Genomic DNA, 111943 nt, shown 5'->3' with positions numbered 1-111943 from the left:
TATAAAGGGAGGTATTAATTATTTTGATAGGGCTCCAGCCATATCACACCATTTTTCTTTACAAAATTAATGGGAAGGCAACATTTCTCAACACATAACACATCACTTGGAGACACCTAGATGCAAGTATGTGTGTTTTTGGATCCTCAGACACACTTGGCCAAGTGCTTTCATTTGATAGAAGTGTTAAATTGCCTTAATATTGGGGCTGGAGGCACAAAATTAGGACTTCTGCCGACTAGGAATTTTATCAAGCAAACTATTTTTCTCAGAAACCCAGGGAACATTTCTAGTGGAAGGAACCAATATCTAAATTCGTTTTGCAAAATTCAGTGCAAATAGAGTTGAAGCAGATTGTTTGTTCATTCCTATAACAATCCTAAACTTTCAAAAAAAAAAAAAAAAGGACAATAAACTTTTAATAAGTGATGGTCCATATGAGCATGATGGTCCTTAGGGAACATCACTATTTTCAAAAGCTTTTGACTTAAACTTTTCTTATCTTATAAGGTGGCTTGTAGTTTCTCTTACGTGTTGGCCCTTGACAATCCACTATGACGTGTAAGTAAATTAAATGTGCGACCTTCCTATGGTATAACCATGAGATGCGTTTTTTTAATTGAAACTTTTCTCACTGAGCTCTTGTGCATACTGATTCCATAAGATCTACTGTAAACGGGCGGCCTTTTAGTGCCCCAACCAATATACACAAAAAGCATCAATTTCGTGAGTGATTATAAGTAAGTGACATCGTCTTCCTGAAAAATAGTCTATTTTTAATAAATAGTGATATTTCCGTCCAGGATCTTTATTTTATCAGTTTTATGTGTAAGTGACCTCATTGTCTCGAAAAATAATCCATCCTTTTTAAAGATAAAATGAAATAATTATTGCTGCTTATTATCATGAATTTTAGGTGCGATAAATTTTATGCGCACACGACTTCATTATCTTGAAAAACAATCTTTTTAATAAAAATTGTGATATTTTATCTATGTTAGAAATTTTAAATGCTGTAAATTCTTAGAAAAATAAATTTATTTATTTTTCTTGGCTATTGTTAGAAAATTTTAGATACTATCAAATTATTAGAAATAAATGTGATATTTCTGCTTTTAGTAAAATTGTGATATTTCTTTCTACTGTTTTGAATATTTAGACATTGTAAAATTCATGTGCAAATGACTGCCTTATTATTTAAAAATTGACATTTTTGCAATTGATTATAGTATTGTTGTAAAATGTTTATTTGTGGATTGATATCCCATAAATTGTGATAATTCCGTATTCTTGAATTTCTATAAGAGTTTTTCTATACATATTAAATTGGCAATTATGCTAGAATGCCTTTACAAACTGCTACCTTACTAAATTTGAGCCCAAAATATTTGATTGGTTATTTTTGAAATGTTATAGAGAGTGACTGTTATTAATGGTTTAAGTGAAATTCATATTAATGATTTCAGTGATATGTTGAGTACATGATATTGCTGCTTTCGAATGTTTAAAGAGATTTAGAAATAATTTAAGTATGCAAGTGGACTCATCCGGTTCGCCGGTGAGGTATAAGTGGACCTATCTGAGACGCCGGTAGGGATTAAGTGGACTCATCCGGTACGTCGGTGAGGTATAAGTGGACCTGCAGGGAGTAAGTGGACCTTTCTAGGACGCCGATAGGGATTAAGTGGACCCATCAGGACGCTGATGGGGTATATAGGTGACCTACTTGGGACGCCAGTAGGGTATTTTGTGACATCCTTTGAATTATACACTGCCGTTAAAAGTGTTATAAGCATTTCAATTACTCGGATTATACTTAATTATGCATTTATTGAAAGTAAAATTGTTGATGCATTTCTGTTAATAGATCTCATTTTGGAAAATATTGATATCTGTCAATCATGATTATTTTTAGGATTATGATGATCACTTACTGAGTAGCCAAACTCATCAAACTATGGTAAACATTTTTTCAGGATAACTACGGATTCATTTTGAGTGCTAGTCAAGATCAACCTTGGAAGATACTGTTGTTGTGCTAGCTTTCTTTATTTACTTTGTAAGACCTCGCCACTGTAAATTTGTCCTATCAATAGATATATATATGTTTTGTCTGTCACATCTCAGGAATAACAGTATTGTAAATTCTTGGGGTGTGACAATTATGGTATCAGAGCAATAGGTTTAAGATTCTTAGGAAATTTAAAAATAATGTACTTAAAATCACATTTATTGTGTGTACAGACCGGGATAAAGTCAAGATCCAATATGGAAGGAATTCACAAAGCCTTGGAAAATATGGTTGCTCTAATGCAACATCAGATGGAAAACAACAATCCACCCAGGCAGTCAGTTACAGGAAATGGTGGGAGTAATATCAAACAATTTAAGAAATTAAACCCACCTTCTTTTAAGGGTGCTGTAAACCCACTGGAAGCCGAGGGATGGATTATGCAATTGGAAAAAATATTCGAGGTTATGGAATGTCCTGATGATAGGAAGGTGGCCTTGACAGTTTTTATGTTAGAAGGTAAGGCACAACACTGGTGACGAATGGCAAAAGGAGTATTGGTCAAAGAAAATAAAACCTTGACTTGGGAAGTATTTCTAGAGGCATTTAATGAAAAGTATTTCTCAGATTTTATTCGAGACCAAAAAGAAATGGAATTTCTAGAATTAATCCAAGGAAATAGGACAGTAGCACAGTACAAGGCCAAGTTTACTGAATTGGCCAGGTTTGCACCACATATGATTAACAATGAGGCAAGAAAGGTGAAGAAATTTGAAAGGGGTCTCAAGCCAGCTATTAGAAGCAGAATATCAGTCTTGAAATTAAGAACTTATGCTGAAATAGTGGATCGTGCCCAAATTATAGAAAAAGATTTTGAAGATTACCAAAAGACGAAAAATCAGAACAGTCATGTTAGACCTACATCATCTAATCGACAACAGTTTGAAAGGCTAAACAAGAAGCCAAGGCCCTCGCCATTTCAAAACCCAATAGAACCATGTAGAAAATGTGGGAAAAATCATGGATCAAGCCCTTGTTATTGGAATACCGGAGCCTGTTTTAGATGTGGAAAATTGGGACACCAGATTAAACAATGTCCTAGCTTACAGACACAACAGCTTCCAAAGTAGGGAGAGATAGCTCCAAAGCCTCAGATGAAGGGAAGAGTATTTACGATTACCGAGCGAGACGCTCAGCCCTCAAAATCAGTGATCCAAGGTACTCTTACTATCTTCTAAAAAGTAGCTCATGTTTTGATTGATCCTGGATCTACTCATTCATTTGTGTCACAACACTTTACATGCCACTTAAAGGTAGAACCAGAACAATTAGAATACATTCTAGAGGTAGCCACACCGATGGGAGATTCAATTAACACCAATATAATGTACAAATCATGTGTAATAAAGATAGAAGAAAAGGAACTGTTGGTTGATTTAATACTCTTGAAAATTCAAGATTTTGATGTAATCTTAGGCATGGATTGGCTCTCTGCATACCATGCAAGTATTGATTGTTATAAGAAAATTGTTACCTTTAGTATTCCGAATCAACCAGTATTTTACTTCAATAGTGTCAAAGAAGACTCCCCATCATATTTAATCTCTTGTATTCGAGCTAATCGCCTCCTTCGAAAAGGGTGTCAAGGCTTTCTTGCCTATATCAAAGAAGATAGGAAGGAATAAATAAATTTGGACACCACTCCGGTTATCCGAGAATTTCCCGACGTTTTTCCAGAAGAATTGCCAGGATTACCGCCTGACAGGGAAATTGAATTCTCCCTTGAATTATTGCCAGGGGTAGCACCAATTTCTAAGGCACCTTACAGAATGACTCCTGCAGAACTTAAGGAACTGAAACAACAATTAGAAGAATTATTAGATAAATGTTTTATCAGGCCCCGTGTGTCACCTTGGGGTGCTCCAATACTATTTGTCAAAAAGAGAGATGGGACTATGAGATTGTGTATTGATTATATACAGTTGAACCAAGTAACAGCGAAAAATAAGTATCCATTACCTAGAATTGATGATTTATTTGATCAATTACAAGGATCACAAGTGTTTTCAAAAATTGATCTTAGATCTGAATACCATCAGCTTAAGATTAAAAGTGAAGATGTACTCAAGACAGCTTTCAGAACAAGGTATGGCCATTATGAATTTTTAGTCAAGCCTTTTGGATTAACCAATGCACCGGCTGCATTTATGGATTTGATGAATCGGATCTTTAAGCCCTTTTTGGATAAATTTATTGTGGTATTCATCGATGATATTTTAATTTATTCCAAGAATCAAAAGGAACATGAGCAGCATGTAAGAATGGTATTGCAAATATTAAGAAAAAAGAAATTATATGCCAAACTTAGTAAATGTGAATTTTGGCTTGAACAAGTGACATTTTTAGGACATGTCATATCAAAGGAAGGTCTATCAGTTGATCCTTCAAAGGTTGAAGCCGTTGTTAATTGGAAACAACCAAGTAATGTGACTGAAGTTCGAAGCTTTTTGGGATTGGCAGGATATTACAGAAAATTTGTAGAAGGATTTTCTCGAATCGCAATCCCATTGACTCGATTGACACAGAAAAATGTCAAATTTGAGTGGACAAGTGAATGTGATGAGAGTTTTCAAGAACTAAAAGTTCGATTAACTTCAGCACCTATTTTAACTATTCCTGAGGGGAGTGGGGGATTTGTGATTTATAGTGATGCTTCACATAAAGGTTTGGGCTGTGTATTAATGCAATATGGGAAAGTAGTGGCATATGCATCCAGACAATTGAAAGAATATGAGAAAAAATATCCAATTCATGATTTGGAGCTAGCTGCAATAGTATTCGCTTTGAAAATATGGAGGCATTATCTATATGGTGAGTACTTCGTAATATACACGGATCATAAGAGTTTGAAATACCTTTTCTCTCAGAAGGATTTAAATATGCGGCAGATAAGATGGATGGATTTCTTAAAAGACTATGATTGTACAATTCATTATCATTCAGGAAAAGCTAATATTGTGGCCGACGCTCTAAGTAGAAAATCTACGGGAGTCTTAGCTCATCTAATGATCCAAGAAATGCGATTGTTAAAGGAAATAGTGGATTGGCGTCCAACTCCGTCCATTAATGGTGTGGTAGGTATGACTGCCAACATTAAGGCGGAACCCCAATTAATCCAACCGATTCGATTGGCACAAAAGAAAGACCCTCAGCTTATAACAATTATAGAAGAGGTAAAGCAAGGAAAGAGAGATGAATTCTCTATATGTAGTGAGGATTTGCTAAGATTCAAAGGTCGGGTTTGTGTCCCGAATGATAAGAGTGTAAAGAAAGCTATCTTAGAAGAAGCACATCATTCTCGTTATACGATACATCCCGGAAGTATTAAAATGTATCAGGACCTGAAGAAAACCTTTTGGTGGAATAATATGAAAAAAGAGGTAGCACTATTTGTGTCTAAATGCCTAACACGCCAGCAAGTAAAAGTTGAACATCAAAGGCCCGCTGGGTTGTTGCAGCCTTTACCCGTGCCAGAATGGAAGTGGGAGCACATCTCTATGGATTTTGTCTCTGGCTTGCCTAGAACAAATTCAGGACATGATAGCATTTGGGTCATTGTGGACTAGTTGACCAAAGCTGCCCACTTTCTACCGATTCGCACGACGTACATTTTGGATCGACTGGCTCAGTTGTACATTAAGGAAATAGTGCGGTTGCATGGAGTTCCTGTCAGTATTGTATCGGACAGGGATACTCGGTTTACTTTTAAATTTTGGGCTAGACTACAGTTAGCCATGGGAACGAGACTCGCCTTTAGTACTGCCTTTCACCCTCAAATTGATGGACAATCGGAGATGACCATCCAAACCTTGGAAGATATGCTGAGGGCCTGTGTTATTGACCTTACAGGAAGCTGGGATGACCATTTACCCCTGATTGAGTTTGCTTATAATAATAGCTTCCAAGCCAGTATTCAGATGGCACCATATGAAGCTCTGTATGGAAGGAAATGCAGGTCACCCATATGTTGGGACGAGGTTGGTGAAAGAAAGCTTTTGGAGCCAGAAATTGTCCAGATAACCACAGATAAAATAGTATTAATTCGTGAAAGACTCAGGACAGCTCAGTGTCGGCAAAAGAGTTATGCCGATAACCTAAGGAGAGATCTTGAATTTGAGGAAGGTGATCGAGTTTTCCTAAAAATCTCACCAATAAAGGGCATTATGAGATTCGGCAAGAAAGGAAAGTTGAGCCCACGTTACATCGGACCATTTGAAATCCTGAAAATAATCGGAGGTGTCGCTTATAGACTTGCCTTACCACCCGAATTGGCAAACGTCCATAATGTCTTTCATGTATCTTCACTACGAAAATATCAGCCCGACCCATCCCATATCTTGAAATATGAACCTTTACCGATCAGGAAGGACCTATCCTTCATTGAGCAGCCAATTTTGATACTGGATAGAAGGGTGTAAGTGTTGCGTAACAAGGAGATTCCTTTGGTCTGTGTATTATGGCAGTACCATTCAAGAGAAGAGTCGACTTGGGAACGAGAAGACGATATCAGAGAAAAATATCCCTATCTTTTTCAGTAATCAGGTACATAAATTTAGAGGACTAAATTTCTTTAAGGAGGGAAGAGTGTAACAATCCTAAACTTTCAAAAAAAAAAAAAACAAGGGACAATAAACTTTTAATAAGTGATGGTCCATATGAGCATGATGGTCCTTAGGGACCATCACTATTTTCAAAAGCTTTTGACTTAAGCTTTTCTTATCTTATAACGTGGCTTGTAGTTTCTCTTACATGTTGGCCCTTGACAATCCACTATGACGTGTAAGTAAATTAAATGTGCCACCTTCCTATGGTATAATCATGCGATGCGTCTTTTTAACTGAAACTTTTATCACTGAGCTCTTGTGCATAGTGATTCCATAAGATCTACTGTAAACGGGCGGCCTTTTAGTGCCCCAACCAACATACACAAAAAGCATCAATTTCGTGAGTGATTATAAGTAAGTGACATCGTCTTCCTGAAAAATAGTTTGTTTTTAATAAATAGGGATATTTCCGTCCAGGATCTTTATTTTATCAGTTTTATGTGTAAGTGACCTCATTGTCTCGAAAAATAATCCATCCTTTTTAAAGATAAAATGAAATAATTATTTCTGCTTATTATCATGAATTTTAGGTGCGATAAATTTTATGCGCACAAGACCTCATTATCTTGAAAAATAATCTTTTTAATAAAAATTGTGATATTTTATCTATGTTAGAAATTTTAAATGCTGTAAATTGTTAGAAAAATAAATTTATTTATTTTTCTTGGCTATTGTTAGAAAATTTTAGATACTATCAAATTATTAGAAATAAATGTGATATTTCTGCTTTTAGTAAAATTGTGATATTTCTTTCTACTGTTTTGAATATTTAGACATTGTAAAATTCATGTGCAAATGACTGCCTTATTATTGACATTTTTGCAATTGATTATAGTATTGTTGTGAAATGTTTATTTGTGGATTGATATCCCATAAATTGTGATAATTCCGTATTCTTGAATTTCTATAAGAGTTTTTCTATACATATTAAATTGGCAATTATGCTAGAATGCCTTTACAAACTGTTACCTTTCTAAATTTGAGCCCAAAATATTTGATTGGTTATTTTTGAAATGTTATAGAGAGTGACTGTTATTAATGGTTTAAGTGAAATTCATATTAATGATTTCAGTGATATGTTGAGTACATGATATTGCTGCTTTTGAATGTTTAAAGAGATTTAGAAATAATTTAAGTATGCAAGTGGACTCATCCGGTTCGCCGGTGAAGTATAAGTGGACCTATCTGGGACGCCAGTAGGGATTAAGTGGACTCATCCGGTACGTCGGTGAGGTATAAGTGGACCTGCAGGGATTAAGTGGACCTATCTGGGACGCCGATAGGGATTAAGTGGACCCATCAGGACGCTGATGGGGTATATAGGTGACCTACTTGGGACGCCAGTAGGGTATTTTGTGAAATCCTTTGAATTATACACTGCCGTTAAAAATGTTATAAGCATTTCAATTACTCGGATTATACTTAATTATGCATTTATTGAAAGTAAAACTGTTGATGCATTTCTGTTAATAGATCTCATTTTGGAAAATATTGATATCTTTCAATCATGATTATTTTTAGGATTATGATGATCACTTACTGAGTAGCCAAACTCATCAAACTATGGTAAACATTTTTTCAGGATAACTACGGATTCATTTTGAGTGCTAGTCAAGATCAACCTTGGAAGATACTGTTGTTGTGCTAGCTTTCTTTATTTACTTTATAAGACCTCGCCACTGTAAATTTTTCATATCAATAGATGTATATATGTTTTGTCTGTCACATCTCAAGAATAACAGTATTGTAAATTCTTGGGGTGGACAATTCCCTTGGGTTAAACCAGTGTTTTAAAAATCGGCGAGCCGAGTCAAACCGGCACAGCACGTGTCGGTTCCAATACAAAACCGAGAACCGCCCGGTTCTAGAGAAGAACCATCGGTTCCAATCAGGTTCCGTCCGGTTCAGCCCATGTGCACGCATGCGACACATGTGAGCACGCGTGCGACACGTGTGAGGTTACCCCAATATTTCTACACAAGCATTTTAATTTATATTACATAGGTATTTATATACCAAAGTGGAATACTCATCTTTCGATGTGGGATAATTCCCAAACATCATTAAATGAACGGGGAATTTAAATATATTCTATTAATCATCAAATTATAACCACATATGGTGAGGTAGCGTGGTGGTTAAGACTTTTGCTTCTTCATGTGACCTCTCATGGTCGAGTCCCCCCGTGGGCTTTATTTTTTTGTGTAGTATAGTTTTTGTTGTATATATTATATAAATATTTTTGTAAATAATATAAAAAGCATAAAAAACTGAAAAATAAGAAAGGTAATGTTTTGTATAGCAGTTAATTTTTGTTGTATATAGTGGTATAATTATTTTTAAAAATAATATGAAAGGCATAAAAAAATAAAACATAAAAAGTTTGTTCTATTTGAAATCTCCATCTTTCTACTAACAATCTCTTTCACTAAATTTATTATAGAAACCTAAAAAAATAAATTGTTGAAAAATTAAAGTGTTATTTCCAAAATTTGTATGCATTTTATTAATTTTTACATTGATAACCAAATCTTTTATTTTATTTATTAATTTTTACATTATAAATCATGTAATGTACTATTTTTCTTAGAGTTGTCAATAATACATTTTAAATTAGATAATATTATAAAATATTTTTAATTTGTTATTAGTTGTCCAATAAAATAATTATAAAATGTAAACTAATAATTATAATTTCAGTATATAATATTATAATTAGTTAGGTTTTAATAATTTTGTATTATACTGAGTTGTAATAATTTGGATTTTTTTAGCGGATTAGGGTTTTTCACCAAAACGAGATTTTAATGGCCATTCTTTCGTTGATTAGTCTACTCTTTATAATAGTCCATGTATAATTATACATTTTATCTATGATAATTCTATGATTTTTCTTTTATGTGATGTAAATTTAGTGGTTAACATAAGTTTATACAGGGAAAGAGCATCTCAATATTCATAAATTGATGGAAAAAATGAAAGTTAATGATGTAGTACCTTCATTTCTTATTGGATTCCTAAAAAAAAATATTTATAATGAATTTTAATAATTTTTTCGGATTTTCTTGAAGTATTAATCGGACCGATTCAACTGATTCCCGTTCCGAATCGTCTATTTCCCGATCCGGATCGATTTTTAAGATACCCGATCTGAATCATCGATCCGCTTTTTAAACCATTGGATAAAACCCTATAAAAAAAGTCCTTTTAAGGTCTTTAAGTTTTACATATGCAATCTCCTCAACTCGGTGACAACCCCAAAACTCAAATAGATTGATAAGCACCTTATATTTGCTAGAGAAACTAATGTCCTAATATTACATAGAGGTCAAATTTCCAGACAATTAGATCTAAATATTTAGGAACACAAAATCCTTTGCGGTTTTATGAAAATCGTCATCTGGTTAATCTAAAATGGATCACAAAATTTCAGGTAAAAAAATTCCTCCCTGCACGGCGTGTCCATTTTTTGTTGTTGACAAAAGAATGTTCTAAATGACTGAACTCAGTTCGATGAAGTGAATATGGGAAATCCAAAATTTTGCCATGTTCTAAGGCCTGGGTAAGTATATTTATTTGGAATATATTGTTTTATCTGAAATTAATATACTTTGGATAATATTATTTTTGTTAGTTGTTTAGAGTGTATCTTATGTTATATACAATTTATTTAATCATTCAATTTTTTTTTTTGGTGATTTTTGGTTAGTTTATTCTGGCTAAAAATATGTGACCATCAACTAAGTACTTTGAATAAAGTAAAAAGTAAAAATAAAAGATAAACATATATGTAAAATTGGTTACAAGTTTATACGAGATAACTTTCTAATGAGCACTACCAAACAACAAATAATTCACTATAAATTAATGTTATTAAAACAGCCAATTATCGACGTAATTTGGTAATTCTAACATGCTTTAAATATTATGGAAATGTATACAATGAGACCATTTATTTTTGGAAAAATTACATAAATATCTGTTATATTTTATTATGAAAATACCTCCAACTTTATGTTATTACTTAAATATCCGTTTTTTCAACTTTGTAATATATTTTTTTTAAAAAAAGGACAAAATTGCTCATTTTCGATTTAAAATAAGATATATATAACATGATATCAATTTTTAACACTATCAAATAGTGCATTGGTAAAAGCGTATTATTTTCTCTAAGAGGTTTTGGTATCAAATCGTGCCCATTCCATGATGGTTTTTTTTTTGCTTTCTAATAAAATAAAATAAAAATCCATTTTTTATTGAAAAAAATTAGATTGCATGAGGAGGGACTTGACCCCTTGACGTAAAAAATCTATTTTTTATTGAAAAAATTAGATTGCATATGGAGGGATTTGAACCTTTAACATAAAAGTGTAGAAGCATGATAACCGAAAAGCCACGCCCATTTAATGATTGGGCTTTTTTTTTTTAATTTTTAATAGAATAAAAAACATCCATTTTTTATTAAAAAAAATTAGATTGCATATAAGGAGATTCGTACGCTTGACACGAAAGTGTAGAGGTATGCATGATAACCAAAAACCCGATTCAACCCCACATTTAAATATTTGGTCATACATAATATTGATATTTTAAAAATTCGATTTTTGAAATTTGGTTTTTCAAAAACCAAATTTTCAAAAATTTTGATTTTTCAATTTAAAAAACTTCGGTTTTTGAGAAACCAAAAATTAAAAAAATTCTGTTTTTCAAAACAAAAAATGGGCAATTTCTTCTTTTTTTTAAAAAAAAGTGTTGTAAGTTGAAAAACGGACATTATGTAATAACAAAAAGTTTTAGATATTTTCATAATAATAACATATATGACGAATATTTACGTAATTTTCGCTTTATTTTTGTGCAAGGATATGCTTCTATCATTATTATATGTTGGATGTTAAATAGGGTGGTTGAGAAAGTGCCATTGGGCACAAAGTCTAAAACAAAATTTATTGAATGTTGTAAACCACTCACTTCTAATGGCTAACAATAATTGTGACCTACTTAGATAAAAACTAAATAATCTCGTCATATAAAATCCCAAATATTATTTATCCCTTGTCGGTTGTAGCCTAAATTTCCATCTAAATATTGGTGATTAGGGCATAAGGGCCCCATCCAGTCGTTAAGGTATGAGTTCATGAAGCCGCAAAAAGAGAGACAGATTAACAAGAAAACAACAGTAAAAAGAAAAGAGTGAGAAACCCTCAAGAGTGTGAATCCTTTTCTTGGGAATTAAGAGGAGAGAAAAAGTAGAAATTGCAGTGTAGATCAGGCTCAACTTCTTCGGTCATGGAGTAAGAGACATGGAGGCACCCAACTTGCACATACAACACCTTTTCTCTTCAACAAACTAATATACAAATTCTTAAGTGAATATTAAACAGCTGAAATACAAAAGAACCAAGTACGAATAGTCCTAACCCATCAATGGTGTTTTCTCTATCTACTTTGCATTTGCTCATTTTCTTTTGCTTCTGTCATGTGGCATCAGTGCTGATAACATGATGTTCAACATGAAGTGGATCTGTTGAGGAGGAAAACCTTTGAATTAGATATGAGTTTGAGCATCAGTCTCTGGTTCCATTAAGGGGTCCACACGATGTAAACCCATTCAAGGAAATATTTTGAATCACAATCAATTTTAGTTACAGTTAGCAATCTCTCTCTCTCTCGACACACCAGGCAATTGAATTTGAAGATGAATATACCTTTCAGTGATGTGGGTTTCAACTTGGTTCTGCCCATTCCTTTCGAATATCAAATGTGTAATTCAGCTCCAAATAGCACTTGTTATCATCATCAATGATCTGGAACACAGCATAAGAAGAAAGAGAAATCAATGCAGTAACAAGGGAAAGATCGAAAAGATGGAAAGCGAGCGAGAAAATGTAGGAATGCTAATGGTGCAAAGACAGAGATAGGAGCTGATATGGTTATGGTGGTGATTGTATATTACCCGAGTCCTTGCGGAGTAGGAACCCCTTGCGAATATGCCAGAAGGTGTAATTTCCTCAGCCATCTCAAGTGTGTAGGGCTGTTGGTGAGGACCGAATGCTCCCATCATCAATTTTGTACTGTCCACTGAAATGCCATTGCAACGTCAGTCCATTACAAGCTCTCTCTCTCTTTATCTTGCAAGCATTCCAACTTGGAATTGAATTTAATTTTGAAAGAAGAACAAAATAGAAGATTAGGAGGGAACTTGCAGGCATTTCACCATGGAACTAAATTTAGGATCGAAGAACTGATTTAGAAACGGCTCGGTCGCCAAGGTGAATTACTGTTTGGTCTTGAAATCCATTGTAGTGTCAAGTTAAATCTTAGACTAAAGTTTACATTTAAGTCTCATCCAAATAATGGTTTTCAGGGGTGCACAGTGACTCGGACTGGTCCCCCTCTGGTTCCGATCCAGCTCGGGCCGCTTGAAGCCGCCAGCTTGGCAATTTTTTTAACACTAGGAGCAACAGAGTTGAAGATTTGGATTTTTTTTTTTTTTTTTTTGGGGTGGGGGGAGGAAAGAGAGAGAGAGGTTTTGTTAGATGGTACCTTTTACCCCGGTTTTCCAGACAGTGTTGGTGTAGGTGAGACCAGAGACTATGTTGTTGGAGACCATGAACGCCAGCTTGAGTCTATAGCGACTACCTTCCTTGAGAGTAAACCATGAGGAGCCCCTCTTTGAGTTGGGAAGCATAGGGAGGGGGAGCACCAAATCGGGTCTACCAGGAGAGAGAATAGAAACACTCTCAATCTTAACCTCTGCTTCCAAAGTTTCTGAGCAATATCCATAAGACAAAAACTTAAAACCAAAAGTGAAAAACACACCCATATCCACTTAAAGGTAAGTATCAGAAGGTCATCAAATGAAAATAAAAACAATATCTAGTATTCCAAAACCAGGTAATTTTGCCTACCATGATCTTTATCTCTCTAAAATTCCAAACCCATATGGTAATTTTTTCCGTGCAATCTGAGAGAGAGAGAGAGAGTACCTCCAACTGATTCCAAATCCACATTACCCAGCAGCTGCTCTTTCCATCTCCTCAAACTCTCATCTTCCTAAAACCCCAAAATAAACCAACTCAGAAAATTTTGAGAAAAAACTACTCTTCTGTTCTCTTCAAACACTCATCTTCCCAACCCCCAAAAAATAAAAATAAGAAAATAAAGAAAAATTTGAAATAAAGGTAAAAAACAGATAATATAACAGAAGAGAAATTAAAAAAATAAAAATAAAAATAAAAATCAATCTTTAGGCTTACTTTGTCCTTCTCTAGCTGCTCCTTGAGAGAATATTGTGGACCCAATTTAAAAGACTCCCCATCTTTGTGGTCCTGATTTTCTTCTTCTCCTTCTTCCTCTTCTTCTTCATGCTCATTTGTTTCAGTCCCATGTAATGAAACTTCACACAGTTGCCTGCTTAGCTTCTCCTCTTCTTCATCCACTTCCTTCTCCTCAAAACCCATTTTCCCATTTGAAACACTTCCCATCTTCCTCTCACATGAACCTCCACCAAAGTGTAAAAGGCATAAAACCCAATGCGAAGAAATCCTAAAGCCCCTTAATTGAGGTCACCGCAAAATCAACTTGCAGTGAGAAAAAAAACCTACTATGGCACTGGGGACTCTCTCTCTCTAAACACGAAGTGAGAAAAAAACCACTATACAGCTGAGTCTCTCTCTCTCAAGTTGCAGAAAGACATGTTCAGTCACTCAGTTACAAAAATAGCTCTCTCTCTCCTCACTATGGTCTTAGTTAATAACATCTCTCTCTCTCCTCTGGAGTGATGTAGCTCTCACTCTCTCTCTTTCTAAACCTCTGATGGAGCTTTCTCTGGGAGGCGTTACAAACACGTTTGGAGTCCGGATCACATGGAAACTCTCTGTTACAATTAAACTAAATTAAATTTCATTGAGCTTTTAGAGAGAGAGAGAGAGAGCTACTTTTAATTTAATAAATAAAAAGGAGAGCTGGAGGCAGTCGTGAGAGCCACTTTCTAGTGAAAAAACTTTGACCAAGTTAACACAGGCATCATCTCTCTCTCTCTCTAAACATAGAAATCCTCTCTCTCTCTCTCTAAACATAGGAATCCTCTCTCTATAAACACATGAATCCTCTCTCTCTCTAAACATAGGAATCCTCTCTCTCTCTCTAAACACATGGAGCCTCTCTCTCTCTCTCTCTCTCTGTCATCTATATCCTCTCTATCCCTCCACTCCACGGCACGTCTCCTGGACTCCAGCCCAATCTTCTTGGCTGGTTCTCTCGGGTACCTCTCCCCTCTCTCATCTTTTTCTCTCTCTAAGCTTGTTGGATTCTCTCTCTTTTTTGAGCTTTCTCCTCTCTCTCTCTTCCTGAATGGCAAGTTGGACTCTCTCTCCACCCTTTTTCTTTGTTTTTTTTTTGTGGAGGAGGAGTGGGTTAGTATTATGAGCACTCCAGATGGCCTTAGAACTTTGTCACATTACCCACTCAATGCCTACATTCCCCAACCATTGCTGGCCTTTGCACTTTTCAACAAGTGGTCAGGTTTCTTAATACGAAAATATTTAAATGAGGTTGAAGCTCTAAAAAATCAAATTAAGGCGCATATAAAAAATTCACTAAAAAAGTTGTTTTGATCCTGAAGAGTCCACAATTTAGATTTTAAGTATTATAAATAGTATATCTTGTAATGAATTATTTAGATGGTTAATTTTCAAAAAATTTAAGTATTCATAGATTTGTTCGATCAATATTATTTTTTAATCTTTAGATTTTATAATCAAAGAAGAAAATCAATTTTTAGGCCAGCATAAAGATTTCTGATACTGAAACAACATATTTTGATACTCTTTGAAGCTGCACATTACTTTGATTGTTTACTGTCTCGGCCTTGTACAAACCACACTCTTTTTAATATGGTTGATAATATAATATGGATAACTAAACAAGCAAAAACTCTAGTACCATACATACATGTACATATATATATATATAAGGTACACATCTTATGCTATACAAGCAAGGCATGTCTCTAAATTTTGCCATAAAATGTAGTTTTCATGTTACGATGACTTGAAAATTTATGTTCTACTCTAATTATGAAATTTAAAATTTTATAAATGGTGCAAATCAAACACTTGAAAATATTGAAAATAGATAGTTCAACTAACTTGTTACAAGATATGTATTTAGGATTTGAAGTTTTTTTTTTTCTACATCTCAAGGTGGAGATGTTCAATTGGAAGGTTTTCTAACTTCATAACATTTTTTTCACCTTACTTATATAGTATATTGCTACAACTATATATAAACTTTTTCCTACAAAATATTGTGGTACACGTTTTTTTTTTTTCTTTTTGCAATAGAGTGCTACATACTTTGAATTACTTGATTCTGATAAGATCATTGGCAGTGTGTACCATTATTTAAAATTAATTTTTTTTTTCTTAGAGCCAGATTAGACTAAAATCATGGGCATCCATACTTCCAACAAAGGCACACTTTTTTCTTTTCTTTTTTTTTAAAAAAAAGAAAAGAAAAAGACAGGGTAAAATGACCAAAATATGACTCTAAACCGTCCAATCAAATGATTGAGAATGATAGCTCTCCATTGTAGAAAAATGCTAAACACTTTAGTATTTTATAGATTTTTCCTAGACGTGGACATCCCAAATTTCAACTTAATTTGAATTGCAGAAAAATAAATTCAACTAAAAACATCAATGCACCGTCAACCATCCTATCATGATCAAATGGCTGAAAATGAAAACTCATTTGTGTGTATATATGTGTCAGTGAATACTATCAGTAAAATCCTCAATCCACCTTACAACATCATTAAGTTTGGTTAGATGATCCCATTTATCACTACGCTTGAATAACTCGTGGCATTATTGTCATTTTTCTCAAGTAATTTAAATGGCACTTCGTAAGATCGGACGGCGTGGGAAGCATTTTGTCAAGGAGCTTCCTAAATTTATATGTAAATTTAAATATAGATTTGTCTTTCTCATGATCTACATAGAAAAGTTTAAAACTAATGGACTTGTTTCGTGATATCAACATATAACAAAACATTTATTCTTTGAGAAAATATCACATAAAAGACCCCAGAAACCTATAAAATAACCAAATTTACACAGTAATTCTGTTCAGAGTGAAAAACCCCACAATAAAGGGTATTTCAGCGATTCCACAAACCTTGTGAAAAACCCCAAACAAGAAAGGGTATTTGAGCAATTTCACCAACCTTGTACATAAAAAGACACCCCGGTCCTTGAATGGAGCCTCTTAGATGGATCAAATTATTAAAATGCTTTTTGTTTGTTTGTTCAGAGTTTATCCTATGAGTGATTTTTTGATAAATTTCGTATTTTTTAATCAAAACTTATTCATAGTCATCTCATCACCATCATCCGAGTCTTAGCCGAGCCATTTGGATTCAGCTAATAATTCATAGTCATCTATCAATCATTAAAGCTCGATGATTTTCTTTGAAAGCCTTTGGTTTTATTTATTGTGCAGAAGAATATATTAAATGGAATACCACAATATCCATTGCATGTAAGCATCATAGCCACATTTGGCAAAGTTCCACTTCCAATTACTTCAGCAAGTTTGTAAAAACGACGTATGCATTTTTTGATTCTTTTTCCCCAATCCATCTCCTCAAATAAAAAAAAAAAAAAAAAAAGAAAAGAAAAAAGAAAAGAAAAAGAAGAAAGAAAGAAAAAAAAAAAAAGAAAAAAACAAAGAAAGAAAGTGGGGATTTGGCCCCTACCTTTTGAAGAGAATGGAGTCGCCAAGGCCCCAGCCCCAATCCATGTCAAACTAGAATCCCATCACCTATTCTTTCAAAACCCACACAAAGTAATCCCTCCTGCCAATGAACACCCAACCGCCCACCCCCTCTCTCTCTCTCTTTCTCTCTCTCTCTGTATGGCAGACACCTATCCAACTCCAATTAACCACGCATAAAGAGATAATAGAATGACCAGAACAAACAGGTTCTGGTTTCCCTTTTCCTTTCAATTTTTCCCACCAACACTGCAATTTAACATCGCATAGGAGTGCAATCAATGGTCCACGTACCATGACTGAACCGAAAGTCTGTCAATAATAAAAAGGAACCAGTACGTCAAAAAACTATACATCCCAAACAACATGGGGATCAACGACTCACTCGTTAAGCCACCCACCCGACGAGCCCTGATGCGGGCGCTGAGGTCCACTCGCAAAGCCCGTCATCGAACCACCATAAAAGGCCACGTTTTGAGCTACTGGCTCTCTCCTAGGGTCAAAGAAGCCACCCATAACCGAGCTTTCGGATATAGTTGGGGCCCCGGGCCTAGCAAAGTTAAGCTGATCCAGCCTAGGTGCATACCTTTGGGTTGCCAAGGAGCTCAGATAACCACCTCCCTCTGAACTATTACGCCCTTGAATACCATACGGGTCAGAAAGAGAAGTGCCTGAGGTAGGGAGAGAAGCTCCCAATATGCCCAGTCGAGCATCTCGGTCACCCTGATACCGTCCTCTTAGTGAGAAGTCATCGCTTATCTCTCCACCATACAACTTGACACTTGATCCGTACCGCTCGTCTAGCCCATCAATGTATTGCTTTGAGCCCCCAACATAGCCATGGGCTCTTTCGTTACCACTCAAATAACCAGGGAACCGATTATCAAAGCTACTTGAAAGGCCAAGAGGCGAATGCATGTGAAACTGCTTGTCAGAGAGGACACCCGATGAACCCCAATTGTGAGACCCACTCCCAAAGGTGCCTTCCTTAGAAGCGTACCTCCTTGCTATATCATTAATGCTTTCGTCCCGCCCACTATTTGGCGTACTGAGATGATATCTCTTTCCCAAGTCAATTTCAGGGCTCGTGTTTATGCGGTTGAATCCATGGAAGTTCTCCTCATTGACCCCTCTCTCTTTTGGAGCTTGAAACATTTCGTAGGGTCGATTGATTTCAGTTGCCTCAGATGGAGACACCATGCTTGAAGAATGTGTTAATCCCGTGTCGAAAATCCTCTCAGATTGAAGCCCACGCCTGCTTTCATCTCGTTCAGGGGTCTCATCCGTACTACCTCGGCTAACCTTCGGGAGCTTGCCTTTTTCGGGCCTCTCATTAGAGCTACCCATTGACACCTTGCCAGATTCCCTTTGTCGAATCTCTCCTTCCCAATGTCGAACCTCTCCTTCCTTTTGTCGAGCTGTTGCATTTTGTCGAGTCTCTCCTTCCCTTTGTCGACACTCTCCCTCACTTTGCCGAGATTCTTCCTCCCTTTGTCGAGATTCACCCTCCCCTTGTCGAGCCTCTCCTTTGCGACCGAGCTCTTCTTTGGGTTTCTTTCCATTTCTCCGACTGTACTGATTTTCATTGGCAGGTTTCATTTTATGACTCCCATGGCTTTGAAAACCATTCTCCATGGGTTTTCCCTCATCTCGTTGGCGTGCAGAATTAGGGGAAGACTGGAGTATCCCATGGTCTTCAGATCGAGAAGCTGATGGTGGTTCTTCTGATATCTTCTGCTCATTTTCTTGGGCTGACCTCTCGAACATTCTCAGTTGCTCAGTAAATTCGGCATGCCAATGGTTAGCAGCTTGAGTTGGAGGTTCATTTGAAGGGAGACCATTTTGAAGCTCTAGAAAATCATGTGCCATTACATTGTGACCAACCTCATCTAGAGTGTCTATTCCCTCCATTGTTATATGCTTTTGCTGCAAAGCAATATTTTTATGCCTTGCGGTCCAGTCAGAACGGCTCCAGAAATAGAGGGGAGGCGGAGAATTATTCCACTGTCCTAATTGATTATCTTCATCGTCGACAGAACCTGGAAGGTAAAAGGACTGAAAAGAAGGGCAAACAAGATTTCAGCGTCAAATCAATGATGATGAATGGTTTTTGCAGGAGTAAAGAGAATGGCAAGGAGATGAATAGGTAGAAGTTGCATCAATGACCAAAAAAACAAAAAAGACATGAATGTTCAACATACATGGCCTCTAAAGCGGTCAACATCCTGCCAAAGAAGATCGTATGCATCTTTTTTTGCATCCAACCTGTTAAAAACATAGAGAATAAGGCACTCACTCCCAAGTGTTTAAACTTTAAAGCAACGTGTGCTTGCAGTTGGCATGTGAGAGAAGAGAGAGGGGGCTAGCAAAGGAGAAGATAACTATATAAATTACCTTTGTGTTTCCTTTGGAACAATCAGCACAACGAGCTTTGGCTTGAATTCTAGAGCTTTATCAATGAACTTGTTTGCCAAAGCTGCATTGACCCCAAATGGAGGATTGAGCCCCATAATCTGTCATTTCAATCAAATAAATACAAAACTAACATTAAAACCATACACCACACCTCAAGCAGCCAGCTTTTAAGCATGGCGATATCCATGATACACATGCACATAGATTAAATGCTTACCAGACGATCTCCTTTTGGTAAATCCTTGAGGCTAACACTCATCCAATCTTTCCTTTCAAAATTAAAATCATTCTGCAATACAAAATTAACACGCAAAACTAATCATCAATGACATGATGCCAACTTCTAAATCTGATTGAGATAATCTTATTCACAAACTAGCTCTACTTTTGGCAGCTTGTGCAGTTAAATACAAGCTCATCCTGCACTGATGAAATTTTATGAAGTGAGAAGAAATTTAATGTATTTGGGTTGCAATTAACCGGTACATGGTAGCACACCTTGAAAGCGATGCGTTTGTGCTTTGCAAGATCTGATATACAGGTACCTCAAGTATTTATTTAATATGGTTTGGGATTCTATTTTCTGAAAGTTAATCACTGGTCAGATATTTAATATGGTTTGGCACATAGTTACCGGGAGCACCCCAACAGGATGGCACTCCCGTTCCGGAATGCAGCTCCGGCGTTCCATGACCGGGATCTCGACCGGAACTGGATTTAATTTTTTCAGGATCTCGCTCCCAATTATAGGGTACTCGATCCTATCAACAAAGGATCTCGATCCCACCATCAAACGGTGCATGTTCCAGAAAATTTTAGATCCTATTCCCAAACAAATAGGATCCTCAATCCCCAAATTTTAGGAGGGCAATCCCTGTGTTCACAAAACTCCATCCTTATAAGAAAGTGACCCCAAATTGTTTTGTAATTTTGAATAAAATTATTTTACCAATTTATAACTTCCTAAAAGAAACTTCTTAAATAATAAAGCCAAACAGTAGCAATACAAGCCCAGGTTGCATCCAAATGGTACCCAAACAACAACATTCCGTTTTCAGGTAATATTATGCCAATAATTTATTACACTAGTAATTTGTTTCACACGCAATATTATAAGTACACAAAAGGCCAACGTGATGCCCATATGTGTATCATGTAAGAGATTTTGAACAATACTAGCATTAACCATTTCAAGAATATAATTATATAAAGCATTGAAAGAGTTTATTTCATACAAGCTTAATGGAATACAATCAATCCATGGACATCTAGGATTAGTTGTGCATGGATCTAGCCCCATGGGCCATTGCTACATAGGACAATGGTTTTTAGAACAAACCAAAACGAGATCGCGTTTATATGGGAACGGGCTGCCGTGTTTAGTCGGAGCATGAATCCATGTATAATGGATTGGGGTCTTGATACAAGTGAAGTTTTGGGATGGGGGCGCGGGCAATCATGTACGAAACATGATCCATCCTTGAATGAAGCTCAATCCTTTCCAAATAGGAACGTGTTCATTCTTATATAGGGGCGTGACTCAAATTTAAATGGGCTCTCGATCCCGTTGTGGATGGGAGCGCGATCCTATTAAAAATGGGAACGTGATCCCATTGTACAAGGACCACGTACCTGTTAAGAAAGGATCTAGATCCTGTGGTATTGGGAACGCACTCCCTCTTCATATAGGATCTCGATCCGCAACTTTTACCCCGACCAGAACTCACTCCCCGAGCATCGGAGCTTTGGACAGCCATCGATCCGACGCTCCCGCTCCCAGAACCAGAACTAGAGCCATTCCTGCTCCCGGTAATTATGGTTTAGCATCCCTAATTTATCTTCCTTCTCCAAGCATGATCTAATTGACCTACCAATCAAAAGGCATCCTACACCTGATCCAATCAACAAATCCCGCCAACCTTGTCCAAGTTGGACAGGATCCACATCAACCAAGCTTTGGGAAGGCCATTCCGAAAGGGTCCAAAGTAGGACCTTCCACAGATGAGTCTCCATCCCTCCATGAAAGAGCCCTCACCCTTGACCATCTCCAGCGAAGAGGACTCCCCCTACCCAATAGATGTGCGATGTGCTTGAAGACCGAAGAGACAAGTGCTCATCTCTTAATTCATTGCAAAGTAGCATCTGCACTATGGTCCCATGTACTCCACATGTTTATTTGGCATTGGCTTACTCCTCAGTCCATTCCCCAACCTTTTTAAATCTGCCTCCACACCCCTTGGACTAGCTCTAGTTACTTCCTAGGAAAGCATCAACTGCACGGCCATTTTGTGGACTATACAGCTTGAAAGGTACAGTCTCATTTTCAAGGGCCCAATAACCCCTTTCCGACCTTGTTTGACAAATATTGCACCCTAGTTTCCTTTTGGACCAAGAACCACAGTATTTTCAGAAGTTATTTTTGCCAACCTCTTCCACAACTGGTATAACCTCTTGAACCTCCAGGCCCCAAAGGATACTTGTTCTTCTCTGTGGAGGCCACCTGAAGATGGGCATATCAAGCTCAATTTCAATGGTAGCTCCCCGGGCAACCCAGGCCCCTCCAGTATTGGAGGCATCTTTACAAATTCTGAAGGTTCTACCCTCCTTTCCTTCTCTTTACCCATTGGCTCATCGGATTCTACCACTGCAGAGGCTTTGACCTTGCTCTAAGGGATTCGAAGATTTGACCCTAGCTCGAACACGGACTTGGTTGCAGAAGGTGACTCTAAAAATATAATAACTTGAGCTACCGGTGCTGCTCCCTGCCCGTGGAGACTTGTTCATATCTTCGACGAAATAGCTTTCATCACCATTACCTTAAGAATTAGTGGAGACACACTTTTAGGGATGCCTATCATGTCTGACCATGCTCTAGCTAGGAAAGGCGCAAGCCTCAACAGTCTTTGGGGTTTATAGGCAATTTTAAGCTTGCAACTCCTTTTATCTTTCTTGATGTAGAACTTTTTTTTTCGGCCCTTGTGGGTATTTGTAAAGAACATGCTTGCCTAATTTTTGTATATGCTCTATCTGTACACACTCTTCTCAGTACTTCTTTTATTTCATTAATATGAATAGTTAACTTACTAAAAAACACACTGAATTCATACTCAATATCTAGGAGAAAAGGGAAGTCATATTGGTCACATGTGTAATCCCAAGAAATTATCAAAAACCAAAAGGCCATGACTTGCAATATGTGAGTATATACAAAGTATTCACAAATAAAACAAGTTACCTTAGGTTGAATGATATCATAATTCTTGAAAAAACACTTCTTCCCAGTTTCCTCAAGCTTATCTTTCATCAAGATGCTGAAGTCATTAGCACCACAACAGAAATCAACTACCTGATGAGACCGCAAAACAGTAAGAAGCCATTGATAGGAGTATCACTATATATTACTCGTGATACGGTCCACCAAAAATATGAAGCAAGCTCATAAGCATCTGAGTATCTTTGAACGTAAATATGTTTCAATCAACTGAAGGTTACATCGATATAATGAAAGACCATAAGTGATTTCCATAAATATGAAACACTATTAATTTATTTTCCATTAATAAAATGATTTATTCTAGCACTAGTGTTGGCACAGACCAGCAAAAACAAAACTGAAATTTGAAGCACCAAATATGCACAGGACTCCAAAGAAGCGCAGTCAGCAGACATCAAATATATACTCCATCAATGGGGTAAGTTTACCATGATCTCATTAAGTATATACAGTTATGCTTAAAGAAAAAGGAAAGTGTTTTAAGCTATGGCAATACTAACAAGAAGGCGAGAGAATATATTTTCTTCATCTGCAATTCCTCACTAATAGGAAAGAACTATGCCCAAGGTCACGGTGTCCTCAATTGAAATTCCTTACCGTAAATAATTTAAGTAGCTAGTTCCACAATCATGTCCAAACTTACAGAACAACATGCAATCATAGGCGATAGGTCCATATAGTAAAAAAAAGAGAAATAGTCACAAATTTCTTACCATATCGCTATCTTGCACATACCAGTGCATCTCCTCAACAATCTGCCCAAAAATATATATGCATAGTAAGCATCCAAAGAGTAACTCTAGCAGAAAGTACAAAGATTTTTAAAAAATTTCAAAACAAACTATCCAGATTGAGATGCCCAGATAAGGACACATATACAAACGTGGATATAGAGAGTAGGAAAACGACTGCATTTCTGGAAATAACGATACAGATGCAAGTACCTTATCTGACATATTAATAGAAAATATACTATAGCTTGTATAATTCGTACATACATGCCTCAAGCATGTTAGTACATATGCATACCATATCATCGTGCACAAGATCATATTTTATTCATAATTGAAAAGAAAACTCTCGACAAGAGTAACCACTTAGATACCTTCTTAAGCTTTTCTCGGTTAGTGAAATGCCGCCCAAAGGATGTATAACGATTCCCGTGCAAGAACGGTGAGAGGTAGACTTTCATCTTGTTCTGCAGAAACGAACAAATATTTAACATTAAAAATAATAATAATAATAATAATAACCTTATATATAGAATTTAGAAGACATCAGAGAAACATCAACTGGCACCATTTTCATTCGTAGTAGCAAAAATTATCAGAGCATCAGGTTTCCTTTCACAACATTTTGCAGCAAATCTTTTTTTAATCCAAATGACCATAACAAAGCAATCAAACCCCTAAACATGTTCATCAATCTAGGAGAGGACCAAGAAAAAGTACTTAAAATCACTAGCAATTGCAAAACAAAACAAATTCAACAGAATAAAGTGCAACATAAGACACCCAAAGAACAGGTAGCAATAAAATGCAGAGGAAATTGACCTGAAAAAATTTGTTTAGTTTTTCATGCTTAAAAAAGGGAAATTAACAAGCCAAAAACGACAGAGGAACACCTTCCACTTCATTATTTGGCGGAGGATTTCAGGCTCACAGACAGCCTTTGCATCCTCAATGCTGCCACCCTCCTCTAGCTTTTGCAGAGCTGCACGGACAGCCTGAAGACATTTGAGCAAAGAAGTCAGAACATTGATCGAAAGGTTCATGATACAGAGCGCAAAATTAAAGGGAAAGTATAGTACAACCCTAAGGGTTATGGAAAAACCATAACTCCCAAGCTCAACATGATTGTAGAAAACTAGATATGGCATACTCCAAAACCAGATACGATGCTAGTGGTGTGCCCCACACTCTCCATCATTGTCCATTTCAAAGGACAGATGCTGATGCAGTGGAGTCTCCAGGGTTTTTAAGATCATTGCACTCATTTATGGCAACCAACATTGAAGTTTCATTGCACTCATTTATGGCAACCAACATTGAAGTTTCACCAAACACTAGCAATAGAGAGCATACCTCAACAGAACCTTCAACTTTCCCCTGAGTAATAGTCTTGTCCAAATTTCTGGGGAAATATGCATGAGTAGAAGGGCCAAGGTTTCTCATAGTTACCTTTTTTAATGACAAAGAATCCGTGGATTTTTTAATCAAGGATAATATCCTGTTTTCCATGGACGACTAGTCAGAAACATATTTGTATCTCACAAAAATATAAATCAGAAGTAATTGCCAGTTTGCTAGGCAAATCATATGCAATAGAGGAAAACATCGAGATATGAAGTCAAATAGCAAAAACCACAAGACCAATATGCTTGAAAGCTATTTCACAGTAAAGAGTAGAAAACACAGAAAGTGGCATACTTTTCTTGCATGTCCTTGTCCACAATAGGTTCAGAGGACTCAGATTTCTCATGTTTACTTTGAGTTGTGTCCTTTAACTTGGCTTTAACCTGTTCCAATCCCTTATTTGGCAATGTTTTAGCAGACCTTTCTTCTCTCATGGGGTCATTGTCAATGCTTGGCATAGGCAACTTCTCTTTCACAAGGGTCGGATTCACGCTATCATTCTTATATGTGTCAGTCTTCTGCAATTTCTTAGTGAAATCAATAATTTTTATTGCAGAAACTAGCTGCCCATTTTCCAAAGAATCGATTTCTTTTTTAGATGAATATTCCTTTGCAATCTGTTTTGAAGCCTTGAAAGTGGGCCTCTCATCTTCAGAAGATTCCTCAGAAACTGTGTCTCTCTTTTTCAGAACCTTTTCTTTGCCAGATTTAGGTATGGTAGCATGAACTTTCTTCATTGCAGGATCCTCGGGAAATTTTATATGGTTTCTTTCGGGAGTACCAAGATCCTCATCAATCCTATGCTTCCTGTTCAAGATGTTTAATTCAAAATCAACAAAACAGGTGCTCAGGCAGTATTGAATATCAGTAAAATGGTCAAAACATATCAAGAAGCTAAAGTGGTTAAATCATCTAATAAACCTATGAAGTGGTTACCCTATAAAAATCCTTCCACTCAGGTATATCCGCAACCCTTAGTAAAAAAATATTCACTTCCCCAATTCTAGGTTTGGAACCTTGAACAAGGGGATCATTTTCATTATTTAGCCTGATTTAAGTGGCCCAAGCCAAATGTCAAAACTACCCTGTTTGTTCAAGCTGGCGATCCTGGAATGTGTAATTAAAGGACACAGTTTCTATGTAGCCAGCCCGCATATTGTAGAAATGCGGGCTTGGCAATAACTAGTTTTTAGAGAATATATAATCTTTAACATGAAGATCATGAATATGAAAAAAAAAAGAATTTGAAAACTAGAAATAATAATTATATTAAGAAAACATTGAGACCGTTAGTTACACTTGTTTATTAAGAAAACATTTGGACCATTAGTTACACTTGTTTTTCGATGGACTACCTATTTGCATCCATCTTTAAGATGGATGCTTTATACCTATGGATCACATATTGTAGAAATGCGATCCAGCCCGCATGAAACAATTTTCCTTAATTAAAATCTCTTGTTCTGGGTTTGGAACTCTAAGAAGAGGAAGTATCTTTGTCATTTCACTTGGTTGTTTCATCATTTTATTCTATCCAAGCCAAATGACAGAACTACTCCTCCTTGTGAGTGTTACAAACCCAGGAGAAGAGATCTAATGAATAAGGTCAGAACTTCTAAAGCACGAAGAACATTCGCAACTAGGCTCCAACCTAGTTAGAGCCAATACGAAACTACCCCAATTTCTTTAGTGTGACAAACCTGGAATAAAAGATTTTAATGAAGAAGAAAAAAAAGAAAACATCCAAGTCTAGAAAAACATCCAGGTCATGAACCCTGAACAAGCATGTGTAGTTCAGTCCATAGTTACAAGGAGCGGGAGTGAGAATGGCTTCAATTCCGAGAGTGGGAGTGTCGGATCGATGGCTGCCCAATGCTCTAGAGTGAGTTCCGGTCAAGGTAAAAGTTGTAGATCGAGGTCCCATATGAAGAGGGAGCGCGTTCCCAATACAATGGGATCTAGATCCTTACTTAACGGGCCCGCAGTCCATGTACAATGGGGTCGCACTCCCAGCCACAACAGGAACGAGATCCCATTTGAAGTCGATTCACACACCTATATAAGAATGACCGTGTTCCTAGTTGGAAAGGGTCGAGCTCCATTCAAGGATGGATCACGTTCCGTGCATGATTTGTCCGTGCTCCAATCGCAGACCTCCACTTGTATCAAGAACCCAACTCTACACATGGACTCATGCTCCCACTAAGCACAGCAGCCCATTCCAATATAAACAAGATCTCGTTTTGGATTATTCTAGAAACCATTGTCCTATGTAGCAATGGCTCATGGGGCTAGATCAATGCACAACCAATCCTAGATGTCCATGGATTAATTAAATTCAATTAATCTTATATGAAATAAATTCTTTCAATGCTTTATACAATTATATTCTTGACATGGTTAATGTTAGTATTGTTCAACATCTCAAACATGATACGCATACGAGTGTCACGTTGGCCGTTTGTATATCATGGAAATATATTGCCTGTGAAACAAATAACTAGCGTAATACATTACAATGACTAGCGTAACACATTACCGGCGTAATATATTACCTGAAAATGGAATGTTGATGTTTGGGTACTATTTGGATGCAACCTAGGCATGAATTGCTCCTATTTAGCTAGGTCCAGACGAAATTTGGGAAATGCATTACTGTTATTTTGGGTTGGAAATCATCATCATTTTAGCTTTTTCCCAATTAATTGGGGTCAGCTACATAAATCCTGGCTCTCCATTCTGCTTTATTAAAAGTCATAGCCTCAGTGAGGCCATAAATCCCAATATCTTGTGAGACTACGTCCAAGCATGTCCTTTTGAGCCTACCACTTGCCCTTTTCAGTGCTTCCACTTGAACTAATGCGCACCTCCTAACAAGTGTTGTACTTGGCCGACGCCACACAAGGCCAGCCCACCTAAGTCTACTCTATGTCATTTTGTCGTTTATTGGTGTTACGCCTATATTCTCTCGAATAGATTCATTTCAAATTTTATCCCTTCTTGTCTTGCCACGCATCCATCTCAACATTTTCATCTCCACTACACTCATTCTATGGGTATATTGTTTTTTGTCCACCCAACATTTTGCCCCATAGAGCAAAACTGGTCTCACCGTTGCTCTATAGAACTTGCCCTTCAGTTTCATTCGTATACAGTGATCATATAAAATTTCAATTGCAGATCTCCACTTCGCCCACCCAGCTCTAATTCTGTGTGTAACATCTTCCTTGATCTCTCCATTTCCTGGATTATCGACCAAAGTCCGGTCTTTTTTGTACTTCCTGACCGGCAATCTTAACTATTTCCTCCTCTCTACTCCTATTATTCTCAAAACTTGCACTCTATATACTATTAGCCCGACTAATTTTAAAACCTTTGGATTCTAGAGCATCCCTCCAAAGTTCTAACTTTGTGTTGACGCTGTTTCGGGTCTAGCCAATTAAAACTATGTCATATGCGAACAACATGCACCACGGTACCTCATCCTGTATGTGCCTAGTTAAGTAGTCCATAACTAAGACAAAGAGGTATGGGCTCAATGCTAACCCTTGATATAACCTATTGTCATTGAAAACTCACTCGTCTCTCCACTAGTTATTCGTACACTAGTTAGCGCTCCATCATACATATCTCCCACCAAGTTCATGTAGTGTCTAGAGACGCCTTTCTATTCCAACACCCGCCAAATTAAATCTCAATGTACTCTATCATAAGCTTTCTCTAAAGCAATAAAGACCATGTGGAGGTCTTTTCCCTTCATCCTAAACTTCCATTGTTGACCTTCCTGCTTCATAGTATGGCTCATAAGCTTGATCCCTTGATAGTTTACACAATTCTGTATGTCTTCTTTATTCTTGTAAATAGGTACCACAGTACTATTCCTCCATTCATCAGCCATTTTCTTTGTTCTCAACACCTTGTTGAACAACTTCGTCAGCTAGTCAATGCCAATTTCCCCAATACACTTCCAAACCTCTATTGGGATACCATCTGGTCCTAAATCCTTTCCTGTCTACATCCTTTTCAAAGATTATTTCACTTCTAACATCCTAATCCTACGAACGTGTCTATGACCTCCACCGTCACTTGCACCAACAGTTCCTTCTAACACTTTGTTCCCATTGTATTCGTCATTTAATAATGTTTTTAAATAGATAATCCAAATACTACATGAAAATTTGGCTTAAAATATAATTCTTTTAGATTAAAAGTCAAATTTATTTACGAAGTTTCTTTTAGAAAGTTATAAATTGGTAAAATAAGTTTAGTCAAAATTCCAAAAAAAATCTACGTAACATCTTTAAAAGGATGGAGTTCCGTGAACACAAGGATCGTGCCCCTAAAATTCAGGGATCGAGGATCTTATTTGTTCAAGAATGGAATTACAATCTTGAGGAACGTGCACCGTGCGATGGTGGGATCGAGATCCTTTGTTCATAGGATCAAGTACCCCATAATTGGGAATGAGATCCCGAAAAAATTAAATCGAGTTCCGGTCGAGATCGTGGTCATGGAACACCAGAGCTGGATTTCGGAGTGTGAGCGCCACCCTGTTGGGGCACTGCTGATAACTATGGTTCAGTCATTTGGCTCAGGTCACTTAATCAAGCTTAAGGAAAAATTTACCCGTACCACTTACCAATTACAAATTCAAAAAAAGGGACTTTCATGCAAAGACATTCTAGGATCAAACCTCAACAAGTGAATCTAGTTTCTTCATTTGGCTCAAGGCACATAAGTCAGGCCAAATTACTAAAATGCCTTCACTTATCCTAGGTTCTAAAACCCGAACAGGGACAGTGTGACATTATCTAATAAAACAGTTGAGGAGGCACTTAAGAGAAAGGCTTCTTATACAGTAACTACTCTATAAGTAAAGTGCTTGATTTAACCATCTCGGTAATTCTCTTTCAATTGTTCAACAATATTATTGATATTTTCCCTAAAAAAAAAACATAAGAACTAAAATTCAAAAGAATAATTAACTGTTAACTTACAGGCAGTAAATCAATATCCGATTTGGAATTAAATCATCCCAAGCTCTTTGTGGTTCATCTTCCAACTCCTCAAACGCAATCCTCCTGATTTAAAAGCACAACTGAGATCAGTTCTGGGGGAGGGGGAAGGATGCTTTTAGCAAGACAAGACAAGTACAGAACACTACAGAGGAACGTCCATAACCTGGGCAAGCACTTCCTATGATATGCTTTGGGACATCGTCTACAAATGGCAAATTGCAGGTCGAGCTCCTCTTTATTTTCAACCTGTTTACAGAGTAAGCATCTGTGAATTGGGCAAGTGAATGACTCGCCACCAATGATACGCTTTTGAAGATCATCAGCCTTGGCTTCATCTTTTGGAAAAAGTAATTTTGCCACACACCCCGGATGATAGTGCCGACCACATGTGGCTGACACACAAGCAATGACCTGAAACAAGGAGACAATAAGAAATCCAAGGAAACAACTCCAATCAACTGGATTTAAAATCAGTCAAAACACACACTGCACATTTAAAGTCAATCAAAACAAACGCACGCAGCATGCGCTCACACACAGACATGTATATACATGTGTGTGTGTGTATAAAGATAAACATAAGAAAACAACCTAAAATTGAAGTCAAGACGTTTGCAATTCAACCATAAAAGTAAACAGGGAAGGGTTCCAACTTCATGTCACCAGTGCACTACAATCAAATGATATGCCACCCTTCAAGTATATATGCATATTCTTTCAGCATTCTTCTTCTTCCCAATTTCTCAACAAGGACCAAACCCCTAGAGCACAAGCACAGACTAACAAGAGACCAGGCTACTTGCACATGCACAACACAAAAGCTGTCCACACGTTTGGACGAAGTCATTTGCAAATGCTGGATAAATGGTGTCAGACTACTGAAATTTTCAAAGGACATCTACTAACCACAATAAGTAGAAATTCTGTATCGGAAAATGATCAAGTTATTCTCCAAACTTCCCCCAACTAAGTACATTACAAAAACTGTACAATCACATGTTCATAACGCATCTTTGGATCGTTTTGTTGATTGGATCTCTATGTTAGATATGATGAGGAACCTCCATAATTTATTATATTGTAAATGTTCCCTTTTTCTCTCCTCTCATATTTGTCAGATAACCACAATAGGTAATCCAATAGAAATAGCTACTCCCAGTTTGGTGTCAAAGAACGTATCGATTCCAGTAGTTTTTAGTAAATCTTGATAGTAGGATTTTTATGCCCCAGTCCTCCAATCAAAAGGATTAGTTAAAGTAACTATAAGATAGGCCTCGCCAATTTCAAAATAAATGTCAAACCTCAGCGCCAGAAGATTTATCTGAAGAACCCAAGGCTCCACAAGCAAAGCACTGATGTCGTTTGTACTGACAATTCTTACAGAAAAAATTCTGAATTGCCTGCCACATAACAAATAGATAAAATGATAAGATTCAAAGACCAGAAAATAAATTTTCAAAAGAGAGAGAGAAAAGAAAATAAGCACTAAAGGGACTCTTAGGTCAAAGCCATGCTAGAGAAAAATGATTTAAGAAAGAGTATACAAATGCGTACTTTCACTTGAGCATCAGTCATGCCAAGACTTTTACAATATGATTCAGCACCAGCATCATTAGTTGCATGGAAAGACCTCATGCACGGCCCTTCACAACTATATCAAAAACAAAGGAGAAAAAGGTGAGATGGCCATGCACAAATAGTATCATCAAGAGAGATCAAGAACGTGAAAGGAAAAGTACTCCAAGCAGCTACACACGAATCCAGTAAACATCAAACATATATATAACATAACAAAACAATCAATCAGTTCACATCTGAATGCCAAATGGGCCTTAGCATCATTATTTTATTTGGTCATGCTCATTGCCCATCAGAAGTAAGATGCATACACCCGAAACGTGTCCTGCCAAGTGCCAGCCCAGGGACATACATGAAGAATGGATACACCAGTCAAATTTTAGACATGCGTGTCTAGAATCCAGATGTAGATGTCACCATTTTTTACAAGTCTGTATTTATTTTTTTTTTATGAAGATTTTTTACAAGTCTGTATTTATATTAACCATACTTTATATTGAAATATATACAATCAAAAAATAATTTATACTCAAGTAAATGAATATTCAAGGTCTAAACACATCGAGATGCCCACATTGTACAGATGTGTGGTGTCTAATATGGCTATTTTTTAGGAGTCGTGTCTAAAGTGTCAGACAGCATGTTGCCATCGAATAACCAGCTTAATTCCTTTGACAACTACAACAGGCTCAGCATTATATTGGGGATGATTCTGCTCTTGTACAAGTTCATCAGCAATAGGGGTTATCTTGAAAACTTTCTTATTTCGTCCCGAGTAAAGATCACTGCACAAGGTTTTTCCTGTCTGCTGCATGTTTGCATTGTTTTTGTTATTCGATTTTATCAATCAGCGACCCCAAGAAACCTATATTTCATACATGTTTCTGCAGAAAGCTCCCCTATCAAAGATCAAATGTTCACCAAAATTTCCATACATTGCTTTCTTCACAAGGCTAGTGCTCAAGCTTCATAACATTGTCAGATGGTTGTTATTCAAAACAGAACCTACCAAATCACTGGCAATGAGGTGGGCTCGGGCCAGGTAGGCCCCAGCACAAACCCGTAGAAAAGGCGCCATGTGAACCTTCATTTAATTTTTCCTAGGCTGGGCCGGTCGGGGCCACGCCAATAACTCCTGGCCCAGGCCAGGCAGGGTGATGACTCCCCAGCCTGTACCTAGAGCTTAGGAGCGCTGAGCTGGATCACTCAGCCCACTGCCAGCCCTATTTCCAACACGCTCATCAAAGGTCACCATCCTCTGTAATTGATCGAGAGCCACAAAGCCCCAAACAATCCACCCAATGGGTATTTCCTGGACAAGTAAAACCAAGAGGGTGATATTTCAGCTATCTTTATAAAATGTTCAAGTTTGCATTACTTTCCCAAGAAAAGGCATTATGAGGATTTTACTTTTTTGGGGTTTATAAATTTCATTCTATGTGTCTTGCCATATGAAAAGAGTATTATCCAGAATATACAAAATGAGCACTTATTGGCTGTGTTTAAAGCAACAACCCATCCATTGTTATGATCCTCATGCTCAAAACATCATAGTCAAACTGGTTGCTCAATAGCTCAAATTATCTCCTTGTATAGTATTTGAAGAACATATCCCTTAAAATAATCCATATGCCGTATTTGAGACCAAACTCAGCTTTCCTATACTCGGAAACATCGTGCCTAAGGTTACACACATGTAACACAAGAATACAAAATCCAAAGAAGAGGCCTCCATAAAGACACCAACGCCAAATCCACTCATCACAATGTTCCCTTAATGTAGTTTTTCCCCGTAATCTAAACACCAAGCCTTCTTGGCCCCTGAAAATTCAGTCCTAGGCACTAAAAATCTCAAAGAGGGTTTTACTCAGCCATGCTGATCAAATTTGTGGAGCAAGTTTAGAAGCAAAGCATTCTGTAACCCTCCGACTTCACCCTTTTAGAGGAGATCATCAGCTGTAGATGAACCTATGAGATGAAGCTATATACTTTTGCTAATGGTTGTGACTTGTGAGCATCATTAAAGAAAACAAAGGGAGATGCCAAAAGAGGACCTAGAAGAGGTTTCTCTCATTTCCATTTTCATATAACACCATAAACTGTACATTAAGAAGACATACAATAAGAAGACGATATGAGGTGTTGAAATTCAGGAAACAATCTCCAGTCAATTCTAAACAGCAAACCTTGTGGCCCACCAATGGCTCTCCAAGAAGCTGAAACTCACGAAAAGCAATCTCCAAATGCAGTTGGACCCTGTCAGTGAACTACCCTGCCTTTGCACATAACCCAAGGAATCATCATCATCATCAGGGCGTTTTTCAACTATTTGGGGTTGGCTCCACGAATCCTGGTTTGTCTTTCTGCTCTATTAAGGGCAATACCTTCAGTACATAAGTCACCATATTTTTTCTCACTACTTCCAACCATGTCCTTTTGAGCCTACCCTTTACTTTTTTGGGTCTTGCACTTGAACAACTTGCATCTCCTAATAAGTATTGTACTGGGTCTAGGCTGCATATAGCCAACCCACCTAAGTCTACATTCTAATATTTTATCGTCAACTGGAGCCACACTTAAGTTCTCCCTAATGTATTCATTCCAAATTCTTTCCATTCTTGTCTTGCCAGACATCCATCTCAATATCCTTATCTCAGATACACTCATCCTATAGATATGTTGTTTCTTGACCGCCCAATATTCCGCCCCATAAAGCAAAGCTAGTCTCATAATTATCCTATAGAACTTCACCTTCAGCTTCATCGGTATGCAATGATCACGTAAAACTCTGGTTGCACATCTCTACCTCACCCACCCAGCTCTAATTTTATATGCCGACATTTCCTCAATCTCTCCATTTTCCTAGACAACCGATCAAGAATATCAAAAGTGCACTCTTTTGTAATTCTTAGCCATTAATCCTAACTACTTCGTCGTATGTATTCCTATTTTTACAATACTTGCATTCCATATGCTCCGTGTTAGTCCGGTATATTGACGCGGCTCCAGGTCTTATCGATCAAAACTATGTCGTCTGCAAACAACATACACGGTACCTCATCTTGTAGGTGCCATTTATGAAACCAAGGAATCATGAAGGAAAAAAGGCCCATTTAGAAACTACCACCGCAAAAAATCTAGGAAGCTAAAAAATGCATTACACCAAATCAAGCCAAAGATGTGTGTGAATATACTCATTTGCCTGCAATGCAAAAAAATGGATTCTATCCAACATTTTAAGCAGAATGAATAATGCATAATCAATATCTCAAGAAAGATATGGTTGAGAGTAAGAAACAAATAAGAAGAATATGAAATCCCATATCAGCCTTCAACCAAGCGAATAACACTAAAACTGTTTGTGCTTAAAAGTTCAATTCTTCAGGCATTTCTAATCCCAGTACTTGGCATTAGAAGGGTCATATCTTCAAAAGCAGGACGAGCAACTCATGGATCAGCTACAAAGGGTATGTAGTTATCGATGAATATCACTAACAATGAAACAAATCGACACATATATATGATTCCCGAAAGAGGACAGGCAAAACAAAATTTTGTTATTCAAAGTTGATGATGGATGCCCAATCAAAAATATATAAAAGCATGCCAATGAGATCCTAATTGAAAAACCCGCTCAGACGCATCCCCAGATTCCCAAGAATACAATGTAGGGTGAAAATCTAGCACATTATTACCTACTTATGGGCAACACATAACAATTTTGATTTTAAGTACAAAGGAACTTTATTTTTTCTTATTTTCATCTTATATCGATGTCTTGTTCTCTCTTTAAGTACACGAAGTATCTTGATCACAGTTATCTGAATCTCTCACCAAAGGTCGTGATTCCAATTTAGAATCCCGATTTGGCAATTCTAATAAGGAATCTTCACAGAACCCGTTTATGTGAAGTTCCAAATCTCAAGTCCTTATTCTTGAAATCTAGATTCCAACACATATAAAATCTCCTTTCTAGTATTTACTGATTCTCAATTCCACAATTGGTGAATCTCGATTGTACATTTATTGAAACTGGTTTCCATATTTACCAAAGTTCTACCGCTTCCTCTTTTTGTTTAGCATTTTTCTGAGAAGTGATGTTAGAAGTTTTAGAGGCATCAAACTATTCGAGCTAGACATGCAATCTCAAGCTATAAGATGTAGTCATCCCTTTTGCAATGTAATGACCAATAGAAACTAAAGTGGCGGTCCATGTTCTCTACTTAATTATTTAAATACACATTGTATTGATTCAATGGGGAGATTGCAACTCCAATATGTTAGAAATAATATAACACAAAGTATATGTATGACATGTCCATCTATGAATGGCATTGAAACATGTATTGTTTCCCTCTCGGTTCCTTTCGACTCCAAAGATGTCGAACTCTCAACTCCATATAGGTCGATTCCAACTTGTTCGGTAGCTTGATTCCAACGAGCTACGAATCTTGTTCCATCTATGTAGGGTTATTGATTCCATTTTAGTGGAACCCCGATTCTTAAAAATAGGAATCTCGTCCCCTATGATTCCTCCTGTATGGACGTCAATTCTAGAAATAGGAATCTTCCAGCTGGTGACGAGTCTTCGATTCCATTTCCTAATGCGATTCAGTTTCAGAATTGTATTGGGTAACTATATTTCGATATCATGACCTTCGAGCATTATAAACGTAATAGGATTGTCATACTTAAAGGCGTATGCTACAGTTACATGGTTAAAAAGTACCTTACGGAATTCTGGATCACTGGCATTGACAATTGCAATAGGTACCGTTGAGAACGAAGACTACGATTAAGAATAACCAATGAGATTCCCTAGTTCAAAAATGAAGCGACCTCTAATTGTATTCTACACTTATAACCAATGGGCAAAAAGTCGGCCACACGACCGTTAGGCGGACGCCTAGGAGGACTTTTGCTAGGCGCTCGCCTGGGCGGTGTAAAAGGCAGGCACCTAGGCGCTGCCTTGAAAATATGATAATTAATACGTAATTACTAACTTATTAATTCATAATTAATAAATGATTGGCAAGTATTAATATTAATTTATCGAAAATACATTTTGCATCTGACAGTAATTATCAATTTCTTGGTAAACCAGAAAAATAATATTACTTCGTAATTATTAATTTATTGAAAATACTTTACATGTAACAATAATTGTTAATTTATTGATAAACTAAACAATAGTATTAATTTGTAATTATTAATTTATCGAAAATTCTTTATGCATATAACAGTAATTAATTTGTAATTCTTAGTTTATCGAAAATACTTTTTGCATGTGATAGTAATTATTGGTAAACCAAAATATAGTATTAATTCGAAATTATCAGTTTATCGAAAATGCTTTTTGCATGTGACTGTAAAAATTAATTTATTGGTAAACCAAAAGATAGTATTAATACATAATTATTAATTTATCGAATATGCTTTTTACATGTGATAGTAATTATTAATTTATTGGTAAACCAAAAGATAGTATTATTTCGTAATTATTAGTTTATCGAAAATTCTTTATGCATGCGACAATAATTGTTAATTTATTGGTAAACCAAAATATAGTATTAATTCGTAACTATTAATTTATCAAAAATGTTTTTTGCAAGTGACGGTAATTGATTCCTTAGTAAACCAAAAAATAGCTAATTCGTAATTATTAATTTATCGATAATGCTTTTTGCATGTGACAGTCATTATTAATTTGTTGGTAAACCAAAAGACAGTATTAATTCGTAATTATCAATTTATCAAAAATGCCTTTTGTATGTACCAATAATTATTAATTTATTGGTAAACCAAAAGATAATATTAATTTGTAATTATTAATTTATCGAAAATACTTTTTTCATGTGATAATAATTAATTTATTGAAAAACCAAAAAAATAGTATTAATTTGTAATTATTATTATGTAGTATATAAAATAATTTGGGGGAAGTGTGGGGATCCAACTCAAATAAAAGACAACACATGCTGCCTTAGCGCCTAGGCAGCCCAGAGCCCAAACCGCCTAGGTGGCCGCCAACACCTTTTTGAACAGTGCTTATGCCAATAAAAAAAAATATATAAAATGTTTGAAAGCTTGAAAACCTCCATGAGACCAATCAAGTAGGTTCGAAATGACTATTGTCTCAATAAAGAACATGTAAGGCTGGGTGTGCCTGAGTCAACCAAATCACATCGTCCAAAGAAAGATTTGCCATCTTACTGAGCCCAGTCAATAAATGGCCTGGCCTGACACATCCAACACTTAAATTCCTATTATATTGCCGTCAGTACATGACTTTACTCAGTGCTCTTTTTCGAGGTCTTGTGGCAATCTATTACGTGGAGATGTGGCAAGCAAATGCCTCTGGATTAATCCATTCCCCAGATGTTCACAATATGGATTAAGTTCCGATTTTAGGTCGGTCGGTCTAAGAATGTATGGATCTCCCTCTTCTCTGCTACAATCTGGCTCATAAGGACTTAACAAAATGCCTGCATTTTGAATGGAAAAAATCAAGTAGGTCATAACTGTTGGGCTATATCACCCAATTCGTTGGATCACTTGCTGCAGCCAAGGAATGGACTTCCCACGGCTCTAAAAAGAACGTGACACAAAATCTGGAAATACAATTAGAGTGCCTAATGACCCAGGAAATCCATCCTAGTTTGCGAAACACATACTCTTCCTCCCCCCTCACGGCTCATTCAAGCTTAACATCAACGGCTCCTCTTTTCAAAACTCAGGGGCTGCAGGTTGTGTACGTATCCTCAGAGATAGTAATGGGGAAGTCATAGCTTCATTTGCATCACCACTAGGTCCTGTGTCAAACAATGTGACAGAATGCAAAGCGTTGGAGATAGGGATTGACCTTGCCATTGAAATGAACTGCTTCCCCTTACTAATGAAAAGAAATTCCCCAGTTCTCGTAGAAGCCATGCATTGCTGATACAGATCCCCGTGGAGAGCAGCTAATTGCCGCTTCAAACTATCCAACCCAGCTGGTCAACAATGGACGTTTCCCATGTGTTTCGGAAGTTAATACGGGTGCTGACTGCATAACAAGGAGCGCTATAACACTTTCGGAAGCTATTGCATGAAAGTCCCCCCCCCCCACCCCCCGGACTTTTTATCTTGGTCTTTGTCAGAAGATATAGCAATAGTTCCCTACGAAAGGGTTGTAACATGAATGAGGTTGTAATTTTTTCATCCTATTAATGAAAATTGGCAGGAGCCCCAATCCCCATTAATTCACCCAAAAAATACAGAACTGTACTCAGCCGTGATTTCAAGTCAAAATGGCTATGATTTCAAGTCAAATGGCTCAAATACTGTAGCAACAAACTAAGTGAAGCCACTAATCTATTCACCAAGCTTTGGAGGGACAAGGGGAACCTCATATTGAATAAGCATTCCTACGTTAGAAACCAACTCTAGCTTGGCCCTGCATAGTTGCATCCTGACAGGACTCATCCATACCCTACCTATTACATAGATGTACCACAAATGACTTTCCACAACTACTAGTCACCCAAGAACCACATGTTCTGATTCTTCAAGCATTCCCATTCAGTGAGTATGTAGATCTCTCTATCATATTCCTCACGTGATGTCTTCACGATGGCGAAATTTCTCATGTTTACATCACCATCAATTAATCTCGTTCGCCGCTACATTTCAATTGCCCTCAAATTTATTCCAGATGTGACTGTAAAAAACCCATAAGTTGCACATCGTTTTGACTTCACTGGAACGCGTGTGTGTGCATGACACAAACAAAAGAAGTAATAAAAAGGAAGTCAAGAAACACAACGTGCATTATAATGTTAACTTTGTCCAAATATGCAAACCCCAAGTGCGATTAATTGCTTTATGAACTAATTCTGACACTCTTGTATAGGTCAGAATATTTGCATTGCACTTCCCTCTTTCTATAAACAGTAACAGATATAACTCAGTTCTATTGGGCTATACTGTGCTTTATTTTTCAAGAAGACCGGCTCTCTTCTTCGAACTGGAGATAATACTTGCTTATGTCATATAATACATCAAAACGTTACTTTCTTGTACAAAAAAAATGAACATTACTTTCTTGTACAAATCGCACAAAACTCAAAAATATTAATAAAAATAAAAATAAAAAAAATCAAACGAGAGGAATGTTCACCACAAAAGTTCACCACCATTGTCACAGATGGCACAAACAGTGTCAAATAAATCATTCCCTTCCTCATCCGATTCATCAGCATCAAAATCTCCACAGTCATCGTCAAATTCATCGTCATCATCAACGATAAATTTCAATTTCTTCGCATCAGGACCAGTGTGAATATCCTGGAAAAACAAATCCAACAAAGCCAAGGTCGCATGTAAAAGGCAAAGGTGACAAGCAAATCTAACAAAAAGGAATTTCCCACAATGGAAAGAGAAGCAGATGTAAAACTTAACAAGAACAAATAATTCAGCAAAGAATTGGAAAAAGATACTCAAGAATAGAAGTCAATAACATACTTCATCAGATATTTTTCTCTTCTTTGGCTTCTCTTCAAGAAATGAGCTAATAACCTGTTTAAAACACTGTCAATACCGTGCTATCAACTATTCTTTGAAAAAGTATACACAACAAAAACTCAACATCATGGTTGCAAAATTTTCTGACAAGGGCAAGTATGCAATTCCATGCCATATACTTGTGACTGTATTAACCAATTGGGAATTCACATAGCATGAAATCATTTTTAACACATGCTTAATTAAGTGTATGACACATATGCCGCAGGCAAGCTCAGATGTGGAAGATGCAAGGCCAACTATGCAAAAGACAGATTAGTAAATCAAAAGAGGAGGTAAACAAACAACCAGAAGGAGACAAAAGAGAGAGAAAACACAAGTGAGATAAAAACAAAAAGAAAAGCAGCCAGAGTAGAGAGAAAGAAGCATCAGGGGGAACATAGAGAATAAATTTTAAATAAAAATGTCAAAAACGTACATGGGAATTGCCATATTTGGAAGTAAGAGAACCCAACCATGGAGAAAAACCTAAGTCCTAATCAGAAACTTAAGAAAAGTTTACCAAAACTGCAACCATAACAGTAACCTATCACATATGTTGCACATTAGCATCATGCTGATGCAGCCTCATGAACAACTATAGAATTATGTCCTTTCGAAGCTACTTCAGGTATTGGAGCCGACAGGGTTGACTGCTCCACTACCAAGTGTGATGACTCTTGTTCAAATTTGGTAACTTGGACTCCAAATCCCTAGGCTTGCTTCTAATTTTTTGCAATTCAAGGATATGAAGAATAATAAGTGGGTACTGAAAAACTCTAATAAGTATGAATACCTTGGTATGAACGTGCCTTATGCCAGTTTTTGGTATTTTGAACAAAACATTTTTGGTTACCTAAGAACATTGCACCTCTGTGTATCTCAGGCTAACACTGATGAGAAGCTCTGGATGGATATTGATGGAACTTAAAGCATTTGAGACCCCACATAGGAACTTCTTTGAACTCTACAAATTTTAATCATAAAATATTTCCTAAAGACAACTCAAAACATGATAATTTTCTCTTAATATATGGCTCCACCTGAGACACCCAACATTGTATGGGAGTAGGATACGATATTACAAATGAGTTACTGAGGATTTTGAGCATCTTGTATTACAACAACAATCATCATTCCATGTGAAAGGTGATTGGGACATACGAAAGTGCACACAAATGGAACAAGGAAGTGTGATTCAGAACAAAGGAGGCATCTGTAATAGTGAATCCAACTCCACAAATGAATCCAACTCCACAATGTGTGGGGACCCAAAAATTGTAGAGGAAACCAGTATTGCCCAAAAACTCAAGTTAGGATGCATAACTCAACCTAGTCAACAACTTTTGGCACCTCCTGAGTTACAAACATGAACTATTGCTGAGCATTACAAACAAGTTTTATGAAGATTTAACAAGGCTCTGGTAAGACTTGAGCGAGCCTCAAGTCCTGTCTCATGACCCATTCTTACAGGTGAACTACACAATCCTTAGAGAAACAGAGTAATATAAAGAAGTCCAAGAAGTCCTGTCTCATGACCAACTCCAAGAAGTCCTGTCTGATGCCCATGGAGTTATGCATGCCCATGGAGAGTTCTTCGTCAGTATCAAAACAATGTCTAATTTTCTACACTATTTAGTTAACTAAGCTGCAGAATACAACAGGAAAGAACATAATACAGTACAGATCACCAGGCAGTTAGCATCAATATAGGCTCCTCAAAGGTACTTGTCTCGTGACTAAAAAGAGTGATGTTGCTTTTGACCTCTTTACAACGATTCAACCACATGCCACTAGATTTGAACAGTGCTTCACAAACCCTTAAAGGTGTGCGAAATTTTATAAAAGAAACAAACAAGCCTGCATGCACAAACACAGACACAAAGACACATGCACGCACTCAAGTACGCACATGCACTCACACATATATAACAATTAAAAAAAAAAAATTATACAAGTATAAAATGTGTAACAATTAGATATTATTTTTATATACATCATCATCCAGGACCCTATGTAGGCGGGACCAGCACCGGGTTACGGCCTTTTTATCATCATCCGAGCCTTATTCCAGCTATTTGGGGTCGGCTACATGAATCACGTTCCACCATTTATAGGTGCAGAATTCATGAAAAGAAGTGGCAAAGTTTTACACTGGCTGCCCTACAGAACACAACCCTCCTTTATCTGTGCTTGGGGCCGGCATACACAAATGCAAAACCAAATATGCATGCATATGAAAAATGTATTATGCAGCCTCAGCTAATGACAAACTAACACAGCCACAACCCATGTCTGAGGACCCAAAACACGAGGAAATCATTTTTTAACCCTTCAAGATCAATCTCCTAAAAAAATATAAAATAAAAAAAAGGACTCTCAGAGACCCAACAATTCTTAGTTGCCGCAAAGGGCAAAAAATCTTATCAAAATGGCAAATTTGATAGATGGTAGATCGATTAAAAGGACTTAGAGACCCAACAATTCTCAATTGCCAAAAAGGGCACAAAATCTAATAGGAACGGCAAATTCGATGATGGTAGATCCCTTGATTTTAAGCATTTTATGAGCTCGAAATTCTTTTTTTTTTTAATGAGATTTACATATGTTTAAGAACATTTTTGGATCCTCAAACTATTAAAAAAAATTGATTTAGCTGTGGCCACACACATTTCGGTATAGCTCATTACACCAAAACTAGACCCTACACAAGGAAATGACAGTCTCTAGAACATGATCTTTGGTCTAGAACAAGGAATCAACTTCCATATTGTTGGGGTCATGTGATCATTTAAAGGCCCTACGATAACATGTAAAAACTTCTAATATATACCAAAGGAGGCATTTTTATGTCATGACTCACTTAGGTTTCAACGAGCTAGGCCAAGGTTGACGTTTAAAACCCTTTAGCCTTGGGCATATGGCACTACCAAGTAGAATTTGTAGGGTCATCCCTTGATGAGACCAGAGAGATGCTCAGGGTGGTTGGCCAAGGGGCTGTCTGACCCCTATGCCCAGGGTGGCTAGCCAGAAGGGACAAGGGCCAAACTCATCATCATACCATCACATAGCATATTCACTAAATAGTCGTCCTAGGAAGCAACCAGTTGGGGAATGTCGTGTACATGTTTTGAAGAGATGACCCCCATGCACCATTGCGAAAGTGCAAGAAGGTCCTATGGGATCTGGACTTGTCCTCAGGGAAGAACCTATAATCCATTGACTAGAACCATATTCTCTTCATTTATTGGTTGACTTTGATAGATCAATCATAAAGTCCTGCTATGGGTTGTGCATCATGGGTTACGTTCGGTCGATTTGAGAAAATGATTGTGATTCACTGTTGCCATTATAGAGGAGTGCTTCAATGAATTCGCATGATCCTTAACCCATTGGATCCAATTCCCATTAAATTATATTTACATATATTTTATTTGAGTTATGGAACATTAAAATGAATTTTCAAAATGCTCTGTATATTTTATTTTCTCAAAAAGAATTTTTAGATAGCTAAAAACTAATTTTTCAGGATTTTATAAATGTGCAGAGCAATTTTAAAAATGCTAAATGGATTTTTTAAATTAGTTTATTAATTTTAAAATTATTTGGGGAGTGGGGGCCCACTTGGAAGACCTCCACGGTCTATAGTAGGTGTGGGGCCCACATGGGACCCACATGACCTCACCCTACCTCTCTCTCTCTCTCTCTCTCTCTCTCTCTCTAACTTGTGGCTCAAGGATTGTAGTAGGAAGCCCAAGATTTTGAAAAGATTTAGGAAATATTTGATAGAGAGAAAGAATTGATTGCATAAAACTTTTGTAAGTTGTTTCAGAACTTGATATTTTTTAAACTATATTATATTTTCTAAAAGCTAATATTTGATAAGGAATGGGTTAAGGAAACTAAGGGGATAATGGTTCCAGAAACTTAAGGATGACAAACTCTAGAACCCAGAAACCCTAGTTTGTAAACTATAAATACCTCTTAAGGGGGTGGCCTCTATAAACACAATCATTACACCTGTCTCTCTCTCTCCTCTCCTAGAGTGGCACGTGACTCTCTCTCCTCTCTCTTCTCCCCCAACTCTTCTCTCTCTAGGTTAGAACATAGAAAAGGGGCTGCCACAACCCAAACTATATTGAAATGGGTGGCACGCCCAACTAAAACCTAGGTCTAAAGCCACCCTATTGAATTGAATATAATGCACATGTTAAGTATATATATTGTTACTTAATAGACCTTTCATATTTATTTAATTGATAATTGAATATTTAAATTCTTTTAATTTCTATACCTTTAAACAGTGAATATTTCTCTATTTGAATTCTCTATTCTAATTCTATTGTTCTAATTATTAATATTTTTTTTTTTTTATGAAATGAATATTTTAAATTTTTTATTCAACTATTAGATATAATAGATATTAGAAATTGAATAGAGAAAATGAATAGAATATTCAAATAAAATAATTCAATTCAATATTTCAATTCTATATTAGATTCTTATTCTATTTTTATTTATTTAAATAAATTTTTTATATGAATCTAAAATATCAAAATATTTGTTTTTATTTTAGTAATATTTCTTAATATTTTGACTATCAATTCCATTAAGAATAAAAGATATCTTAACTCATGCCCTTATAAATTAGACTAGGGTTTGCCTAGGCTTCCCAATGTATGAGACAAAGTGAAAAGACCTCAATCATCGCCTATTGATGTGAACAAAAAAAAATACACAATCAGGAAGGGAAAAATGTTGCAATCTGACAGAGGTGCACCTTGGAAGAGAAGAGAGTAACCCAACAAGAAGTTGCATCAAGATTCCTTTTCTCTCTATGATAATAATTTTCCTCAGAATCAATAGAAACAAACCCCTAACCCTTCAAACATTTCCACAATCTTCAAACGAGTATCACCACTTCTCACATGCAGATGGCGTCGAAGAATCTCTCTAGTAATAATTAGGGCCTTTATGAACTGGTTAATAAGTGTTGCAAAATTTTGATGGTCATAACTCACTACAATCCAACCTCCTAAGATTACTATTGTGCCATCACCCTTACCCTCATCCAATAGGATGTTAGGTAAGGCAAGTTCTGGTAATCCTAATTCCTTAGGGCACTATTAAGACCATGTTCAAAAGTATGCACTTTAAATCCATTGCTCAAAGTTAAGCCTCACACATTCAGTACAAGAGTGGAAAACAAATGATGAAGCCTGAGCTCAAGCTATAAAGCTCAATCACAACTACTTAGAAACCTTCATAACATGCTAGCAATAAGGGTGGCAATGGGGTGGGTGGCCCAGCCCACGCTGGCCGATCTGGCCCTTAAAATTTGGGCCAGGGCCATAAATGTGGCCTGAAGACTTGGGCTTGGACAGAGCCGCCTGGTTCAGTCGTTTTTAAAGAATTTTATTAGCATGGCCCTGGCCCAGTTCGTCCCAGCCCAACCCATCCTACCCTAATAGGGCCAAGGCCGGGCCAGGGCCAGGGTCTCGTTGGTCCGCCAGGCCTAGGCCAGCCCTCATGTGAACAGGGCCAAGCCTGACCCATTAAAATCCTAGCTACCAAGCCACACTGGTTTATCTACTTCTGGCTTCTATTGCATCTAGAGAATGTCCACTAATTTCCTCACTACAATTTATCTTACAGAAATATTGTCATCTTTACAAACGGCCCATCACCAGGTGAATTAAAACCTTCAGTTAAAGAAATCCATTTTGGTTAAATTTTCCTTTATCATCCATATATTTAGGGGAGAATGGTGCAACTTTTGAATTGCCCACACCCCTCATTCTTCCCTGCTTCATAAAATGCTCTCTCTCTCTCTCTCTCTCTCTCTCTCTCTCTCTCTCTCTCTCTCTCTCTCTCTCTCATATTTATGTACCCCTATCTCTCCTTAAAAAAAATCCTATCCTCTTTTATTTTAATGATTTAATGATAAAACTTAAAATATATGATATCAGAAAAGCCACATATATCTCCTTAAAATTCTCTTCCTTTTATTATCCAAATCCATTTTTTTCAAATAACTAAACTAGAAATAAGATATATGAGTGCCCAAACTTAAACATTAGACACAATTTTTAAGGAAAATATAAACTAGAGACAAGAAATAGGAGTACCAAATAAGGCTTGGATGATGATGATGATGATATATAATCTAGAGAGAATAGATATTAGTATCTAAGCAAAGTAAAATCTTAAAAAATAAGAATTCCTAAAAAAAATAGGAACTTCCATTAAAACAACTAGATTGATCCCTTTATCTAAAGGGATTGGGTAACCAAGATACAAAGGAATCACTAAAATAGAAATATATACATATATATATATATATAAGACTAAATAATTTAGAGCAAATTATAAAGGTAATATTGCACGACTCAACTATTAAACAAAAATGAAAATGACAATAAAATGACTCTTTCATTCAATTGAATATTGGAAAACCAATCTTAGCTAATTTCTCAACTAACGTACCATGCAACACACGTGTCATTAGCTAGTCATCCTAACTAGTCTGCCTCTTTACTTCTTTTCTTTCTTCTTTTTTCTTTTTTCTTTTTTTTTTGGAATAAATGATGCAATGATGCACTACGATTAAATTCAAATAATGCGTGATTTCATATTCAAAAGAAATAACATTCCAAACATGCATAAACTCTTTGCCAAAAAATGAGTTACCCCACACTTTTGCGTAAAGTCAAAATGTGCCAAGATATCGTCAATCCTTCTCTTTCCACATGTCAGAAAGGACCCCAATGCAGTAAATGACAAAAAAGAATCTGAAACCTCATACCTTAAACTCTTTCTACTCCTTTTATCAATAATGGCGGAGCATATCCGAAAAGGAATGTCATAGCATTCTTCCTATTGAAACGTGCTTTATTCGAATTATGAGCAAATAAAGTTGTAAGTTTCTCCTTCCAAAGTCAAACTGTCCTTCCTACATAAACACCAAATCGCCGGATCTTGTATTTAATCTAACACATCTCCAAACCTAACGTCATCAGCAACTTCACTAATGAGGCTATGTTGAATAACCCTTGACCTCATCAGCATCCTCCCCTAACCTAACCTTGGTCACTCTTGAACTTGCTACATTTGTTTCTTAATACCTTTTCTCATTCCACCGAGTCAAACTCTGGCAATTAAACGGAAAGCAAAGAAAGAAAACATAGGAAACTTCAAAGCTGACGTTAACACCTTTAGAGGCATTTTTCAGCCTAGTTTCTTGGGCAAAGCGGATGAAGTGGGTTTCAGCATTATAAAGCTTGTGTCATGTTGAACAACATTAGAGCGAAGTCATGACTTCTAGAGGTTGAAGTAACGTTTCCCGGTTCTTTACGTCATATTTTCTCAAATGCACAAGTGTCAGACTTAGTAATTAGAAGTCCGAATTATATTAGAATTAAGATGTCTTAAGGTTTAAGCTAAGTTTTACTCTATGAATAAAGGTCGGTATAGGCCTTTCCTTCAGAGTTTTCATGTTGTTTTCTAAGTTCAAGATTTTATTAGAGACATGTTAGAAACTTGATGTCTAAGCTTCCATTTTTTACTTTTTGATCAAATTATTGAAGAATTTTTTTTTGAGTCTTTCCTTCATTTGTTCTTTTTGCATCATCTTGTATGAATTAAGATTTCTTGATATTTAAGATAAGTTTAACAAAGGTCAATATGGGCCTTTTGTTTTAGGGTTTTGAGATTGTTATCTTAGTTCGTGATTTTCACATAGAGACGCTATAAACTTGATGTGTGACCTTCCCTTTTTTTTTTTTTTTTTTATCAAATTATCATACATCTTTTTAAGGCATTGTTTTGTTCGTTTTTCATCATATCTTGTCAACATAGATGATGCATTGATGTACCATCCTTTGCTATCAATGCATACGGTATCCACACATACAAATATAGATCAAATGCTTTGATACCAACAAATGCAATGGAGGTTCATTCAACTTTTCACAATAAAAAGCCACAATCTTGTGCTCTTTGCTGAGGACAGCTACAATACCCACATCAAAAATCCTATCATAATCTTGGAGTGCCAAAATAAGGGCACTACTCATTTTTTCTTTGCCCTTGATAGAGCATAATGGCAGACCAAGATTGACATATACGATCCCAAATAGTTGGGAAAAGGCTCTAATAATGATGATGATGATGAGTCATCTTTTCTTTCACAAGCTTAACTTGGTCCATTGCAATGACACTTTATTCATGCAATTGGTGATAGGTACAATAATCACTTTGAAATCACATATAAAATTCCTATAACAAGGAGCCACTCCATTTCGCTCTCCTACTGTTTTTGGTGTTGGCCAATCCATAATTGCTTGCACCGTAGCTTGATCAACTTTAACCCCTTCTGCTAAAAAACAACCTCCATGAACACCTATTTGCCTTTCATAAAAGAATGGTTCTTAAGGTTCATGAACAGTTTCTCCCTGCACAATACCTCCAATACCTACTTCATATGGTCTAGGTGCTCATTACCACTTGAATTGTGAATGAGAACTGAGAGATTAAGAAGATGTCACACATAAAATTAAAACTAAGTGAGCGAAATGGAGATGTGCATCAAAGTTTTATGTGATCACCGCATACCGTTGAAGCTAAAGGGGAAGTTTTATAAAACAACGGTGAGATCAGCTTTGTTTTATGAGACAGAATGTTGAGCGGTTAAGAAACAACATACCCAAAAGGTGAGCATAGCTAAGATGAAGATGTTGAGATGAATGAGTGGCAAGACAAGAAAGGCTAAAATTCGAAATGAATACATTCGAGGGAACTTAGGTGTGGCTTCAATACTTTGCTGGTTCACCAAAACCGATAAAAACCAAAACCGGCCAGTGGCCGGTTCCAATCGAACCAGGCGGTTAAAATTTGAACTGCCCGATTTTTCCTACGCTGAGCAAAAAGCTCTAAAAGAGCAAGGCGAATGCCCAAAAGGACATGGATGGAAGTAGTGAGAAAAAATATGGGAACTTATGGAGGTTATGGCCTTTGATAGAGCAGAATGGCGGAACATGATCCATATCGTCAACCCCAAATAGTTGGGATAAGGCTCCAATGATGATGAAGGTCATCAAAATATATAACTACAAAAAAAACAATAGAAGAGCCAAGCATGTGGTCCATTACCCTCATAAAAATACTTGGGCCATTAGATAATTCAAATAGCATCTCAAACCTCTCTTCAAACCCTCTCAAGCTTTAAAAGTTGTTTTCCACTCATCTCCAGGCCGAAAGAAAATCTAATGATACCACTATTCAAATCAACTTTAAAGCAGACCTTAATCCCCAATAACATATCAAGCATTTCATCGACGGAAAATAGGAAAGCAAATACTTCATCGCAAATTCGCAATCTTATTGATAGCCCTGCTATCTACACATATGAGTAAAAAACAATCTTTCTTTGGTGTCAACAAGGCAAGGACGGCATGTGGACTTAATACTTCATCAAATTAACCCCCCTTTAATCAATAATCAGTTACCTGCCAATGAAACACTTCACACACTTTTGGACTCATGCAATAAAATGGCAAGTTAGGAAGAGTAGCACTACGGATCAAATCAATGCAATGCTAGATCTCTCCCATAAGAAGTAAACTGTCACACAAATCCTCAAGCATAACATCCACAAACTCCTCACTGCTCAAAAAAAAAACCACAAACTCCTCAATTAAGGGTATAATAAGGGTAGGAACAGAATCAAGACATGAATGATCCTTTACTATTATTGCACATGCAATGTAGTCATACCTTTTGAACAACCGATAGAATTAGGGCATCAACCATCCTTTCCTATCAATGCAAACATAACTCCTTGCTCCTTGCTCTCCTCAAGAAACCTAAATAAAGGGAGTATAACCTCTCCCTATCCTTCTTAGGTTCAAGCCAATTATCTCCCTTTAACACATTCTTCCTAGAAGTACGTGTTGTGTTTCTCGTGATGTATAGCAGAATAATCATAATATCCTGGGTGACCCATGTGCTCTACTACCATGTTATCAACCCTTGTGATTCATATGGTTTCGTGCTGGTGCCAAAGTCACATGGGCGAATTCAATGATTTGAGTAGAAAGATTTGAGAAGCTAACGTATGCAGTACATAAAAACGGTCGAGTTGAAGGATACTCAAGGATTGTGCACACAGACCGCCCTGATAGACATTTTGTCATTCAAGACAATGCTAGATCTGAATTCATCATACTGATGGGTCAAATTCAGCAGATTTCAATCAACTACATAACCAGTATGTGGTTAAACTTTCAGATTAATTCACCCTGGATCTCATGGGAGATCTGATTTGAGATGACGAACAAGATCTCATGAGAGATCCGATCTATGATGAGGAATAAGCTTTCATGGATGAACCAATCTTCGATGAACAAAAAGACGAAGGACTTCAAGGAGCGTCAACAGGTGAAGTTGTTGGGTCAGCCATCGCATTCAGTGCTTTTCTCATAGGTGCTCCTTTGGTTTGTTCTAGGGCTGAACCAACATAATTCAGCGGGTTATGCAGCTAAACTGAGCAATTTCAAAAGGTTTATGTAGTAGAACCACGCATATATATCACAATTACTCCATCGACATATATTGACCCTTTCGTCTAGGTTGTTCTCAAAAGAGTTTATGTGCTTAGAAGCCAATTGTAAAGCCCCAATATTGATGCAGAATCACTCTATTTTGATTCGGACAATAATCCACAAGTCCTTGTATTGTTTTTTTTTTGGGAGAGTTAACTTTTGTATTGCTGTGAGAGTAACATGATACAGAATGGGGATTCGAGAGTACCCAGAAGTCTGGTCTCTCGGTCAAAAAATAGGTCAAAAGACCCTATACAAAATATTGGGGCTTATAGAATTGCCCGATTACAAGGAGTGTACTGTATCGTGAGTAAACAAGGTTGCGCCCACTGTGGTCCAGAGCAAAAAAGGAGATGGACCAGCAGCAACTTTAGAACTACAGCAAGTGTGAATAAGCAAAGGTACGCCCACTATGGAACGGCGGCTTCTGTTGAACAACTGCAACCTAAAAAAAAACTCGTATAGACGAGGTCTTTTGCTAGAGCCCTAGCTCCGTCTTTCACCAAAAGACCAGCGAACCCACAAGTCCTTGCATAAATCCTCAATTTCAACATATAACATTTGGGTTGAAGAAGACCTAGGCCTAGCGCAGGAGTCATCTTATCCCACTATAAAACTCGATGACGAGTTTTCCCCAACTAGGGGAATCTAAGGCAAAAGCAGCTGATTTGTATTTTTGATACTTTTTATTTATTTAATTTCAAGGACATGGATATAATGTTATTTATTGATATTAGTTGATTTAAATCATTGGGGGATTAAAATGGGTTTTCATTAATTGTTAAGGGGTAGGGTGGTAAAAGTGTCTCTTTCCTGTTTACCAGGAACATTGAATAAACCTTGGACATGGACAGAGAGTGGCATGTAAACATCCCCTTTTCATTTTTCAATCAAATTGTCAGAGTTCGTTTTGAGTCTTTATTTTTGTTTATACATTTTGTATCATCTGGTAGCAGCACATGTCATCTCCCAAAGCACCTTACGATTGCAAGTTTGAGCAATTGGTAGCTAGAAGATTTTGATTTTCCATCACAAATGTAGAAAGGGCAAAGGTGGGTGACAATTTGTGACAACTAAAAAACTCAGCTGCAGCTATCAACTATGAGACATCCAAACCCTTTGCCAAGACTTAGAAGGGTTGTTACGTCCTAGCGCAGGCCCAATCTTCTACCCCACCACACATGACAATACCCTCCCAGAATGTTAAGGACTAGGAATCACTGATAGAAAGAGATATACCCTCGATTTTGCAGGTGCGCATAAAGTAGAAACCTTGGTCATCATTGAGACCCAGTTGAAGGTCCAGGGTCCTTCACTCATCAAGTTTGTTTAGGGTCATGACCCTACCAGATGGATGGTATACAGATTGAGGGAACTTCCCCTGACCTTTGAGTTATCTAGAACCCCAAATCCTAGCCCAAGAAGCTGCCTGCCTTGATATGTTTTAACCTTAAATAGCTCCAGGAATCTCTCATTCTCCCCTCTGTATAAGAGGCAACTTTAAAGTCACAACATCGTCTCTGCGAGAAATAATGTCTCGTGTCTTTGCATCATGATGAGTGTAAAAAGGTTCTCAGATTTTATGAGCCATTACCACCTGCCAGATATCTCCCTAAATGGCAGGGTTCTGAGATCCAATCAGAGCAACAGTTCCTTTTTAGCTAAGCTGGACCAATTTGCAGTGTCCAGCCCAAGCTCTGTGCGCCCCTTTTTTAAGGCATAACCACATGGATGATATTCTTTCTCATTAGATATGGTAGACTTGTACATTCACGCACAATTAACAGTATATACATACTAATTAATTTTTACGAAATAAAAAATAATATTTTTTCAAAACTCATCTTCTCAGGTGCATTATCCTAGGCCACCTTGAACACAAGACAGTTGACACCTCTATCTTTTCATGTACATTATCCAAGGCCACCTTGAAAGCAAGTCAGTTGGCTAGGTGCCAACTCATGCTGATCCTAGGGCCTAGGAGCCAATCCATGCCAATATTGGACACCAAGATGCTGCCTCACATCTTTAAAAACATTGCCAATTAGCTTAAAGTGAAGACCTGGACAGGGATTTTCTCAGCTGTTTTGACATAAAACATAGAATATATCAATGCTGGATCAGGTAGATGACGTCAAGGACCACACTCAAGAGGAAACACACATAAAATCAGAGAAGAAAGGGTGGTCCTTCATGCTACTTTCAATTTTTAAGGCAAGAAGAACAATTATGGCCTCAAAGGTTGAGAATATAGTGGCTAAAAGAAGGAGAATCAACACAAATTTCTTCCAGTTGTTGGCAAAAAGGTTAAGCAACTCAATAATTAATAGCAATGAATTGGGAACTTTTGAAGGTTGGGTGGGCATTGGAAAAGCCATCCTCAGATTCTTTCAATAACTTATTTTCAAAGGACCAGAATCCACAGACCACAGCTAGATAATGTCTCATTTGCCAAAATCTCATAAAACAATGCCCAAATAGCCAATTTGTTATTGACAATAATCCAATTTAGTTGGCAGTTTATCCTATTACTTCTTTCTTACCAAGCCTTTGGGGCTGGAAGGACATAACAGTCACAGAAGATTTTAGGCATAAGCGAATATTCTTTATTGGTGAGAGTGACTAGGTCAGATTCTAGACAGATATCTAGATGGGCAACTTTTTTTATTTATATGCCCAATGGCAGACCTGCGCATTATATGCTACAAGTAGAGGAATCAGTCAATCACCATTTCTCCATTGTAGAATGTCTTTCAACCTAGGACTTTCCTCCCTTCAACTCCTTAGTATCAGTTGGGTCTCTCTGGCATTGATTGATGCCTTGTTTCATTTCTTTGGTTTTCATTGCCCTTCCACTCCTTTGCCTTCTTGCCATGGTGGCTAAGTATGTCAGCACTCTTCTAGATGACTTGCCTGGAACAAAATTGCAAAATATTCGAGCTGAGAACCAACGTCCTTCCACAAACACTCTCAAACCAAGTCCTCAGTCATCCATTTAGCCTCAACCAAGAAGAATTTTTGGGGCTTCTCTACCGGTGATCCAGAGCACCGTCATAAGCTATCACTTCACCCCACACTAATCGCTTCAGGTTTGGCCTCATTTGGAACGCTTGATCAAATAAAACTTTGGCAAAAGTTCCAAGGAAACCCAAGTTCCAAGGAAATCCCAGACAGTTGGTTTTGGAGATTTTTTCAAGACCATCAGTGCGTCCATTTTGATTTAAATTATCAAGACCTGCAGGTCGTTGTGGTGTAAGTGAGGCAAAGGAACTAGCTATTCTCATAAGGACACATAATAATGCACCTAGTTTGGGACCCTTGCCTGTTGAAATGGTCAAAGGAAACCAGCTTATGTCATTTCCTGCGCCACTTCAAAATCCCTTACAATGACCCAAATTTTTGAAGAAATCTATTCACAGCTCCCAAGGTGTCCTTTAGAAATATGTGGCGCAAAACCAAGCTAGCTGATTCTTTGATCAATTATGGCGTGCCCAGACCCACTTGGCAATCACTTGCATCTGTTGTTGAGTCTAGCCAATCTCATCTTTATTTTTTCTCATTTTCATTTCTTATCTTTGTCTCAAATAGCTATTAAATGTAAAAGTTTACAGTCATCAAATGAAATACCCTTACCAATAAAAATACGAAAATGATGCAGCAACTTAGAATAACTTCCCAAAAACTATGACTTAGAATGTGGGTAGGTTTTGATCCTCAATTATTACCTATCGAATGTTACATGAGATAGATCAACCCTTTCAAATGCTCCTATTTCTGATGAGGCCATTACTTTTTTAATCAAGTAAAAATAGAAGAGAGAGAAAGACTGGTGAGGGGGGGTTCTTTGGGGAGAGGGGTGGTGGTGGCAGGGGTTGTGGGTTGTGGGTGTGGGGAAGGAAGAGAGTAACATGAATGCCTACTGAATATCGACAATGTCGTCCACAAAACATCGTCAAGTACAAGATAGAAGCAAACTACCAACCAGGGATAAAAGAATATTCTCAGGACTAATAGGAAGCGCCGAACATGCATCAATAGATGTATCATATTAATGCATAAAGCATCATATCAACACATAAAGCATTTCCAAGATGTACAAGTCCAATAATTCATCTTGGACCTCCAGAGAACTTAAATCCTATGACAGGTCCAATAAGGAAACCATTGAACAACTAAAAAAAATTGTGAGTTCGAAAAGAATTCATAACTAGATATACTGTCAAAACCTGGAAAGTCAACCATCCTTTTATCAGAACAAAGCAAAAAAAGCCATTCATCTAGGAAAGCAGATGGAAGCACTATATACCTTGGAATTTGCTAACATTTCATCTCTTTGAGCCATTCCTCTAATCAAAGAGAGATGGTAGGACAAATCATGTTCTGATGGACTGACTTCATGGGTGCTGCCAAATGATAGAAAATGTTTAAATTTGTGAACTAATTACACAGCAACTATTTCAGGGCATTGCAAATACACTGGATTACTTCAAATTCCTTAATCCTATAATGCAAGTTTACAGAAAGCCATGCCAAACCTGAAAACTTTTCTCAGATGATCCCAGATAGCCTTCTCTGAGGTGTCTTTGTTCTTAGATGCAAAGTGAAGGAAATACACAGTTACCAAAATTGTCCTGATTGTCTCCTCAAAACTTTTCCTTGGCTTCTGAAGCTGCATCCTACATCACAAAATCATGCACAAAACAAACAGCTGAGCCTAAAAGTGTACAGTTAAGGCTTATTATTGCTAAATTAAAAGTTCAAGTTCTAAAACCAGAAACTAAATAACTCAAAATAGGATGCTATGTAGCCAATAAATCTCAGCAAGCAGATATTACCAAATGTTATCTTTGGTGAGCACATAAATGGTGGGCTTTTCTCCCGAGAGATCCAACTTCCACGCCATGACTTGCTTATACACTTTCTGAAGCCCACTATCAGCAGTCCCATGCAAGAAAATTTGATTCTTTGTGGTGCCTGGACTATCAGTCTCAGTCCATTGGATAGGTAAAACAGTAAAAGAGATGGGTTCTTGTTTTTCATCCTCAAAGTGGTAATTTTCAACACAATTCAGCACTACCTCCTCTTCATCATCCGAGGATGCCATTTGCTTGTCTCAACCCCCGATACCGGGAAAGCTCGATCCCGTAGAGATGCCTATCCTGCTTGTTGCATTTGTGACAAATTGATCTTAACCCAATAAGCCTCTTAACCAAACATTGAATTTTTTTATTAGTGAATCCAAAATTGGTTCAATAAAAGATGACTATCCTGCCTTTCAGATATGAAAATAAAATGTGTCCCCAATCAGTATCAACACAAAAGCTTAATTCAGGAGAAGATAGATATCAGGCTTATTGAAATCATGAGGTATAAACTTAGCCCAAATATTATTGAAACACACACATTAGAAAACCTAGAATTCTTTAATTTATGATATTTGAGGGTGCCTAATGTCTTGCCAAATGGAGGAAATATAAAAACCCAATTTCCACAAGTTTCCTGAAAGTATAAAATCTTCAAAAACGATGGCTAAAAGTCCATAACAGTCACAAACTATTACAAGAAGGACGAACCAACAACCGGAGAAGAAAACAAAGAAAAACCTCAAAAACGAAAATCATTCTCCATTATTGGGGAAAAAAACAGAACCCTAAGAAACAAAAATATTAACACAAACCATGAAAACAGATGGCATTTGGCAGAATTTCCAAACAAAGGAAATGAAACAAGAACATAACATCACTACACCGCCATGGAACAGTGTCGGTGAATTTTACATTAACGAACAAACACAAACTCACCTCCACCAATTTCACAAGGCTTCACCACAAACTTGCAAGCTTCAAATACCAAACATATATAGAAAGATAAAGAGAGAGAGGGAAGGGTGGTGGAGGAAGGGGCAAGTCACAGGCAAGAGAGAGAGAGAGAGGACTGCAACTTTTGAAACCCAAAATAGGACAGAGAGAGAGGGCTGCAACTTTTGAAACCCAAAATAGGACAGAGAGAGAGAGAGAGAGAGAGAGAGCGCAGCATTGGCTCCAAGAAGTAGCCCTTTCGTGATCTATAAAAATGATAATACACAGAAATATGCTACCTGTAAATATTTGCATACATATAAAGAGGTTATTGACCGTGTGATTTCAAAAAGGACGGTGATAAAAGGGATACTAGAACGATCTGAGGTCTGTCTAGGAAAACATAAACAGATGCTTTTTTTTTTTTTTTCTTTTTCTTTTTTTTTTCTAATAAGAAAATCAATAAGGATAAACATATCATAATCACTGTAATATTTTCAGCTATAACATTTTTTCAATTAATTGAGATCGGTTAATTCCGATAAATATAAGCTACTACTGAACAATAGCATAATCAGGTGAAATGACCAAAACAGCCTCGGCAAGCGGCCTCTGACCTCAAGGAGTCTAGCGTAAACGATGGATAAATTAGGGGTATGTGGATCTTCTTTTATTGATTCGATTCGATTTATACAAGGTTGAGGCTCTTAACAATCAAAGTGAAGTGTACCTCCAAACTATGTTAAAAAATGTTACATAAGTATTGGAAATTCTTGTCATAGCTTACAAATTTATTTTCATATTCCATTGTAAAATTTAAAGTTCCAAAATAAACTTTAAAATCTTGAAATATTAACAGCCAAAAAAATACTTTACAAGATGTATTATTTTCAAGACTTCAAATTTATTTTTTTAATGTCCATATATCTTAAGGCCGAGTTGATCGATTTGAGGGTTTTTGAAGATCGAAATAACCTCTTCTAACGAATGTTTGAGGAGTGCATTAATTTCATTGTTTAGGGCCTGACCCTTATATAAACCAGGAAATAAAAAGAAAGTACAACTAGGCTCGAAACAATAAACTAAAGAAAAAAACTAAATGGTTATGAGAAGGTAGTAGATTTAGCTGACCCATTGACCAAAAAATTCCTTTACCTGTTAGTAAAAAGAAAACGCTTTGGATTAATGGAAGTTTGGTAATGCAATTGGAGAGGGTAAACCATGAACTTGCTCTAATATAGTAAACTTGTGATGGCCTAGTGACTGCATGCTCTCGTTGTATACCTGAAATATTTATTGAGATGTGAAAATTATGGTTGATTGATCTTGACTCCTTTTACCTAGCTTGTAGTGTTGTACATGTGATGAGGAATTGAATGTAGTTATGATAGTAGTTTCCATGAGATGATTCTTTATTGTAGGTATTCTTATGACTTATTAGGAATAAATGGTATGTGAAAGAATGAGCATGATACCTATATAGATGATGATTAGCCATATATAAATGTTTATCGCAAGTTTGAATTCATATATTGATTCACAAAAGAGAGAGAGAGGGCTTTTTTTTTTTTTTTTTTTTTTTTTGTTACCAAATATTGATCTACGCATGAGAATATTGTTTAAATTGGTTTTTATGATAATAATAAATAAATATATTTTTTTTTATTGCATATCATGCAAAAAAAAATGTGCAAATAGTCCTTTTTTATTTTTAGAGATATCTAAACCTTTAATTTTGTCAAGCCTAGTGAGGATGATGTTCATTGAAAAGCAAAAAATTTCGGTCCGACACAAAAGTGTGCCGGAGTGGTTACGAGGCTTCTAGATTTTCAGAAGCCAGAGGCTTGTCTAGCACACTTTTATACCGAACCGCATATTTTCAATGAGAGAGAGGAGGTAGGGAGGGAGGGTAGAGAAAAAAAAGAAAGAAATGGCGGGTAAAGAGAGAGGGTGGATAGAAAAAAAAAGAGAAAAGACAGGTAAAAATAAAAGCAAGAAAAATCAATAACTTGGTTATGGAAGTGATATTAAAAGCATTGGGGGTGGAATGTATACAAAATTTATTTTAAAGGGATATCTATAATTTTTTCTAAAAAAAATGATTATATGGTCCTAGATGACCAAACCCATTATTTTGTTGCTCTCATAAGTGAAAAGACATGTCCTGGGAAACAATGAAACCCAAAACATTTAACTGGCTTGTTATATAAAGTTTAACATGTGCCTCAAAATTCAATTTCAACTTCAAAACTTGGGCACGTATTTGCGCCATCTATTTCATAGACATCAAATATAAGTCCTTTGCTCAAAGCTATGTCTGTTTTGTCCATTAATTTATATTATTTGGCTAATATTGGGATGCAACAAGAGATGTTTGGAGAAAGTTTAGGCTCACACAATAACCCTAAAGGCCGAAAACCAAGTGCTCTGGCGGTGGGACCAAATGAGCAGTTTAGTCCTACAATTTGACCCCTACAAATATTTTGGCTGCAGCCTGATGAAAAAAGTAGGGCCGCACAACCTCACACTACAATGCTGTGATGCAATGGTTTTAAAAACGGATCGGTGACCCTGATCCACCCAAAAAACAGATCCGGATCGGAGAATCGGCGATCCGGATCGGAAATCGGGTGAATCGGTCATAATAAAGTTTAAAAAAATCCAAAAAAATTATTAAAATTCATTATAAATATTGTTTTTTAGGAATTCAATAAGAAATGAGGGTACTCCATTAAGAATTTTCATGTTTTTGAATGAATATGCGAATATTGATATGTTATTTCCTTGCATGAACCGTCATTCAGCATTTAATTTACATCACACAAAAAGATAAACATAGAATTATCATGGAATAACTATATCGACATACATGAACTACAATAAAGCATAAAATTAGTATCATATGATCTAAAAATAAAATGATAGACGACGTTATTGTTCTTCTTGGTCACGCTGGTGCCATTGATTGAATTCGTTTAACAATTCATTGATTCGATCTAAAAACGAATCATCGATATTAGCAGGCGTCTGACTATTCCCAAATCCCTGAGTGTTAGTGTTTTGTTGTGTTCCCAATCTAAAATCCCCGAAGCTTGTCCATCATTCATGCTCACCTGCACTGTCGTGCTCATCTACACTGTTGCTGTTGGGACTCGATATGTGAATAATATGGCTAGGATATGGTGGCCTCAGAATCATCATCTCTCTCATTTTCTCTTTGAATAATATGGATTAAAAAAAAAAAAAACAAATTTTCAAAAAAATCGATCATGGATTAAAAAAAAAAAATCACAAGTTTTCAAAAAATTCTATCATGGATTACAAAAAAAAATTCGATCATGGATTAAAAAAAAAAATCACAAATTTTCAAAAAATTCTATCATGGATTACAAAAAACAATTCGATCATGGATTAAAAAAAAAAAATCACAAATTTTCAAAAAATTCAATCATGGATTACAAAAAATTCAATCATGGATTACAAAAAATTCGATCATAGAGTACAAAAAATTTGATCATGGATTACATAAAATTCGATCATGGATTACAAAAAAAAAGAAAACATAAAAAAACAAAAAATTCCATCGTGGATTACAAAAAAAGAAAAAAACAATTCGATCATGGATTACAAAAAATTCAATCATGGATTACAAAAAATTCTATCATGGGTTACAAAAAATTTGATCATGGATTACAAGAAAAAAAACCAAACATTTCGATCATGGATTACAAAAAAAAAAAAACAAAAAAAAACAAAAAATTCAATCGTGGATTACAAAAAAAAGAAAAAAACAATTCGATCATGGATTACAACAAATTCAATCATGGATTATAAAAAACTTTATCATGGGTTACAAAAAAAACAAAAAACAAAAAATTCGATCATGGATTACAAAAAAAAAAAACAAACATTTCGATCACGGATTACAAAAAAAAAACAAACATTTGGATCATGGATTACAAAACATTCGATCATGGATTACAAAAAATTCTATCATGGGTTACAAAAAAAAACAAAAAATTCTATCATGGATTACAAGAAAAAAAAACAAACATTTCGATCATGGATTACAAAAAATTCTATCATGGATTACAAAAAATTCTATCATGGGTTACAAAAAAAAAAAAAAAAAAAAATTCGATCATGGATTACAAAAAAAAAAAAAAAACAATTTGATCATGGATTACAAAAAAATCGATCAAGTATTACAAAAAAATCTATCATGGATTACAAAAATAAAATAAAATAATAAAAATAAATAAAAAAAATAAAACAAAATTTATGTTCTTCCGTACGGGACTCGCCGATTCACTGTACGGGACTCGCCGATTCCGTACAGTGAATCGGCGAGTCACTGTGCAGAATCGTCCGGTTCTCTGTAGAACCGGACGATTCCCGTTTTTTTCACCTATTCGAACCGTCCATGGCGATTCCCGAGTCGAATCGGGCGAGTCCGGTTCAACTCGGCGTTTTTTTAAACACTGCTGTGATGACTTGAAAATCTATTGGACACGGTTTCCATGCAGCCAGCCTGTAAAAATGCGGGCTTACCAATAAATATATTTTTTAAATATGATTTGATCTTAGTTTTTAGAGCATATATAATCTTTAATATGGTGATCAAGAATATGATTTTTTTTTTGAAAATATAAACGATAATTATATTAAGAAAACATTTAGACCATTAATTATAATTGTTTTTAGATGGACCACCTATTTGCGTTCATCTTTAAGATGGATGCTTTATCCCTTAATGTAGAAATGCGGTCTAGCCTGCATGAAACAATTTTCCAAATCTATTTTCACCTCTAATTATTAAAATTAAAGCTCTAAAAACAGTATAAATATAGTGGATTTATAAATACTTGAAGGAAGACGCTAGGGTAAGCCCACTAGTTCTCAGGAAAAAATGAGTCCAATGGCCCAGATTGAATCTGAGCCGATCTGACGATTACGGATGTGTGATAGTGTTTGAATTTTAATTTTTTTTTCTACAAATCCAAATCACTTGAAATTTGAATCATATTTACATAAAAAGTAGGTGAGCCTTAAAAAAATATCAAAAAAATATTTTACAAGAAATAAATTAACCAAAATACCCCAAGAAAATTTTAGGGGTATTTTGGTCAAATTTTTTTCTTGGATTTGTTTTTTTTTTTATATTTTTATTTGGTGCGACTTGATGAGAAAAACACATGCCTAAAATTTTAAATAATTTGAATTTGTAGAAAAAAAAACTAAAATTCAAACACTATCAGACATCTGTTATCTTCAGATCGGCCCATATTCAATTTGGGCTGTTGAGCTTATTTTTTCATGTGAACTAGTGGGCTCACCTAAGCTTTTTCCATACTCGAAAATAACTAGTTTAGATAATATGTTACAAGATGCTATTTTTTAAAGCTTAATATTTATCCTTTTTATATAAAGTAATTGTCAAAGCTGAGATGATCTTGAGGGTTTTCCAATTGCAAAAAGTTTGATTCATTTTGGAGGTGTGGGCCTAAAGTTATTACATAAGGCTGTGCGCTTGTGTAACATTTTTTCACTTGTATAAACCCTGTAATTTGCTTTGTTTAATCTCCGTCCATTTCTCAGTACGTAGGGCCATAGGGATGTTTTTCTCATTAATGATCCTCGTGTCAAGCTCCCAAACATGTGGTCACAAGGTTTATCACCGTGAAATCCATTGGATTGACGGTGATAGAGAGTGAACAGTGATTCAGCCTTTAGCTTTTTATCCATATCACATCATTTCTTCTGTTTCTTGGTTTGTCACCGTCAAACCCATTAATCGAATGGCGAGGATTCTTATGATCAATCAATGCCGGTGGTCACATGGATCATTTTACATTCCCTCTCTACGTTCCCGCCACATCTCTCTCTGCAAGCTCTCTTCTCTTCGGATATTTCTTGTTCTCTCTCCTCTCTCTCTCTACAACCTGCTCTCTCTCTCTCTCTCTCTCTCTAAAACCTGTGCTCGATTGATTCATTTACCACGATAATCCTGCCTCTACGCGCGAGCCTCTCTCTCTATCAAACACAAAACCCATCCTTAACCCATGGACGAAGGGGAAACACTGACCGCCAATGGCTCAAACCCTAGATGGCAACTGGACCAGGACCTAGACAACATCTTCTACGACCCTGAAGAAGGCTACCCATCTGTTCCATTAAAGAAGGTCCCCTTTGGTGACATCTTCGAAGCTTCTAGGGCTGGAGACCTTGATCGCCTTCGCTACCTTCTTGATTCGGGAGTTAACGTTAATGGTCGTGATTCTTGGGACTCTGTTTCTTTATACTATACTTGTTTAGCTGGACACTTAGAAGCTGCAAGGCTTCTGTTAGAGAGTGGAGCAATTTGCTCTGAACACACCTTCGATGGTGATCGATGCCATTATGCTGCTTTGAATTTGAGGGTTAGGAAGCTTTTGAAGGCTTTTGAAGCTCGACCTCCTCCACTGCAACCTTTGCAGTCAGCTTTGAGGGATACATTCTTTGGATGTGAGGCCAATCGGGTGGGAAATAAGGAGTTTGGATCAATTCGAGCAATGGGTAATTTCAATTTGGTTCTCTCTCTCTTTGACTCTGGTTCTTTGCTGTTTGGGGTTTTTGGGTTTTTGGCGATTGAGCAAATGGGGATTGTTGTATGATCAAGAAAAATTATCCATGAAGCCAAGATTAGAGTGCGATTCTCTCGGTTCAAGGTCGGTTATTTTTTAGTTGGATTGCATTGGGTCTTTTCTGGTGTGAGAAATGGGTTTATGGACTAATTGAAATAGCGACATAAGGCAAATTATAGTGAGAAAGATAGGATTTAGGTTGTGTAGAACATTTTTTCATGATGTTGGGTATCAGTTATTAATTGATAAGTTATGAAGAACTTCAAATTTTATTTGGTATGATTCTGTAGTAGGATTTGTGGTTTCTTTTTCTTATCCTTTATTTATCTCCCTTTATTTCTTAGTTTCCATCACTTGGAAGTATTTGTTTGGTCACTTGGTGCCAAATAGGAGTGTTATGTATGTATCTGTTTGCGTGATTCCCATTATTGAGTGGTGGTAGTTTTTACTGTTAAAGGTCCTATATTCTTTAATTTTGTTTTTCCTTTGATTCTTGGGTAGATATACGCTTATTGCTTAATGTCTATATTTGATGGAAAATTGATGCCTGCACAATTTCCCCTTTATATGCTCTTTCTTATTGGTATAGAAAAGTAGTGATATACCTTTGTCACAATGTGAAGTTTTAGTCTCTTTCATAAAGTCTTTTGAGATTCAAATGGTCTCCTTTTTCTTGAATGTTCTTAGATCGTCCTTAATATTGATATCATGGTGTATTCTTAGTTAGAGATCAAATGACAATATTAATGGCAATGAGTTGATATCATGGTGGACTGTTTATTGATAGTCAGATTGACAATATTAATTGGCAATCAAAACTCAAATGGCTCAAGACAAGATGAAAATATGTGGAATGGATGTGTTTGGGAATATTTTACACCTGAAAAAATTTTCACTTGAGGATGAGGAGGATCTAGACTGTCAAAAACGTGGGAATTCTTCAGTTTTAATCTGTTATGGGAAGTTATGTGACTGGAATAATTTTGTGGGAGACAAAGTTGAGTTGCTATATATCTTAAAGGTGGTGGTGGCAATTTGGTAATTTCATACTTTTGCCAGTTTATGCAAAAGGATTTTGGCACTTATAACTTCATTGCTATAGGGCAGGATTGTCTTCACTAACAAGGATGAGATAACATGGGTGTTGGGATTCTCTAAAAACTTATTAACCATGGAGGACATTGCCTCCTCAGAAAATTTAGAAATCAAAAGAGTAGATACAAGAGGTGCAATTTGTCTTCAGAGATTCTTTTTGCAGGAGGAAGTTAAACAAATGTTCTCTGGAATGGCAATGGACAAGGCCCTGGCCTGGATAGTTTTTCAAAGTCCTTTACGTAACTATTTGGAGTCCATCAAAGACATTTTATAAGTTTAAATTTGGCATCAATAATATGATGTGAGGAGAAAGGGCACCATTTATATTGCTTTGCTTCTAAAGGGAATGTGCATATGACATCAAGGACTTTGGAACTATAAGCTTAATAAAGGTCCTATACAAAAACTTTGCGAGTTGTTTTTCTAAAAAGATCAAGGAGATCATACTGCTTAACAAAGATTCAACTCAAGGGCTGCTTGGCAAAGTCGGCCCAATTTTAGATCTGGCATGGGTAGCCCATGAGATTGAATTGAGGCATATATCCACGAAATCTGGTTGTGGTGTACAAAATGGATTCCGAAAAGCCTATTATCATGTTATTATGGAAAAAACGTTGTGGTCATGTGGGTTGGAAATTTCTTGAATCCATATGTAGGCATGTAGGTCTTGGAGAGATGAATTTCATGGATCACGTCATGCATTTCAATGTCTATCTCTTCAGTTATCGTTAATAGAAACCCGAAAGGTTATTAATATAGTTGGAAGTGGGTCGAAACCATGGAAATCTACTATCTTCCTTCTTGTTCACCATTATGGCAGTTTGCCTGACGTTCTGATGGATCAAGGGTTTTCCCTATGAAAGAGTGTTGTTTCTCATCTTCGCTTAGGGGTTTTCCCAATGTAAGGTTTGACCAGAAAACTGGATTGGATTGGCTTGTCGAACCAGGAATCGGACCTAAACTAGTTCGCTCTATCTTAAAACCAGAAAACCATAAAAACTAGATGAACTGCATGTCTGGTTGAACTATTTTTTTTTTTCAAAAATATAATAATTTTTACCTTCGTTATATTATTGTTGTCGTTTCTGGCTTGTTGCTGCTGCCAGTTGCACCACCAATTGGAGTGAACTGGACCATTCACTTGTTCGACCACTGTTCGAGTTCATATGGCATTAGTTAGAAGATCCAATCCTAAGAGGGTTGTTGTCGTATTCTCAAAGAAGAGGAGGTTTGCTGGCTTTAGACCTCTTTTCACATGATTGCTTGTGTGTGGGCTAGACCATTTCTGCCATTCTAGTAGATCGTTTATGGCATGCAAACTATAAGGAGGAAGATCTGACCATCTGAGAGTTGTTCTATAACCTTTACAAAGGTGATGGTTCCTCTAGATCTAGGGGTAGGAATTGGGTTGGGTCGACCTGTGGATCTGATGGTCTACTCGATGTGGTCTGGGTCCACTTGACCATGACCTGACCGGGTCTAGGTCTGGGTCTGGGTTCAGGTCCAGGTCCAGCTTGGTTCCTATTGGGTCAGAGCGGGTACATGTCAAGGCCAAACCGACCTGTCCCAATCTGAATATATTAGTATAAATTACATATAAATAATGCTAATTACATTGTATAAAATAATTTTTGTATATTTTTTATTGATAGACATGGAGCGGACCTGTGTCGCGTCCGGATTGGGTTTGGCTTGGGGTCTACCCGGGCCGTATCCGACGCATTCCCACCCCTACCTAGAAACTAATTTGATGGTGTGGAGTTACTGGTCAACAAATAAAAGAAAAAAGAAAAACTAGATGGACTTGATAATGAACATTTATTAGGTCATAAGGCTGATTAGTTGGTGGTAGTTTGAAGAGGGAAAACTGAAATGGCAACCTTAGGTTTGTTTTGATGTTGTGCCTTGGGTCTAGTCAGTGTCATCATGGCACAAGGCTTTTGTAAAGAACGATAACATATTTTGGCTGTTATAGCAATATAATGCCACTATTTTAAAGGCTTGCTCATATTCAATTTTTTCCTCAAAAAAGATAATTATTTCTACAATAACAGTAATGGCTTTTGGTCTGATGTCCATCATTACAATGTAATGTCATCCTTTAGACCTCGATATGGCATATTCAGAAGTTCTGCGACATTATTGAGAATGAGATAGTGGATATATGGAGGTGTTCTGTGAGTTCAATGACAAGGACCACATAAGCAAGGGGTTTGAATTTTTTTTTTAGTTCATTCATCCCCAAATTAGAAGTTTTTGTTGTTGTGTCAAGGATTTCTGAACCATCGTCTTACAAGGTTTACTAAATTTCTCTAAAGTACGCATTGTGGACCTCTTGGTTTCGTTTCCTACACACCTTAATAGGCCTTCTTCAGGGGAAGTGCATCCTTGGCAGAGCATTATTTGTCCTTAGGTTTATGGATTCCAAATATATGTGGGGTTTAGGAAAGCTGACGCTCATTTTAACTGGTAGTTTCTCGTTGTGCTTACTTGTTGAGGGTTTTAATCTGCACAACATGCCTATTTCTCTTGGTTAGAAAAGTAAATGAAGTCCTTTTGGATCAAAAGAATCAAGATTTAGGCTGTCTAACTAATGTCTTTTTTCTTTGGGTGCAAATAAAGAAGAGGTAGAAAGCACATTTTTTTGCAAAATGATTCAAGGGTATGGAATCAATTACAAGGGTGCATTTACCCCGGACTTTTGAGATAGCATTGTTTCACACACTCTTGGCTGTTGCTGCAGTCTCGAAGTTGCCCTTGCAATAGTTATGGGTTAAAAAATACTTTTCTTGAGGATTCTCTTTATTGAGTATAGGCACATTTATATCTTGGTTTCTTTCTACTTCTTGACCTTTATATGTGGATGAGCGATTGATAGGGAACAATGTTCCTAAAGGCGGATTTGGCCGCCTAGGCAACCAGGCGGCCCTACAGTGGTTCTTTTCTTTTTTGTTGCGGTGGGGGGGTTATGAGAGAGAAAGAGAGAGAGGGAGAGAGCAAGAGAGAGCATAGGGTTTCATGTGTGTTGTATATGAGGCTCGCATTCAACACTTGGAGGCCGTATTCTTCTTTTTCTTCTCCTTATATGTAGAGAGGGAGAGAGGGCTTGCATCAAACACTCGGAGGTCGTCGTCTTCTTTTTCTTCTTCTTATATGTATTGTGTGATGGGTCCATGTGTGTATTTATGTGAGAGAGAAGCCTCACATGAGAGAGAGAGAGAGAGAGAGAGAGAGAGAGAGAGAGAGCATATGGGTCCATGTGTGTATTTATGTGAGAGAGAGGCCTCACATCAAACACTTGAAGTATGTCTTCTTCTTCTCTCTTCTTCTTCTTATATGTAGAGAGAGAGAGCAGATCATTAGGCATCCTAGGCGGCCCTAGGGCACCGAGGTGGAAGCCCTAATACCAAACTGAATAGGCCCCCCCAAGGCCCTACTTAGTTCGGAAAAGCCTCTGGGCCGATGGATTTTTTTTCACTGATAGGGAATTCTCAGCAAAAATTTGACTTTGTCTAGGCTTCATATTTGGCTTTATTTTAGATAAATATTGGAATAGAGTTGCTAATTATTAGGTCTTGAGATTTCTCTTTTTGATGATAATCACGTCTACTCGTCCCAAATTTAGGAGTGTGGCTGCTCTATAATCGGTCAAAAAACCTCAGATTGTGCATGGAGTTGATGTAATTACTAATAAGTCAGAATAGGGCCATTCGTAAGATGCAGTGTTTCAAAACTCAGCCGGGTCAACTTGGACGGGGCCGAGTTATTCGGGCTTGGCACCCAGTTGAGGCATGATTTTATGACAAACTGGATTTGTAGAATCATTTAAAAATTAAAAGATTTGTTACTAAATCACTAATAAATGATGTATAAATGTGTTTTTATATAATTTTTGTGTTTTTCGTGATTGTTTGATGGTATTTTTGACACATTTGTATCCCCGATGCAAATAAAAGAAAAGCCAGTGACGACCTAAGCCCGTAGGTACAAAAAATACCTGTGGACTACATAAGTCGTGACCAAATAAGCTCTATTCTGAAAAGCCTTGATAATGATGCCAAATCGGCCCCAAATTAATCACGTGAGTTCCCCATAATTATGAAAGGATGTCCTCCAAGTTTCATTCAATTTCGATGCAAATTGGAGAAAGCAGGTGGAAGTCAGTTTTTAGCCCAGGCTCCTAACATGTCTATGGTGCACCATAGCTGGTACTCTACTCTAAAGACCTCCAAGGGTCCCATATGGGAGGTTAAGAACAGTCACCATGCCAAATTTCGGTGCAATCCGATCTTCTTGGGTCCTGCTGCCCAAAAATCGTAGGTTTCTAGTGATTAATGGTACACCATATTCGGAGAAACCTACTCTAGGGACCTCCAATGACGGTGGGAACCACCACCATTGGACTCGGAAGGCTGAAAACAGTTGCCATGTTAAATTTCAGCCCAATCCGACCTTCCTAGGTTGTACTTTCCACAAAGGCCAGTGATTTTTAGTATTCACGTATGAACACTTGAGCCAATTACTATTGTAGTAACTGTGTTTCTCAAGGGCGGGATGGATTTTGTAATGCTCATTTCTCCCTCATCTTGAAGCCAATGGTCTCCAAATTCGGATATGTCGTTCCCCTTATCTAGACCTACGTTTTGGTGGGTGGCACACACCATAAGGTGACTCGAACACTAAGAAATCAAAGAAAGAAAAATCTCAAGAAAGTGGTAAAAGGCGCAGCAATTTCCAGCAACATGCATGCTCACTCAAAAGGGCATAACGTGAGATTTTGGGCACCAATGACTTCAAGGTTAGGCTCATTGACCATGGTTCGAAGGGGTTCATTTTGAATACTCATAGACTCGAAATGGGAGCTTGGAAGGCATCATATCAAGGCTAGAAAGAAGGCACATTTTCCGACACTGGAATTCAACGACCTTCAAAATCGCTAAAGTGATCAAATGAACACCAAATCGTGGGGTTTTTATTGCAAAATGATCATAAAGACTTCCCTAATGATTTGTGATGAAAAGAATGACCAAAAACAAGGAAAAACAAGCATGGTCGAAGCAAAAAGAAATCAAGTTTATGGGTTTTGGCCAGAATTCCAAAACATGGCCAAAAATCCGTCTCAAGCTTATTAATGGGTATCAAAACGATACCCTCGGCGAGCTCAATGTTCCTATGGCATTTGCTCGATTGAAAAGTTCCTGGAAGACACTAAAATGAAGCCCGAAACATGGCCATGGCAAGAGGTCCCTCTTTGAGGGATGGTTTTGCCATTTCCAAGTTTGTGGCTAAGGGAAATTTGGTCGTTTTTCCAAAAAAAGGGGATTAATTCATTAAATCACTTTATTTGTATCTTTCAACAATTTTGCCTTCTTTTGAGCATCCACCCATGTTTGAGGGGACTCATGTATAAGCATATTATGTTCATTTGTAACCCTAAGCTCACAAATTATTGAAAAAAGAGTGTCTTGTTTTCCTTGTGCATGCTTTCCCTTTTCGTTTGAACAGAGGAGAGAGAATATTGGTACTTTACCCCTTGACCATCAACCAACCACCTAACAACCACCCTAGTCCATAGCCCACATCAAGCCCTAGACCCCTTTCTAACTCAAAGCTCTTACCCTCTCTACCCAACCTAGGTCCATAGTCCCTTAACCCATTTGCACTGTCCCTTAGCCCTAAGCTTCAAGCCTGTGCGAAGAGGACTTGGAGCAACCTTGTCCACGGTTAGGTAAACGGTTCCCTCTCTTTTTTTACATCTCTCTCCTCCACTATCCCCTTCTCTTCATTCCTCTTTTGGGCTAGCAGTAGCTGCCGGCCCCCTTCTTCTTCCCCTCCCTCTCTCTCGGACTAGCAGTTACTACCGATTTGTCTCTCTCTTTCTTCTCATTCTCCCTCGCCCTCTTCTCTCCTTCTCTCTTTTGGACCGGCAGTCGCTGTCGGTCCGTCTTCTCCTTCTCTCTTTTGGACCGGTAGTCGCTGCCGGTCCGTCTCTTTCTTCTCTCTCTCTCATTCCCTTCTCGCCCTTTCGTCTGAATTGGCAATTGCTGCCTGTCTGTCTCTTTCCTCTCTCTCTCGTTCCCTTCTCGTCCTCTCGTCTGGACCGGCAGTCGTGCCGGTCCATCTCTATCTTCTTTCTCTCCCACGTCCTCTTCTCTCTTTCTCTCTTCCGGACCGGCAGTCACTGCAGGTCCGTCTTTCTTCCCCTCTCTCTCTCGTTCTCTCCCCTCTCTCATCTCTCTTCTTCCCTCTCCCTCTCTCGTTCTCCCTCTTCTTCTCATCTTTGTCTTCCCCCTTCTCTCTTCTCACCTTCCCCTTACTTTCAAACTCTCCTTCACTCTTACTCTCGAATTCTCTTTTCTCTCCCAACTCTTAAACTCTCAATTTCTCAAATCTCTCCGACTCTCTAAAGTCTCTCAATCACGAATCTTCTTTCAAGTTCTCAAAACTCTATATTTCACTCTCTTGCTCTCAAATCCTTCAAACTCTCTTTCACTCTTTCATCCTCAAACTCACTAAATCTCTCAACCTCAAATCTTCTCTCAAGCTCTCTAAATTATCTCTTTCACTCTTCCAAGCTCAAACTTTCTTCTATTCAAACTCTTTCTCTCAATCTTTCAAATTCTCTTAACTTCTCGAAACCTCTCAAATTCTCTCAAGCCTCTCAATCTCTCAAACTTTTTCCATCTCTTAAGCTCTTTAACCTCTCATTTCCAAATTTTCTAAAATCTTTAAATTTCACTTCAATCTCAAATTCTCCCACTCAATTTTTCTTGAATTCTCAAATCTTTCAAATTTCACTTTCTTAAATCTCTCACTCTCAATTACTCTTCTCTCTCAAAATCCCCTACTCTCAATTTCTCTTTTCTCTCTCCAACTCTCAAAAGCTCTTAAACCCTTTAAATTCTCCCTCTCAACCTCTAAATCTCAACTTTCTATTAAATTCTTCCTCAAACTCTTTCCATCTCTTAAACTCTCTCTCTCAAACTTTCAAAAGCTCTTAACTCTCTTAAACTCCCTTTAAAGTTCTTTCAAACCTTCTTAATCTCTCAATCTCTCTCGTTAAAATTCCTAAAATCTCAATCTCTCTTCAATCTCACAAATTTCAAATAAATTTATTTGACAAAAGATGAAGAATCCATAAAGCTATCCAATGGATGTTGGCATGGTGAACATCTGATTTTGATATCAATGTGGGGATTGTTGGATTTGGTGTTATCTAAATCACCCACATGGAAATCCCATATTTTGTGAGACTAATTGAGATTCATCGATATTATGTGGGATTGAGATATTCTAGTATTATATGGGATTGAGATTGATATTGATAACTTTCTTAAGGAAAATAGAAATTCAAAAAAGATTAGGACTGTTGGATTTATCTCTTTGGTTTTTTGAGATCTATGTTATATCAATAGGAAGTTTCCTATTTTGTATGGATTCCAAATTATATATATGGGATGAAAGTGTAGAGAATTCGCTGCCCAATTTGGGTCACTATATGGGAATGTGGTTCCTCTGGAGAGAGAGAGAGTTAGAGACTCCTGTATGCAATTTACTCTTAGAGAGAAGAAAGCTTCATTTGGATAGAAACATTGTGATGATGCCTATTTTAGACTCCTGAATATTGAGATGCTTGTTTGTTTTTTATAGAGAAGCAGTTCCCATAGATATTTTGGGTTGTTCCCCTTTTAGTTAGAAAGAAAGTAAGTTTCTCGTTGCTCTCGTGTCTTTATCTGGTGTTGTTGGTAATAGTTGCCAGAACTAAAGGGAAGAAAGAGAGAGTGATTTAAAAGGGTTTGCTCAACTTGGGTTTTTGTCGAGGTTTGTTCCAAAATCTTTGATGCAACTTTCATTGGTATAATGGATTTCTGTTTTGTCGTGTCCGTTGATGTAGCCCTATTGGGTGAACCACGTAAATCTTTGTGTTCCTGTGGTGTGTATTTTGTGTTTTACTTCTTGTACATTATTTGCCAAAAGATTAACCCATCAGGCTTAGAGCTTTCGGGCACTACAAGTGGTATTAGAGCACAATAGAAATCAAGTGGTCCCACCGGTCTAATTTATTCATTTCAACCAACAGACCAAAAAGCCAGGTGGACGATTGATGAACCCTACATCTCTTATATTACATTTGTCCCATTTCAATATTCTCTTAAAAATTGATGATTTGTTCCCCAATAATGGAAACGCTCTTTAGACAAATATAGACGGGATATATGAAGGACATTGCGAAGTTTGAGTTAAAAAATTTGTTGTTGTTTTTATTGTTTTAGATTATTCTAATGATGCATCCAAAGTGGTTTGATAAATATTAGGTCACAAAAACGCCCTAATTAATCATTAGTTAGTCTGCCCAAACGTACAATTTGAAATCATATACAATATTAATTAATTGGTGAAGGCACTAAAAAGGCAATGTACACATCTAAGCCTTGGGCTGTACCCAAGCCAGTCATGATCTCAAGCCCAAATAAAGGAGGTGGGATGTGTTAGATATGGCAGCCATCATAGAATTTTGAAAAATCTTATCATAAATCCTGAATCTATGAGCAGAATGGTTGAATAAGATTCATGTAACCGATCCCAAATAAGGCTTAGATAATGATGATGATGATAACTAAAAAAGTAAAGAAAAGGTCCAAAAAGACATGAATGGAAGCGGTAAGAAGAGATATGGTGACCTGTAATCTGACTGAGTCTATAGACATTGAGAGCGGAATGATATGGTGGCCTATGATCTGACTGAGTCCATAGACATTGATAACGGAATGGCAGAATAAGATACTCATGTAACAGACTCCAAAGAGTGGGGATAAGGCTTGTATAATGAAACTACAATATTATTAATTGGGATAGTGATCATCTTGCTTGGCCATCATGATTCTAAATATTTGCCCTTTGAAGCCGTTTTTGTGAATATGGATGCTTGCCCTCATTGCAATCCTCTTTCAAACTCTCCAACTCTCCCTCTAAATTCTTACCCTTTGTACTCTCAATTTCTTTTCTCTTCTTCCTCTTTCCCTCTTCTTTTCTTTTCTTCTCCTCATATCTCCTCCTCTTCCATTTCGTCGATTCTCGTGGGGGTCGCTCTTGGTTAAGGTCCCTTTGGGGTAATCACTAAAAGAGGGGCGTCCCGGGGGGTTCTCTTCTCTTCTTTTCTCATCTTCTTCCATTTCATCGCTTTTCACGTGGTCGCTCTTGGTTAAGGTCCCTTCGGGATAATCACCAAAAGAGGGGCTCTCAGAGGAGTTCTCTTCTCTTCGTCCATTTCATTGCTTCTCACAGGGGTTGCTCTTGGTTAAGGTCCCTCCGGGGTAATCACCAAGAGAGGGGCTTCCGGGGGAGTTCTTTTATCTTCTTCTTCTCCTCTTCTTCTTTTCTTCTAAATATATCTAGTCATTAGGGGGCTCTGTTGAGGGTCATCCTACTTGGGTTTGCCCCACAGTATTCAATCCTCAAAGCATCCTCCGGGGCATGCGAACTTCGGTTCGATGCCTTCCCGTGCCACCGTAGACGCCTCCTAGGGGAGGTGGCGTTGGAAGGCTGTTGAATTGCCCAATGACCCCGTTTTCACCTTCTTCACAACTACCCCTTTTTTTATCTCTTCTCTTTCTTCTATCTTTTTCTCTCTTCTTTCATCTCTCCTCCTTTTCTCTTTCTCCCCGACCAATCATTACCACCATCTCCCCGTCTGTCCTTCCATACCCACCAAGACCGCTCTTCAAGGGTAAACCGGAGTTAATGAACCACCATTTAGCCATCCTACATATGTGTGTGTTTAATAAGGCGCTGCGTGAGTCAAGGGAATCAGCATGAGACTGAGCCGAGAAGCAAGGGGGCTTTCGTTGTCTGATCTAAGAGGGCTCCCAAGAGCCCGGGCATGTCCGCAAATCCAAACTGCGATGAGGTAGTTGCTTGAATCCCTCGCCGCACAAAATCTCCCTCATTGTTGGTCACCTATCCGTGTGCACCTCCACGTGCAATTTTCCAAGGGAGCGATCTCAACCAGTGATGATTTGTGAATTTTTATTAGTATTAGCTCTAATACTTCTATTTGCCTTTTTCTGGATTTTTTTGAGTTGTTTCAAGCTATAAATCAAATTTTTTTTTTCAAATCCTTGTCTGTTATACCTTTTTCCAACTTTTATAGACTTTTAACAATGTTTATAACTTCTTTTGCATTTTACTGATATTGAATTATTTTTAGCAAATATCTTTTTGGGGGGGCCTCTTTGGACTCATTCAGGACTTGACAATTCCGCTTGGACTTGCCTGTCTTGCTTGTCTTGGGCAGGGAGTGAAGCCTGAACCTGAGTGTTTGTTAACATTGGTTGGATGCCATCCTGCAACTTTGGGCACCATTCTTGCTATCTTTGTTCCCCAATGTATCAGGGTTCTCTTATGGTGTTTCTGTTGTCTTTCTGGCAAATTGTATTCTCTTTTCAGATTGACCTGTCTTTAACAGTTGGAAATTTATAACATTGTTCAATGTATTTCTGGTTCCCTTTGCTGTCTTGTAAAGAGCATGCATTGCTTATCTAATCACACTGAGCTCATTTGACCTTATTTGCCTTGGTCTGATCCTGCTGTATGCCTATTGTGATAACAACAATGTGAATCTTCATCTGTTTTCAGAATAGCTTGTAACCAACATATGAGGATGTGATAATTTTTACTAGTTTCCTTTCGGAAGTAGTGATGACCCAATTGCTTTCTTATGGATTCCTTCTTTCATGAACAGATTTTTCTTTTTATAAAATTCAAAGAAACTACAAAAAGGACTAAATCAGCACTGGCATTTGCCAGGTAATCCTTCATCTAGTGATACATCCAGCTATTTCCCTCCTGATGTGACGTTTTTTGTGCGGGGAAACCCTATTGAAGCCCATAGAGTGATTCTAAGTGCTCGCTCGCCCCTTTTTAAGAAGAGATTTGAGACTGATTGGAGGGATCGCAGGGTTGTGAGATTTGCAAAGGAGAAGCTATCTTATCGTGCCTTGTACAGTCTCATCCATTTCTTCTACTCTGATAGGCTTGAGGTTGCAGTTGATGACATGGAAGATCTTGTGAGAATTTGCAAAGTTTGTGAATGCGAAGAGTTACAAAAAGTTCTTGACAAAGAAATAATCCATCAAAAATATGCTGAGTACAAGTCTCTCAGGGATATAGATGGTTCTCAGAAAAGGTTCATTTTACAGGGTACTTCTCTCCCAGAAGATGATCGTCTCCCTGCCTCCTTGGATCGTGTTCTTCAAAAATCGCTAGCCATTTCAAGTGGGGGTATGGGAATTGAAGATACCCAGAGTGTAGTTATATCATCTTCTCTCCGTGAAAGGGACATGGGTAATGATCTAGCTGATGTGTGTATCAAAGTTGAAGGGAAAACTTTCCGATGCCATCAAGTTATATTGGCTTCACGGTCGGAATATTATAAAGCAAGATTGTACCGGATGACTGGTTTTCTTGAAGGGAAAGATGGGATTCATACCCATTTTCTCCCCCAGCTCGAAGAACATGATCTAAGCGCAGACTCATTTAAGAAGCTGATTGAATATATGTAAGTTAAGGGTACATTTTCCTCCTTTTCTTGTTCTTATCTTTTCCTTACTATCTTGATACCTGAATCTCTTTCTTTTTGTTCAATTTCAGTGTTTAATCCTGATGACTTCGCTTGTTTTCAGGTATACTGATGGTCTGAAGGATATAGATCCAGATCAGGTACTATCCCAGAATTTCTTTGAGGGGAAAGTATAACATGTACCAGTAATGTATGGTAGATGAGTCTTATACTTCTATTTTAAATGCCATTTCTTTCTTCAACGGTTTTTCATTGACTAAGAACTTCATGTATTGTAGATCAATTTTAGAACTCTAAGATTGCGTTACGGTGCAGGCTGAAGAGATGTTTGATGCAGCTTCAAGATATTTGCTGTTTCCTCTCAAGCGTGCTGTGGCTGATGCTCTCATACCCCATCTGGAAACGGCTTCATCTGCAGAATTGTGCCACTGGCTCATTTTATCTGACATGTACCGTTTTTTTTCCTTGGCTTCTTAGACAGTAGCTTTTCTTTAATTTTTCTCACATTTTGTTGTAATAACAGTGTATGGGGCCAGAAGATATCTACATGCATGATCATGTAGATTTCTCGTTCTTTTGAAGGATTGCAGGAGCAATACTCCAGAGAAATATAATTTACAAGTATAAGTAGTACTTTATCTAGTTTAACATCCATTGTCGCAAATGTGGACTTCTCTTGCCATCGCTAACCCATAGTACCAGCAAATGCAGCATACTTTATTCTGTAAGAAAGTTACACCACTTGGGTTACATAGCTGATTTCGTTTATCATGTCTAATGATACGATTTATTTCATGTATTCATGTAATAATACTTATGCGAACTATGATTGTGCACACAATTCTCCCTTCTCCATTTTCCCCTTTTGTTTAAAAATTGCCACTTGTGACCCATCATGATTTTCGTTATCTATGCATGTAATCATTTGTTATGGTATGCCCATATTGTCTATGCCTGCCCGTACAAACCTTCAATTTCTTCTCTTTTTCTTTTTGTGTATGTATCAACCACCCTTAAACCAAATGACAAGCTCTTCACTGATACAAAAACTTGCATGTGCAGGTATGGGGTGGGAAAGATAAGAGAGTATTGTCTCGATACAATGGCCTGTAATTTTGAGTTGTTTGCTGATACCCCAGAGTTCCGCTCCATGCTTTTGACGATTCCGCCCCCCTCAAGTGACTCCTCTCTTAGAACGACTCTTCCAAGTGCACCAGGAGGTAATGCAAAAAATTTAGACATTGCCAATATTCTTGATGATCTTCGAGAGAAATGGCTCGAGGCAGAAGCTGCTGAGCTTGACAAGAGAGATGAGAGCGCAGCTTTATTTGATAAGCGTCTGGAGATCCTCATGCTTGTTGCTCAACATGAAAATCTTAACATAAACAGTGAAGTTGGTGGCCAAGAAGAGCATTAGTAAGTGGTACTTAACCTCAACTTTCATGCCTTAACATGGAGGCATTCGTGTATGTCTTTTTTATGTATCCACTCTGAGTTTCTTTCATTGTTTTTTGGTCATGAATAGGCCTTTGTGTTTCCGCCTGTTTTTGGATTTTGAGAAAGAGAGAGTCCAAAGCAAGCTACCAAAATTTGCCAGATCTTCTTGTTTTCTTATTCAATTGTCTGTATGGAATTATGCTGTACTGTGATGGATTGTCACTAGAAAGGGGACCAGAAACCAATTTGCTAGTGAATTGTTCTTTCATGATTAGCATTTTCTCTTCCTTTTTCTTTTTAAATGAAAAATACTACTGGTATTAGTTAGTATGATTTCCTGTATATACCTGTATAAACTAGATGATATATAAAATGGCTCTTCAGATCAAATTGTTCTTTCATGAACGTGCATCTTATTGTTCTTTCACAAGCAAACATTTACTCAAATTTGTTTTTTCTGCATATTTTAAATTTAATTATTTGTTTCTATGATGTAATTTGAATATCCAATTAGAGAATCATTAGGTTTCTGGATTAATAATTGGTGCCAATTATTCATGAATTTATTTATTATGAACGAAAAGTAAAGGGCTGTTTTTGTCACTTTGAGTTATTCTGCCGAGTAAAATCAAACATCATGGTTCTAATTAGGGTGATGACTTTAAACTTTCCTTTAACCTGTCCCAAACTTGGGCAAAGGTGGTGGGTTGCGTTAGATAGGCAGCCAATGAAAAACTTTGCTACATGTCATTATGAATCTTGAACATATCATATGCTGGTTTTATTGAGAGTATGACTCTCGATAAAGAAGAATGGAGGAACATGATTCATATAGCTGAGTTCAAATAATTGGGATAAGGCTTGCATGATGATGATGAGCAAATCAAACATCCTACATTCCACTATGTAGGGGTGGCAATGGACCCAGATCTAATCTAGGACCTGCTAGGTATACTCGACACGGGTCGGGTCTGGGTCCAAAACTTAGAACCAAACACTATATAGGTCCGGGTCCAACTGGACCCGACCTATACATGTAAACTATTAGATATAATACTTTAAGTCATATTCATTTGGGTGTATCAAGGATCGTATATAATTAGAACTTGTAGTCATCTTTAGCTATTAAACAACAAATCACACGACTTGAAATCTAATAGCGGGTGATTGTGGCATTGTTGCCAATAATACGTGGTATATGATAGTAAAAAAAGGAGCAAAAAGAAAATGAAAAAAAGAAGCTCATAGTGAGGGTGACAATGGACCCAAAACCTGATGGGTTAGACCCGAGACCCGATGGGTGTATGGGTTCAATTTTTAGACCCGATGGATCAAGTCCGGGTCCAAAACGTGGACCCGAATCTATTCCGGTTTGGGTCTTGTTGAACCCGACCCGTTGCCACGCCTACTACCATGTTAACCTTATGAATTGTGTGATTATTAGAAACCTGAATTGAAAACTAGCCCCAAGCTAAAACGTTTCTCGTAGTTTTGATATAAAATACAAGCAAGGGACGAGGCTATATATGAAAGGGCCCCTGACGCCATGTAATCTTTGTACAATTAAGAGAAATTTATCAACAAAGGATTCCCATTTTTTTTTTATTTCATTTCAAAAAGCTCATCAAAATCTACTAAAGATTATGAGTTGAATAGATCAGAATGGTAAAATATTGAATATGGCCGATAAGTCAGCTATATCTTGATAAATTTCCCTGTAATGACATAAATATTTCAGCTTCATGCTCCATAATCTCCTTTCCCAATAATGCTCTGAAATCCCTATCCTTACTGGAGCCAAATTTAGGGGTCACCCTTTTAATACGAAATCTGTGATTGATGTTGATTTGCCCCAGTGCACTTACTATTATTTTATACACGTGTGTGCGCATGTGCATCTCTTTACATGCAATAAATTACAAATTATAACATTTTTTTTAAAGTTGATTATTATTAATATCAATTGTTTAGATTTGATTGGATAGTTGAGAGCATATATAATAAATTTAAAATAAAGATTTTTAATATTTTTAAATAACCAAAATACCTTTTAATATTGAAAAGGATTTTGCGTAAAGTTCTCGAACTTAGCGATATACCTAAGCCATTAGATCCACATCGGAGGGTCATAAGTATTTGTGATCTTTTTGTACCATAGATAAATGGTCTCATTATATACAAATCTGTTTTATATTAATATTTTTAACAGGTGAGCTTTCGGAAAGGTTCCACACCAAAAATAATTATATTCTGATTTATACAAAAATAAATAAAATACAACTCTAGTAGACACTTACCTGTACGACCAAGTTCTGTATTTGCGTGGTATGAGCTCAATACTTATATGAGAGTTTTAGATCAGGGATGAAGTTGGGAATTGAAAGAAGGCATGAAAATAAAGGGCTTTAGAGTTCATTTTAGAGAGGAAAAAACAAGTTGTCGATGCTGGGAGGGCACGGAGCCAGAAGGCCTGAGAAAGGGCTTGAGTGCTTCATTTGGGAGAGAGAGAGATTTGTTGACACTAAGTTATTTATTTAGGGATTGTATACTGTAAGATCATTTAGGTGGTGTGACAGTAAAAAGCTTGGTTAGCCAGCATAAGAGCTTGGGCCTGAGTCCTTAGAGTGGCCCCTATATGTATAAAAAGTCAAAGGTTATGATCGTATCTATCTTACCTCTCTTGGGACCTTGCATAGGCGGGACTAGCATCGGGCTATAAGATCATTTACTTTTGGTATAAGGTGATTACGATCATTTTTACTTAAATTTGATGGATTGAAGTGTCACAATATTTGAGAAGTTTTATCTTGGACTTCGTGCCAAAGTCAATAAAACATCCACAACCACCCGATTTTATATCTAACAGTCAATATTGGTTGTGATCCCCAACCACATTTCCATTTATTTTTGAGCCACACTTCTAGAAAAGGAAAATAGTTTGATAGGACTGGAGCCTTCTCAAAATAAGTAAAACCTCACGTCATAACTCATCAAAATTTACAATTTAAGAATTGGAAAACCTTTATATGGATCATCTTGGCTTGAACATTATGGTTGTAGAAACAAATTAGGATTTCAAGCTCTAAAAATAGTATATATGTAACAAATTATCTAGATCTTCTATTTCGTCCTAAAAATAGGTGTTCATAGATTTGCAAGATCTGTACCATTTTTTTAAGTTTCAAATTTTATTGTGAGTGTTGTGAAATTTATTTTAGAGCCATCATGGAGATTTTTGTTGCCAAAAGTGCTTTCCAGACGAGGATTTAAAGTGAGCCTTTATTTTGTTTTCATAAAACCTAGGCCTTATAGAGATTTCATCCTTTAGAAAATCATGTTTGTAGCGTTTGTGTAACACCAATTTTACACATGCACGCTATTCATCCCATAAATCAATCCTAAAAAAAATAAAACTCAATTTGCATATTAGATATGGTCAGAGTTTGTTCCATTCCAACAATGATTCTGGACCGTGCATTGTCCAAAGATCTAGGTCTAGGTCATTATGAACTCACAATTAAATTTTTTTTTTAACATTATTCATCTAATGATAAGATAGACATCTAAATTTTTTGGATTTCACATCCAATGGCTAAAACTGATTGTAACTTCCTTGTACCAAAAAATAAATATTCCTATAGTATACAATCCTTTAAAAATTAAACTCAAGCAAATGGTACTACCATAATTTTTTTAATATTAATTTATTATATTTACTATAAAACTATTCCATAAAATCATTACCCATTATTTATAAGGCAGGGAGGGTTGGGATTAGAAAGAGAAGATAGGTTGACATGGGCGAAGAGAGAGACAGAGAAATGGCACGACCTGAATTGAAAATAAGCTGGGCTCATTAAAGGCTGGCCATGGCACAACCTGAAGGCCCAAATTTTGGACCAAAAGAAGCTTGAAATCCAGGGCCAACCTAAAGCATCCATCTAATTCACTTCCAGTAGTCAAGACTAATTGTGACCACGTTGTACCAAAGGTAAATGGTCTCTATTAAATTTGGCAGGTGTCGGCGGGTAGATCAAATGTGTAAGGTCAACAATGATTTACTTTAGGATTGTGTATTATGGGTTTATTGACTTTTAGTACAAAGATGTCACAATCATTTTTAGCCATTGGATGTGAAATCCAATAGATAAAAGTGTCACAACAATCGAAAATATTTTATTTTGGATTTGCACCCAAACAACGACACATCCTCAACCATCCGATTTCAAATCTAATGGTCAATGATGATTCACACCTCCTTGTATAAAAATAAATTATTTGATTGTATACATTTCCAATTTTTTTTTTTGGGAAAGTTTATATATAGAATTAAGATGCACCTCTAAAATCTTTTGGGAAAGTTTTGTTGATGTTGGAAAAATACCGAATTGATTATCTTGACTTCGATATATATATATATATATATATATAAAGGTTCAAGTTAAAAGGGGTTGTGATGGGTGTCTTTATCAAAATAATCATTACTTTTTTATTAAAAAATTATTTAAATAGATAACTTTACCATTAAGCAAGAGCAAATTTGAAATTTTCACAAAAGTACATGGCATTTTGGAAGTTAGTGTCATAAAACTTTATTAGTAGAATGCCCTCGTCCTTTAATTAAAATTTCAATTTCACCCTAAAATTTCAATTTCACCCCTTATGGAGATGACAAAAGTACCATTTGTCTTGTAGTAATATTTACAAAATTGCCCTACAAAAATATTTTTTTTTTAAAAATAGACTACAAAATTAATAACTCCACCCATTACAACTCTCTCTATCTTGAACCTTTGTAATTTGAAGGGTTGTGAAGTTTAGAATATCCCATATATATATATATATATATATATATATATATATATATATATATATATATATATATATATATATATATATATATATATATATATACCCCGACTAGGGTTAAACACTTCTGTGCTTGTATGCCTAAGAGATACAAGACACAATAACTTTGCAGATTCACTCCTAAGTATAGTAGAATCTAGCCTATGTAGTGAACCAATATATTTTAATTGTTTTTCAAATTTTTCTGTTTCTTTAACAGATCCAAACATATTAGATATATTATCTATAAATTTGAAAACTCATGGATTTAATATGATGCATGGTTCTCAGAATTTAGCAATAGTATATAGAATTTATTACAAAGTAATGAATACCCTTTGTCCTAATATTATGCAAGTTGATAAAAAAGATCAAACTATATTATTTTAAACAAATATAAAAAAATCACATACAATTGTACCCAAAACAATTACTTGGTCCGATATTATTTTACCCCAGTCTTGGGCATTACAACATGCAAACCAACCCCAAGAAGCACCTAGAAATAATATTCCAAACCAAATAATTGAACATCCAGATGGAAATATTGAAATAAAATTCCAACAATCTAACGTCAAGGATGATATAGATATTAATAGGAAAAGAAATAAAAAACCATTAATACCGGCTAGAAAATCCTGTCATACAACTCCTGATGTCATCATACTTTCTTCTACTTCATAACTTACACCATCTTCAGAATTCCAACTACAAGGAGTAAGAAGAACGGCTGATCATGTAGTTCTTCCTACATATATTCTTGAACCTAATATAGAGGAATTTCAAATACTGACATTACAAATAGAAGATGATATAGAAGAAGAGATAAATACTAATAACACATATGATGATGAATATATAGCAGCATATTTAGCCGCTAAATTAGAAAGAAAAAAGAAGAAAATCAATATTGAATATCTTAAAAAAGATTATCTTTCTGTAGAAAATCAAAATATTAGAAAATGGTATCTTCAAACCTTTCAACCAAGATTAATAGAATTAATGCATAAAAAATACAATAAATTTCTCAAAAAAGAAACATAAACAAAAAGATTTTTTATATGGTTAAAAGAAATATGTATTCATTATAAAATAAATATTCTTTCAATCGATAATCTACAAACTTTAGAAGAAAAAACATATATTAACACGGATGGTACTGCTACTGCTAATACACACCCTCCTGAAAAAAGTATAATACTCAAAGGAGTAATTCCATCAAGTAAAGGAGAACCACCACAATCATTATATGATATAATTGCCACACCATATAGAGTTTTACCCAAAGAAATAGGTAAAAAACAAGTGCTTATTCCCTATATTGTGGAACAAAACAATTATACTAATTTATATATGCAGTCTTTAGGAAAACAAGCAGAACGTATAGAGAGATTAGTCTCGAAGGAGGTAACTCCTTCCCTTCCTAAAGCAGTCCTGTTCAAACCACCTCCAGAGCTGAACAAAAATAAATTTCATATTGGTGAAAATAATAAAACCTTAATGGACCAGTTAATAGCCAAATTATCTCAATTAGACATAAAAGGAATTCTTTCTCCCAAACTCAGTATTCTTACACAAATATACCTATTCCATTACCAGAATCTTCAGATAAAGGAAAATCCAAAATACCAGAGCATGAAACAATGATGTTCCAAGAAGTAGAACCAATTATTGAAGATACTATACAAAACCAAGAAAATGCTTTTATGGATACTACACCTATTGATATAAACAGAATAGCCTGTGGTAAAACTTGGAAACCAATAACAACTTTACCATACTATAAGAGATCTACACCTGTTGGTGTCCAACTTGAAGAAGATGCCATACAACAAGTTGTTTCCTATTCAGAAAGATGAATAGTAAATTGGACAATAGATGGTTTATCTGAATTAAAAATATTAGATGTCATGAGACACATGACAATGTTTGCGTCTTCAAACAAAATGGCAGGCAACCCAGACCAAGAAGTTGCTAAAGCAATAGTTAATGGATTCACTGGCTGGTTAAGAGGATGGTGGGATTTCTATGTTGATGATGAAACTAAAAATAGAATCCTTACTAATACAAGACAATGGACCGCCAGGAATGAACAAAATCAAGAAATAATTTATCCTGAAAGCGATGCAGTAAACACCTTAATATATACAATTACACTTCATTTTGTAGGAAGTACGTCATTATTAGCAGCAAGATCAGAAGATCTGCTATCTAATCTTCGTTGTCCTACATTATCCCATTATAAATGGTATAAGGATGTTTTTTTCTCAAGATTATTAATACGAGAAGATTGTCAATTAGACCATTGGAAAGAAAAATTTATTGCTGGTCTACCCTATTTATTTGCAGAAAAAGTCAAAGATAGACTTAGAAAGAAACATAATGGAATTATAGTATATTCAGCCTATACACTTGGAGAACTCTCAGCAGAAATATGTGCTGAAGGATTAGCTTTATGTACTGATCTTAAACTCAAAAGACAGTTAGATAAACAATAAATTACCAAGCGCAAAGAACTTGGTGATTTCTGTGAACAATTTGGATATTATATAAATAGGAAAAATATGCCTGAAAAGTTATATAAGAAAAAGAAAAAATATTAAAAAGACAAATATAAATCCAAATCAAATAAAGGACATAAACAATATAAACAGTCTAAACGAAAATTTATAAATAAATTTTCTCCAAATACAAAGAATAAAAAGAAACTTCCAGTATGTTATAAATGTGGAAAAGTTGGCCATTACAAATACCAATGCAAATTAAAAAAGAAAATAGAATCATTACTTTTAGATGATTCAATTAAATCAAAATTATATAATATAATCAACTATGATTCAATATCTTCAGATTGTACTGACTCACATATAGAACATATTCAGAATGATGACCTTTTATGGACAGAATCTTCTGATTCTTCAGATTCTTCGACAGACACAGAATCATCCAATCCAATAAAAGATACTAATTGTAGTTGCTTTATACCTACACATAATTTTCATATGTTTACTCAAGAAGATAATTTAATATTAGATATTATTGAGAAAATTACAGATCCAGAGGAAAAAAGATCTATAATCACTAAATTTATTACAATAGCTAAAACAAAAGCAAAGACACCTCCAATAAATAAAACACCTGATGAATACAATTTTGCTTCTATTATGAAAATAGTAAGTGAACAACATACTTCTCAACAAAAAGAACCTTCTATTTCAGACTTAAAGCAAGAAATCAAAGAAGTTAAAAAAGAAGTATTTCAATTAAAAAATAGGATCAAAACTTTAGAATTACAACATCTATCTCAACCAGAAACAGATACAGATGAAATAGAATTCGATCAGCTTATGACTTATGATCTTGATCCACCAGAAGATATACCAGAAACCTCAGAAGCCAAACCTCATCTGGTAACAATACCCTCTGTTAATTTGATAGATAAAATTATGATCCAAAAATGGTTTAATCAAGTCAAGATAATTGTAGCTAAAGATTATAGCTTCCAAACCTCAGCCTTAATAGACTCAGGAGCTGACCTTAATTGCATCAATGAAGGTCTAGTACCTTCAAAATATTTTGACAAAACAACTCAAATCTTAAATACAGCAGATGGTAGTAGACTCTTTATCAATTATAAATTATCTAATGCTTCTGTCTGTAATAACCATCAATGTATTAATACACCATTTATTATGGTCAAAGGATTAAGTCAAGCAGTTATACTTGGAGTCCCAGTTCTTACACTTCTATATCCTTTATCAATAAATCAAACAGGAATATCTTCGAATTATCAAAATGTACCAATACACTTTGACTTTATTCATAAACCAAAATTAAAGGAAATCAATAATGTCAAAAGTCAGTTACAAAATAAAGAAAAATTTCTTTGTATTTTAAAACAAGAAATCAAATATAAGTATATAGAAGAACAAATACAAGATCCTTTGATTCAACAAAAGATTCAATCAATTCATCAACAGATAAACCTCTTAATAAAGTTTTAAGATGGATTAGATATCCTATCCCCAATAAGAAAGATTTATTAGATAGAGTAGCCAATGCTTGTATCTTTTCCAAATTCGATATGAAATCTGGATATTGGCAAATACAAATTCAAGAACAAGATAAATAGAAAACAACATTTAATGTACCATTTGGATAATGTGAATGGAATGTAATGCCATTTGGTTTAAAAAATGCTCCATCAGAATTTCAGAAAATAATGAATGATGTCTTTAGTGCTTATTATCAATTCATGATAGTTTATATTGATGACGTTCTGATCTTTTCTGAATCTATAGATCAACATATTAAACATATTTATACTTTTGTTTATGCTGGATTAGTTGTATCAGCAAAAAAGATAACTTTATTTAAAACCAATATTAGGTTTTTAGGACATATGATTCATCATGGCACCATTATTCCCATAGATCGATCCATACAATTTGCTGATAAATTCCCTGATCAGATACTCGATAAGAAAGAACTTCAAAGATTCTTAGGATGTTTAAACTGTGTAAGTGATTTCTATCCTAATCTTGCCATAGATGCTAAACCTTTACATGATAGATTAAAAAAGCATCCTTTACCCTGGACAAATATTCATACTAAAGCAGTTCAACTAACTAAACAAAAGGTAAAAACTCTTGTTTGCCTTTCTCTACCTCATCGTACTGCTTTTAAGATAATAGAGTGTGATGCCTCAGAAATATTCTTGGGTGGTATTCTCAAGCAACGCATTGATAACCAGGAACAACTACTCAGGTATACCTCTAAAGCCTGGAACCCAACCCAGAAAAACTATTCCATGGTAAAAAAAGAATTACTGGCCATTGTTCATTGCGTTACAAAATTTCAAAGTGATATTCTCAATCAACAATTTCTCATAAGAACTGATTGCAAAGCAGCTAAAGATATTTTCCAAAAAGATGTTCAAAACCTCGTTGCAAAACAAATATTTGCCCGATGGCAGGCTATCCTGTCCGCCTTTGATTTCACCATTGAACACCTTCCCAGGTCTTCCAATTCTCTTCCTGATTTTCTTACCCATGAATTTTTGCAGGGGGCAACACTGACGCCAACGACGAAGAATCACCACTTTCACTTGCACTACAGCTCTTTGCAGCTAATAGAAATAATACTACTCTATCACATCCACCTAATCTCATGGGTTCTCGTAGCAATTCTCGCAACGAACAACGCCAACTGAATATAATACCATTTGAAGGTGAATTCCCGCCTTTGGCAACCTTTTCACCTTCTAATTCTCCTATTCACCAAATTACTTACCGAGATGCTAATACATCGACTCTTGCTTATTCTCAAGCACAATCTAAATCCAATCAGAGACCTAATTTGCCTAGGTCTTCATACATTGAAAGAGCCTACCTTATGGACATCACCATTGATGACCATCATACAAATATGGACCCCATCAAACTCGCTCCGTTATATTTGATAAACCATTTAAATCCAACCAATGGAGTCAAAACCAGAGAATATTATGAAGCAATTCTCATGGAAACAGGATCCATATCTGTTGTCCATTACTACCAACAGAATACTAAAGTCATTACTTACTCCAAAGTCCAGATTAAGAAATTACTCTCTTATGATGAGTGGGGTTGCAATCCTGCTCAAGGAAAGAAAATGCATAACCCTGATTTTTCATACAAATATTATAAATATGCCGATGATATAGAAGCCTGGCATAAAATGTTTTATTATCAAAATCCAAACAATACTCATAGCTGATATATCTAGTTCAGAATACCTATTTTCGAATGATTCCCCAACTGATTTAAAAATTGGTTTTTAGTTTGGGAATCAACTACTTCAATTTTACCTCCTACTTTCCAAAAAGTACAGGAACAATTTGTGCAGTTCAATAATAGTGATAATAATACTGACAATCACTTATACTTTGTGGCACTATACCAACTCCCATGGATAATGAAATGGGAATATACCAGCTCTGTTAATAATATAGCCGACCATACCTATATTCCCAGACTGGGAAAAACCATCTCAGTTAAATGGTGGGACATCTTTACTATAGATCCCACAACTATAGTTCCCAAAAGAATACCTCCTCAAAGACCCATATATAACCCAAGTCCAAGTGACCATAATACAGCCAATACTTCATTTGACTTTCCCACATATTTACGAAATATGCTCCAATCAAACCCCAATGCTTCCAAAGAAATGTTAGAACAACAAATGAAAGAGATCTTTGCAGAAGCAGGAAGAAAACCGGTCTCATCAGATGAAACCGTACAATCTTCACCATTGCACGCCAACAAATACTTCCCACTTGAAGAAGCAGATCCAGAAGAAGAAATAGACCCAGAAGAAGGAGAAGACCCAAATGAATTCAGCCAAAGACCATAACAGTACCAGATCACCTGTCACCTCAAGATATTATGCCTTTCACTATGCTGCCGACATATATGACAAATGCTTGAATGATCCCTTTCACTATGCTGCCGACATATACGACAAATACTTGATAGCTGTCACTGTAGCCACCAGCATAAGAAGACAAAAGGATACTGTTCACAGATGCCTTTTCACTATTGCCACCGACATAAGAAAACAAAATGTCACTGTACAAGATGCTTCTTTAAGCATCTTCTTTTTTCGTTTTTGTCGTTTTCCCTTTTAGCTTTTCTGCTTTTTGTCTTTTCCCTTCCTTTCCGTCACATCAGGTCATCTCACCTTTTCCTTCGGAACGAAGCAACCTCCTCCTCCTTTGCTTATAAAAAGGGAAGACTCTCTCCCATGTCTCACAGGTCGCAAGTCTCTCCTTCTCTAAGGTCACAAGTCTCTCCGAGCTTCTTCTCTACTTCTCTGCTCTCCCTCTTCTCTACTTCTTGACTCTCCCTCTCTTTTTCTCTCTCTCTTCCCGAAGATACTCTGCTATACAACAGCTATCCTGACCTCATAGCTCATGAATACCAGGTCACTTTAATTACCAGGTTCTATCTTTTCTCCTTTTCTTTATACTTAGCATGTGTGATTGCAATCTTCACTCTCTTCCTTCCTATTGCCCTCAACACTGGAAACTATTTTCCAGTTATTGCATATGTAAACAGTAAGTATGAATTTTTTCAGCTTATTTACATGTAATTATTTGTACCAGTTTATATACAGTCCGTTACTTGTAATGTTATAAGTTTGCATCTCTTTTCGATGTACTTGTACAAATTTTTATAAGAATGAAATATTGATATTATGCAATTTAAAATAGTGTTTAGTGTTAAAATAGGGGATTTCAACCACACACAGTGGTTAGTCATCGATATATCAATCCTACATTTCATCTGTATAATTTTATTTTGTCTAAACTTTTACAAAATTTTACAAGAAATAGTTAAATATAACAATTTAATATTCACATATTTACTCTAAACAATTACAAGAGTTAATCAAATATAATGGAATGCTATTTCTCACTTGTTATAGAATAGTTGGTTCAAATTCACTGTAGATCTGGGCGCGTTTTGGAAAAATATGCCCGAAAAAATATATAAGAAAAAGAAAAAATATAAAAAAGACAAATATAAATACAAATCAAATAAAGTACATAAACAATATAAACAGTCTAAACAAAAATTTATAAATAAATTTTCTCCAAATACAAAGAGTAAAAAGAAACTTCCAATATGTTATAAATGTGGAAAAGTTGGTCATTACAAACACCAATGCAAATTAAAAAAGAAAATAGAATCATTACATTTAGATGATTCAATTAAATCAAAATTATATAATATAACCAACTATGATTCAATATCTTCAGATTCTACTGACTCACATATAGAACATATTCAGGATGATGACCTTTTATGGACAGAATCATCTGATTCTTCAGATTCTTCGACAGACACACAATCATCCAATCCAATAAAAGATACTAATTGCAGTTGCCCTATACCTACACATAATCTTCATATGCTTACTCAATAAGATAATTTAATATTAGATATTATTGAGAAAATTACAGATCTAGAGGAAAAAAGATCTGTAATCACTAAATTTATTACAATAGCTAAAACAAAAGCAAAGACACCTCCAATAAATAAAACACCCGATGAATACAATTTTGCTTCTATTATGAAAAGAGTAAGTGAACAACATACTTCTCAACAAAAAGAACCTTCTATTTCAGACTAAAAGCAAGAAATCAAAGAAGTTAAAAAAGAAGTATTTCAATTAAAAAATAGAATCAAAACTTTAGAATTACAACATCTATCTCAATCAGAAACAGATACAGATGAATAGAATTCGATCAGCTTATGACTTATGATCCTGATCCACCAGAAGATATACCAGAAACCTCAGAAGCCAAACCTCATCTGGTAACAATACCCTCTGTTAATTTGATAGATAAAATTATGATCCAAAAATGGTTTGTTCAAGTCAAGATAATTGTAGCAAAAGATTATAGCTTCCAAACCTCAGCCTTAATAGACTCAGGAGCTGACCTTAATTGCATCAATGAAGGTCTAGTACCTTCAAAATATTTTGACAAAACAACTCAAATCTTAAATACAGCAGATGGTAGTAGACTCTTTATCAATTATAAATTATCTAATGCTTTTGTCTGTAATATCCATCAATGTATTAATACACCATTTACTATGTTCAAAGGATTAAGTCAAGCAGTTATACTTGGAGTCCCATTTCTTACACTTCTATATCCTTTATCAATAGATCAAACAAGAATATCTTCGAATTATCAAAATGTACCAATACACTTTGACTTTATTCATAAACCAAAATTAAAGGAAATCAATAATGTCAAAAGTCAGTTACAGAATAAAGAAAAATTTCTTTGTACTTTAAAACAAGAAATAAAAAATAAGTATATAGAAGAACAAATACAAGATCCTTTGATTCAACAAAAGATTCAATCAATTCAATAACAGATAGAAACCTCTATATGTAATGAGCATCTCAATGCTTTTTGGGAAAGGAAAAAACATAATATTAGTCTACCTTATGAACAAGGATTTGATGAAAAACAAATACCTACAAAAGCTAGACCAATACAAATGAATACTACTTTATTAAACATGTGTAGAAAAAAAATTAATGACCTCCAAACAAAAAAGCTAATACGGCCAAGCTCATCACCTTGGAGTTGTGCAGCTTTCTATGTTAATAAAAATGCTGAAAAAGAACGAGGAGTCCCTCGATTAGTTATTAACTATAATTACTGACCATTGTTCATTGTGTTACAAAATTTCAAAGTGATATTCTCAATCAACAATTTCTCATAAGAACTGATTGCAAAGTTGCTAAAGATATTCTGCAAAAAGATGTTCAAAACCTCGTTGCAAAACAAATATTTGCCCGATGGCAGGCTATCCTGTCCGCCTTTGATTTCAACATTGAACACCTTCCCGGGTCTTCCAATTCTCTTCCTGATTTTCTTACCCGTGAATTTTTGCAGGGGGACAACACTGAAGCCAATGACGAAGAATCACCACTTTCACTTGCACTACAGCTCTTTGCAGCTAATAGAAATAATACTACTCTATCACATCCACCTAATCTCATGGGTTCTCGTAGCAATTCTAATAGCGAAAAACGCCCACTTAATATAATACCATTTGAAGGTGAATTCCCACCTTTGGCAACCCTTTCACCTTCTAATTCTCCTATTCACCAAATTACTTACCCAGATGCTAATACATCGACTCCTGCTTATTTTCAAGCACAGTCTAAATCCAATCAGAGACCTAATTTGCCTAGGTCTTCATACATTGAAAGAGCCTACCTTATGGACATCACCATTGATGACCATCATACAAATATGGACCCCATCAAACTCGCTCCGTTATATTTGATAAACCATTTAAATCCAACTAATGGAGTCAAAACCAGAGAATATTATGAAGCAATTCTCATAAAAACAGGATCCATATCTGTTGTCCATTACTACCAACAGAATACTAGAGTCATTGCTTACTCCAAAGTCCAGATTAAGAAATTACTCTCTTATGATGAGTGGGGTTGCAATCCTGCTCAAGGAAAGAAATTGCATAACCCTGATTTTTCATACAAATATTATAAATATGCCGATGATATAGAAGCCTGGCATAAAATGTTTTATTATCAAAATCCAAACAATACTCATAGCTGATATATCTAGTTCAGAATACCTATTTTCGAATGATTCCCCAACTGATTTAAAAATTGGTTTTTAGTTTGGGAATCAACTACTTCAATTTTACCTCCTACTTTCCAAAAAGTACAGGAACAATTTGTGCAGTTCAATAATAGTGATAATAATACTGACAATCACTTATACTTTGTGGCACTATACCAACTCCCATGGATAATGAAATGGGAATATACCAGCTCTGTTAATAATATAGCCGACCATACCTATATTCCCAGACTGGGAAAAACCATCTCAGTTAAATGGTGGGACATCTTTACTATAGATCCCACAACTATAGTTCCCAAAAGAATACCTCCTCAAAGACCCATATATAACCCAAGTCCAAGTGACCATAATACAGCCAATACTTCATTTGACTTTCCCACATATTTACGAAATATGCTCCAATCAAACCCCAATGCTTCCAAAGAAATGTTAGAACAACAAATGAAAGAGATCTTTGCAGAAGCAGGAAGAAAACCGGTCTCATCAGATGAAACCGTACAATCTTCACCATTGCACGCCAACAAATACTTCCCACTTGAAGAAGCAGATCCAGAAGAAGAAATAGACCCAGAAGAAGGAGAAGACCCAAATGAATTCAGCCAAAGACCATAACAGTACCAGATCACCTGTCACCTCAAGATATTATGCCTTTCACTATGCTGCCGACATATATGACAAATGCTTGAATGATCCCTTTCACTATGCTGCCGACATATACGACAAATACTTGATAGCTGTCACTGTAGCCACCAGCATAAGAAGACAAAAGGATACTGTTCACAGATGCCTTTTCACTATTGCCACCGACATAAGAAAACAAAATGTCACTGTACAAGATGCTTCTTTAAGCATCTTCTTTTTTCGTTTTTGTCGTTTTCCCTTTTAGCTTTTCTGCTTTTTGTCTTTTCCCTTCCTTTCCGTCACATCAGGTCATCTCACCTTTTCCTTCGGAACGAAGCAACCTCCTCCTCCTTTGCTTATAAAAAGGGAAGACTCTCTCCCATGTCTCACAGGTCGCAAGTCTCTCCTTCTCTAAGGTCACAAGTCTCTCCGAGCTTCTTCTCTACTTCTCTGCTCTCCCTCTTCTCTACTTCTTGACTCTCCCTCTCTTTTTCTCTCTCTCTTCCCGAAGATACTCTGCTATACAACAGCTATCCTGACCTCATAGCTCATGAATACCAGGTCACTTTAATTACCAGGTTCTATCTTTTCTCCTTTTCTTTATACTTAGCATGTGTGATTGCAATCTTCACTCTCTTCCTTCCTATTGCCCTCAACACTGGAAACTATTTTCCAGTTATTGCATATGTAAACAGTAAGTATGAATTTTTTCAGCTTATTTACATGTAATTATTTGTACCAGTTTATATACAGTCCGTTACTTGTAATGTTATAAGTTTGCATCTCTTTTCGATGTACTTGTACAAATTTTTATAAGAATGAAATATTGATATTATGCAATTTAAAATAGTGTTTAGTGTTAAAATAGGGGATTTCAACCACACACAGTGGTTAGTCATCGATATATCAATCCTACATTTCATCTGTATAATTTTATTTTGTCTAAACTTTTACAAAATTTTACAAGAAATAGTTAAATATAACAATTTAATATTCACATATTTACTCTAAACAATTACAAGAGTTAATCAAATATAATGGAATGCTATTTCTCACTTGTTATAGAATAGTTGGTTCAAATTCACTGTAGATCTGGGCGCGTTTTGGAAAAATATGCCCGAAAAAATATATAAGAAAAAGAAAAAATATAAAAAAGACAAATATAAATACAAATCAAATAAAGTACATAAACAATATAAACAGTCTAAACAAAAATTTATAAATAAATTTTCTCCAAATACAAAGAGTAAAAAGAAACTTCCAATATGTTATAAATGTGGAAAAGTTGGTCATTACAAACACCAATGCAAATTAAAAAAGAAAATAGAATCATTACATTTAGATGATTCAATTAAATCAAAATTATATAATATAACCAACTATGATTCAATATCTTCAGATTCTACTGACTCACATATAGAACATATTCAGGATGATGACCTTTTATGGACAGAATCATCTGATTCTTCAGATTCTTCGACAGACACACAATCATCCAATCCAATAAAAGATACTAATTGCAGTTGCCCTATACCTACACATAATCTTCATATGCTTACTCAATAAGATAATTTAATATTAGATATTATTGAGAAAATTACAGATCTAGAGGAAAAAAGATCTGTAATCACTAAATTTATTACAATAGCTAAAACAAAAGCAAAGACACCTCCAATAAATAAAACACCCGATGAATACAATTTTGCTTCTATTATGAAAAGAGTAAGTGAACAACATACTTCTCAACAAAAAGAACCTTCTATTTCAGACTAAAAGCAAGAAATCAAAGAAGTTAAAAAAGAAGTATTTCAATTAAAAAATAGAATCAAAACTTTAGAATTACAACATCTATCTCAATCAGAAACAGATACAGATGAATAGAATTCGATCAGCTTATGACTTATGATCCTGATCCACCAGAAGATATACCAGAAACCTCAGAAGCCAAACCTCATCTGGTAACAATACCCTCTGTTAATTTGATAGATAAAATTATGATCCAAAAATGGTTTGTTCAAGTCAAGATAATTGTAGCAAAAGATTATAGCTTCCAAACCTCAGCCTTAATAGACTCAGGAGCTGACCTTAATTGCATCAATGAAGGTCTAGTACCTTCAAAATATTTTGACAAAACAACTCAAATCTTAAATACAGCAGATGGTAGTAGACTCTTTATCAATTATAAATTATCTAATGCTTTTGTCTGTAATATCCATCAATGTATTAATACACCATTTACTATGTTCAAAGGATTAAGTCAAGCAGTTATACTTGGAGTCCCATTTCTTACACTTCTATATCCTTTATCAATAGATCAAACAAGAATATCTTCGAATTATCAAAATGTACCAATACACTTTGACTTTATTCATAAACCAAAATTAAAGGAAATCAATAATGTCAAAAGTCAGTTACAGAATAAAGAAAAATTTCTTTGTACTTTAAAACAAGAAATAAAAAATAAGTATATAGAAGAACAAATACAAGATCCTTTGATTCAACAAAAGATTCAATCAATTCAATAACAGATAGAAACCTCTATATGTAATGAGCATCTCAATGCTTTTTGGGAAAGGAAAAAACATAATATTAGTCTACCTTATGAACAAGGATTTGATGAAAAACAAATACCTACAAAAGCTAGACCAATACAAATGAATACTACTTTATTAAACATGTGTAGAAAAAAAATTAATGACCTCCAAACAAAAAAGCTAATACGGCCAAGCTCATCACCTTGGAGTTGTGCAGCTTTCTATGTTAATAAAAATGCTGAAAAAGAACGAGGAGTCCCTCGATTAGTTATTAACTATAATTACTGACCATTGTTCATTGTGTTACAAAATTTCAAAGTGATATTCTCAATCAACAATTTCTCATAAGAACTGATTGCAAAGTTGCTAAAGATATTCTGCAAAAAGATGTTCAAAACCTCGTTGCAAAACAAATATTTGCCCGATGGCAGGCTATCCTGTCCGCCTTTGATTTCAACATTGAACACCTTCCCGGGTCTTCCAATTCTCTTCCTGATTTTCTTACCCGTGAATTTTTGCAGGGGGACAACACTGAAGCCAATGACGAAGAATCACCACTTTCACTTGCACTACAGCTCTTTGCAGCTAATAGAAATAATACTACTCTATCACATCCACCTAATCTCATGGGTTCTCGTAGCAATTCTAATAGCGAAAAACGCCCACTTAATATAATACCATTTGAAGGTGAATTCCCACCTTTGGCAACCCTTTCACCTTCTAATTCTCCTATTCACCAAATTACTTACCCAGATGCTAATACATCGACTCCTGCTTATTTTCAAGCACAGTCTAAATCCAATCAGAGACCTAATTTGCCTAGGTCTTCATACATTGAAAGAGCCTACCTTATGGACATCACCATTGATGACCATCATACAAATATGGACCCCATCAAACTCGCTCCGTTATATTTGATAAACCATTTAAATCCAACTAATGGAGTCAAAACCAGAGAATATTATGAAGCAATTCTCATAAAAACAGGATCCATATCTGTTGTCCATTACTACCAACAGAATACTAGAGTCATTGCTTACTCCAAAGTCCAGATTAAGAAATTACTCTCTTATGATGAGTGGGGTTGCAATCCTGCTCAAGGAAAGAAATTGCATAACCCTGATTTTTCATACAAATATTATAAATATGCCGAATATATAGAAGCTCGGCATAAAATGTTTTATTATCAAAATCCAAACAATACTCATAGCTGGTATATCCAGTTCAGATTACCTATTTTCGAACGATTCCCCAACTGGTTTAAAAATTGGTTTTTAGTTTGGGGATCAACTACTTCAATTTTACCTCCTGCTTTCCAAAAAGTGCAGGAACAATTTGTGTAGTTCAATAATAGTGATAATAATACTGACAATCACTTATACTTTGTGGCACTATACCAACTCCCATGGATAATGAAATGAGAATATACCATCTCTGTTAATAATACAGCCGACCATACCTATATTTCCAGACTGGGAAAAGCCATCTCAGTTAAATGGTGGGACATCTTTAATATGGATCCCACAACTATAGTTCTCAAAAGAATACCTCTTCAAAAACTCATATATTACCCAAGTCCAAGTGACCATAATACAGCCAATACTTCATTTGACTTTCCCACATATTGACGAAATATGCTCCAATCAAACCCAATGCTTCCAAAGAAATGTTAGAACAACAAATGAAAGAGATCTTTGCAGAAGCAAGAAGAAAACCGGTCTCATCAGATGAAACCGTACAATCTTCACCATTGCACGCCAACAAATACTTCTCACTTGAAGAAGCAAATCCAGAAGAAGAAACAGACCTAGAAGAAGAAGAAGACTCAAATGAATTCAGCCAAAGACCATAACAGTACCAGATCACCTGTCACCTCAAGATATTATGCCTTTCACTATGCTGCCGACATATATGACGAATGCTTGAATGATCCCTTTCACTATGCTGCCGACATATACGACAAATACTTGATAGCTGTCACTGTAGCCACCAGCATAAGAAGACAAAAGGATACTGTTCACAGATGCCTTTTCACTATTGCCACCGACATAAGAAAACAAAATGTCACTGTACAAGATGCTTCTTTAAGCATCTTCTTTTTTCGTTTTTGTCGTTTTCCCTTTTAGCTTTTCTGTTTTTTGTCTTTTCCCTTCCTTTCCGTCACATCAGGTCATCTCACCTTTTCCTTCGGAACGAAGCAACCTCCTCCTCCTTTGCTTATAAAAAGGGAAGACTCTCTCCCATGTCTCACAGGTCGCAAGTCTCTCCTTCTCTAAGGTCACAAGTCTCTCCGAGCTTCTTCTCTACTTCTCTGCTCTCCCTCTTCTCTACTTCTTGGCTCTCCCTCTCTTTTTCTCTCTCTCTCCCCGAAGATACTCTGCTATACAACAGCTATCCTGACCTCATAGCTCATGAATACCAAGTCACTTTAATTACCAGGTTCTATCTTTTCTCCTTTTCTTTATACTTAGCATGTGTGATTGCAATCTTCACTCTCTTCCTTCCTATTGCCCTCAACACTGGAAACTATTTTCCAGTTATTGCATATGTAAACAGTAAGTGTGAATTTTTTCAGCTTATTTACATGTAATTATTTGTACCAGTTTATATACAGTCCGTTACTTGTAATGTTATAAGTTTGCATCTCTTTTCGATGTACTTGTACAAATTTTTATAAGAATGAAATATTGATATTATGCAATTTAAAATAGTGTTTAGTGTTAAAATAGGGGATTTCAACCACACACAGTGGTTAGTCATCGATATATATATCAATCCTACATTTTATCTGTATAATTTTATTATGTCTAAACTTTTACAAAATTTTATAAGAAATAGTTAAATATAACAGTTTAATATTCACATATTTACTCTAAACAATTACAAGAATTAATCAAATATAATGGAATGCTATTTGCTTACTTGTTATAGAATAGTTGGTTCAAATTCACTGTAGATCTTGGCGCGTTTTGGTATCAAAGCCAACAGTACACTGTTTAGAGAAAAAGTTACAATATTACTGTAGAAATCTACTTAAATTTACTTCTATGAAAGTTGGTTCGAGAGTTAAGGCAAGAGACGAAAGGATAAGTCTAAGCAAAGTACCCGCCAAGGCCAGGAAGAGCCGCTTAGGGGAACACGCTGGACCCTTGATCGTCCAGATTGTCAATATCCGCAACCTACAGATGACAAATTTAATTAGAAATCTTAAAGGTAATACTGCAACTCAACCTTAGACATTAAGGGTTAAAAATAAAGAACAAATTATTGTAAACGATATTGAAGATCATATCCAAAATTGGAATATTTCTAAGGTACCAATAAAAGATATTTATCAAAAAGGATCATTTAAATTTAAATTAGGTTATGCTATAAAAACAGTAGAAGAAAGTCTATCAGTAACTCAAAATCAAGAAGACTTTCAACTACTATCAAGAAAAATTATTAAAAAACATAAAGACAATAATTATAAATATTTACACATTGGGTTAATCCAAATAGCCATTAAACCTTTAACCCGACTAGGGTTAAACACTTCTGTGCTTGTATGCCTAAGAGATACAAGACACAATAACTTTGCAGATTCACTCCTAGGTATGGTAGAATCCAGCCTATGTAGTGGACCAATATATTTTAATTGTTTTCCAAATTTTTCTGTTTCTTTAACAGATCCAAACATTTTAGATATATTATCTATAAATTTGAAAACTCATGGATTTAATATGATGCATGGTTCTCAGAATTTAGCAATAATATATAGAATTTATTACAAAGTAATGAATACCCTTTGTCCTAATATTATGCAAGTTGATAAAAAAGATCAAACTATATTATTTCAAACAAATATAGAAAAATCACATACAATTGTACCCAAAACAATTACTTGGTCCGATATTATTTTACCCCAATCTTGGGCATTACAACATGCAAATCAACCCCAAGAAGCACTTAGAAATAATATTCCAAACCAAATAATTGAACATCTAGATGGAAATATTGAAATAAAATTCCAACAATCTAAAGTCAAGGATGATATAGATATTAATAGGAAAAGAAATAAAAAACCATTAATACCTACTAGAAAATCCTGTCATACAACTCCTGATGTCATCATACTTCCTTCTACTTCACAACCTAAACCATCTTCAGAATTCCAACTACAAGGAGTAAGAAGAACGGCTAATCATGTAGTTCTTCCTACATATATTCCTGAACCTAATATAGAGGAATTTCAAATACTGACATTACAAATTGAAGATGATATAGAAGAAGAGATAAATACTAATAACACATATGATGATGAATATATAGCAGCATATTTAGCAGCTAAATTCGAAAGAAAAAAGAAGAAAATCAATATTGAATATCTTAAAAAAGATTATCTTTCTGTAGAAAATCAAAATATTAGAAAATGGTATCTTCAAACCTTTCAACCTAGATTAATAGAATTAATGGATAAAAAATACAATAAATTTCTCAAAAAAGAAACAGAAACAAAAAGATTTTTTATATGGTTAAAAGAAATATGTATTCAATATAAAATAAATATTCCTTCAATCGATAATCTTCAAACTTTAGAAGAAAAAACATATATCAGCACAGATGGTACTACTACTGCTAGTACACACCCTCCTGAAAAAAGTATAATACTCAAAGGAGTAATTCCATCAAGTAAAGGAGAACCACCACAATTATTATATGATATAATTGCCACACCATATAAGTTTTACCCAAAGAAATAGGTGAAAAACAAGAGCTTATTCCTTATATTGTGGAACAAACAATTATACTAATTTATATATGCAGTCTTTAGAAAAACAAGCAGAACGTATAGAGAGATTAGTCTCGAAGGAGGTAACTCCTTCCCTTCCTAAAGCAGTCCTGTTCAAACCACCTCCAGAGCTGAACAAAAATAAATTTCATATTGGTGAAAATAATAAAACCTTAATGGACCAGTTAATAGCCAAATTATCTCAATTAGACATAAAAGGAATTCCTTCTCCCAAACTCAGTATTCTTACACCAAATATACCTATTCAATTACCAGAATCTTCAGATAAAGGAAAATCCAAAATACCAGAGCATGAAACAATGATGCTCCAAGAAGTAGAACCAATTATTGAAGTTACTATACAAAACCAAGAAAATGCTTTTATCGATACTACACCTATTGATATAAACATAATAGCCTATGGTAAAACTTGGAAACCAATAACAGCTTTACCATACTATAAGAGATCTACACCTGTTGATGTTCAACTTGAAGAAGATGCCATACAACAAGTTGTTTCCTATTCAGAAAGATCAATAGTTAATTGGACAATAGATGGTTTATCTGAATTAAAAATATTAGAGGTCATGAGACACATGACAATGTTTGCGTCTTCAAACAAAATGGCAGGCAACCCAGACCAAGAAGTTGCTAAAGCAATAGTTAATGGATTCACTGGCTGGTTAAGAGGATGGTGGGATTTCTATGTTGATAATGAAACTTAAAATAGAATCCTTACTAATACATGACAATGGACTGCCAGGAATGAACAAAATCAAGAAATAATTTATACTGAAAGCGATGTAGTAAACTCCTTAATATATACAATTACACTTCATTTTGTAGGAAGTACGGCATTATTAGCAGCAAGATCAGAAGATCTACTATCTAATCTTCGTTGTCCTACATTATCCCATTATAAATGGTATAAGGATGTCTTTTTCTCAAGATTATTAATACGAGAAGATTGTCAATTAGACCATTGGAAAGAAAAATTTATTACTGGTCTACCCTATTTATTTGCAGAAAAAGTCAAAGATAGACTTAGAAAGAAACATAATGGAATTATAGTATATTCAGCCTATACACTTGGAGAACTCTCAGCAGAAATATGTGCTGAAGGATTAGCTTTATGTACTGATCTTAAACTCAAAAGACAGTTAGATAAACAATAAATTACCAAGCGCAAAGAACTTGGTGATTTCTGTGAACAATTTGAATACTATATAGATAGGAAAAATATGCCTGAAAAGTTATATAAGAAAAAGAAAAAATATAAAAAAGACAAATATAAATCCAAATCAAATAAAGTACATAAACAATATAAAAAGTCTAAACAAAAATTTATAAATAAATTTTCTCCAAATACAAAGAATAAAAAGTAACTTCCAGTACGTTATAAATGTGGAAAAGTTGGTCAGTACAAACACCAATGCAAATTATAAAAGAAAATAGAATCATTACATTTAGATGATTCAATTAAATATATATATATATATAAGACTGCAATCTTAAAATGTAGACAGCTGCACTTCAAAAATCTATTGGAAATGTTGTTTTAATATTGAAAAAACCCACTAATCGATCATCTTGACATCGAAATACATGAATATGAAAAAAAAATATTTGAGTCCAGAAAATAGTGCATCTTGCAACACATTATATAGACCGTCCATTTTCAAGATTTTCATATATTCATAGATCTACTTTGTTTTAACCATTTTTAGAATTTAAAATTTTCTAATTAGGTATGAAAATAGATTTTAAGATAATACTAAATATTTTTTACAACAAAATTACATGTTATAATAAAATTTTAAGTTGCACTTTAATTGGATTGTTTAAGGTTGCAATCGTATAGAAACCACACCTATATATATATATATATATATATATATATATATATATATATATATCAAAGAGATTTCAAATCCTAAAAATAACACAGCTTGCAACAAGTTATTTGGGCTGTCCACTTTCAAGATTTCATGGGTTAAAAGATCTACTTGATTTGAACCACTTTTGAAGTTTAAAATTTTATAGTTAGAGATAGAAAATGATTTTTAGACCATCCTAAGAATTTTTGACACCAAATTACATCTCATGACAAAGTTTGGGGTTAAATTGGTTGTTTAAAGTTGCGTCCTCATGCAAACCACAATAGTTTTTCTGCCCCATTTCTCCTCTTCAAATCAAGAGACTCGGTAATCTTTGCTGTAGAGAAAGAAGCTTGAGACAAATTATTACAGTGTACCTTGTAAGTTATAACAATGGACAAATATACCTAGATAAATCTTCAATGAAACAATATGAGCATTCTTACTAGAGAAAAGTAAAAAGGTTTTTGTCTACTCCCTAGGTAAAGCCAATATAGAAATATTTTTAGTACTTTAAATTTTGGGAATGTAGACTAACTTTAATAACAAACAGAAAGAATTTTATGTACTAGAAAAAAACCGTTCAATTTCTGAAGGGTGAGACCTAAGTGCCAAAAAACACAAAACTCAAAATTTTCACACTCGTCTAGTGATTCTTAGGTGGTTCCCAAAATTTCAGACCAAAAAAAATATCCCCAATAAGTATTTTGACTAAGGGATTAAATTGAGCAGTACTGCTCTCGGTGAATCATAGTATATGTGCTCTAAATGTTGAGCACGGCCTTTTGTATAATTTAGTTGAGGATGAGGTTTGTATGACGTGCTCATCTTACACTAACAAGTAAGGCGACACCTTTAAATTTTGTTCGAAGATGTAGTTCTAGTGTTAGAAACCTTATGATAACTTGGAAATTCATGTTCAACTCTTTATGATAACTTGGAAATTCATGTTCAACTCTAATTATGTGTAGAGAAAGACGAAAACCATACTATTGGAATAATCCGCTTCTCAATTAGTGTAACAATGTCACACTAGCCTAATATTCACAACCAAGTAGAAAGAAGAACTACCACAATGCGGTGGAAGAAAAACTTGTTTTCAAAGATGAAAAATGGGCTACACAAAAGCATTACAATCTTGACACCCAAGATTAACGTTAAAACTTGTGACCCAGGGGTACAAAAAGACATTATAATCTTGACACCTGATATTAACTTTAATACATGTGACCCAATGTTCCTACCACAAACATCTTTTTAAATCTTACAATTATATTTCCTACAATAACTACTCACTTACAACAATAACTACTAACCTACGACAATAACTAATAACCATCTAATAGTTCCATAACTTCCTACTACACAAACTTACAAGTACAACCTCACTACACCACTCATAATAAAATAACATAAAAACTAATATGGTTCCTAGAAAATGCACGTTAACAATTTTAACACTCCATCTTAAAGTGATTTTCTAGAAATGAGACCACACATACGTGATCATCGCCACCATTTCCCAAAGTTGAAAATCTGGCCATTTAACAGGTCACCAAAGAGATTCTCAAACTCCACTGAGGTTGTCTTCATAACCCACCCTTGAATAGAAACAACATAGGGAATATACTCCATCTTTACCCCACGAATGATAAGTCACTTCATTCGTGCCTTCAAATAGGTTCTTTCAGATCAACGAGATATCTCCAAATAGAGATTCCAGATCTTTAAGAGGAATAGAGAAATAGAAAAACCGCATTGAGTTGAGTACTCAACTCAACATTAAAATCATTGGACCTTCCACCTGAATCCATCTTCAAAAAGTCAATTGATCTTCTTCATCAAGGGTCAAGACAATATCACTACCACCTTTATGGCTCTGATACCATGTAGAGAAAGATGAAAACCACAGTACTAGAAAAATCCGCTTCTCAATTAGTGTAACAATGTTATACTAGCCCAAGACTCAACCAAATAAAAAGAAGAACAACAACCAAGATGAAGTGAAGAAAAACTTGCTTTCAGCGATAAAAAATGGGGATACAAATTTTACCCCAAAAAAAAAAAAAAAAAGGTACACAAAGGCATTACAATCTTGACATTCAAGATTAACCTTAAAACATGTGACCCAGGAGTACACAAAAACATTACAATCTTGACACCCGAGATTAATCTTAATATATGTGACCCAATGTTTCCACCACAAACATCTCTTTAAATAAATGTTCTTACAATCATATTTCCTACAATAACTACCCGCTTACAACAATAACTACTAACCTACAACTATAACTACTGACCACTTAGTAGTTTCATAACTTCCTAGTATACCAACTTACAAGTACAACGTCACTACATTACTCATAATAAAATAGCATAAAAACTAATATGGTTTCTTGAAAATACACCTTAACAATTTTAACATTATGAAATTTTAAATTCTAAAAATAGTATGGATCAAATATATCTATAAACACTTGAAAATATTGAAAATAGACAATTTAGATATCTTGTTACAAGATATACTATTTTTAGAACTTACAATTTTTTTTTCTTTATATTCATATATATCAAGGTTGAGATAACTTACTAGTTTTCCAACTTCCAAAAATTCTTTTCTACTGCAGTTTTGAGGTACATTAGCTTGCAAAGTTATATCAACTTTTCCTTAAATTACTCATGGAATTGAGTATTTTCTCAAATACTCAACACAAGGTGGAAGAGTGAGAAAAATACTGGTGGGAGTATATACTACGAAGTAAAAAAAGGAAATTTAAATTCTTACTACCAAATAGGGTGTTTTTTTTTGTTTTTTTGTTTTGGGGTGGAACGGGGGAATTCTAGAGAGAGAGAGCTACTACACTAAGAAGAAAAAAAGGAAAAATCTAGAGAGAGTGCTTAAAAATGTCAGTATAGAGAGCTTAAAAGTGCTGGTATAGAGAGAGAGTGATTAAAAATGGCGGTATAGAGAGCTTAAAAATGCTGGTATAGAGAGAGAGTGCTTAAAAATGGCAGTATAGAGAGCTTAAAAGTGCTGGTATAAGTGCTGGTATAGAGAGAGATGCACATGTGTTGCTTTGGGTACCGAATACACATGTTCGTCTAGGATGGAAAGAGACTAGCAAAAAAAACAAGGAGATAGAGGCTTGAGGACCTTCCAATCCAACCATACAAGCTGTCTGTATCCAAATCGCCCTTTCTCTCTCTTCTACTTTCTCTCTCTTCTATAGGATTATTTTATGGCATGTTTGTTTGGTTCGTGTAAAATTATTTTTTAAAAAACATTTTCACATGAAAACATTCTTTTATATAATTAAGTGCAAAAATATTTTCATATTATTTGGTTTTTAGTATATCTTTTAACATCAATTGACAACTAATTAATATAAAAATATTCCTACATTTAACTGCATGATAGAATATTTTCATACAAAATTATTTTTTAAAAAACAATTTCACGAGACCAAGAGCTTACTCTAATAGCTGGGTGAGATGTCAATTAATCACGTAACGAAAAGTATCTAAGATGATATAACCAATCCATTATTTGACGTTATTGCAAGATGCTTGTTGGGTCGTCTCTCTTAAGTTAGTTAGAGAGAGAAGAAGAGATTTCACCAACCAACAATGCCAACGAACATCCCTTACTTCTAGAAAGAGAAAATGCAGAGAGAGAAAGAGAGAGAGAGGAATGCAATAATCTTCCCAGGCTTGTCCATGTTTCGAACAGTGTTCGACAGCCCCAATTGTTATAACTTTTAGTAGGGGTGGCAATGTATTGGTGGCCTGGCCCGGCTCGGCCCGGCCTGGTCCTAAAAAATTTAGACCTCGACATCAAGATGCACGGACATGAGAAAAAAATATATTTTAAATTTTGGAAATAGTATATCTTGTAATGTGTTTTTCTTTGATCGTTCGAAGGTAAACTTATTTTGATTGTTTAAAGCCTCGGTTCTGTACAAACTACACCTTTTAGGCCTATCCCAACTCTTATTTTTTCATCCTCTTATTTTATTTTTTTTTAATTTTACTCGGCCCGGCCCAATCTGATAGGGGCAAAGCCTAGCTTGGGGCGAACCGTACGGGGAGTACGGCCCGAGCTAGCTCAGGCCGGGCCCGGCCTAACTTATATGGATGGAATGAGTGGCCTGGACGACCGGTGGTTCCATTATAAGCTGTTCATCTCAATCATTACTAATGAGACCGTTAAAAAAACTTAGCAACGAGGTTTGACAAAGGCTACCAGTGATTATCAAGATTTGTGTTTAGAGAGAGAAACTAGAGAGCGGAAGAGGGGGAGAGAGAGTTAGAGAGAGAGAGAAAGAGAGAGAGTTAGAGAGAGAGAGAGAGAAAGAGAGAGAGAATTGGTGTTGACAAACAACCAAATTTAGGCATGGATAGCCTAGATGTAAAGATTTCTAACAAAGAGAACCGTTTAAAAATGAAATCGATTTTTCTTTGTTCTCACTCTAAAATTCAGCTCGACCAACACACCCCCCATTAACCCAAAATAGACTTAGTTCTTTTTTGGCATATCGCACCAATTCTAACAGATATTTGATTAATAACTTGTCACCTAATAACAAAGAATAGAATGTATTGCAAATAATAGCAGGAACCCATTTTCTCTCTCTATAAAAGCCATGTGAGTTTCAGGTGATGAGCAGCAAGAGCTTGGAGTTTTGAGAATATAGAAGAAATGGATTCTTTGATGAGGGCTATGGTTGTCATGAGTGTTGTGATTTGCGCTCTTTCGGCAATGGGGTCACTCCCACAGTTGGCCGAGGCGAAGCATGCAGGCATAACAAGGCGTTACACGTTCAATGTACTCTCAGAACTTCATGTGCCATTGCTTCTTCTCTCTCTCTGTATCTGTGTGTGTGTATTTCTGTGAAGGTTTATCTCTCTGACTTGGGTTAACTCACTCCTCTCTTTGACAGTCTCTCGCTCTTCAACTCTCTTGAGTTAACTCTCTATTTATCACTCGTTTGCAGTCCCTCGCTCTATTTTATCTTTGACTCTTTCTTTCTCATTCCTTCATACATATTTTCTTGGGTTCTCTGTTTCTGATTTCTTTACCAGTGTATCAGGACACGGCCGAGTAGTTTCTACTTGGCCCGAGTTACTTGGTCTCGGACCCTTGCTAAGTAAGTAGATGGCCAGGTTAGTCGGGCTCTTCAGCCCTTGCAGACCTCTAGTCCCGAGTTGGTGGTCCAAGTCGGGTTTTAATTTTTTTTTAAACATACCCAAAAAATAAGAAATTTATTTAGAACATGTTTATTTATGATTTTTATCATTTTGCTAAAGATAGGAAACTATTTTGACCATGAATACTTATTTTTATATTTTTCTATCTTTTAAAAAATCCCCACACACATACTCGAGTTTTTTTATTTTTTTTAAATCAACACGAGTGTTTTTTATGCAATAATCCTTTTTGTTTTTTTTTACATCCTTTTCTTTATTGGATTCTTTTTTAAAAATATCCCAAATCATAAATTGGGTTTTTTTAAATCCATATTTTCCCTTGTTTTAACCATGTTTTTACTTTTTAGAGGTGTTTTGTGTTTGAAGTCGGTTTTAATATAATTTTTCAGTTTTTTCTTAATTTTTTAAAGCCTTTTAGCCCATGTTATAATTTTTCAAGGCTTTTCAGCTCAACCTCATGCTCCACTTTGTAAGTCATGAGGATTTATCGAGTAACTCGCCTCGTCCAAGGAACGGGTTCCGTCTCTTTCCTAATTCGCCCACAAACTCTCTCTCTAATCATCGGCTTCACACACACTCATTCTATATATTTATGCATGTGTTTGATGCAAAAGATTGGATGTGTGTGGTGGGTTGTAGATTGTGGCAAAGAACATTAGGCGGTTGTGCCATGCCAAGCCGGTGGCGACGGTCAACGGTCAGGTCCCTGGGCCCACCCTCATCGCTCGCGAAGGTGATCGAGTCTTGGTCAAAGTCGTCAATAATGCCCAATACAACATCACCATCCATTGGTACTATCATTCACCACATCTTCATCTCTCTCTTGGTATTCTTTTTATTATTATTATAGAAAAGTATACAATAAGACTATTTATCTTTGATACAAAGTGGTCACAAATAATCTTGACTTTTAAATGTGAAATTAGATAGATGCATTTATTCCGTTGACCATGTTCAAATTTTAAAAGAAATTTTTTCAAACGTTGTGGCACACCTAAGCTATTAGATTTCACATTGGATGGTTGTAAGTAATTGTGATATCCTTGTATATAAGGTAGATGGTCTCATTATATACGATCCCTTATTATATTTGTATGTAACGGTTTCATACAAATAAAATAAGACTACCTCCAAGATCCTATAACCTGATGATCATGGGCACTTTTGGTTAAAGATCTTGAGTAACTTATGAGAGAAAAAGGGCTACATAGAAAGAAAAATAAGAGATTTAAAGTTTTCTTTCTTGTTTTATGCGATAAATATTTATATTGGGAAAAATATATAATGAGATAATTTACCTTTGGTATAAGGTGGTCATAATTAATCTTAACCATTGTATGTGAAATTGAGTAGCTGTATTTATTTTATTGGCCAAGTTTAAAATTCAAATTTTTTTTTTTCAAACTTTGTGATACATCCATTCTATCAGATTTCACATCAGATGGTTGTAAGTAATTGCGATCTCCCTGTACCAAAGAAAAATAATCTCATTCTATACAATCTCATATAATAATAAGAGAAAATATATAGTAAGATCTTTATTACAATAAGATTACAATTACTCATAATTGTTAGAGCTCAAATTGGTTATCTAGGTTTGAAACCGATGACCAAGTTCAGCCTGTACAAAAGTTTTGCTTGCGACACGCCCTTAATTGCCAAATATGATGTCAAGTACTCGGGGTGATTGTGACTTTTTTAGTTAAAAGTAAATAGTCCCAATGATAATATGAGTCGAATCATCGTTATCTAGTCGCTAGGAATCGTGCCCTAGAGCATAGTACTCTCTCATCTATATTTTTTTGTTTGGACACCTTACCTAACGGAAACTTTATGAGAATGTGCTTTCCCTGTTGGTACAAGCCAAAAGTCAAGCTCATGCTTCTTTTTGGAGAAATGAAAGTTGTCAGATTCGTTTAGTAGTGTTTTTCAGTTTATTGAAAATTATAGCAATTTGGTACTTTGGCCGATTTGAGAGTAGATTTCGAATTTTTTTTTTAATATGATATAAATAAATTAGATATTTATATATAAAAATAATAAAAAATTTAAAATAAAATTTTCAATTTCAAAAAAATAAAAAATATTTATATATATATATATATATATTATATTATATTATTTCTTTATTTTTATTTTCTTTGCTTCGGCTGAATCGAATTGAAGCGGCAATACCCGTCTTCGCTTTGCTTCACTCTAAGCCTAACTTCGACTGAAGCGAAGCGAATTTGACAACACTGGAGAAAACCACCCCCTCCATCTATAGAATCTAAAAAAGATCTAGCCGAAAACCACCCCCTCCATCTATAGAATCGAAAAAAGACCTAGCCCCACGTAGATCAACACAATATTTTCAAGGTTATTGAATGGAATGGAATTGGGTTCATATTACTTGTTTAGGCATGGAGTGAGGCAGCTTCAAAGTGGATGGGCAGATGGCCCAGCCTACGTGACTCAGTGTCCCATCCAAACAGGGCAAACTTATGTCTACAATTTCACCATTACTGGTCAGAGAGGAACCCTCCTATGGCATGCTCATGCCTCTTGGCTAAGGTCCACTGTGTATGGAGCCATTGTCATTCTTCCTAGGAGACATGTGCCCTTCCCCTTCCCTACGCCCCACCAGGATATTCCTATCATTTTTGGAGAATGGTGGAATGTAGATCCTGAGGCAGTGATCAGCCAAGCCCTACAGACTGGAGGTGCACCAAACGTCTCAGATTCCTACACCATCAATGGTCATCCAGGGCCCCTTTACAACTGCTCTGCTAAAGGTACAGGAAAAATGAAATGTCTACTAGTGAGTGAGTCTTTTGTGGACTTGCAGGCACTCTATAAATGTTTTCAGTTTTATAAACCAAAGGAAAAACATTGTTTTGTTTCCTTTGTAGTTTTTCCTCAGAAACAATCTTTGTGGTGCCATTGCAGACACTTTCAGTCTTATGGTTGCGCCTGGAAAGACCTACCTCCTTCGGCTCATCAACGCTGCGCTCAATGACGAGCTCTTTTTCTCAATTGCCAATCATTCCCTCACTGTGGTCGAAGCTGATGCAATATATGTAAAGCCCTTCTCCACCAATGTAGTAGTCCTAGCACCTGGCCAAACCACGAATGTCCTCCTGACCACCAAGATTCAACCCCCCAACGCCTCATTCCTCATGTCTGCACGCCCCTACGCCACTGGTCCAGCAACCTTCGACAATTCCACCACAGCAGGAATCCTGCAGTACCAGACCAACCTCACCTCCTCCTCATCTTCAAGATCTAAGTTTCGCCTCCTATCACCGTCCCTTCCAACCATAAACGATACCAACTTTGTCACGTCTTTCACTCAGAAACTCAAAAGCCTGGCCAACAACCAGTTTCCAGCTAATGTCCCCCAGAAAGTCGACAAGCAGTTCTTCTTCACTGTGGGGCTAGGGACCAGCCCTTGCCCTAAGAACCAAACATGCCAAGGCCCTAATGGCACCAAATTGACCGCCTCGATCAACAACGTGTCCTTTGTCCTTCCTTCCATCGCCATGCTTCAAACTCACTTTTCCGGGAAATTAGCTGGGGTTTACACTACAGACTTCCCAAACAACCCACCTTTCCCTTTCAATTACATTGGTCCACCACCCAACAATACAATGGTGACTAGTGGAACTAAGGCTGTGGTGCTTAAGTTCAATACCAGTGTGGAGGTGGTGCTGCAAGATACTGGCATTCTTGGTGCAGAGAGCCATCCTTTGCATCTTCATGGCTTCAATTTCTTTGTGATGGGTCAAGGATTTGGGAACTATGATCCATCCAAGGATCCTGCAAAATTCAACTTGGTGGATCCTATGGAGAGGAACACTGTTGGGGTCCCCAGTGGTGGCTGGGTGGCCATTCGCTTCCTTGCTGATAACCCAGGTATTTCCTTTCTTTCTATTCCTTTGTTGAGGTATTTAAAAAGCTTAGAGTGGATCTCCTACTAATTTTAATACTAAATGATTGAGTATAAGAAGGTATTACAATAAGTTATAAGCTCATAATGAATACATGGGGTTGGTGGAAGAAGAGGAAACCCTATTTTTGGCTCTTGTAAACCCTATTTTTACTGTGCAATACAATCTATATTTGCAGTTGAAACTTAGTTCTAAGTACCTATAGGGTTCACTAGGCTCTCATTGCCCATTGGGTGGCATAACAACTCTCAATAAAGAGCTTCACCCACTACACTTGTCTGGGAATGTACAACAAAAGGGGTTTATTAAAGCAAATAACATAATAATTTACATCCATAAAAGAGCAAAACATAAAATAGCTGACATCATAAAGTGGACTTGCCCTCTTTAGCATGCTTTATACCCTATTGCCATTGTCATACACC

At 36.0% G+C, this 111943-nt stretch overlaps 4 protein-coding genes across 7 annotated transcripts in view; 2 read left to right on the top strand and 2 right to left on the bottom strand.

Moving 5' to 3' along the window:
• Positions 1 to 11996: 11996 nt before the first annotated feature.
• Positions 11997 to 15119, bottom strand: LOC18446686 (rho GDP-dissociation inhibitor 1). The gene is made up of 6 exons (XM_006856796.4): positions 13938 to 15119; positions 13668 to 13734; positions 13225 to 13449; positions 12635 to 12759; positions 12387 to 12485; positions 11997 to 12202 (listed from the first exon to the last, which is right to left on the bottom strand). The coding sequence occupies exons 1-5, from the start codon at positions 14163 to 14165 to the stop codon at positions 12405 to 12407; spliced, it is 726 nt and encodes a 241-aa protein (XP_006856858.2). The 5' UTR covers positions 14166 to 15119; the 3' UTR covers positions 11997 to 12202; positions 12387 to 12404.
• Positions 15120 to 17642: 2523 nt separating this feature from the next.
• On the bottom strand, positions 17643 to 57191 carry LOC18446687 (protein ENHANCED DOWNY MILDEW 2). The gene is made up of 20 exons (XM_011629648.3): positions 56821 to 57191; positions 55855 to 56178; positions 55555 to 55695; positions 55326 to 55422; positions 40380 to 40433; positions 40036 to 40202; positions 31854 to 31950; positions 31601 to 31699; positions 30463 to 30710; positions 30279 to 30362; positions 25576 to 26088; positions 25231 to 25375; positions 24771 to 24872; positions 24252 to 24344; positions 23860 to 23901; positions 23108 to 23218; positions 20090 to 20161; positions 19852 to 19970; positions 19659 to 19722; positions 17643 to 19512 (listed from the first exon to the last, which is right to left on the bottom strand). The coding sequence occupies exons 2-20, from the start codon at positions 56121 to 56123 to the stop codon at positions 17839 to 17841; spliced, it is 4191 nt and encodes a 1396-aa protein (XP_011627950.1). The 5' UTR covers positions 56124 to 56178; positions 56821 to 57191; the 3' UTR covers positions 17643 to 17838.
• A 5502-nt stretch (positions 57192 to 62693) lies between these two features.
• On the top strand, positions 62694 to 77824 carry LOC18446692 (ankyrin repeat family protein). 4 transcript variants are annotated; one of them, XM_088849474.1, is made up of 6 exons: positions 62694 to 63372; positions 75342 to 76092; positions 76217 to 76253; positions 76429 to 76562; positions 77176 to 77529; positions 77639 to 77824. In XM_088849474.1, coding segments are annotated over exons 1-6 (1770 nt in total). In that variant the 5' UTR covers positions 62694 to 62879; the 3' UTR covers positions 77640 to 77824. The 4 variants fall into 4 exon arrangements, with proteins under 4 accessions (XP_088705600.1, XP_088705603.1, XP_088705602.1 ...); XM_088849477.1 differs by having other exon boundaries at positions 62694 to 63524; XM_088849476.1 differs by having other exon boundaries at positions 62694 to 63524; positions 77176 to 77709.
• A 29218-nt stretch (positions 77825 to 107042) lies between these two features.
• Positions 107043 to 111943, top strand: part of LOC18446693 (laccase-4) — a 6007-nt gene continuing 1106 nt past the window's right edge. Inside the window, exons 1-4 of the mRNA XM_006856803.3 lie at positions 107043 to 107206; positions 108229 to 108380; positions 109990 to 110363; positions 110518 to 111483. Coding sequence (XP_006856865.1) covers positions 107081 to 107206; positions 108229 to 108380; positions 109990 to 110363; positions 110518 to 111483 — 1618 coding nt within the window. The 5' untranslated portion in view covers positions 107043 to 107080. The remainder of the gene's footprint in view (positions 107207 to 108228; positions 108381 to 109989; positions 110364 to 110517; positions 111484 to 111943) is intronic.

The sequence above is a fragment of the Amborella trichopoda genome, chromosome 10, assembly GCF_054954075.1.
Source record: "Amborella trichopoda isolate Santa Cruz 75 chromosome 10, AtrichopodaSantaCruz75HAP2 v2.0, whole genome shotgun sequence".
NCBI classification, from domain to species: domain Eukaryota; kingdom Viridiplantae; phylum Streptophyta; class Magnoliopsida; order Amborellales; family Amborellaceae; genus Amborella; species Amborella trichopoda.
This window is presented reverse-complemented; position numbering and strand designations above follow the sequence as displayed.

Excerpts from the sequence above, each read along its gene's own strand:
- LOC18446692 (XM_088849474.1), top strand. The coding sequence starts at position 62,880 with ATGGACGAAGGGGAAACACTGACCGCCAATGGCTCAAACCCTAGATGG. Across the intron at positions 63,373-75,341 it reads TGGATCAATTCGAGCAATGG|GTAATCCTTCATCTAGTGAT; the intron begins GTAATTTCAATT and ends GGCATTTGCCAG. Across the intron at positions 76,254-76,428 it reads AGGATATAGATCCAGATCAG|GCTGAAGAGATGTTTGATGC; the intron begins GTACTATCCCAG and ends GTTACGGTGCAG.
- LOC18446686 (XM_006856796.4), bottom strand. The coding sequence starts at position 14,165 with ATGGGAAGTGTTTCAAATGGGAAAATGGGTTTTGAGGAGAAGGAAGTG. Across the intron at positions 13,735-13,937 it reads AGCAGCTAGAGAAGGACAAA|GAAGATGAGAGTTTGAGGAG; the intron begins GTAAGCCTAAAG and ends TTGGGGTTTTAG. Across the intron at positions 12,760-13,224 it reads CTGGAAAACCGGGGTAAAAG|TGGACAGTACAAAATTGATG; the intron begins GTACCATCTAAC and ends ATGGCATTTCAG.
- LOC18446687 (XM_011629648.3), bottom strand. The coding sequence starts at position 56,123 with ATGGCATCCTCGGATGATGAAGAGGAGGTAGTGCTGAATTGTGTTGAA. Across the intron at positions 25,376-25,575 it reads GACAAGGACATGCAAGAAAA|GATATTATCCTTGATTAAAA; the intron begins GTATGCCACTTT and ends CATGGAAAACAG. Across the intron at positions 23,219-23,859 it reads ATGTGCAAGATAGCGATATG|GTAGTTGATTTCTGTTGTGG; the intron begins GTAAGAAATTTG and ends CGGTCTCATCAG.